Source organism: Diadema antillarum, unplaced genomic scaffold (genome assembly GCF_040938485.1).
Source record: "Diadema antillarum isolate AM-2024a unplaced genomic scaffold, OU_Dant_1.0 seq00000014_RagTag, whole genome shotgun sequence".
NCBI lineage: Eukaryota > Metazoa > Echinodermata > Echinoidea > Diadematoida > Diadematidae > Diadema > Diadema antillarum.
In genome coordinates, this window is record NW_027271134.1 from 1,395,191 (window position 1) to 1,522,500 (window position 127,310).

The 127,310-nt window shown below is 39.1% G+C and overlaps 1 protein-coding gene across 1 annotated transcript; it reads right to left on the bottom strand.

Moving 5' to 3' along the window:
• Positions 1-6,159: 6,159 nt before the first annotated feature.
• On the bottom strand, positions 6,160-121,525 carry LOC139725052 (uncharacterized). The gene is made up of 13 exons (XM_071636140.1): positions 121,466-121,525; positions 102,157-102,360; positions 100,444-100,533; positions 82,946-83,080; positions 59,971-60,009; positions 37,137-37,259; positions 36,198-36,464; positions 31,852-34,484; positions 22,149-22,287; positions 13,739-13,882; positions 8,900-10,855; positions 7,811-7,955; positions 6,160-6,833 (listed from the first exon to the last, which is right to left on the bottom strand). The coding sequence occupies exons 1-13, from the start codon at positions 121,466-121,468 to the stop codon at positions 6,265-6,267; spliced, it is 6,447 nt and encodes a 2,148-aa protein (XP_071492241.1). The 5' UTR covers positions 121,469-121,525; the 3' UTR covers positions 6,160-6,264.
• Positions 121,526-127,310: the final 5,785 nt, after the last annotated feature.

Consider the following 127,310-nt stretch of genomic DNA (forward strand, 5'->3'; position numbering starts at 1 on the left):
TTCGTCTAATTCACAAATAATTTCCCTTTAGTATCTCAATAATAATGATCCATAATTGTGTAATAACAACGCAAAGGATGTTCTTAAGTTTCTTTCATTGATGGGTATATTCCGATGTCGTGCTTATGTTTTTCTTTGTTTTTGATGCGTACGGTTATAACGAGGTACCGGTTATAACGAGGTAATATCGCCGGTCCCACGGACCTCGTTATAACGGGGTTTCACTGTATAGTGTTGGTTAAGGTGAGGATTCAGCTTTGAACGTTTTGCAAGATATTTAGAAACCACTCGAAATGTTAAAAGAGTACAGTGCACTCCTGTTATAACGAAATTCCGGTTACAACGAAGTAAAAATTAGGGTTGTAATGTTATTAACTCTATATGAATGTATTTCTATTGCTTATTTGTTCGGTTATAGCGAAATTTCGATATAACGAAAGAAAACTGCGGGTCCCGAGGACTTTGTTTTAACGGGAGTCTACTGTATTCAATTCTAAGGGGAATTGAAGGTTTGTTTGATGAAAATGGGTTTTGAAATGACAGAGATATCCAAAACAAGGTTAAACAAAGATCCAAATACAAGTTGTTTTCTGTCACATTTTATGAGGATCATTTTGTTTGGATATCTCGACCATTTTAAAACCAATTTTCATCAAATAAACAGTAAATTCCTCTAAGTATTACGTGTTCTTTCATATTTCATAAGAGGTTTCTCATTACCTCACAAACACACACACACACACACACAGAAAAGTTGGAAACCTGCAGCCACATCTACACCAAAACTGTACCACCCCTTTAAGAGAATTATTGACTGTGGAATTTTTGTGTGATGGGTTTTTCAGTTTCTGATTAACCCTCTTTGGGCACAGGCACTTGCAGATGAACTCATCTAAAGTGTACCACTACCTTGGAAATCAACTTTGTGAACAGCTTTAAAGAATACACAAACAGCCAGAGCGGCCATAATTCACCTGTGACAGCCCCCGTAAGTATACGTATTTTGATAAAATCAGATCATATCTCTACAGTGCGTATCAAAAAAGAAAAAAAGAAAAAAGAAAAAAAGGTACTCCAACTTTGGAGGGCTACTTTTTCATAATTGTCAGCTATGGTGAGCACAGTCGAGGTTGTGAGGAAAGAAGAAGTCTTCCTCTTTCCAATGGTACCTAATTTTGTTGATAAACGTCATGCATGACTGAGCACATGAACTTTAAAGACAACTATAACAAATTGCACTTTTTCCATGTCTGAGTGTCATCATGAAGGAACAATAAATGTCTCACTGAATGGATGAGATCTGTCAATGGAAGCAGCCAAGTAAAGAGGCCAGCCTGTACGAATGCAGGTTTGCGTGTAGGGTGTCTTCTAGCATTCCATGGTCCATAACCTTTAACATGGCCACCTTTCTGATAACTTGGTCACTCCCACAGAGGCCAACCCACACAGTCCATTTTTCTCTGTTCATATTCAACACTTGGCTCACAGCTAATGTTTTTGTTTTTTGTCAAAAGGATACTCACTTGCAATGTCTGTTCTCTGGCAAATATACATTTTTGCCAAAATACAGCACACCATTCATTCAAAGACCTTTATAGACAGAAACAAAACACATGAAACAAAACTGAGTTCTTTTTTTGACTGTCATATATTTCTTTGTGACATTGGTCCACTTTCTTTGGGCAATCTCACAATTATCATCTTTTTGCTTTTGTACCAGCAAGAAACAATTAAAATGAACATGTATTTGAAAATAAAAAACCAAACAAACAAACAAATGATTAAACCAAGACACTGATTGACAAGACAGTAGTCATAGATGTAACAGAAGAAATAAGATTCAACGGCATCATTTCTCAATGAGTGCATATCAATTACAGTTTTCTATGGATTCAAAATTACAATGATAACAATTATTTCAGACATGAATGCACAAATGTGTCAAAAACAAATTAAAAGGGGGAACAAATCACTTTACATTTGTCACAAACATAACAAAGTCTACAACGCTCTAATAATGAATGTCTGACCACAGTGAACCCCCGACTGAGAGATTGCATGAACCACTCGCATTCGTTTTCCAGTCTATCCCACATAGACTAGCCTACCCTCTTTTTAAGATTATTTTTCTTATGCCAGTTTTAAATTATCATATATTTTCTCTTTTTTTTTTCTTAATCTCATTTCACCAAATATATTCTCTTCCATATATCCGCCACCTATGTGGACTCTATTCGTCGTCATGTGCAAATATTTACAGAGCTTGAATACATCAATGTGCCAGTTTACATACAGTACATCACCTCTCCCAAGAAGTTAAGGCTGCTAGTCCCTTTACATGACTTCTGTGTGGCTCATGTAACCACATCCAATTCCTTTCCAAAGTGCCATGATTTTCTCTTTTTTTTTGTTTCGAAGATCAGAGTCCACTTACATTGCATAATAAACACCATCGACTGCACATGATCAACACTACTAACCTCACATAATACCAACATTTTCCTTTTTCCTTTCTGAATCATTTCTTTGTGCCACATACATTAAGAGCCAAAGAAATTATCCAACACATGTCAGAACTCTGCTTCACTCCTGGTTTCAGTGCAAGGAAAAGCAAAGGACATGAATTTCAGTAAGTTGATACAGTACAGTGTATCTATTCCCTTTTCCCTCTTAGAGATAGGTCAATATCATTATCTTTTGACACTGAAATGCAGTTTCTACACGTATATATTTCAATTTTCACCTCAGATTTATAGAAGACAACTAACATCGTGTCCTCTAGTCAGGTTGGAAGATTCATCCTCGCTAATATCAAGTGTATACAGCGTGCATATAGTAATTTTAAGGAAAGCCAACTTAACTTACAACCCTCACTTGTCAAGTGCAGATTATGAACAACAAGAGTCTGTTTAAATCCGAAAATTTACCTTGATGGTGTAGCTAATCTCTGATTTTAGCCCACAGCTGAAATTCACGACAACATCGAAACCGGTTGTTGTTGTTGTTCACCTTCATACACTTGTGGATTGAGTGAATGCAGTGATATCAGTAGAACACATCAGTGAAAATTTGAGGAAAATCAGACAATCTGCTGAAAAGTTATGAATTTTTAAAGTTTCTGTGCAGTCACTGCTAGATGAGAAAACTACTACAGTTTGTGATGTCACATACATACAAGTAGAACGATATCAAGAGAATTCCCCCCCCCCAAAAAAAAAAAATAAATAAATAAAATCATTTTTTGAAAAAAAAAAAACACATTCCCTCAACTTTTTACCTTCATAAGGGTTTTATTATCCCTCTGCCTCCTGAAAGAGGCAAGTTAAGTGCTCTTTTATTATGCAAGAAAAGAGAAAATATGTTGAATTAACTTTATATTTTCTTTATATTGTTATGATGGTGATATTCATGGGGAAACCAGACAACATTGTTTTTTTGTTTTTGTTTTTTTAAACCAGACCGATGTTCGTACTTGTATATTTGTGAGGAAATATGCAATTTGTGGAATTCTTCATGATTCCTGAAAAGAGAATTGGATGGATTGGTACAATAGTGGTGAATACATGACAATCACCATTTCATTGTCACAAATGCCAGTTTTGTAAAATTCTTGGTAGAAAGCACTGTTGAGACCCTTGAACTTTTTATCACACATTTTAAATAATGTATAATATATCCTTTTTGACATAACACAAGTGTACCATGGTGAATTGTATTGTTCAGTCTTAATTAATCCAAAAACAAAATACACCAATGTCATCATGATCTGAGCAATACCTAGGCCATTCTTAGTCCCAGATAAGACATCAGACATATACTGCTTTAAGAGCAAAACAAGCACAGACATACGGAATACATCACAATGAAATGAGTGTAAGTATTTCTTAGCTGCCTTTACACTTTCAACTGTCAGAGTTAACTAACCCATTGATTGTCAATAATGTTTCTATATTTGTGACCCGCTACAACAAAAGGATCCTAAAGTTGATGATGGGTGAGCCGAGAAAATCGAGTTTGAAGTCAGATCATCGAAATCCGTCAAAACTTTCTGATTTCAGTTTACGACATAATTTTGTAGTCTAATGTATCTTCTGTCATCTGCCGAAATTTCGAAGCTAAATGTTCAAAGGAAAAGACAAGAAAATAGCGTTTTTCCTGGCCATGATTTTCCGACTCTCGACGGAACAGAAATGTGTCCAAAGATTTGGATTTAGTGCCGCAGCTAGACTCAACCCCTAGCAACGAGGGAGTGATCTCATTGGTCAGTGCGTGGCATCCTGGTTACTGATTGGACGTGCTTAGACCGCTGGCGCTAAGCTTGAATGAACATCATGGAGGTTGCTAGGAGCATACCTTCTATTGTCAAACGGTGAAAACTGACTTGCTTCTCCTTGATCATGATAGCATTGGAAGGAAAACTTTGAAGGTAGTTTTCTCGAAACACTGATTTCCTAAACCGCTCGACATGCGCTAATAAAATCGTTGATATCTCCGCAACCGAGTACTTTTATGAGTCATGTTATTGTATATATAACATTAAAGTGGAAGAGTAAGGGAATAATGGCATGTCACTCTCAGAAAATTGTCCTCCCGCGACTTTCGGATCCTTTTGTTGCAGCGGGTCACATTTGTTTACCTAGCACAGAAGTTTATGAACTTATTTATGCATTTACTCATATATCCATTCCTAGGTATGCATTCATGTCCTTATGTACTCTTATATTTATATTTATATATTTATATATTCAAATATTTATTTCTGTATCTTTGCATCTATCTGGCAATGGGAAACTCATTCACTAATTTATTCATTCATTTATTCCAAACACTGTGATTCAGTGGACTGACAACTGCTAGTAATACACCACTGCCTGACTTTTAATGTCAGTCCCATGAGACACTGTGTTGCCCTAGCACATATGTGGACCACATGTCAGAGTACACTGTAGAAGATGAAAGGTACAGTTTGCTTGTAGAAATGAAGTTTCCTTGAAACCTGTTGCAGTTCGCACTGATAGATACATGTACAACCTCTCTACTCTCATGGTGCATAGGAAATGAAATACACTTGAATGAAATAAATAGAAACAAAAGTACTTTGCAGAACTGAGGCACAAATATATATCAATACAGATAATTCCGATTTACACAAACTCTACACATGAGATTTACAGAATAGTAATAAACATTCATATAGCACAAAAATACATCACAGATGTCCATAATATTGCACTAAAGCTAGCCACTCGTGCTGTACGATGCAGAGACAAGTTTCAAATACAAACGGAAATTCAGTATAAAAAGAAAAAAAATTCAAAAATTGCATGACTCTTAGTCAGGTAGTGTAGCCAACTGCTTTGCAAATTGGCCACTGTGCATATTTGGATGATCCCCGACGAGAACGAGAGCGAAAAACTGCTTTGAGAACCGGTGTGAACATCACAGAAGAATGTTTGGATGCGGCACTTAAGACGTGTTCACGTGTGAGGTAGTTCTTTGCGTGGGTTTTCGTGTTCATACACACCACGAGTCCCACTTATGCATCGACATTACAAACCTTGTTTTTTTTTTGTTTTTGACGGGTGCATGAAAAAAAAAAATTGCACGCACCTGCGAATCAGCACCAGTTTGTCTGCAAGTTTTCCCACAACTTGTGCGATATTAACACACCTGTGCAAACCACAATCTTGTTCAAATTCTACACACAAACAAATGTAGACAGAAACGTCCCATCTAATAACAAGACGTCAAGTTGACCCCTTGACCTCCATGCTGCCGTGATGAAACACAAAATTTTTGACAGTGATTCAAACGAAAAGTTTTGATGTATATACAATGGAAAAAGAATCATTTCATGAATGTATTTTTATATAGCCCAAAACGATTTGAAGAAATCAAAATGAAATCCACACACGGCGGCTTGGAATAGGTATGTAAATAATTACACAACATCATGAAGGATTGCGCATTAATGTAACAGCATATGATGACATCAAAACAAGTGCAATATTGATGATATTTTTTAACTCCTTGACAACTCATCTCTTCTTATGAAAGCTATTTATGTTACAAAAAACTCAGCTGTCTTTACAAAATGTATCAAAAATGGAGCAGACGGATCGGGCACAGTGCCTGGGTAAGTATTCGGGTGACGGTTAACAACACGTTTTACAAAAGATGTAGAAAAAGGATGGGGGGGCAAGTGGGACGAGCACAAAAAACCGTGACGTTGGAAAACGAGTCTAGAAAGGGGTTTGTCTTGATTCACTCGTGGGAAGACAAGCTTGCGGTTGAAGAGGAGGACATGCTGGAGCAGAGATTGCTCCGGTTACCAAGGTGATTGCCAAAGTCGCCGATGGCATCAAACACTTTGTTGCTGTGCCGAGCGTTGAAGCACTCCGTGTCGAAGTGCTCGCTGAACTCGCCGCTGCTCGGCCCGCTGTTCTCACCGCGCGCGCCGCACGGCGGCTCGCTCTTGGAATGGAAGGGGTTGCCCCCGAGGGTCAGCGAGGGCGAGTCCTGGCCAAACGGGTCACTTTTGGTGTCTTCCGCCTGCAGCAGACTGGTGTCTAGACACCCTCTGATCCCCTCGCTGACCCCAAACGTCTCCTTCATCCCGCCCACTCCATTCTGGGGGCTGATGAGGGAGAGTGACTGGTCGTCGGTAAAGTGGGTCTCGCCGGCGTTACTGACGTACATCTCTTCCAGGAAGTCGAAGCAAGCGAGGGCCTCCTTCTCGGGATCCCCGAAGCGGTTGTAGAGCGAGAAGATATCCATCTGCAGTAGGGAGACACGGCAGTATACCGACTGTCGCACAACCTGCCGCCGCAGACCTGAACGAGGATGAAAATAAGATACTTGTAAACTGACTTGGATGTCACTTAACCCCTTTAAGGGCAAAAGCCAGACTCACGTACAAAACCAGAAGATCACTGTTAGTTGTATTATGGGGATTAATGACGCTTTAGCCAAATGGTATGTACCTCATATACATCACATTTAACTCCGTCTGCCATGCCTTGTGGATAACACACATTATTCAAAAATGCTTCCGTTGAGTATTTAGAGTAATAGCTATGATAAAACTCGTGAACATTCATACTTGGGTGGGATTTGAACCAAGACTTCCAGAATGCCAGACAGGCGTCATATCCACTTGACCCACGCTTCTCAACCTTTTCTAATCTGAGGCCCACTTTGACTCTTACAAAGTTTTTTTTTTTGAGGCCCAGTAACGTGTGCAAAGTCAATCCCCCTTTTTTTAAAATTCTTACTTTGGGAAGACGTTGCGATTACCCTCGACAGCTTTTGGGTCGTGGCTCACTGGTTGAGAAGTGCTCTACTAGAGTACCGAGCTTCTGCCAGATGGCTAGAGATGGTTCTTATCCCTTACAGCAGCAGATGCTGCATATTAATTCCCATTTATTAATGTTCTTGGGTCAAGTCATTTTTAATACAGTAAGATAATCAGTTGTAATGAAAACAACTCATGCAAAAAAAAAAAAAATCGTTAAAGACCCGGGAGCGTTGGGGTACCAATGAGTGGGGAAGGCTGGCTCAGCTCAGATTTATTCAAGAATCCCCGCAACAAATTGTTTATAGCTTTATCACTGATCTCTATGTAAGTACACACACAGCTGGAGAATCTCAACTGGAGTCGACCCTTACTGATTAGCTTACACTTCGATGCACATATTTGCTGACTGCTGCTATACATGGTTTTCGAATATACTGTGGTGGGCAGCGAATGAATCGGGCAATCCATAAAATCCCCATGCTCCCAGGCCTTTAATTTGAACTTCCCATTTACCTTTTTCGCCGAGGAGCTTCATGAATTCCCTCTCGCCTGGATGGCTATCCATGCTGAGGTCGCCAGAGTCCTCCAGAAAACCGTCCAGTTCACATTCCTCGCTGTCATCGCTCTCAAACAGTGAGTCCAAGAGGTTGGCACGCTCCTGGGAACCAATAAGAGTAAGGCCGCAGCCAGGGGTTTATTTGATTGCATATCTGAGAAACAACTGTAATGAACTCTTTGAGGTGACATACCTTTATAGCTATTATTTATCATCATCATCACCATTATCATTATCATGACCATGACCATTACTGTTATCATTAGCATTATTATCATCATTATCATTATCATTATCTTCTATCTTTATTATCATCATTATGATCATATTATAATTATTACTACCAATAATATTACTATCATTACCATTTGGCTTCACCACAAGTTGGTTGTCGATTGTGTGTTCCACCACTTGCTAGATTATCTTACAAGTCCCAATTCATGAAAAATCGTAGTCACAAAATTTACATGTATGTCATATACAATATGTCTCAGTCAGTATTCAGGTGTACTCAGACAGGATTCCTGGGTAAGGGGAAGGCTAAATGAAGTCCTTTAATTTCAACCTCATGTTCTCTTGTCAGCTGTAGACTGATTTTTCTCTGACTTGGTATTCTATATATTTCATTCGACAACAGTTCCAAATTCTAGCCTGCCACCTCTAGCAAGGTTTATCACAGGATGTACCAAAAGTCTGCATGCCACACATGAGGTGCTGTTACGTTGCCCATCGCACTAGCTCTCATCAAGATTCTAAGTTGAGTTGTATCACAAAAGTAATGAAAGTATGAAGATGTGTAATCATCGCTTTGCATGCTTTCTAGACCCTGCATTATACTTTTTCATCTTTGGAGTCCTCTCAAGTAAAACTACATTTCAAACCTATGTTTGTTTTTTTTTGACTGAAGAGATACAGGCATAAGTTTACATCAACAGATGCTCATGGGTGAAATCTTTATGGTTGAGGCAATGTGGCACTTCTAATCATGAAGTTAGTCCAAAGTTTGTTCCCATGAAACATCAGTCAAATGAGGTCCGTGTTCATACCTTTTCAGTCAGCTGAGCCTCCTTTTCCCGGTCGCTGCTCATGGCATCGTCCTGACGGAAGTCTTCAGCCTCAAAGTCCTCCATGAGATCACTGGACACCAGGGGGACGTTGTACCTCTTGGCCTCATCCTCGTCACCATCAACATCGCCCGGCAGTCTACCATCACTGCTCTTCTCCGGAGTCGAGGTGACCGATGGCACCAGGCTGCCCCGCCCGATGCTCCCTCGACCGAGGCTGCGATGCGTCAGCGGTGACCCATTGTTTCCCGACGACTCGTCGTTGCCGAAGAGAAAGAGGCTCTTGAGACCGAACTCGCTGGACTTGGCGCTCCAGCTTCCGATGCTAAGGGCATCCGTGTCGCTGATGAGGAGTCCGTTCTTGATGTCCTCAATCTCCTTCTCGTCGAGATGGAGCTCCGAGCCGCTCCCATTCTCGCTCCTGTCTCTCGCCACTCTGCCATTGCATGTTGGGACGGGTTTGGGGGGTGTGCCATTGCACTTCGGTTCGTCTGGAAGGAAGACGGAGTCGTTGTCCGAGCCGCTGCTGTTGGCCAATTCGATTCCGCTGGCGCGTAACCTTTGGAGCAGTCCCGGACTCAGCTTGGGAGATGGCCTCTGGGGACCCTCCTTTAATCGCTCCTGGCCACTGGAGTTGGCATTTGGTACATTGCTTTTTGTTGAAGATGCCTGGTGGTCACCAACCTCACTGTTTGGACTCTTTGATGAGGCATCTATGAAAGGCACATTGTCCACAACGAAGCTTGGAGTTTTGCTTAAGGGCGTTGGTTCCTTGCCAGCAACATCACCCTGTACAGGTTTACTTGCCTCCTTTGTTTTCGCATTTTCAGCCTTACTGGTCTTTGGAATAGATGACTTCATTGCTGACTCTTTGCTGGACACATTTTTCTTTTTACTGGACTCAGACTTTCCTGGACTGGATTTCAAGCCTTGCCGAATCAGCTGGGGTATCCGGCTCTTGCTCTTTGAACTTGAGCCTTTACTGTCAGAACTCGCATCTTTTACTTTAACCTCAGAATCTTTCGACCTTGACTTTGGAGTACTCTCATTTTCCTTGGCCTTTGATTTGCCATATTTCAAGTTCAGTTTCTTCACTTTTCCTAAGGTTGACTTCTCGAGGTTTGGACTTGTGGGAGCCCCACTTCCTGAGCGAGACTGGTTTTCATTCGGATTCCCTTGTGCTACTTTTCCCGACCTCGTCAATGCCTTGGGCATCAAGGACGTCCTGGAAACTCCGGCCCCTTTCCTCTTGTTCTCACTGCTGGGGTCTGCGGCAGTGTTCGCTTTATGAGTCCTTTCCGCCTCTCCCTTCCGCGAGTCGAGTATACTCCGGTTCCGTGGAATGTTAGACTTAGGAGCACTCGGCCCCTCCCCATCCCCCCTTTTGCTCTTCTCACCACTCTGAGTTCTTGTCACCTGAGGTCGCGAGGTGACCTTCATGCTCTGTGATCTCAAGACCTGATTTGACTTTTTGCGTGTCACACAGTCATCCTTCGATGACACGTTACCACTCTTGTCGCCCGGAGAAATGTCTTCTAGTCTAATCTCGGCCATGATACTCGATACAAAATCCGACATGATGGAGGAGTTTTCCGGGTTCTTGTTCGAACTCAGTTTTGAATTGCTCCCTCTATCACTTCCTATCGTCTTGCAAGATGAAGTCACCTGCCCGCTGCCGACTCTCGCCTCGGCGCACCGCTCCTTCTCCAGCAATTCCTCGAGGATCCGCCTATCTTCCTCACAGGAGTTCTCCCCCTTTCTGGAGTTGGTAGAGTCCTGCCGGGCCACACCCGTCAGACTGCTCTGCCTACTGGCTGGGGAGGCACTGCTGGACCGTACCACTGGCGAGTGGGGGTCGTCAGGCAGAGGGTAGTTGAGGATCCACTGCTCACTGGATGCTGAGCTGGTACTCTCCGTTCTGTCTAATGACTCTCTCACCTGTGAACATCAAACACAACGAAATAAAAATGCTGTCAGATCAACCTGTGTAAATGCTAACATCTTAAAATGTTGCAACGTTTAAACATCTTAAATGTTCACATGCTATTCCAAATCCACCCCAATGAAGAAATGATTACTTCCAAGATTATGTTAGCATCTGTGCTACATTAACTCCCTCTATCAAGCCCACCACTCGCTGCATTACATTGAAAGGAATCATGTTCAGAAGAGGGTTTGCCAATTCTTGTGAAATCCAGGTCCAGGATTTGTACATGTACATCAGCTACTCTAAGTCACTTGACTGGACATAACTGGACATTAATGGACACATGCATGACAATGACCCAGATGAAATCTCTAACTATGCATGAAGGAGACAGCACTACTGCTACAGTGTCCTACGGATGGCAATGATACCATTGTTGGCACAGTTCTCTGGTAGACAGATTGACCTCAAGGTTCATGTTGTGATCGCCAAACAAACCCTACAAAGTTCTCAACGTTCGTGTTCCCTCCCACCTTCTCTAATTCCATCTGTTTCACTCTGTGTTTCTGTCTGTCTGCCTGTCCGTCTCTCCCTCAGTTTGGGTACTGGATGAGGAACCAGGAAGGCTGGAGGGAACATTGACTCTTAACCCCACCACATGACAAAACCTTACAGTGGTCCCTAACAGGGAGTGTGTGGGAATCCAGCATTCAATGTTTTTGGCTGATTCCTTCGTCATGGGAGTAGAAATTTCTCTCTTAATTTGAGATAAACATGTAGTGATCTTGAGAGAGACCATTGAGTGGAAGACAACACATATATTGATTTCACTTTCATCAATTTGAATCTGGATTCATTTGTCTCTTTCAGGGTGTTGCACTAAACTATGGCATATACATTGTAGTATCTGGAAAGCCCCTTGCAGATCAATGAAGGTTAAGATGTGATGTAAAACTCTGCAATAATTTCTCACAGAAGTGATAACACAATTCAAGGTAATGATGTGAATCAGGCATCCTATTTTGTTCCCAAATCTTGTCAGTTTTAATCTGGCACTCTTCTCAAGCATTTTGAGGAAGTGTCTTGATAGGTAGTTTCTCTGAGTGTACAAGTGATGCATTAAAAAACAGTTATGTATTATTCTAGGAAGACACTAATGCATTACTGTCAATTCAAATCTTCTTGCTGCTCGGTGAATTCAAACAATTATAGGAGTCTTTGGTTTGATTCGACTCTTTTGAAAAAGTTTGGGGAAGAAAGTTGGAACCTGAAAAAAATCAATGGTATTTGAATGGCCAATCAAATCTTCATCGACTCTTTGTATACCACAATCACATGCCCAACACAGTTGAAAAAAGTTACATGTCTTTGAATACAGTATACGCTATTATTTTCGCGTACAGATATTTTCACGAATGAGGTCATAGACATTTTCGTGAGATGTTGTTTTCGCGAACTGACGCCGACGCTAACGTAAATGCGCTATTACTGTAGCGCATGGAGACATTTTCGCGTGTTGTTAAATTCGCGATCCAACTGAAATTAAACCCTCACGAAAATAACAGCTTACACAGTAACAGAACGTTTTCAAAAAGTGCTCATGCACTGAGGTCTCAGAATACCTTGGCACATGACGAGCTAAAACTATAACTAATAACAACTCTTTGTTAATTCAGGGGACTGTTTTCTTCTTTTCATTTTTTCTTTATCTAGCTCTCCTTAAAGGTGCATGGTCCCGGTAGTGTAGATGATACTGCCGATCACCGTTAGCATTGATACGAAGATTACCGAAGTTGAGCTGTCATCAAGAGTTAAGTGCGTAGGAGTTGCCAAGTAACGTTGCCTTCATTGTCTTCTCTGCGCATCGCGTAGTCTGTAGTAATGCCAAGAGGCGCGCATATGGTCTTGTTATTATGACATCACAAAAGAAGTTTGCTAAAGCTGTCATCCCCCTCAGCCGAATCATGAGCCGAACTGTGATCGGACCACTGACTACAGTGAATCCGGACTTCTTCGGACTCGGGGAAGTGGGCCACAGCGTAAGCGCGAAAGAGGAGTCGATAGCGTAGGTCTCTATAGGAAACTTGCGCCGTGCGCCCGCGTACGCATTTGACTAAAACATCGGGACCATGCACCTTTAAAAGACCCGGTCGTGTGGGGCTACCATAGAGTGGGGAGGTTGGCCCAGCTCAGATATACAGTATGCGAGAATCCTCGTAACAAAGTCTGTACAGCTTAATTACTGATCTTTGGGTGCGTTCGAGTGCTCAAAAGCGAACCAAAGCGAACTGAACCAAAGCGTACCATACCGAACTGTGCCAGATTTGAAGCGTTCGAGCGCTCTGTCGAGAAAGCGTACCTCATGCTCTGTTGAGAAAGCGTACCTCACGAATTATTTTTAGAAAAGGTCACACATTTTTGTAGCAAGAATGTCATCCACCTGGCGCTTGAACTACTTACAGCTGTCCCGAACAAAGAGAATGATGTTTTTTCATTGTGACGTATGCGCATGATACGCGCATGCTTTACAGTGAACTTTTGGTACGCTTTTGGTATGCTTTTGGAGGACATCGGGAAGTGCTCCACTTTTGGCTTGGTACAGTACGGTACGGTACACTTTAGGAGCGTTCGAGCGCTCCTCTGGCGTGGGTACGGTACGGTACAGTTTGCTTTAGGAGAGCGCTGGAACGCACCCTCCGAGTATTAAAGTACACACGTACACGTAGCCAAAGAATCATGACTTGAGTTGACCGTAATTGATGGGTGTCCACTTCTATGAACATATTCACTGACTGGTGCTACCCATTATTTAATAAAATGTACCCCGGTGGGCAGCGAATGAATCGGGCCACCCATGAATCCCCAAGCTAGCAGGGCCGTTAAAGTTCACTTACTCTCTTCCGATGCTCCTCAATACTCCTGTTGGGGTCCCACTCCGGTAGCTTGATGGGGGGCGTGGACCGCGCCTTCCACATGTCCACAAAGTTGACACTGGCGGCCTCTTCCTCAGAGTCTGAGTCACTGGAGAGTAGCTGGCTCTGCAAAATATTCAATTTCAAATTCAAAAAAATTAATTCAATTTTTCAACTGAACACAAATTAGCAAAAGATGTAGATAAGATGACAAACCAGTGATGACAGCTTGCTAACATTATTCTCTTGAAAATAAGTACGTATGTTTACCATCTCAATGAAAGTTAAGTTCAGCAAAAAAATGGAGGGACACACTAAAACAACTTTTCAACTGGTGGACAGAGAAGCTCTTACAGATGGGCCACAATGTCGGCCAAAACTAAAATAAAAAAAGGTTTTTGTTTAGTAAACTGGGCCTTGGAAAATAGAAATGTATGAGCCAAAGTGGGCCTCAGTTTCAAGAAAGTCGAGAGGCACGGAACTAAAATGCAAGGTGGTTCCCTCAAAGAAAATCCAAATAAATGGATGGAAACCGAATTTACATACAAATATGAATATGCAAAATATAAAATCATCAAGATCAGTCAAGACATGGATAAGAAGAAAGCAATACTTTTGAGATCAAGGAAAACTGACAACTAAAGTACAAACAAGCTCGAAAAATTATAGATATTCCTCCCAAATTTGAGCAAGAGTAGAGGCAGGAGAAAAAAAAAGAATTAAAGCAGTAATTTCACCAAAGACAAGAGGACATACTGGATTCTGTATAATAAACCACAAAGAATAAAACTTGGCCAGTTTCTTGTGGCATCAGTTTGGCAACCAAATTATACCAGCCTAAATCAACAGCATAATGGAGAAATGGTAAAATACTGATGCAGTTGAAAGACATGTTGAGAAAAGCAGAAGTGTTGAAACATATTGTTTATCATCCTTTTGAGGTACATGTAGTACAAACACATCAAAAGATATTGACTTCAAAGGGAGGCACAAAAATGGCATAAGCAGCCGGTAGATGACATGTTTGATTAAAATTACAGCTGGTTTATTGAAATATACCTAAGATTTTGAAATATACCTTAGGTGGTGCTTCTACAGCAACTTGGGGGGGGGGGGGGGGGGAGTATAGAAAATAAGAAAAGATGAAAGAAAGAATCTTTGACTATAAAAACATGTGTACCCTTTAAGTTTAAAGCCTTCATTTAATACACAGGCTTGACACAGTGTACAATTGTACATGTATATGGGCATAGAATTCCGACAACACGCAAGCACGTCCTTTTAGTTTAATAGCAACTTTTGAATCTGCTCAGCTTTACCCTTGTTGACATCAGCACACACAGAGTGCCATGAATAGCCAGGGGCAGGGTTATCTTGGGGGACAAAATCTCTTTGGAATTCTGTTTTTCCTCTCTGGCAAAGACTGTGCCGCCGAGAATTCTTCCTGCGAGTGGAATGACAATGACGATCATTGCTAATGCTCCACTGTATTCCAATATTCAAAGGCAGTTTTAGAATGTTTCAAAGTAGTAATGAATGGGGAAGATGTATGAATATGGCAAGAAAAATGACATTATCTATCCTTTGATAACATCAGTTTCTCAAGTGTTCAACCTTATCCAACACATACAAAGCAATATCATGATTTTTATTCATTTTTGTAAAAATCCTGTGGTGATTTTATCTCGCGAAGCATCAGTTCTAATCAAATAAAGTGAATATGTATGTTTTTGTCCACAGTGCCATCATCAGCATGCTCTTATTATTCTATGGAAGGGTAAATAATGCGTGTGTCTGCAGTAGCTGGAAATGTTGATGAATGACATGGCTTATCTAGAGACATAGGGCCTACTACAGTAAGAGGCAAAAACATGGGAGCTACAAAGAACAGAGAAGCCACATAATGTGGGGTTATTTGAAAAAAAAATCATATCAAGGCAATGGATTTCCCTGCAAGGATTAACTTTGTGCAACATTGCACAGGACTAGTGAGCTACTTTTTCTGTGCTTGTATTACACGAATGTGGGGAAAGGAAAGAGGAAAGTGAATACAGCATGAATCTATGCTGGCAACATTAGTTCTGAGATGGACAGAAGGTTGCCAAAATCTGCAGAGCAAAACACTCACTGATGAACAATATACAGTGTATATTTGATTTGATTTGATTTTATTGGTTCCTGCATTATATCATTGCTCATGCAGATACATGCACATATATATCATATACATTGATGGTACCATACATATAAATGGATATACATAAACATTAGTTGCTAACAAAGTAAGTTTCTTCATTACCTATACAGCAATACAGTTTCTTCATTGCTTTTACAATGTACAAAAGAACATATCAGCGATGCAATGAATAACGCAGAAGGGCTACAGCTTAAGCAATGCTTGATTTGCATGCAGCCCTCGTACATAATACATAATATATAGGAAAATAGGGGAGGGATGACTTGCATAGAGATAGGATAGGAGAAAGGAGAGGGGAGAGGTCTGTCTGCTTTCGCAAATACACAAAATTAGATCACCTGGATTACTGAATAGTAAAGTATTTTCTTACCGAGGTACAGGTGAACAGTTACAGGTCATGGTCGGTTACATAACATTACGCAAGAAATTCAGAACGGCGATAATTCCACGAGGGAATTTCATATACAATACAATTGCAATGACATTATAAGATCACTGATATCCAGAAAGCAGCATTGTTTTTACAGCTTTCTTGAAAGAATACATAGACTTTAAAGTTCGAATTTCTGAAGAAAGAGAGTTCCAAATATCAGGTCCAGTGTGTCTGATAGATTTCAGAGCCATAACCGTTTTTGGATTTTGTAGATGAAATTTATCAGATTGCCTTGTGGGATAAGAATGTATATCCTTGTTTAAATGAAATAATGAGAAAAAAGAAGATGGCAACTGACCGTTATACAAACGAAACATAAAAAGTGAATTTTGCAAAAAGTTAATATCATTTACCTTTAGTGTTTTTAATTCTACAAACAAAGGATCTGAATGGTCCCGATGACCTGAATTGGTACATATACGTATAGCTTTCTTTTGTAGAAGCAATATACTGTCAATGTGACTTTTTGCAGTTGCCCAAACAATGTTACAATATGAGATGTTCGATAATATCAATGAATTATAAAGCATAAATAAAATATTCTTTGGGACATAATACTTAAGCTTACAGAGTATACCAACGTTACGAGATACTTTATCTGAGATGTATTGCACATGAGCATTCCATTTCATATTTTCACTGATATATATTCCAAGGAATTTGACACTTTCTTTTTGTTCCAATAATATACCATCCACCATGATATTCAAATGGTGCATTTCATTGTTGTGCTTCTTATTATGAAAATAAATAAAATTTGTCTTTTTTAAGTTGAGTGACAATTTATTGCTCTTAAACCATGTAGATAATTTCGGCAATTCAGTATTAAGAGTTCTTAAAAGCGACTGAAAATCAGTATTGGAACAAAATACATTGGTGTCATCGGCGAACAGAATATATTGCAGTAACTTAGTAGAATTTGTAATATCATTTATATACACTAGAAATAGTAGTGGTCCCAATATCGATCCTTGTGGGACGCCACAATGTATGGGTAAAATTTCAGAGTTTACCGATTCATAGTATACGTATTGCTGTCTATTTGATAAATAATTTTCAAACCATTCCAGTGGAATGCCACGAACTCCATAACGATGCAATTTGTGTAAAAGGATAGTGTGATCAAGAGTGTCGAATGCCTTGCTTAAGTCCATGAACACACCAATGACATGTTTTTGTTCAGCTAAGGCAGTCGACACTCTGTCATACAACTGGGCTAGTGCCATATCAGTAGAATGAAATTTCCTGAAACCAAATTGGTCATGGTTCAGTATATCATTTCGTAACAAAAAATCATACAGTCTGTTATAAACGAGTCGTTCTATGACTTTAGAAAGACTAGGAAGAATAGAGATAGGTCGGTAGTTCGAAACAAAAGAAGAGTCATTTTTTTGTATATTGGAATAACTTTTGCAATTTTACATGCGTTCGGAAATACACCAGTTGACAACGACAAATTACAAATATGTACTAAAGGTGTCAATATACTCCCAACAATTTGTTTTAAAAGGGACGTGCTCATTTCATCATGACCACATGTATAACTTGATTTTAGAGAATGCACAATATCAAGGATCTCACTAAAATCCGTTGGTTTAAAAAATAATGAATTATCATTTGACGTGCCCAAGTACTGCGAGAAATCTGTCTGTGTATGATCAATCTTAGAAGCTTGACTAGGACCAACATTAACAAAATACTCATTAAAACAACATGCTACATCTTTAGGATTACAAAACGTTTGTCCATTATTGGTAATTTGAGATGTTGACACCTTCTTTTTCTTACCAATGACGTCATTAATAATCTTCCAAGTGGCTGACATATTTCCAATAGCATTTTCAAAAGCTTCCGCATAATACATTCTGCGGGAAAGCCTGATAATCTGTGTGAGTTTATTTCTATACGATTTATATCGATTAACATTATCATTATCAGGATACCGTAAACTATTTTTATATAAAATATTTCTTTTCTTAATGGAGCGGAAAATTCCCTTTGTTATCCACGGATTTTTGATTTTTTTATTGTTTTTCTTTTCAATTATGGGGATATGTTTGTCAAAATAAGAAAGGAATGTATTCCAGAAGGTGTCATAAGCAATGTTTGGGTCTGCAGAAAGTAATACATCATCCCATGTTTCCGTGATTAAATCATCATTGAGTAATGATATATTTTTTAGTGTGAATTTCCGCTTCTTCTTACGTTCTTTTTGCTTAACATAAGAATTCTGTGTGTCGCCACAAATGAAAAATATAGGTAAATGGTCAGAAATATCACTATACAAAAGACCAGATTTCGAATAATCCGTGTCAATATTCGTAAAAATATTATCGATCAACGTTGATGAGTTGACCGTAATTCTCGAGGGCTTATCGATTGTAATATTACAAAAATTTGCTCGCAAAATATTGCAAAATTTATTTCTAAGAATGTGCTCTTCTCTCAAGAGATCAATGTTAAAATCACCCATAATATATACATCTTTGTTTTCTTGATTAATCCGCTCTAATAAAACATCAAAATTATCCAAAAATGAGTTACTATCTGTATGAGGGGGCCTGTATATTACACAAAGTATTATATTTTTTCTATTATACATATTAATTTCAACACATGTGCAATCAATTTCATTTCCATTGTATATCAAATCAGGCCTTTCTTTATACGATAACGTGTCTGATAGGAACAGGGCGACTCCGCCTCCTCGTCCGCATTTCCTATCAGAACGGACAACGGAATACCCATCAATGTTATATAAAGGGGGAGATTTGTCGTTAAGCCATGTTTCTGTGACACCAATAGCGGAGAATTTCATATTTATCATAGACAATAATAATTGCATGTTTTCATAATTTCTTAACAGACTGCGGGCATTGACATGTAATAAACTGAAAAAATGCTCATTATCAATAAATTCTGAATTGAACTCGTCAGGTAAATAATACCGACATTGGACATTTTTATGTAAACATAAATCAATTTCATCCATATTTAAAACAAGAACAACACATGGACCATGTCATGGTCGTGAACATTTGCTTAAGAATTGATGAAAGCAGACAAGAAGAGAAGGAAAGAATAGAGCAAGTCATACAGAGAAGAGATTGTTTACAAATTACTCTCGTGAGTAGTGGCCGCATCGGACAATTGAGATCTCACAACAGAGATCGTTGCTATATCAACTCTCCCTGTAGACAATATACATCAGAAGTCAAATGGTATCTTTGGAAATATTCTATATACACAATATACATCATACACAATGAACTATAAATTCATAATATTTACACATTCGGGGTATAGACTAAGAGATTGACAGAGAAAGAAAGGCAGAGAGGTGGATGATCGGGGAAAGATAGAAGTAGACATAAAGAACATGATTATGACATAATGAATGAGTTATTGAGAAGCAATACCGTACTCATACCGAAGTGATCTAACTGGAGGAAAGGAAGTTGTGCGGGACTCCTGTCCGGTTCCTCCATTTCCCAGCAAAGAAGCGAAGCTTCACGCCGTTCTTGTAGAGCTCCTGAACGGCCGCGGACCACTTCCTCTTCTCAGTCAGATCGTCAGCAGTGAGGTCATCTGTCATGAAGTACGCTTCCTTCGCGAGCTTCAGGCGCTGATTCTTCATGATGTCGACTTTCTCGCGGTACGACAGGGTTTTGAAGAGGATGTGCCTGGGCCGATCCTTGGTTGCTTTTCCATCACGGTGCGCTCGTTCTACTTTGATGTCAAGCCCAAACTTCTCCTTCGCGATTTTCTCGACGAGAGCTGGGCAATCCTCGTCGCCGGTGGTGGACTCGGGTATGCCCACGATGCGGATGTTGTTGCGCCGTGAAAACCTTTCGCTCTTGTTGATTGCCGAGCTATGCTTCTCCAGTTCCGATCGCAGGGCACCAACCTCCTTTTCCATCTCGCCCATTCTTTTCTCTAGCTGTTGATTCCTGGCCTCTACCTCCGTCACTCTCCTGCTCTCAAACTCGATCGCCTGTCCCAGATGTGTCTCCACCTGTTTGATGTTCTCTATCAAGGATTCCACAGCTTTCTTTATCATCCGCTCGAAGTTCTTTGTTGCTTCGTGGAAGTAGCGGGCAATTCCTTCTGGTGAAGTTACGTCAGCTCCATTGTCATGCAAATCTCTTGATATGTCGGGCACGTCAATGGTATCGGATGCCAATGGTGCTGCCGCTGCTGCTGAAGTGGTCTCGGGATGGTTGTTTACCCGGGGTGGGCTGGCGGGCTGAGCTGTGGAGGCTCGTCTTCTTGATAGCGGCATAGAGTTCTTCGGAGAAGGAAGAGTGGCGCCGCTGTTTTCCACTCCAAAATCACTCTTCCTGTCTTGCTTTGCCTTCCTTGGCAGCACCTTCCTTGTCTGGGTACTCATTCTAATAAGTTGGTATAGCAGGAGTTGTCAATATCAGTATCCAAAGATAGATATCCAAATAAGATTCGGGAGAGGTGATAAGGTGACGTGTTACTCGCTGGCGGCCATCATTGCGTTTGATATAAAACTAGAAATGTCGCTACAGCGACTGGTTATACCCCCGCCAAACAACATTTCATAAGCTTTGGTCAAAACAACATTTCATAAGCTTTGGTCAAAAAACTGAGGTAGTAGTTAAATCCGCAAGATCTTTCCTTGATCTTCTGCCATTAATATGCCGTTACCATGGCAACGTACTTTCGGGTACTGTCGAAAAATGCGTCTTGCACATCTACAACCAAAGGTACATCTGTACCAAGTTTCATGGAAATTGGGCAAAACCTGAGGAAGTAGTTTGCAACACAAACATTTCCATCATTTTGGCTCATAATATGTGAGCTGTTACCATGGCAATATACTTTTTGTCACTATCAAGAAATGTGTCATGCTGACCTATATCCTAAGACAAACATTCAATATGAATTCCATGAGAATTGGAAGAACACTGATGAAGCAATTTTGCCATGAAGCATTTTGCCCTATATTTTACCAATAACATGCCGTTACCATGGCAACGCACTTTTTGCCACTGCGGAAATATGTGTCTTGCACATTAACATATTCAGATGAACATCTGTACCTAATTTCATAAAAAATGATAAAAAACTGTGGGAGGAGTTCGCGACGCAAGATTTGTACCCATTTTTGCCCATAATATGCCGTTACCATGGCAACATACTTTTGGGTACTGTCAAAAAATACGTCTTGCACATCTACAACCCAAGGCACACATCTGTGCCAAGTTTTATGGGAATCGGTTGAAAACTGAGGAAGTAGTTCGCGACGCAAGATTTGCAACGGACCGACCGCCCGACCGCCCGACCGTCCGCTGATTCCTATATACCCCCTTCAAACTTCGTTTGGCGGGGGTATAATAAACACATACAAAGGCAAAAGTCTAATTTGATTCAGTATAGAATGACCATATTGCACTCACTCAGAAATGCTGTCTTCAATAAAAAGATTAAAATTTTCATCTAAAAGATTATGTTTTCCTCTTGGGATAATGATAAAAAAAAAACAAACAAGAACAAATGAATATCAGCTAAACAAACTTACTAGCAGCTCAGTAGAGAGAGTGACGTTTTACATAGCACTATCAATATTTAGCACTACTGCATGACATTACATTTCGAATACCTTTTTGAACCCAGATTTGAGGTACACAGAAAACAACAAAATGGCCATGGGGGAAAACAAATTTTGGAGCAGAAGCGCAAGACATATTTTCTACGTTTTCCACGAGGGTCGACCGTCGACGACGGAAACTTACGAGGGGAGTCGGTGACTTTCTGGTGGTACTGTTCTTGCTGGGCGAGTCCCAGTCGGCCGACGACCCGAGAGAGTTGGTGGACTGGAGGGATTCGGTTGACATGCTCTTCTCTGAGGCCTGCTCCTCCAGACTTTGAGAACTGGGCATTTTGAGATGGAGAGATTCAATTTCAATTCATTTCAATTCAATTTCAATTCAATTCAATTCTATTCGATTTGATTCGATTCCAATACAATACAATTCAATTAAATTCAATTCAATTCCTTTCCATTCCTCAATATAATGATTTCATAAAAGTAATATAGCCAAAATTTCATGTACAACTAGAAAAGCACTCGAAGAGTGTAGACCTCTGCCAAGTAGCTCATGTCCAACCACACATACATGCTGAAATTGACCAATTTCCCAATATAGAAGCCTTTTGTTTATGTCATCAGCTTCCAGCTATGCAGACGTGGCGCCTCGCCAGATCAGAGTTTGCGCTTAGAGCGTGTATACATGCAAACTTCAAAAAATGCGCAGCTTGCATTCCAAAGTTCATTGACCCTGTCTGCAAACAGATGAAAAAAAAGTCCTTCAAAAAGTCAATAAAAATCCCCGGACCACTACCAAAAGTTAATCATCAGTTCCTTGTGTCATTATCAACTTTTCCTGCCATTTTCATTTAAATGCATTTACAACTTTTTGAGTTATTTTGCAAACAGACAGACAAGCCAATCCTGATGAAAAGATACAGCGTAGCCTCCTGCCGTGGCGGAGATAGAGATTATAAATTGAGGAATTCGCAAAAATGCCAGTGGCTTTAGGGTTGTGATTCCCTTTACAGAGATACACAAAAGACAAATTGGCGTGGAAGTAGATAGAGAGTTATGACACTGAATATACAACGTATATATCACAAATACCGTTTCTTATCATCATCACTACCATCTGTTCGGTGGCAACATTTTATGATGTAAGTCCCATTAAATCAACGTGATTATCATATCGTAAGAAATATTGTGATAGTCTTAGCAGCACCTGGATTAAACATATTACCAGGAGTATCATATTACCAAGAAAACAACAAAGAAAATAACCAAATAAAAAAAGTAAAAAAAAAACATCATCTGAGTAAATGAAGAATATGCATTTACACATAATACTGACACAGACTAGTGGAGCTTTTCTTAGATTTTGCTGTTGCATGTTTATCTTTCTTATTTGGGTAAACAGCCAGAGAAGAAAAGGTATGTGACAAAAACATCAAATCCCATTAAGCATTCATCATAACCAGATGGTCAACAGAGAGGTGACCGTCCACTAAAGAAGACAGAAGTAGGTCATATCAAAGGGCCCAATCTTTTCAGCTATCGCTTCAGCTGCAAAATTAGCAGAGCGAGATTAATCTGCTGGTTTTTTTTTTCCATTCTAGCACACGATCAAGTTTAGTTTGCATGTTTAAAGCAGAAACATTTCAGTTCTTTTGTTTTCATTTGTTTGTTTGTTTTTGGAAAAAAAAAGACAAAAGTCATCAAAGTGTAAGGCGCTCATAAGTTGGGCAGAAATTGAAAATGTATATGAAAGAGCCAGTGACACTGTAGTCGTTAAAATTATTTTCTGTACGATACGTATAATAGAGATATATATAATACCAAGATTTCAACTTCATAGGGTTGACGGTAGCCAATCAAATCGAGAAAGGTATCCAAGGATGGTATGCACATATGCCACAGGTTCTTCATAAAACACAGGACAGTGTTTTGAACTGCGATGAGAGTTCCTTCCTGTGCAAATTGTACCCAAGATGGATCATATTCAATTCTCCAGTACTCCCGAGTCCATGCACACACAACTGATCACCAAAAATATACTGGTGAAATATATCTTATTTGTTCACTCGGCGCATCGCTTGGGTCTGTCTCCAAAGTAGGCGTAGAATTCCACGAGATATGATATTCTCAAAGCCCAGGCAGTGCCTCGCATGTAAAGTCGCTCCTGCTCAGAAGCCATACTACCAAATTCAGGGATGCTCTATGCTGTTGATGTTGAGCTAAAAATGGGAAGACCATGAAGAGACTAATGCACAAGTCACTCCTTATGGACACACAAGATGATAGTCCATGATATTCGAAGATATGATTGCACCATAACAACATGCTCGAGCAAAGTTGTATAATTAAACCGCACCAGACGGAAAAAGAAAGCCCCTTTCACATTGCTTAGTGCACAGACTGATTATTCCTTGATGATTGCTCCACGACTGTCACACAAGCCGGTGCATTGGAACATCCCATACAAACTCCTGTACCCCTGTACTTATTGATTTGCAACATCACTCAAACCATGAAGACATTATTGGAATTCCCGCACACGACATGCACCCCAGATCATGCACGACAGTGAGTGATTCCGCGCTGCGCTCCGAGCGCAGACTCAAAACTGACTCTACTTCAGCAAAGAAAGAGAGAAAGAGCTAGTTAGCCCCTGACAGAGCATCTGTCTTTGGGTTTATAAGTAAACACACAGATAAAGAAGAGCCGTGAGCTGATGTGAGTTTACGCAGTGCATACCAGCACCGCAACATGGAAGAGGAGAATAAAAGCAAAGTGGAGTTAGCCCTGAGGGTACCGACAGACAACCTCGGCCTCAAAGTTTTTTTTTTTCTTTATTCTTCCTTCTCTTTTCTTCTTCTTTTCTTCTTCCCCTTCTTTTGTTGTGTCTGTGTGTGTGTGTGTGTGTGTGTGTGTGTGTGTGTGTTGGGGGGGGGGATGATGAAATGGTTCATCTCTCTTTTGTGAGTTGCTGTCTCTGCGGATGCTTTTCATGGGCATACGAATGACCAACAAAAGAGATGATCCTGGAAGATTTTACGAGCGAACGGGCATGGCTTGTTGTCGACACTCAGTCAAAAGGTACTTATTTTTCTTCTCTCTTTCTGCATGTCAACCAGGTAATTTTCTCCTTTGTCAAAGTGTGGGTGCGTGTGCGAGTTGTTCAGACAAGAGGGCAAAGGAATAAAATAAAAATGTACTGGCATTGAGGGGAGACAGCGAGCGAGGTTGCTGGCTGGAGTCGGCACAAAGCGATCTTTAAATACACCCCACTTGACTTTTCAATCTCCGTCGATTCTAATCGGATCTGCACCTGACATCTGCCCGGCAATGGAATTTGGAGGGCTTTAATTCTTTCCAAAGTCATAAGGGTGAAGGTTGATCGTTGTGTGACAAACAAAATAGAAATCAAAACCTGCAATCGTCCTCCAAACCCACTTCTACCCAAAAGTGGATGCATAAAAAGCATAACAAACAGCATGCACTAAAAGTCAGATATTTGACCCATGTTCCAAGTCGTACCATTCGGAAGTTTGCTTTGCTCTATGCCAGTAATGTAGTCTTTCCACTTTGATCTTTTTAGTGAAAAAAAAACCCAACCTATTGTAAAGAAAAAACAAACAACTTCTCTGGGTCCAGCTTTGGATGATTTGGATTGTTAATGCAATCTATACCAAATGAATCTGTCATTGTTTATGTGCTTTTTTTTTTGGGGGGGGGGTTAATGGCCTCACCCCCTTTCTCAGTAAGAATTGATTTATAACCTTTAGTTCACATAATGGAAAATGGAAAATTGTCAAATGTCAAAAGCCACTCGATCTGGCTCTGAAAAAAAAAAAATTTGCACTTAACATCGTACAATTTCAAATTTGAGCCTTAAAACAACTGGGGTACTTTATTTCGTCACTCTTCAAAGTGTACGGTACACAAGAAAATGTTCATTGCGTATTTGAGAGAGTCTCACTTCTCTCATGAAAAGTGCCCTTTCATCTGAATGACTATGCCCCCAGCTATAAATGAGAAATCAAACAAGCTTCAAGATGTGCATGTACATACAGTGCAATTTTAAGATACTGATTCTATAATATACATATGACATTCCAGCTGCTAAAAGCAGACAAAAGTTGAGCAGAACTGGACTACTTTGTTCTTTTAAAACTGGAAAAGTCAGCTTTAAAGAGGCCAAGTTTTGAAACTTAGACACAGAAGGTATAATTATGTATGGACATTCCAGCGAGGAAAAGGATGATTCAACATTATCTTGAATCTCACCCGCTGCCCAGAGGTGCCCCATTTCTATTTAATGCCTGGTGTTTCCTGTTTCTTTTTGGGGGTCATTTTCTGTTGTTGTTCTGATCACTATATCTCTTACTTTTGTTGATGTTATTTTGATTTTGATTTTTTTTTTGTATTTGTTTTCCATTTTGGTGTTTTGATAGGTTTTTCTAACTTTTTTGTTTGAATTACTATTTGTTCTTTTGGCTCACACCAATCAAGGCTCCTGATACCCAATGCAGAATCCAGACAATAGTTCTATAGGAATATGAAAAGGCCTATTGTAATCACAGATATCCCTTTCATGGGCACCTATCCTTTCATACACGGGTCAAGGGTACTGGCAGTAAGTCAACATTCCAGCCAAAGAATAATTCTGATAATTCTGGGGATAGTGAAGAACCTTGTCAAAGTTATTTGTGCTCACGGCAGTACAAGGATACTGAAAGTCTAGGCTTGTCGGACGATGACTCTAAATGAGTCTACAATAAATACTGAGTGTACAGTGTATCCTTCCCTGTGCATGAATATTCATGATAAAGGTTGGTCAATTTGATATCCATGCTTCATATATGACCCTGCACCACAAAACAAACAAAAAGTCGCTAGACATGAATTTTTAGTTAAGAGCATATTCTGAAAGAGCAGACTTCAAGCTTTAAAATGATGTATAACTCGAATCAAATGGACTCATCTAACCTATCTAGATATTGGAAAGAAAGCACACACTCTAGAAAAGTGTGAACTGAGAAAAGAGGCTCTAAAGCACAGGGTCTATTCAAGCGTTAATCTTCACCAAGCCATGCTACCTGTGCAATGAATGGGACAATAAACAAGATGTAAACCACCGGTTTAACCACAATGAAGGGATTATCAGATTAAGCTGAAATTGAGCATGTTCTATTAACACATTCTGTTTATAATAAATGCCAACTTTCAAAGCAGTAGCATCATCCTTTCTAAAGTTATTAGACTTAAAAGTGAAGAGTGTGTACAGGTTTTTTTTTAAAGAAATGAAAGGGGGACTCTAAAGACAGACCTAATCACACTATTCTAAAAAAAGTGTTCGAGATAAACTGCTAAAAACATGCTTTCCTGTTCATTTTATGATACCAAATTTTTACATAATGTAGAAGAAGACTTGCTCTTTCAGAAAATGTAAAAAAGTCAAGATTGATCAAATTGACCATTTTCACCTATTTCAGTCCTCACACAAAATCAGTCCATGCAACTTTTTGTTCGTTTTATGATGCACGGTCACATATATATTTGTCATCACAAGAATCATGTACATGTAGCATGAAGTCTTTGTTTATCTAGTAACACACTACCCCAAATTCAAGTTCACTTTGAATACTAAATTAGATCAAAATCAAAATCAGTCACACCATAAGTCAGTTATGGACTTTGGCAGTCTCAAATGTTTTTGTGAAACCATGATATAGATTACAACCATGTCACTGCAACTAGGCAGACTTACAGACGAGGCATGTGGAATGTGGGTCAGAGTGCTCTGGTCCTAAAAACCATCTGGACACTAGTGATAAAATTGACCTTAAAAATCTGCAATTGCCCCAGTCATTTACGACTGTATGTAAGATTTGCTCCACAGAAACATATATCAAAACAGCCGATAAGCTGATACAGGGAGTTAGATGGATCAATCAAGGAAAGAAAATCAAGAAAAGAAAAACGAGATGATCTCGTTGCTCACCACGATAGTATACGCTATTAATCCACGGAGAGACTTAGGATGCTACTATGATTTGACTCCGCAGCCAGCGCTCGTCTCGGAGACGTAATATCACGACAGATGACACAAACAGCAATCATGATGGGATGATAATCGGGTGGAGATAATCAGACTCGACTCAAAACAACGAAACAAACAAACTAGTCAGCAAAGCAAGCCACGACTTCTGATCCCACGCACCGGCATCCGACGACGGAGAGAGAAGATGCTCCGCACAGGGCACACAGGCAGCCTCATGTGCTCTACTTAATGGTATTAACGCAACTCGAATGTGAGAGAATGAGAGACTGAGATAGATAGAGAGGGAGAGAAAAAGGGAGATAGGAGGAGGAGGAGGACGAGGAGGAGGAGGAGGAGGGACTATGAGACCAGAAGAGGAAGAAGAGTAACTGGGGGTGGATTCCATCCCGGATGATGAGGCTGCATCGTGGAGGAGGAGGATTCCTGATAGCCATCCCACCCACGGCAGACGATTGGAAGCAGGGAAAATTAAAGCCTCACGTCAGGAACTCGTCACACTGCCGGGTGCACGCGGATGGCGCAACTGCGAAAACAAATACTCCGGCATGCGGGACAGCATCCTCCGGAGCTTGAAACCATACCCGCGAACGAAGCGCTCCTATGTAGGCCGATGAGTGACTTACAGTGCTGAGCATGCAGATAGGATGTCCCCTCTTTCAAAATGCTACAAAGAGCACATCAGATCTGCCCACTACCATTAAATCCATCCCATTCCGTACTCTGGTGTATTGGTAAATTTAAAACGTAACATATGTTTCTGGGTCAAATAACGAGTGAGAGAGCCTTTTCATTCTGTAATCTGAATCTCCTTTCCCTCAATTTTGTCCCGAGGACTGAAATGTCCCTTGCAGACACATCAAACATGGATAGGTCATGTAAGCCACATATATTAGCTAGATTTACACAAACTACTGAATTGCCAATGGAGTTGGATCTGGAATTTGCATGTAATTTCAGTACTTCAGTAAAACCATTAGAATGGCAAGGATTGTATGTATATTTAACATATATGTACTGTATATTTTTATATCACGCTCCAATTACATCGTAGATATGCTTTTTTTTTCTAAACTTATACATCATTTATATTTTCAAGTTAGCAAATTCATTTATTCATTCAATCATTCATTCACTTATCAGTAACAACACTGCATTCAGCTATCTGTCAAGTTCTGTAAAAATCCAGAGGGATTTAAACATTTTGAAATTGGTGAAAATTATCAGCAAAAACGAATGGCATGCTGACTTTTGAACAATCACTATTTGCATTATAGGGCTGTATATTTTACATCACCTCCTGCTCACTACATTTCACAATAAAGTCCATGATATTCTCAGTAACTTTAGACATAGTCTTTACCTATCTAGGCAGCAGCTTTATTTGTTTTTATTGGATCTTGTTTTTTGTTGTCTTTTGCTTTTTTGTTGATTGAGTTTTATATTTTGATTGACCCTTGTCCTGAGAGATTACATGGGCACATGGATTTCATGAGCAAACTTCGGCAACTAAAACTGCAAATTTTGAGTACAGCATTAGAACAAAGCTTGAATTGCATATCCCATAATGCATAGAAGAATTTTATCTCTACTTTTTTTTTCTTTCTGCGACACTGCCTTGACAGGACAGTTTCCAAACATATCGAGCACAGACATATTATTTTCCATTCATCCTTGCTGGTATTCTTTGATTGTGATCTTAATCTGAATATGACTTTTGACATTGAAAAGAATATATATGGGACACCGCTGTATACCTTTGTCAAAACTTCATTGTGAAATGACAATATCATTCAAGGAGGCATATATTTCAAACTAGGAAATACAAACTGGAATGACAAAGTGACTAAATGAGAGAGATAGAGATAGAGATAGAGATAGATAGATAGATAGATAGATAGATAGATAGATAGATAGATAGATAGATAGATAGATAGATTGATAGATTGATAGATAAACAAATAAATAAATAAGATAGATAGATAGATGGAGAGAGAGAGAGATGGAGAGAGATTGATAAATGAATGGAAAGGTAGACAGCTAAAAAATGGGGATCAAAGAAGATAAAGATCTACAGGAAGTTAATGAAACAGACAGCAAAAATTATACACAGGTAGAGAATTGGAGAGAGATTGGGGAACAGAGGGAGAAAGAGATAACTTACTTTAACAGAAGGAGAGAAAACATTAACACATGGATGATTTAAGCAAGATGGAAAGATAAAAGAAACAGGCAAAAGAAAAAAACAAGAGAGAGGAGAGAGATATACAGCTAAAGAGTGATGCATGGATAGAGGTTGAGGGACAGACATAGATAAAGCGGAAGATATAAATGAATAGATGTATAGATAGAAAGATTGATGGATTGTTAGAAAAGAGAAAGAGGAAGACAGAGAGAGATATAGAGAGGGAGAAAGGGAGAGAGAGAGAAGAGCAAGAGAGAAGATGACATTGGTCTAGAGATACGGATGAGCAGATTTAGGATAACACGGCAGACAAAACATCCATCTTCCCTCCCCTGGAAGAGGTGAGTTGATGCTCCGGTATGCCAGGAATTAACGAGCGCCCTTTATGTGCACTTGATGACTGGCAGATGAGTGATAAAGTCTCGTGATAACAAATTGTCAAGGATTTAAAGGGTCACTTGGGGAAGATGCTCCGTTCCACTTCCCGAGAAAATGGGTTGGCCATGAGAGATACAAAGAACTATCTGAATCATTTTGAGCAAATAGTGTTGATGCACTCCCAACTACATAACACAACATCACAGTAAAAAAAAAGGTCAACAGCAAGTGAACCTCCGAGTACAACAAAACTTAGAAACAAATCAAGACTGCCTTTGTCTTGTTCTAAAATCAAAATAGCTGCTTCCTTTGATTCCACAACATGTGTTCCATAAAAAGATAATCGAGTGTTTCTTCTTCTTGATCTACCACACATCATCCACTCTACAATGGAATCCCATATGGCACTGTCATCACTTACATTCGTAGTTCAGTGCAAGATAGTGTTACTTACACCCCCACATTCAAATAAATCAAGTAGCCATTATGTAAAAGATTAAACATTTCAACTGATATCACTCGCACGTAATTTTGAAAAAAGCTCAAAAAAATCTTCCTGTTTGTCTCTCCCTTTCAATTACCTAGTAATAATATTCTTCTATCGCTGTGAGAGCAGAAACTAATTCAATACTATTGATATACTGTAAAACGAGGAATGTTCACATGCATTTTAATTTCGCGAATTTCACGAGAGCCAAGATTGCATTAAAATACACATGAAAGTTCTTGTCTACACTATATGCATCGAATGTTAGAGGCAACTCGCAAAAATATCTTGTTTTATAGTATTTTTTGTAGTTGAAAAATATTATTACAACAGTTTGACTACCACAAATGTTTCAGAATATTCATCAAGTGTATACTCCTTAAATATCAGAAACATGGCCATTCCTAAAATGCAGAAACAATTTACCTTTATGTTCTTTTAGAATGCGTAATTTCCTACTTTCAATAGCAAATCTTACAAGAGAAAATTTGAAGTAAACAAGAAGAATGTATTTTTCCCACGAGACATGGGATTAATCTACCATAAAAATAATGACAGGCTTCATACAGGCAATGCTTCAATGGGGATGCAGGACATTAAACAATTTTCAGACATTCACACAGAAAAGCTTACATGATACTTTTCATATGTAGCTCAAATTCTAATTAAAATGAATTAGTGGTTCATATATTTATTTATCGTGATTCCCCTTTCAGTGCTGATCTGCCTTTCAGATGACGATGTGACAGAAAATTTGTGTTGGAGTCAATGGGTATGAAGGATATGGTACTCACGTGAATTCCACCATGTCTCCTGGAGTCCCAAGGCTTGTCCGACAGTGGTCTGGAGAGGGCGACAGTGAGAGGGCATGGTGCGGGGGAGAAGTCATCTGTTTTCTCCCCGGTAGGCGCGGTGACGAGTCCAGGACGGGTACATCCAAGGAGTATTTCGTCATTGGCGCTACTGCGTTCCCCTGGCGGGAGAGGAGAGGTCGGTCCAGAAAAGCGGGCCCCAGCTTGGAGAGCTGCGACATCTTGGCATTCAGTGAACACTGGCCGACCTCACCCCGTGTGAAGTGTTGTTTCGTCTTCTGCAAGAGGGAATCATTGGCTTCTTGGTTTGACTGTGATGAAACCTGTTTTGTAATGTCATGCTCCTTCTGAATGTGCATTGATTCTACCCCTTGTCCGTGACTAGCCCTCTCCGAACTTTTCTCAGTTGGTTCCAGATTTCCAGCCTGCATTACTGCTGGTGAACAAGTCGTTGCACCGCCGTTTTGTTTCGTCACCTCTTTCGTGGACGACACTGGCAATTTTGGCTGCCTGGCATCGACGCTGGCAGGCAGCTCCAATGCATCCTCACTCGTTCTCACTTTCACATCTGCTCTCGCAATTGATCCCACTCTCGGGGCAAGCTCCGCTGCTCCAGATGGCTTGCTCGTTGTCATGGGGAGTGCAGACGGCTTGGATGCTGCTAAACTCGTCTTCGGGATGTGTTTCGGGGACTGGAGCTTGCCGATGTGCCTTTTGGGAGAAGCCTCGGTGTTTGGTTTTGCCCCGGGTCTCGAGGGCTTCTTTGTTTCTCCTTCTTTGCTCACCATGGGAGAGGCGGCCATGAAGGATGCCACTCTCACATCCCGGTCCTTGCTCTCCTCCCGGTCCGTCTCCTCCACACCACTTTCACACTTCTCCTCTCCGTTAGAGGCCTCCACCTGTGACTTCCTCTTCCAGACTGGACTTGACATGTCTTGGCCAGGGTCATCTTCTCTCAGCAGGGGCTGAGCGGGGCACTTTGACCGCGAACTCTCACTATCGGGCAGAGTTACTTGTTGCACCCCATCTGTTGTTGAACTCTCTACATGGTGACTCTGGCAGTCACTGGCGAGCTTTTTGTTCAGTTTATGCTTAGCTGAGGTTTCATCACAGGAAAGGCTTTCTACAATAACTTCACCTCCAACTCTTTTCACACTGGGCTGCCCACTTTCAGTACTGTCATCAAACTCCTTATGTCTGCCATTGACCTGTGACCTTACGTTTTCTGCCTCCTGGCAGCAATAGTGTCCTTCGCTCTCCGCATCTTTCTCCTGTTGGTTTGGTGCCCTCTTGCAGTGGAGAGCATTCTCTTTCTGCATCAGCTGAACAGTTTTCTGAGCTTCATTCAAAATATCTTTCTCTTTCACAGACACTGGAGGATCAGAGCCGGAAGCCCTATCTTGAGGGTGTTCACATGCCTTGGGTTCTCCAGGACCCTTCTGATTCAGTTCATCGGGCGCATCCTGCATGTGGTCATCTTGCCTTTCCCTCTCTGCAGCCAGCGACACATTTTGCTGGCGGCTCCTCAGGTACTTGGAATGCTGGTAGTCTTTCTCTGATGGATCGATGTCTGTTGTCGGTGGAGATGGGGTGTCTGGGGGCAACCTGGAAGGGGATCCCGTCGAATCATAGAGTCTGTTGCCCCCGTACTCTGGACGCCACTGCGTGTTGTAGTCGCGGTGTGCGGGAGTGCCCTGAGAGATAGCTACAGGAGGAATTCTCTCCAGGGTGGTTTCCACACTGTCTGTGCTGGTCATACTGCTCGTGCTGTCCATCAGGTATCTTGGTGAAGCTGAGCTGTTAAGGGATTCACTGCTTGCGTTCGAGGCACAGGGGGAAAAGTTCTTGGCCAGCTTCTGGCGCTGCATGGCCGGCTGCCCGTCGTGCGCCTTCCGCTTCTGCTGGCTACCCTGCTTCGGCTCCAGCGTGAGACTCTCGAAGCTCTTCACGCTGGCGCTGATCTCCTGGAGTTCCTTGAGAAGACTCTGGGCGTACTGGAATGGGGCGTGGACAAACGGCTTGGTGTATTGATCACCAAGGATGTACCCATTGCAGCTGTCCGTTGTATCGGATGGCGAACTCCTCAGTGGACGGTCCTCTCCCATAACCTGCATTTTGGTGATCCTCGCGCCCAGGTCTTCTGCTGTTGGCAAATTCCCATTGAGGGTCTCGTCGCTGAGACCTAGCCTCCCTAGACCGGCGGGCAAGGATGACTGCCTCATCGGAGGAAAGGCATCCACTGCATTCATGGCCCACGTATAGTCCTCAAACCCCATTCCCTCCCCGGCTCCTTCTACCCCGGGCATGTCACACTGGTAGGCCGGGAAGGCCGGAGGGAGATACCCTTGCTCCGAACTGTGGTGCATATGCCCTCTACCCTGCTGGAAGCCTTGGTGACTGAGATTCTGGGAGGGGTGCGGCGCGTATTTAGCCGGCGCTGAGAGCTGACGGTAGAATTCCTGAGGTAGTATGCGTTGTTGCTGATGTTGGGACGAGGGTTGCTGCTGCAAGTGGTGATATTGCTGAAATTGTTGCCGTAAGAGTTTTGGATAACTGTCTCGTTGAGGAGTTTCCCTCAGGTGGTCAGGCATCCTCAATCTTGAACTGCCATGGTCCTGCAGGTGTGAATATAAATAAAAAAAAAAGTTAAATACAACCGTACATCTGCTATTTCCGTTAAAGGGGATGGCTAGTAACTGATCAGTGGGAATCAGTGGGAATGCTGAGGGATGATTGTTCCAGTCCTTGTGGGATTCATTTAAGAGTACATTATATATCTATTCTTGTGTGAAAATTATTTGCTTCAGAATGGTCTCATATTCAAGTAATGTGCAGTTTAATGTTTCCAGGTAAGCGTCCCTGGTCAGTGACGGGGCATTAATCTGCACATTACTTGAATATGAGACTGTTCTGAAGCAAATGATTTTCACACAACAGTAGATATATAATGTACTCTTAAATGAATCCCACAAGGATTGGAACAATCATCCCTCAGCATTCCCACTGATTCCCACTGATCGGTTACTAGCCATCCCCTTTAAAATCTGATGATACACCGACATGACAAATGCATTTCTTGAGAAAGCAAGAGGATTGAAGCATGATCTTATGACTGACATGTTGTTAAGTTAGCCAGTGATATATATCTAAATTTATCTGCTTGCCACCTATACTGACAATATCATTGAAATACTTGAAAATCATTCCAGGCAAGGCACCTTATTTGGTTTTGACGGACAATCTGCAAAATATCTTTAACACAGGCAGTTTGAATCCATGTGAGTTTAAGTTTGATAGGAGCATCGGTACACTTCAAACTATATATTTCAAAACATGGGTGAATACAACAGTACAGATTTGACTTTAGACACTCAGTACATGTGTAGTACAAATCAAAACTGGAACATTCAAATAATTACGTTAAAGAAGGTCTAGCAAAAAAAAAAATTGAAAGTGAACAATTTCTCCTCTCTACAGCTGACAGAGTATTCTGGAGATTGTCACAAGAGAAATATGCTAACTATTCCAATGAATTATATTGGAACATGGTGTCTTGAGCAGGTAGACTAGAAAAGTATAATTATACAAAACGTTGACTGCAAATTTGAAGTAGTAGCAACTTTTTCAGACAAATTTCCACGGGCAAGCTAAGTGGCCTAGATATTCGCTTGCTGACATGAAATAACTCAAGAAGGAAAAAAATAAGATGATACATGTAAAATGACTGACCTTTACGCATTTGCTGCATAATGAGCTTGAGAAGGCTGAAGTTATTCTTTCTTATCATTTTCAAAAACACCTAACCTTTGAATTACATTTTTTGGATGATATCCCACATGTTTCTAGGCTGTGAATGGTTTTGAGATATTCCTGCTGGCATATGAAAGCTATTACACACCTGGCATATGACCTTTATTCAACACTTTTCCAGAGCACCATATTTCTCACCTTTTTGTTTTTTGTTTGTTTGTCTGTTTGTCTGTCTTTTTTTTGTCCAAGAAGGGGAGAAAAGGAGAAACTGCTGCAAAAAGATGATACTTGATAAGTGGCTACTTTGTTGCCTTGATGTTTAACCCCTTACATGCCAACTTGCAAAATGTTTTCATCTGCCTTTAGTTATCCTCCCAAACTTGACCCAGTTTTAAGGTTAGGAAGCCACTCCAGTAATATGCATTATTAGTCCAATGGGTCGGTTACGGTGAAACAGAAGGGATTAGGGTGATTAGGTGGATTAGTTAATCTCTATCCACTGACATTTGAGTTCCCAGACATCTTAAATGCCAACTGGTGAGGAAAACGCAGTAAGGGTTAATTGGTAGCCGTCTCACCTTTTTGGAGTTGGCACTGGGGAGCAACCGCGGACTGAGAGGCGGGTCCTTGCCGCTATCTTTGCTCGCACCTGTGAGGGCGGGCTGCGTCGGGGCAGAGTGCTTGCTCCTCAGAGGGTGCGTGAAGGTGGTGGCAAAGGGACAGGGAGAGGGTGAAGGCGACTGGGAAGGGGACGGGGAGGGGGAAGAGGCTGGGTGGGGCCCAGGGGGGATGGTTCGACCCGGAAGGCTTGGAGAGGTGTTGGCGTAGGGACTGCGTTGACCATACTGGTGGAGAGCAGGTGAAGAAAAGTAGAATTCAAAATGAATGAAGTTGATAATAATAATAATAATAATAATAATAATGATACTCATTAGTGGAAAATTGAGCAAAGAAAATGGGATTCCATCAGGATTCGAACGCTAGACCTCCGGATTGCTAGCCTGGTGCTCTACCGACTGAGCTACAGAAAGCCCTAGTTCAGTGTTTGTCCCAGAAACCCTAAATTCTCAATGCTCAAATGACACACAGCTTATATAGTTGCATATCACTACCATAGTGTCTCTATGTGCTTTAAGGGAGAAGGTTGAAAATGGAAAAGGAATTATTTCCTTGTTCTTACTCTCAATGAGAATCTCCACCCCCCTCCCCCCCAAAAAAAAATCAGATAAACAATAAACTGTTCACTGAAAATATGTAAAGATATAAAGCTTCAAGAATTCACACAAAAAAGTGACATTCATCAGAACTCAAAACCAATATATCTGATATCATTGCCAGATGGTAATGAAAAAAAGCCAAATGAAATATGGACCAGATTTAATCCTTAACTACTTGCATAGACTAGCATATGTCTATGATATCACATAAATTATTTCTATCATTCAGCTAGGATTAGTGTGGAGCACGTAGGACGGGGATGGGGGGGGGGGGGGGGGGGGGGCAAGGGTTTTGCTTACCTGTGAGGGGGAAGGGATGCACTGGGTGAAGCGGTTTTGGTCAAAGAGGCACCTCAGGTTTCTGTTCTGGTGTTCCAAGTCCCGTACCTTGGTATGGAGCTTCAGGCATTCATCACGCAGGTCCTACAGCAAGACAAAAAACACAAAGCATTGCTTAGTAAGACTTGTCACACTTATGATAATAATAATGACAATGATAGTAATAAAAGTAGTAGTAGAAGGAGTAATTGTAGCAGCAGCAGTAGTAGTAGTCGTAGTAGTGGTTATGATGATGACAGTAACAATAATACCAATGATAACCATCATCATAAACTACAATTGTATACCATCATCACCACCACCACCATTATCATCATCATCATCACCACCACCACCATTATCATCATCATATCATTATCGTCATCATCATCATCATCATCATCATCATCATCATAATAACCATTACAAGAAAACATCTACTACTACCATTACTACATGTACTCAGAAGAATTCTATTAATGATAACAATAATGATAAGAACAAAAACTACAATGATGATAATAACAACAACAATACCAACAGACAATCAAGCAAAAGAAAGAGACAATGAGCAAGTCAAAAAGTGTGAAAATACTCAAACAGACCTGGGGAGGCAAGAGGATATAAGGACAGAAACAATCACCACTGTGATTGGTGTACTTGGAGTCACCACAGTGGTTTCTTGGTGACATATTTGACAAAGTGCTGAAACACTCACAGAATCTGTGCTCCTTGAAACTTGGCAGAAAACTGGGAATGCTTCTGGAAAATATTGGGACTTGACTAAAGTGCCTTGAAGATCTTGAGATAAAGTTCAAATGATGGTGATGCTCATATCTATGATAATGCAGCTTATGATTAAAATGATAATGATAATGCTGCTGTTAATGATGATGATGACAATAATAATAATAATAATAATGATGATGATAATAACAAATAGTATTACTATTACAATAATAATAATAATAACAACAATTATAATGACAATGCTACTAAGGTGGAATGAGTTGTCATGGGTGGGGGAGTGGTAAACCAAAGCTGACCCAAATTGCAACTTTGCTGGACTGACTTAAACCACAAGGTCAAGTCATGTGACTGACTCTTAACAGGCAACATCCCTCCATCTCCGTGGCAACCTTCGGGGCAGTCAACTGTGGGCTGGACAAGAATTGTCTGCCCAGTAAACAAGGTTGACCTGATGGGGATTACTAAGATGTTCCTGACTGTCCACCAGTCTGTCATGAAAGATTTTGCTCTTCATTCAAATTTCCTGATCATATTTCATCCCTACTAAACCCTGAGAACTTGTCCGGGGTCATGCGTATATGAGAATCTACTATTAGTTTTGATACTCACTGAAAGCATTGTTCACCGCTGAGGCGGCAAAAACCTATTATCTCAAAAAATGTCAAATGTTCAGGACAAAAAACATGGCAGCCTAAACACTATGGTAAATGGGATCACCTTTCCTTTTGACATGCTGTGGTGGCTTCATTTTTTGTTTAAGACAATTAGGATTTGGACAGGACATCACTGAACTGATTATCTCACAATTAATTTAAAAAAAATTGCCTTTCACCTAAATTTGAGATACAACATCTTGTCACCACAACACGACATGATGCACTTTTTAAGCATTTCACCTTGTCATGAGAAAGATTAATTTACTATACATACATTGCACATGCACAGGTATGCCTATATCAGGGAGGTCCTCCTTAGTAAAATACACATACGTGCGTGCAAGTCTCTGTATGATAGAATGTTGTTTATTTTCTGTTTCTACTGCATTATCTTGTTCAAGCTTTATTCACAAATCTACAATGTATTGCCCCCCCCCCCAAAAAAAAAAGATATCTCGCTTCATTTGACCAGAAAGGAAAATGAGAATTTGATGGATTTTTGTCTAACTGAGCGCACTTTCCAAAATTGTACTTTTTCCTTGCAGAGCATCTTTTAAACATAATCATATTGCTTCTACAAGCAGACACACACACACAAACACGCACAAAACCACCCCCTCCCCCAACAAAAAAGAAGATACTGGTATAATGCCATTTCCTGCACGCTAAAAGATAAATCTATAAATGTATACTCCCCAAAAATGACTACACAAACAACTTGACTCAGGTGAGTGCGTGTTTTCCTTTTTACCGCAGAGTCCCAGTCCCCGGGATGATGATGATGATGATGATGAATTTCTTTGTGATGAAAAATATCTAACGGTCGGGGGAAGAGCACTAAACACAAAAACATCCTGATGTTGCCCAGACCTCACGCTGGTGCGCCTAATTTGGAAGACCCTGTCACTTGACAAAGGTCATTTGGGAATGATGCGTTCCTATCCGCACACAAAACAACGTTTACCCACGCACTGCCAGTTGCACAAAACCTGACGAATTCTGTATAGAGCCTATGGGGGCTTTCTTACTCTCGGTAGTTAACAGGTTAATCAGCCTAGCTATTCCCCCCCCCCCCCCTTTGCATTCTTCCCTTTCTCCCACATTAAAAAAAATGTGATCTATCATACAACATGCTTTATAGGCATGTGTGTGTACGTGCATGTGTATACCAAAATACCGTACAAGTGGGGGGGGGGGGGGCAGAATTCAAAACAGGCAAAACTCATTTTACCCTGCCGAAAATTTCCAATGTATCTATTTCTTAGTAAACATAAACAAAAAACAGGAAAGAAAATGACAATAAAATACTGAATTGTAGATTATGTTAACTCTATCATTGCCATCAGTGACATGATTGTGTGCAATGTCAATAAAAGTTTGAGGTGTCAGCAGTGAGAGGGTGGAAGCAATGTATGATTGTGTAGACAATTAGCAGGGTTTGAGAAATGTTGGGACGGACAAATGTTGAAATACCATGAACAAGGGATAATCTAAAACCAGAAATTATTGAGTGCATGAAATTTTAGGGAGGAGCCAAGATTCACAAAATTAAACTGACCATGAAAGTTCTTGCCTTCATGTGCTATGCATTGAATGCCAGTGGCAATTCATGAAAATTTCATGCTGCAAAACGACTGTTGGTTCCAATTCTCTAAATTTCATGCGCAAATATTTTTGGTTTTACTGGAGCTGCACGGTATGTGCACAAACACATCTCACACGGCATAAATCTTTACAAAGTTATTTTGACATTGAATTAATTGATTGTTATTGTCTCTAAATGGAGGTCAGCACTGTCATCAGAAGAATCACATCACTACATTCACAGTAAAACAAAAACAAAAACAAAAACAAAATTCTTGAGAAGAGACAAAACAAAACAAAAACAACCAACAAACATATTAATGACTCATTCTTACCCCCTTATCACCTTCCCTTCCCCCACTAAACCCTTCCTGTTATCTGATACTCATCTTTCAAGCCTGATTTCTGATGTGGTTAAATATCTTGGGGCATTTCCCCATGGCCAATTTTTTTTCAGTCACCCCCATTCTCTAGTACTCACACCCCCCTTTCCTGTTTAACCCACTCACAGCATAGAGATGTATACTAATAATATACTAGAGCGCGGACTGCGTGTGGCGCGTACGCAGTGCTCGTGTGCCGAGATGAAGAGGCCGCGCGCCATCTTTGTCCGGGCAAAAACAAACATCTCGTCCGGGCAGCGCAGTAGTGGTGGACACGTGAACACGTATCACAAGCGCTCAAACACGTATTGGCTTTCAGCAAGAAGATGAGGGGGTTGGAGATGAGAGAAGGAAACAACTCAAAATTTTAAGTTGCTAGCAATCTCTTATTATGAGTGGTAAGGAAAATGAAAATCAAACAAAATTTGACTTTATTCTCAACGAGGTAATACTTTCAAGGCGACCAACACGACCATGGTCCATGCAATACAAAGGGTTCTCTTGGTCTCTAGACAGCCGGATGCCCCTTGTAATACAGTATACTGCGTCAATTTTTTTTTTTTTTTTTGGGGGGGGGGCAATTATATTTTTTCTGTATGAGGGGACTGGATTCTATAGTCTTATCTGTGTGTACGAGTGTTTCATTGTATTTCTTTCTCTTTTTTTGGTGGTGGTGGTGGAGGAAATGAAATAAATCATTTTTATAAGTACGTGTAGGCATATTGGTTCCATGACATAATGTTCAAGCTCGAAATGCTATTGTTGAAGCTTACATAAACCCTAACCCAAATCATAACACCTAACCCTAATCTTAATCCTCACCCTGCCTTGAACCAAAAGCCCAATCAGACCCATGATGCTAATTCTATTTTCAGAAAGATATCAATGCCGGAGCATAATATGTCCTGTCACCAGGCATATATTACGTATTCTAAGCTTTTCTCACACTATCACCATCGTGAAATTAACTGCTGGTTACACTGGTATCGCAAAGGGTGGAGGAACGATTTTTTTATTTTATTTTTTATTTTTTTTTGGGGGGGGGGGGGCTCAAGGGCCAAATAGGGCACTTAGAAAAGAACACTTTTTAAACTTAAAAGGGGGAGTTTTTTCATTTTGGAAATGGAGCAAATGCCACCCCCCCCCCCGTTCCGCCGACTTTGCATATAGTTATGTACTGTATTAGCTATCTACAACAGTATAGTAGCAATAGATCGAGAATAGCTGAGGGAGGGCGGAGTGCCCCTGTCGAAGAATTTTGCAAGACCTTTTCTTTTCTTTTTTTTTGTTTTGAATCAATCTGTTTAACACACACTATAAATGTAATTTTAGTTACTTGTGAAAGGAAACTCCGCTCCCCTTCTTTTCTCCTGTTTCTACATCCAAAAGCAGCACATGAACCAGGCATTTTGCAACATAGATATATGCTACTTTAAGTAGAATTTGCGAATTTAAGAACATTTTCGATTTCCGAACTCCGATGGAGACCTTGGCATAGATGCTAGCCTACTGCCGTTGCATCCCGTCGTCGATCTCCCTGCATGCTCCGCTAGCGCTACACGTTATCGGTACGGTCGCTAGTCGAAATTTGCCCGGACCAAAATGGCGAACGCCTCCTTCTATCGGTCACAGGGATTTTACGGAGTCCGCCCTCTAGTGTTCTTAGTATATATCTCTATGACTCACAGCCACTTCTATTAGATATCATTGCCATCTGGTACAGTGTATATGCATCTGTGATAATGAGGAAGTTAAGAAATGCAGTGTCTCTTTTTCTTGTCAACCCTCAAAAGTTTAATTCTTCAGATGGTGACATCAGCATAATATATTCTCAGTCAAACTGTATCAACCATACATTAAAAAGGACTGAAATCACAGCTTGATTTACTTGTTGACTTTTATGTCAGTTACCACCTTTTAACCCGTTGAGGATGGGATGATTTTGCTACAACATGCATTTCCCATAGACACTTGCCTGAGTATACTCAGGACTCGTCCTCAACGGGTTAAATTGTTGGTTGGATCACAAAAACAAACAAAACAATAATATCTTTCAAAACATAACAATAAACATGAATGTAAAGTCTTGATTACGTATCTAATCTGGCTTAATCAGGTGACATAATGTAAGAATTACATTGTTCCCCCACCCTTCACCTACAAATGAAAGAAGCATAAAATCTAAACCTGGAATCTCGAAAAATCCCTAAACATAACCAAATACCACAACATGCAGTGACAAAACGCAGAGTTACCACAAACTGTGGTACTTGCGGCTTTTTGGCTTCTCAGTTGCCCCAGTCCATGCCCAAAACCATCCAAGTCGGACCTAAACAGTAGTGACACCTGACCTTAACAACTTCAACACACCCCTTGATCCTTGCTGATTCATGGATGGCATCAAGGTGTGCTAATCTTCCCTCAGTCAAGCATGGCCACCTTCTCATTTACAACTCAATGCAAAGCCTCATTTTTAGGTGATCCGAGTATCCTCTCGGATCACCTTCTGTATCTGTACGGATTCTTTCTTTTTTTTCTTTATTTCTCCCCAAAAGTTGTGTAGAGGTTAGCTCAGAAAGTGCATTGCCTATGAATGTCAAACTTATACCATATATGTATCGTGTCCAAAAGACGGCAATCGAACTAAAATCAGAGTGATCAGTCGACCGTGACGTCACTATGACGTCATTATATGAAAACACATTTTCATTCATATCTCATTATTGGAATGGAATTTTTCAATGAAATTTACGTCACATAAAGTTCAATTAAAGGGAATTCTACTCATGTTTTCGAAATTCATCCCATCGTTAAAAACGTGCGCGTACGCGCGCGTTGAAATATTTGTATGCTCCAATCGAGCTCAAAATTTTTTTGCACACGTTTCAGACCATTTGGAGCATTTTTTGAAAAATTGAAAAAATCGGACGGACGCGTACGCGCGCGCGCATATACGCATGCACAGCTCATATGCAAATGAAATTTCCCGTTTTTTCACTTTGATCGGATGTCTGAAATGTCAAGGAATATTTATACCAAGTTTCAAGTCAATCCGACTCAATATGACGTCATACGGGCCCGTCAAAGTTGAAATTCCGCGCGCGCGTCAATGGCGATACACAGTGCAACTATGCCAAAAAAACTGCCAATTTTAAATCCGATTTTACTCGTCAGGATGGACGGTGACCCCCCATTTTCTTTACATATTTTGAAAGCTGATGAGTTGTACATGTCATTTCATGGGATGGCAATGCTGACAAAGTGATTAAAAGATATCAAATTTCTTAATAAAGTAAAAAAAGTAAATTTTCAAAATAACGTCATCAAATTTCAAGTTCATTCGAGTGTATCTCACTAGTCCTTTGTCAATTTTCACCCAGATTTCAGTATGTTGTAGCTTATTTAATGTTCTTTCAAACATAAAATTACAAAATTTTGATTGGATAACGGTATCACCTCGTAAAAATGGATTGAAAGTAACCTTGTCAAATTTGACCAGTTTACGTGTTATCTCTATGGGAGTGCAGTTTTTCTGGAAATGAAAATTGACATGACTATCTTTATCGAGCACTAGCTCACTTACCCTTAGGTAAATTTCTCCCAGATTTTGATATATTGTAGCTGAGACTTTACGCTACCGTAAGTGTGCCCTTCGTTTTTTCATACGATGTCGGGATCACGTCAAAAATTTTGGTTGAAATTCAGGCTTATCTTCGATGTATTGAGATATTTCTTTCTTTCTGCAACTTTCTTTGCAATAACTCAAGAAAAACACGCCCTATCACTTCTATATTTTGCACATGTTTAGTTCATGTCACGTACATTATTTCATAAAATAACAACTACTTGATCGGACACCATCTTGGGTATGTAAATTAGGGTCAAAGGTCATAAGTGTTTCATCCTGTATCTTAGTGAATACATGTCTTATCTTTCCCATAGTTTGCAAACGCAAAGACCATGTTACAAGGATCATTTCACAAATTAATCACTTTTTACTCAGATGCCATCTTGTCTGTGCAAATTGAGGTCAAAGGTCATATGTACTTCTTTTTGTATCTTCCTTATGACGTGTTATCTCTATGGGAGGGAATTTTTTTAAATGTGAAAATTGACATGATTGTCTTTATCGAGCACTAGCTCACTTACCCTTCGGTGAATTTCTCCCAGATTTTAATATGTTGTAGCTGAGACTTTGCGCTATCGTTAAATTTGATTTTGTGATTTCATACGATGTCGGGATCACGATAAAAAACTTGGTTGAAATTAAAGCTTATCTTCTATGTATTGAGATATTTCTTTCTTTCTGCAACTTTCTTTGCAATAACTCAAGAAAAACACGCCCTATCACCCCCATATTCTGCACATGTTTAGTTCATGTCACGTACATTATTTCATAAAATAACAACTACTTGATTGGACAACATCTTGGGTATGTAAATTAGGGTCAAAGGTCATAAATGTTTCATCTTGTATCTTGGCGAATACCTGTCCTATCTTTCCCATATTTTGCACACGTATAGACGATGTCGCAAGAATCATTTCACAAAATAACCACTTTTTCCTCAGATGCCATCTTGGGAGTGTAAAGGTGGGTCAAAGGTCATATGTATTTGTTGTTGTATCTTCGTTGTCTAGTGTATACGGAATTTGGTACCAAAGATGGCAGATATGACTCCCTTTTCTAAACGAGAATTCAAACATCACATGGCCAACGTTTTTAACAACAGACGAAACCTGTATGGTCATGCCTATTGCGATCAGGACTCGAATCATTGATGAAAAAAAAAAAATCGGATCACCTTAATTTGTCAGTAATGACAAATTACAATCTCTAGTTTCTTTCTTCTTCTTCTTACACAGTGATGTACCTGCGAAAAATTTCAGACTAACATTAGACCTTTGCCTGCACCCATGTTGTTGGTTTTTTTTTTTTTCTGAAGTGTGTTGTTGCATGTACTTGGAGTGATGTAGTATTTAGACAATTATAAGTCCAGCTCTCAGTGGCTTTGGCTCACTAAAAATAACATTTCATGCAATAACGTTGACATTAAAGACTGACACTTGTTAATATTATATGGGCCACCATATATATCTCAGGGAAACAATTTTCCAACCTGCATTTGATTAGCAATTTCGGCTAATGAATGATAATTTCAAATGTTATCCAGTACACTTCTTTTGAAGAAAATTGTTACATGAATGATAGCTTGTGTAGCAGTGGTATGAAAAATGAACAACAAATTGTAATGTCATAAGAGAAAATTATTCCCTGTACATGTACGCACTAACATTTTTTTGTTTGCACTTTATAGCAGGACCACACATATCGCTGTTCACCTTTGTTCAAAGCCTGTGGGGAAAAAAAAAAAAAAAAAAACACTGTCAGTTTTTGATTGCCTGAACCTGGTGCGGAGGTTGCTAGACTAGATCCCAATTATTGTACATCTTGATTGTGTATTATTGCACTTGGCTCATGATCACTGCCATGAATTGTGTACAGCTTTATATGCAGCACACATGTAGCTGAGGAATCTCGCTCTACTGGAGTTTTGATGGTTACTGATGAGTGTGCAGTTCTATCTTATTCTATGTTTGATCTTCATGAAATTTGTACCATTCCATATGTTTCATCTTCATGAAACTTGTACCATTCCATATGTTTGATTGGACTCTTTATGTATGAGCGCAATGTGAAAATGGAGCATCATTTCGTATCTGTAACATTTCAACATCTTTCAGTCATTATCTTCCCCCAATTTCATGCCCCATTCTCCAGAGTCGTCCCCCCCCCACCCCCATATATGAATCACAGTCTGAGCCCTGTGATGAAGAATGGATCAGCTAATCCCTTAAGACTAATCTTAATTGCGTGGCAAGACAGGGGGATCTCAAATCACATCCCAGATTTTAATCTGCAATCATATAAGCCATGGGAGCAGGCAGACACCACGCCTCTTAGGAAGAGACAGATGACGTCTTTCTGAAACTAGAAATGTCGCTATGGCGACTGGTATGCCTCCGCCATAATGCATGATTCTCCTAATAGGTCTAGATAGTCCATGTGGACAATGTGTGATTACATTTTCACAAAACTGGCAAAATATTGAAATGACAAGTTTGTCAGAAATGTGTTAAATGTTCACCTTCCTTGAACTTGGTTTAATTGGATGAATAGGAGAGCATGTATTTGGGGATTTAAGGACTTTAACTTGACTTTGACCCATTCATACATTTATGCATTGAGTAATTTTCATGGTATCGGTATGGAGAAAAAGTGCAATTTCTGTACTGAATAGTAAATTGTTACCATGTTCATCTGGCCTTAGACCCTAAAATTCATAAGATAATCACTTTCAGGTAGAACATGCATAGATATGCAGTAGGTTTCACGATAAATTGAGCCACTTCCGAGATATGGAGGAAAAAGTTAGTTCAGCACTTTCACTTGATCTTTGACCTTTTGACCTTTGAGGCAATAAAAAAAGAAAAAAAAACTCTCCAGAGAATTTCTATTAGGTTACACATGCATACACCAAGTGTTAAAAAAAAAATACTAATCCTGCTGGCATTGCATGAACATGAGGGAAATACAGTCAAACCTGTCTTAGCGGCCACCTCTCTATAGCGGCCACCTGCTTATAACGGCCACTGAAAAATCCCCCGAACGCAATTGCTGTATTATAGACCCTTTATATAGCGGCCACCTGCCTAACGCGGCCAGCGGCCACTCATTTTGTCTCCCGTGGTGACTATCAACCTGCGTATAGCGGCCACAAAAATTGAGTTGATCCATTAAAGCAGCAATGAGTACGATGTATTTTACGTTCATTGCGTGATTTCTACCGAGTCCTTGCTCCGTCACAATCACACAGACATGATTGACAAAATTAATGCAGCTCTTTGCCACGAAAACCCGTCTTACCACCAACTTGACTAGATTAGATCTAGTCTTCAGTAATGCAGCCCTGAATAGATGCTACAAAGGCAAAGGCAACTCCTAATAACAACTTATTGTTACCGAAATGCAGACTAATTGAGTAAGGACAACATGGTACTTGTCTGCCACTGGGTATTGTTTCTACAGTTTACGTAAATTTTACACATTATCAATCCTCCATCGAACTCAGCTCTCGTGAACCCCGTTCATGCCAACCGGTAGGGATGAACCAGAGCACTTCTCAGGCCCGAAATATTATTCTTAACATCAAAAGAAAAGAAGGAGGGAATGATCAAAAAAAAAAATGAAGTGAATTGTACAATGAAAATCCCCATAATAGCAGAGCTGCTGCACATGCAAACTTATATGTTGGTTGTTTTTGATTTGTTTTGTTTTTTAAGAATAACATGCGGTATTTTCGGCTATTATAAAATGCAAGTAATGAAATTCAAAATGGCCGCCACCCTGTCTATAACGGCCACCTGTCTATAGCGGCCACTTTTGTTGTTTCCCTTGGGTGGCCGCTATAGACAGGTTTGACTGTAGTAAAATTTTGAAGTGTTGCACTTGACCTTTGACCCCTGACCTTTGACCCCATGAACCCTACATTCTCTAGATAATCACTGCCAGTCAGTACATGTATATATACTATGTTCCATGAAGATACCTTGAACAATTTTCCAATTTACAGAGAAAAAAAAGAAGTTTTAATACTTTTACTCGACCTTTTGACCTTTGACCTTTGACCTCATGACCCAAACTTTCACCAGAGAATCTAAATTGGGTAATACATGTATACACTAAGTTTCAAGAAAATATCTTCTGGCATTGCATAGATATGGTGGAAATAGTGAAATTTTATGTATTTGACCTTGACCTTTTGACCTTTGACCTTGAGCACATGCACCCAAAAGTTGATAGGCACAACTTCACCCCCTAATACACATACATGCCAAGTTTCATCAGGATACCTCAACAGCTTTTGATAGTTACCTTGTCCACAAAATTAATTACGGACGGACGGAAGGACGGACGGAAGGACGGACGGACGGACGGACGGAAGGACGGACGGACGGACGGACAACCCGAAAACATAATGCCTCCGGCACCACTTCGTGGCGGAGGCATAAAAAAGGGAGGATACAACTACCCTGCCTTCCCCCTCCCCTGCCTCCCCCCCCCAAAAAAAAAGAACAACAAAGAAACATATATATATAAACTAAAATGGAAAGCTGCTATATCTGGCCTGGTCACTTTTAACCCATTAAGGGCGATCGTCCCAAGTATACAGTACTTTGGCAGGTGTCTACGGGAAATGTGCGTTGTAGCAAAATCAGCCCGTTCTCAATGGGTTAAAAGACGGTACATTGTACCTTGGCTTTGACCCATATGTGAGTTTTCTGCCTCCTTCAGGGTTATATCAGTCTTCTCAATCACAGATGAAGAGATGGATTAGTTAATCCTGATCTCATTAATCTCAACTCTCTCTCTCTCTCTCTGCAAATCGCATCACTTATGTGGCTGACTGGATTTGACAATTGTTAAGTGATACCATCGATCGAGTTATACTATAGTTTGGCGGTACACACAGAGCAATATTGTGATCCATCCAGATGTAGTGATGATTGAGATAACTTTGTAGAAAAAAAAAAGGAAGAGGAAAGAATGATGCAAAGTGCAAGAGGATAGGGGCATCCCATCATAACCTGTGATGGCATCTTGACTTTAATCTTGAAGCATGGGACTTTTTATCTCTGATCTCACTCCTCCTACCCCCCCCCCCCCCCCACCCTTCTTCCTGCAGGGGGCGGATGAATCACACTGTCCTGGTATCGGGGATGAGGGGGAAAGAAGGATTTGGTTGATCTCGCCTGACTGATCCCCAGGGAGAACATTGCTTGAAGGATGAGGTAGGGCATCATAAGATGGAAGAGAAGAAGAGTACTTTTTATAAAAAGGAACAAAACAGATAATCTCGAAAATCACAGCCCAGTTATAGTTACTAAGTACTTTGTAGGACTATATAGAACTTTCACAAAAAAGTGCATTATTTTGCTTTACAATTTATTACAATTAATTCTCCCACTATGATGTACAATTGTAAAAGAAGATTTAACGTGACATATTTGCATATGTGATGATCACCAATTCATAGGCCTAGTATGGTATGATATTGTTGTTTTAAGGAGCAAGTGCTAGTAAGTTATCAAACAACTTGGGCCACCCGGGAATAACAATATTGGAGTACACATAAACCCTGTAGTCCCAGATATACCCATCTACGTCTGGGTACTCATTTATGTAGGAATAGTCTCTTGGGTTTAGTAGTTCTCTATAGTCCTTGCTTTAATGGCTCTCTTTACAAGATTAATGATTTATTTTGCTCTTTCTGAAAGATGTTTACTTTGAATGATTTATCAAATATCATATTTTTTTTAAATCCTAAAACTCAACTTAGGTACCAATTTAATTTGATGATATTTGTTGTGTTGTTGTCTGTATGCTTTATCAAAAATTGTCAAAAAGCAGGTGGATTAGAAATATTTTTCGGATTAAAGTCCTGCTCCTATCTAAACCATGCCTTCTTACAGCATCAGCTTCAAAGTGATATTTTGCAATTTTCTCACAATTCCACCTAAAAGCTATGCCAGGACTTTAAGGCTCTTCAAGGTTGCGAAGCCAGAAATAAAGGCCAAGGTAGCTATTTCTGTGCAGAACGAAAACAAAGCCTCATCAGAGGGGTGAGCACGGTGCTTGCTCTATACTCCCACCCGGCCGACCCGGTATCAAAGCCAGACCCTTCATCCGTTCATGTTAACTTGCCCTTTCTATAAGGCAGACAAGTGATTGTGAGGTGCATGCAGCTTATCCTTGTGATGGCACGGACTTCAGGTTCTTTTTCTTGTCGTTGTAGTTGCCAGGGGCTGAATTCAGAAAGGTGAGTAATCGATCGAGTGGGCTACGGCTTGATGTCGTGATCGTGGTTATCATCCAGCGATAGCTCGTCTGGACAGCGAGGGCTCGAAATAGATTACCACACATCATGATCTAATCTCAGGTGCAGTTGAATCTCTTCACAGTCACTCGTAAGAAATCAAGAGTTTGTGGCAAGAATGACTACATTGGCACTGCATAACCTTACGTGAGCTAGAGGGCTGACACGTATCTCAATTGAGACGTTCGTTGCAAGAAATAGTATCCATATCGTCAGCTAAATCCCTGAAAATGCATGTTCATCATTCATGCACATGTAGGGACCTACCTGTTGATACACAATTGGAACAGCTGAATTCACACTCCCTTCACCCACAATGTCATGTATAGTCATCTTTAACCCATTGAGGATGGCCTGATTTTACTACAACACACATTTCCCATAGACACTTGCCCGAGTATACTCGGGACTCGTCCTCAACGGGGTAAAGAAGAATGTGTATCGATCAAAGGTACAATCTCTCTTTTGAAGTGTCTCATGTCGCGTTCAAAACATTTCGGGGGAAATTGGCATTGATGGAGAAAAGCGAGTTCTCAATCATCACAAGCATGTTGCCAACTCCACTTGCCCTCTGGTATTTGAACTGTTTTTAAAATTTCCTACACTGAGGGGATATTTGTAAATGTGAATGGTAAGGTAACTTGTCTGCAAATGATTAGTAACTAATGATTCAGTCTGAGAAATGAATCTTATATTCATGATGGTTGATGAAAGCAACATTGTTTCTTTCTTCTGGTATTTCTAAATTTCCTGATTTTAGCTACTGCACTCAAATTGATGTCTAGACATTCAATTCAACAGATTTTCCCCCATGCCAAGAGGTGAATGATATTCAATGATGCTTCATAGTAAAGGGAAAATGGCAAATGTTCCTTCTATCTGTAATATTCAAAATTATCATCAGCAACACCAGAATCAGATATTAATAGAAGACAACTGTTTCATGGTATTCTACATTTATGCTGTAATGTGATATATTCTTGATGGACATTACCTACGATCACAGATAAATACAGAAATTAATCTGAAAAAAGAAAGCTTCCACAAAAGCAAAAGTTTTGGTTAATTCATCAAATACTGTAAAATGTTGATATTTTTGTGCAATTATTTTTTTTTGCCCTGAGCCACTCAAAGACATTGCAGATTCTTGCATTTGTGCTGCGTGACTGACGTAGGTGCCTACATGATTAAAAAAGTTCAGAATTTGCAAAGACAGTCTCAAGATACTTTTGCGGGTTTTAGAATTCACGCAAAATCTGCAAAATATAATGTACTGCGAATATTTCTACATTTACAGTATGTATGACATTTGTTGAATTGTTGTAAAGGAGTCATAAAAAGCAACTACAACATCTAAATGACAATAAAAACATAACATCTTCAGAATAAATTCAAAGCTGAATCAAGATCGTGATCTTTAAAGGTAGGGAATCCCATTTGCACACCTTAAATGAAGAGCTGTATAAATACAGTGGTATGTTGAAGAGAGTATCATTTTAGAAACTCCCATAAAGTATTGAAAGTGAAAGGTAACATTTAGTACATTTTTTTGACCGTTAGATTTTGAATTGAATTGTTTTCGGGGCTCACCGTAAATTCCAGTACATTACTAGGCTACCTTTGCAGACCCATGTACTGCATGTGTGTCCATCATGTATATTTGTGAAGAAAGTTCATCAACACTTACAAACATTTCTATATACATTCTTGCCACACACTCTATATGTTATTACATCAGCTCTTGTACTTTTAGATTTGTGTTTATAGATCACAAATACAGAAGAATGCAACAAAAAGGCTTATAAGTGTGGCTGACACACAGAACTACTGAGTAGTTGAGCTTTGTGCATTATTCAAATTTTAGATAACTGTTGACTTCCAAATTTCTAAGCAGTGGCCTAAGCAAGTCCCCTGAGGTTCATATTTAATGTTTTGCTGCATTTTGGGAGGTCTGTAAAAGGTATCCCCTACCTTTAAACCAAATGAGATATCACTCGTGACGTCCCAATTACGAAAGCTTGAGCCTCTGCCCCAAAATGACATAATAAATCTGCAAGCACAGATAGATTATTACTGATCAAATAGATTGGAATCTATGGGTGAAGTGATGATGAACTGCTTCAAGCTATGTGTTTGTGTGTATGTGTGTGTGCTATAACCTTTTTGCTTCTTCTTCTTCCTATTTTTTTCTTTTTGCAGGAAATATCACATGACGGCTGATTATGGGGATATAAATCAAACGATGAGTGTTACTTCCCCCTCAGAAGCTATCAAGATGTGCATCTATCTCGACAGATTAGTGGGTGAATGTCATAACGTTGTTAAAGGATGAATCCATTATTTTCACTCCATTTTTTTTTCTTTTTTTTTTTGGGGGGGGGGGGTGGGGGCTCATATGGGGGGAGGGGCAGTGATACTTGCACAAATCATCAACACATCTTGAGTGAGAAGGAACGATCATTAGGCAGGTACAGCATAATCTCGGTGTACTCAGATTTGGCTTCATACATGCCACGCATCGTCAACCATTATACTGCGTAAAATCAGAAATCGGGGCAATTGGAAGATATCCACAAAAATTCAAAAGGTTACCCTGGAAACTATAATGCATTTATTTAGTGATATATTTATCTCTATTTTCATTTGTTATTTTATTCTATTGTTCTGTATTCATCTGTTTATTTAGTCATTCATCCATTCATCTATTAATTCATTTTTGTTTTCATTTATGCATATTTTGTTAGTTTATGTACTTATGTTTGTATGTTACTGATGTATTCATTCATCTACTCAATTTGGATATTACATTAATTTCTCAGTTATTAGCAATTGTTTTATTCTTCCAGGGTGGCCATGTTGGGGGTAAAACCTGTGTGGAGCTGTATAAATATTAAAAATTTAGCATTTGGGAGGAATACAACATGGAGGAATGATTCCCATTGGTCATCTGAACATAGATTGGTCATGGGCAGATACAATGTAAATTCATCACGAGTTGATACATTACTTATCTATGCATACATTGGCCATCTATAGAGACATTGGTCATCTGTGTAGTTAATCTGGTCATTTGTAGATAAATTGGTCATCGCAAGATATATTGGTCACCTGTAGATGCATTGGTCATCTGTAGATAAATCTGTCATTGGAAGCTACACTGGTCATCTGTAGATACATTGGTCATCTATAGAAACAAGTCTTGCTTGACCATTGCCACACCTCATGTTCACTGCTGACACATGAGTTGAATGAGTTGGACTTTAAGAACTGGACTCCAATACAATCAATCCTGTATGCGCCCAGGCATTTTGTAGCTTTGAATCGCCAGGTTTCATCATTTGCATTCGGTAATCCCTCCATATTTGACCTAACTGTAAAGTTAGCAAACCCACTGAGGTGTACAAAATTGTAGCAATGTATCCCAGTCAATCAGGGAGGTCATGGTGACATAAGCATGGGACTAGGAGACTAGATAATCTCTTTATATTTCTTTGCAATTAATTTCCAGCTATCTGCCCAAATTTGCAAACAAAGCACAGTTAGGCATAAGTGTCTAAAAAAGAAATAAAGAATATAGATCTATGGATGTAATTAAGGTAAGAGATTATAGAATACATTGTCAGCGACCTATTTAATTTCCTGTGAAATTTGGAAGCTATACCAAGGGAGAAATCCATTATAGCCACTCTGACATGCATAAAAGATACTGATATGGATTCATATTGACTGATGAATTGTTGTCGTTAGTGATACACTGAATAACATGCAAGACACGACCTTCCGGCGCATTAGCACCATTCGGCAAATCAATTTTAATTTTGTCTCTTCGATGCACAATCTAATTGTTTTGCTTTCAATTACTAACTTCCCGTTGCATAACTCATATCATCATAAAGAGAGAGAGAGAGAGAGACATAATAATAGATGGATAGATAGATGGATAGATATATACATAGATAGATGGATATATAGATAGATGGATAGATAGATAGATAGATGGATAGATGCATAGACATACAGATAGACAGACAGATAGAGAGAGGAAGAAAGAGAGAGAGAGAGAGAGAGAGAGAGAGAGAGACATATGAATCTACTCTCTTCTTATTTCGTTGGTTTAATCTCTGTCTCCAAATTAATGTTTCATTGAATTGAGGATCATTCTACAAATGAAAACAAAACAATTGTTTTTAACACACTGCGTAGGCATTTTTCATTGGAGAGGTACAGTGCAATTGCTAAGACTATGGAGAAGACAACCTGAAAAGATTGTTTTGTTTCCTTTTTTAAAAAAAAACAATGAACGCACTTCTGATAAAAAGATAAGTAGAGACTTCTCCCCTCAAGTTCACGTCCAAAAGAGAAATTTTTGCATGCTTCTTCATTTGCATGCATGCCCAAAATTTTGTGCAAAGCATTAGTATCTATACAAAGTACCAAGCAGTTAATCTAGAATCTCAATCAATGGGGTGTTGCATTTAATTACAGCATCAATATTCCTACTCAAATATCTGATCTCACTTTGTACTGAAGTATTTCTTTTTTAAAATCATCACTTGTACTGCTTTGATGTGCCTAAGGTTGATCTGATGATAATCTCATCCATGCGTAGGCCCTAAAAATTTGATTTCTTAGCCAAGATGATATCAAAGTTTCCATAATCATAGCCTGACTTATACGTATATAATCTATCTTTTCCATATGTATCACTTTGGTAATCCCTGGTGGAGATAGGCAGTAAAGCACTTTCAGCAGGAAATTCACAGGAAGCACAACGTGGAAATGCAACACAAATGTTGACATCCAAAAGGGCACATTCCAAACAGGTACAAAACTGAAGGAGCATACAAATGTAGCATAAATGCTAGGCAACTACAAGTATGTGAGCAAAAAACCAAAATCTAAAAACCCTCCTCAGGAAGAGGTTTTTTTAAAAAACTTAAAGGGATCGTATAGTTGTGGTTGAGACCTAATTTCAGGTTTCTAACATTTTTGGTGAGATAATGAGAAACCTCTTATATTACGAAACATGAAAGAGCATGTAATTCTATGAGGAATTCAACGTTTATTTGATAAAAATTGTTTTTGAAATGGCTGAGATATCCAAAAAAGAGCGATTCTAATGAAGTGTGGGACCCACACTTTATTACGATCGCTTTGTTTTACTTTGTTTTTGGATGTTTCAGTCATTCCAAACCCGATTTTCATCAAATAAACTTTGAATTCCTCTTAAAATGGTATGCTCTGTACTATATCATAAGTGTTTTCTCGGGTATCTTGCAAAAAGTTAAAAGCCCAATTCTCATCTCCACCAATACTGTACCATCCCTTTAACAGTTTTATTCAGGATTTATGTTAAAATAACAAGTTTCTTAATTTCCATCGCACAGTAACTTATAGAGAAGCTGCCTCTGTTTGGAGAGACATGCTGTGATAAAGTACACTTCTTTTGATGAGCAAGAAACTGATGACATATGTTATTAAAACACGCACTATGGCCATATTGTTAATAGTATGCACATGAGTGACCAATGCAAATAATTGGAGATACTGTACATAAAGGGCACATTAGTTAATATTTTGTAGCATTAAGGTGGCTGCTTTGGTTTATTCTGTTGGCTACATTATCTCCGCTCTCCTGTGAGGATAACATGAAAACTTGTCTGGATATTGGACGATACACGCATTTCACACAGACGTGACAGGCTTCAACTATAAACAGAAGCAGGTATTACCCTTCATGAATACACATACAGATTAAAAACAAAGTTTTTGAAAATGAGACTCCTCTGCATTGTACAAGGTTGTACGAAAGATGTGAATAATGAGAATGTTGCCAATTTACCTGCAGTGATATGAAATACCAGAGGGCCATACACAAGGTAAGGCAAACCATTAGGTCCAGCCACGGAAACATAATGTCGAACATGGTGCCACGTCTGATTTCTCAAAGCCTTGCTAGCAAAGCCTACACCACTAAAACTCAGAAAGGACTAATGGCCTCACTAGCTCAGAACAGCTCACAGCATTTGCTTCTTTGGCATTTTCATTGATTGATCCACAAAGTATGGTGTGAATAGAATTCCTGCCGTATTAAAGGCTCCCAAATCCAGTTATTCCACTCAGGCTACGTATAAGCACCTCATCCAATGGGGGGATCCGTGGAGAAAAGTCCCCATTTCTGAAACACTGGAATAAATGAATGCTGATCCATGCGTGTGTGCTGGACTAGACGCTGCATCTCAGATGGAATATTTGGAGGGTCGACGAACGGGAGCGTAGTTTGCCAACCATCGAGCTTAACGGCACTCGGCAAGAAATCTCCACTCTACGCGGTGCCGGAAATATCTCGTGCGAAAAGCGAGTGAGGGAAACCGACCCCAGAGGAAATCTCTCTCCAAGCTGCAGCAGAGCAGTTTCCGTGACAACCATTATTTCCTTTGATGTAGGGGTTGGAGGTGGTGTGGTGGGGGTCATGTGGAATTCAGCAAAAGTTCAATGTTTTCAATGTTATGATGCAATAGTGTCACATTCTGTGGACGGACATCTGCACAGTTGATGGAAGTGGGAAGCTCTTAGAAGCATGCCCACCAAACATATCGTTCACCTCCAACAATCAGAGGAGCCTACTGACGAGATAATCCCAACTCTTTACGAAACATATGTCCCTCCGGAGTCTTCCACAATCCCCGTTTTGTCAATCCTTCAAGAAATTCCTTAGCGAAGTCCACAGTATCCAGTCAGGATAATATAAACACAAGGTGGCAATTACCCTGGCATCCCAAGTCAGATTTCAGGCTGAAGTGTTTGTTCCGTCCCAATCCTGTCGGTGGCTAAAGAACGACTTCCTCTTACGCTTTACGATGGGGTAACATATGATGGTGGAAGGGGGGTATGGGGTGCGGAATTGTACCCCTCTATCTGCTCCCTTCCGAGTTGGGGTGGTAATTCTGCCCCCTTGCTTCAACGCTGCAGCTCATACTACTCCTCACCTCGTATCTCGGCCCTCCCAACCTGCACTGCTGCTCACGTGGGCTCACCGGGATGAATCAAACGTCAGGTCCGACTCTTCCACTCCCTCACTCTCAGCGTTCCCCACTCGCACTCGGGTTGGGATGGGGGGTGGGGAGCAAAACTGTTCGCTGGCTAATTAACCACACACAGGGCTAAATTTAGCTCCCATTAACCAGTCGCAGTTCTCTGGTTTGGAACACAGACTACTCTCGGATGGGAGAAGAGAGAGGACTCGCCACTAGCTGCCCACATACTGTCAGAAAGACTTGTGACGAGAAACTTGTTCTGATGTAAACGGGGTTTCCTCTCTGCCCAAATACAAACCCGTTCAGGTACATGTACTGTAAGTCGAGGAATGTTTGCGGGCATTTCAATTTTGCGAATTTCGCGAGCAGCAACATGAACCTTCCTTTTCAGAGACTTTGTATACTTAGCACACTTTTTATATTCATATATATAAATGAAAATCCCACTAATAAATCAGAGGAGATGTAGCCAGCTCCAACTTAAGCTGTATTACCTTAAAAACTGATGTGAAGATACCGAAATATCGTTTCTGTAAAGACTTGAGGATGAATGGAAATCCACGCTCATTGCTGCTCATTCTATCGTAAGTTCACGTCAGTCATTTCATTCTTTCCTTTATCAACTCTGCAAACTACCTTCAAAACACTTTACATGACAATTAAGTCTGCCAGAACATGACTGGTCAGTGATTCAGATCACGATTAATTGGTTGTCTGTGATTAATCTGGAGCTGTGATTTCACACTCATCCCCTGGTTCAATGAACTCGACATCACTACATTGGCAAGGTGACCACTGTGACAGTGCAAAAAAAAGGCTGTCCCACCCTACTGTGGCAATCACTGGGAGATGGGGTGGGATAAAGGGGGGGGGGGGGGATAAGGGGAATAAGGGGGTAAGGGGGAGGGGGTTAGTGATGGTCACTACCAGTATCAGAGGCTTTATTGAGGGGCACAAGCTGCTGACTGATATCATTGCAGTAGACCACTGTGTCTGTCATCAAGCCACTACACCTGTGAAAGGGCGATATACAGGTATGCTGTATGGGGGCAGTATAAAACAGTGCCTTGACCTCTGTTAAAGGTAGAATCTCTCTTTGGTAAACTCTCAACCAGTGACAATTGTAAATTGTTGTGCAAAGACTCATCTACATTTGTAAAACCCTATTATTTTTTCATTCATTCATTCATTCATTCATTCATTCATTCATTCATTCATTCATTCATTCATTCATTCATTCATGATTAACACAGTCCTATCCCTGCCCCCCCCAAAAAAATAAAACAAAATACAACATAAAAAACACAAACAAAACAAAACAAAAATGCAAAAAAAAAGGCGCCAAAAATAGGGAGAGAAAGATTCCATAAAGAGAATAATGATTTACTTTAGGATTAACCTTTCTCATTCTTTTTTTTTTTTGGGGGGGGGGGGGGAAGAGGTGGGAGGGGTGCAAATATTGCAAATGCCCATGCATGTGTGTGTGGGTGTGTGTGTGTGTGGGGGGGGGGGGGGGTCCCTAACCAGATGTAAGACATGTACAAAATATCTAAATCCATCTCCATTATCTTATTGCTTCACAATATGACAAAATACTTATTTTCAAATGCTAGTGCAATGTGATTATCCCAAGTTGCAGACCACTGTAAGTTTACCAATTGAGTCACCAGGACAAACCCAGAGTCAAGCAATTGCTGAGCCTATATCCACCCATGACACTACACACAAATCTGTATGTGGGAGAGGGGGTAGGCGACTGAATTTTAAATCCTGTGTGGTTAGACTGTCCCCCAGCTACCCTCAAATAACCTCAGTCTGAACTCCTTTCTTTTAAAGTCATCGTCATATGATCACGTTTAGAAATACATCTGCAATAATGTCACTAGTCATCTACTCGATGAGGAGTTGAATTAAAAAAAAAAAATATGAAGAGGACAGTATGAGGAAAAAGAAAAATATTAAGAAAGGATGAGCAGTCACATGTTTGGGCCACTAGAATCATTTAAGTTGATTTTTTTTTCCTGGCCTAAAAAAGAAATGTAGTAGCTAAAAATAAAAGGAAATACAAAAACTTCTGAATTGTACCTGCTCTATCAGGCTACCAACTAATGTGGCGCCCTGTAACATGCACTAGTCAAAAGTAGCCTACATAGAAGTAATATAGCAGTAACAGTAGTTGTAGAAGTGGTAGTAGTAGGCCTTGTAGTAGCAGTAGTAGTATCAGTGAAAATAGTGGCAGCAGTTGAAGTGAAAGCAATAGCAGCAGTTGCAGCAGCAACAAGTACAGCAACCACTACCACAATTAAAACAACTCCCACCACCAAAACAAAAACAGCAACACTGACAACCAAAACCACCATCACCAGCATCACCGCTACACGAACAACAACATTTATTTCTTCTACTGCTGCTACCATTGCAACCACTTTCCTCCTTCTTGAAGTGACACAACTGTTCACACATGTACATACCTTCTGCATTAGCAGCGCCTGGACAACTTGATTGGCAACCTGGAGAGAATGAATGAAAAAACAGAAGAAAAGGAGAAATAAACAAGGGCCATTCTATAACATGAAATTAAAAAAAAGATGAAATGAAAATGACTGATTCCCGTCATGTTATCTCTATTTAATGGATTGTGATTTAAGTACTTAAGTTTGACATTGACTGTTACCAATTAATACCTTATATATGTAATCCAAATATTCCATGAGATTTTTTTTATTTTTGTGTATTTTGTCAATTGAAAGACACATAAAACTATTAATTCCAATCCTGACATGAATGTGCTGGACATTTCTCCATTCAGTACAGTACTCCACATTCGCAAATTTAACCACTCACAAAATTGTTAGAAGTCCTGATTTGTAATAAATCTATTACTGTGATACTGTAAAACATGATATATTCGCGGCATGAAATTTTCGCGAATTGGAGCCGACAGCCTTTTTCGTGGCATGAAATTTTCGCGAATTGCTACTGGCATTCAATGTATGCAGTGTAGATAAAAGCTTTCGCGTGCATTTTAATTTCGCGATTTTGGCGCTCGCGAAATTCGAGAAATTAAAATGCACGCGAAAATTCCTTGTTTTACAGTATTTCACCAATGACAGATTAGAGAGGTATTCAAAAATGTGATTGACGGATTCACCTGTGGTACAAGAAACTATGTCTTTTCTTTTTGTTTCCACGCATACACACCTCGACTGATACATATTATATGCAGAATCATCTTTTTTTAAAAATTTTCATTTGGTTCACCGATAGCTTAGTGTCAAATATTGACTCATCTCTGCTCGAATCAAGCCAGCATTTTACCAGGTAATACCCTCATAAGCACCACCTAATGAGTGACCCACATTTGGAAGCTGGCACTGCTCCAGGCGACATCATCCCAAACATATGTCTCTATACATCCCTCCCTCCATTTAGATTGGAAAGCAAAGTGACGACAAATGACAAAATTCCTGAGATATCGTAGATCACGCAAGAGGCCAAACTGCCAGTGCAACTTGATCTTCATTCTTTAATAACGTGAAATTACCCCCTCTTTTTTTTTTGGGGGGGGGGAGGGGAGGGGTAGCTCTCTTTAAAAATGACAGCGCTGATTGCATCCAAAAATAGATTAGAAGGAACAATAGTTTGATCAATCCACATGACAGTTAAGAGTACTGGTGTCATCAGTCTTCGCTGATTGTTCCATTAAAAAGATAGATGCTTGCACATATGAAATCAGGGATGCCAACCCCTTTTTTACAACATTGCAATATTCTGAGGTCTGGAAAGGATTTTTTTTTTTTTTTTTTTTTTTTGGGGGGGGGGGGGGGGGGGAGGGAATAGTATTTTTACCTTTCCTGTACTAGATATTTGTAGTATTAAATACCATTGGGGGGAAAACTTAATTTTTGATGAAACCTGCAGCATTCCTGGCAAAAAGAAAAACACTACAAAACACTGCAATAAAGTAACCATTGCCATCCCTCTGAAATAAACGAAGGTCTCCTGCACATTGCCAAAATCAATTCTCGCAGAAGATTTTACTCAAAGAAAATAAGGAGGAACAAAGAAAATAAGAAGGAACATATGATTCTTCTATCTAAAGTATTGACACAAAAATAACACCTGATAAGTAGAATTTTGAGCATGTGTGCATTAACTAATTTCGTGTCCCTTCAATAGGAAAGAACTTGTCCTACATTTCATGCTCTCAGAGGAAATTCAAGAAACATTCAATTTGTCATTGTTGTTGCTGTTGTTGCTGTTTTTGCCAGAACAATAATTACTTTTGAAGTTCCTTCCACTGAAGTTGGCAGATTCTTTGACAGCGACATCCCGAAGCCGGAAGTGTCTTTGTACAAAATTTTATGGAGTGGAGAAAGGCTAACTGCCATAAAAAGAGATACCGTACAAAGCTGAGGAGGACTATTTCCTCAAACAACCTGTTGCTCATTCCTTCGCAAAACAACTTCCATTGATTCCGGGAGCTATTATCGGGCAACAGGATGTGATTCAGCTCATACTACTTCCTTCCAAAGAAGTTATGGGGGAGAGAATACTTCTCTTTTTAAATACCGACACGACTGTGGTTTGGTAGCATGGCAGTCTTGTGTAAGCATGTGAGGTGCTGTGTGTGTGTGTGTGTGTGTGTGTGTGTGTGTGTGGGTGTGTGTGTGTGTGTTGTCTATGTTGTTGTTGTTTAGATTTGCAATCTGATATTAAATAAATGCCACACCCTTGCACTTGCTGCACATTTGAAAACAATAAATTAATTTCCTCCTTCTAATTTCCATTCTTTTATTTTTTTTTATCTATGCTTTGTTTTCATCTCCATTTATTTCACAACATAGCACAGCACATTCAAGCATAAGATATGGTAAACCAGATGAAAACATGTACAAGCATTCTAGCAAACAACTTGAAGAGAAACAAATGAAGAACTTGTTCTCTAAAAATAGATTCTCATTTCACAGAGCAATCACAGTTGTAGTATACCTCTGTTGGAAGCCATTATGAACATATTACACAGTTCAAATGGCTTCACTACTATTAGCTAAAAATGCTATATGCATTATGCCCAAGAAATATCCACACACAACTTATCAAAGTTTTTATCTCCTTTTTTCTTTGTTTCTTTTAGGAGAAAACTCTGACATATGTTGAGTTAAGAATATACAGTCTAAAAACATCCAAATGACATCATTTTTCAACTTAATTGGAAAAGAATTTTCTGTTTCTGCTAGTATCTTACTTTTACTTTCTCATCAAGAGACATATACAGGCACAAGCAATAAAAAATGAAAGTTATCAAAGAAAACTATTGCTTAGTCACTAGTAACTAAAATATCTACCTGAGAACACAAGCAAGTTGTCCTTCGCAATGGAGGGATTTATTTGAGTTCCTTCTTAATGTGAAAAACAAAAAAAGGAAAAAAAAGTTTCTTTGGCAATTATTCCAAAAGTTTGTGGACTTTGTGAAAGTTGAAGAAGAGTGCATATATTCCTACAAATGATATACATGTACATAATTTGCACATATATACACATACATTTTTATTTATTTATTTATTTATTTATTTATTTATTCATTTTTTTTTTTTGGGGGGGGGGTTAAATCCAACTGTGCAAGTGGTGTTAAAAGAAGACAACCTATAAAACAAATTAAGACAGAAGATGAACTGCAATGTCTTTGTTGAAGAAATTAGAAAGGACCATGTATGTCACGGAGCATGTGCCCTAAATATTTTTTTTGAAGCACATTTTTCGCTGGCCTCTTGATGATGTAATACTACCATGCCCTTTCCAATGAACCATGGTTTCAAAAGTATGTGAGGTGTATGTCTTCCTCTGACCCTGATCCAAACACGACAATTCCATACTTACACCCAACTCCTCACAATATCTCCCGTCCATCTTTTCTCTCCAACATCGATAGATTCCACATAGAGGTATATCCTAGACTCGGTATCCCTTCAACACATCGGGGCTTGCCAAAAAAACAGAAACCACGCTCACACCATCACACCATAACACTGGTTGCGTTGACCTCGAAATGGGTGCGTTGACAACACCTCGTAGTTGTACTGTGGAGACCATGCAGGTTGAATTTGCGATGCTCTTTACTCTAATTGTATGGCTAGCAGTCATATAGGGACTTATGCTAATCACTCGGGGGAGAACTGTTAGCATTAGGATTATTCAGGGATTTAGGTTTAGCCAACCGGCAGCTGATGAAGAGAGATTGATTATTTTTTTTCTCTCTCTCTTTCTCAAAGACCAATATACGCCAGAGCAATTCTCAATTCCAATCTGTGCATAACTTAGGTCACCTAGGGCCCCCTGCATGAATAATGATGTTGTTTCGCCTCCAATCTTAATTAATTGATCCAAGCCTTATCGAGCCTATGTTGCCCCGTTGCGTGCTTAGCTGGTCTAATCAGTGTTCCACTTGCTAATGAGTTGATCATTTGTAGATATACCCCAAGTCTGGCCCTCTGGATAAGCTCTGGAGATCCTTCCCAAAATGGCATTACTGCCACTCTGGGCAAAATGGATACCAAAGCAATGAGAACAGGTGCAGGAGTGATTGCAAAAAAGCGTGAGGAAAAAAAAAATCCTCATTAATGCAGGTCACAATTAAAAAATACAGAAAAATAACAAAACCAAAATTAATGCAATTAACGGAAATGCACATATATCACAGGTGCCTCATTGCATGATTGCCTAATGACCTGTATTATAATCAATATCACATTGACATTTAACCATCAGGCTGCTATAAGTTGCATGACCTGGCCCAATAACTGAGAACACACGTGGGACAAGTCCGTGTTTACCCTCTTATTCCACCACATGACTCCTTTGAATTCATTTATCGCTAATGGCTAGGGTAAACTGACAGACTGGCTGAAAAACAGCCATCTGGCTGAGCCCAGTACTAAACATGATGAAAATGAAATAAAATGAAAAAAAAAAAATATTTGAAGGTCCCATCAAAATGTTGTGAATATTTCAACTGGCCATGGAAAGTGAAATAGCACTGATCACAGGGCCTATTTATTTTGCATTCTACTGGATTCTACAAACTTCTCTCCCCCAAAGCTGGAGTAATTTCACATTCGCCTTCTCCTTTTACATGAACATAAAAATGTTGTAAGAAAAGCGAGCCAGTTTGGTCTAGACAGGAAACATAGTCCCAAGCACAAAAAAATTGTGATACCGTTCAACTTCTTTTCCACCTCCCTTCGTACAGTACATGAGCTTCAGGATCAGAACAATTCTTTCGCAAGTGTCATTACCAGAAGTGCTTTGTTACTTGGCTTTAATATCCTCTTATCTCTGCCTGAAAGGGAAAATGTTGAAATGAAGGAAATACCAAACCCCTTCTCGAGGCAAAAGGTGACACATTAGCGGCCTTCACATCTGGCAGTGAAAAGTTATGATATTCAATAAATTACAACTTTTCCATCAAAGTTACTCGGCATTTGTGTCAAGAGCCGTAAAAAACAGCCCGAAAAAAAAAATGCACATTTGCGTGTAAATCTGTAATCTTCTTTCAAACTTTACAAGAAGAAAGGAAAGGTATCACGGCAATTCTTCTGTAAGTATCATTATCGGCAGTGAATTGTTACCTTGCCTATCCTCTTATCACGGGCCTTAAAGGAAAACTTCAAACCCCTCTCGAGGGAAAAGGTGACACATTGTGATCTGAGCTGCTTATCTACATCCGTGAGTGCTTACAACCCTCGCGAGGATGAAAAGATATGCCCCTGTAGATCCTATTCTGTGTAATCTCCTTAGGAAAGTGATGAAAAGAGGACTAAAGTGCGAGAAAAGTTGCCCTTTTTTAAGGCATTACTTTTTTATAGTCTCCAGTTCATGTGAGAAATGCTTAAATTATGTAACAAACATGCATTGTTAACTGTGCGCTGTGGCCAAAAATAGACTTACCAGACAAAAGACATATAAAGTGATATTAGCAATCATTATTTGTGCATTATTTCCATGTCCATGTTGTGCTTGTTTTGTTTATTTGAGTCTTTTATCTTACGAATAAAAGTTATCTTTTGAAATTTGCACGAGGTACTGAAATTGCACTGGAAAACCAGCCATTGAATTCACCTCAAACAGCCCCCAGATATGCAAATAGAAGTTAAAATAATATGTGGCTTTTATTGTTATTTTCTTTAAAAGCTTGTGAAATTTTCATTGCCTGTGGACAGACATTCGTTTACAATGCAATACAATACAGGTAGGCCTACCTACTTGAATATAATGATGCTCTCACAGTGAGCAAACACGTCTCACAGCGCTTCACTAAATCATATCAAACTTACACTACATAAAGATAATAACTTACATTACATAACAGTGGTAGGCCTACTCATATCACAATTTGCATATTTAAAAAGGTGTGTCATTTTGACTATTTCGTTAATTTTTTGGTGTGTTCTGTTACCTTCTTCACTTGAATCTAAAGTTAACAATGGCTAAGACTGGTAACTGAAATGTCCACAGCAGTCCAAAAAAGGTTTGTGTCTTCTTGTAAATGATATGGGGCCTTTATTTTTCATGTACACATGCAAAAAAAAAATGAGAGATAAGGTCCTAGTATTGCATTCACATTGAAATTTGGCTAAAAAAAAATCAAAACCAAAAATCTGTTATCATATACAGGGTACAACAACATCACAGAGACTTAAGAAATAGAAGCCCTTGAACTACGTCTTGTCCACCGTAATGAATCAAAAATTGGGTATATAAACACACAAAATGAAATAACATCATAGACAATAACTGGGAGACCAAGCATTTGTCTGAACAGCCGGCAAACTGTGGCATAACTAACCAGTAGAAAATGGAAAATCACTAAATGAAGCAAATCATAAATCAAGACTTAAAGCACATCTTTTTATCTAATTGCTCAATATTGTTATATCTTACCGGGGGATCTTGCGGTGCAGAGGAATATACGTAAATAGATTCTGTAACTTGTAAATTGATATACTATCATCATTAATACTCATCTCTACAATCAATGATCACTACAAAATGGTGAGGTACTACATGGTATCTGTAAAATTAACATCTGATGGTCTATTTTTTTATTTCTTTAAACCTGTTCTCTCCTTCAGACCAGTATACAAAGGTCAAAGGTCTTTGGCAAACACTCAAAATGTTTCAAAAACACTCCACGGTACCTTGGTACTGGCAGCATTCCACGGTCTGACATTTACAAGACAGGCAAAATGTTCGTGTAAATTCCCATCAGACATGGATGTCTGGGAAAATCGAAAAGTGGAAAAATCTCTTGATACAAATTGAATATAGACCACTGGGGCTGTGTTTATTGTGTCTACATATATCTGTCTGTCTAACCGTCTGTCTGTCTTCAGTGGTAGAATTGCTTGTTTGAAGTTTCTTTTGACATGTCTGACTTTCAGGGACGGACAAACTCTACACTTGTGATGAAATTGATTTCATGTCCCAACTCAAAGACTTGCTCTCAAACATCGACAAAGAAGGATGGGTCATATGGAAAGATCAACTCACTCTTAACTTGTTTTCCCAGACACAAGAATATCAGGCACCAAATGATCCAAATTGAATCTCAGAGTATATAAATCCAATCTCGGAGTGTCACTGAAATATCTGAGTTGGGCCAGTTCTCAAAACAAAGAAACACACGATTGTGACACCAGCTGCGATGCTTTTCAAGGATTGTAAAATAATCCCTCTCATGTCTTGGTAGAACAAAAGCTCAGAACTCATTGTATGACTCTTAGAAAAACAAAATGTGAAGCACGCTGTTAAACAATTCCTCAAAACCAGTATCAAGAGGTATATCCAACGATTCCAGACACCAGAGTTACAAAAGTCATCCTACTTTGACCACATGCCCACTGTTTCTGTCCAACTTGGTAACATTTAGCAATAATACAGTCAGCCTGTTCCAGTCACTTTTGGTGTGTGTACTCAGCGCTGTCAAACATACTTTTTGTATCGCGCAATTAATCCGCTTTGTAGCCAGATTACTGGCTATTTGGTTGGAAGAGGCACTTTACAATGAATCACGCGATAGGGCCAATGTTGAATCCTGTCCTTGTTTGAGCGAAGAAAGCCGATGAATCTTTGGTCGGAGGATTACGTAATTGATGCCAGCTTTAGTGCCTATATTGATTGTCATAAGTACACTAAATTGAGCATGGCGCAAAGGAGTGTTTACACAGTCACTGGTTGGCATGTTATTGCCCCTCATTACAGTTGTAGAGGAATAGTATGTGGCCAGTGCAATAAAGATTGGAACTCTTGCAGTTTAGATTTCGTCAAGGACTGAATACATGAATAAATTTCCTGATGAACCATGTGTTGTTAATGTGTTATTAAAGAATGTCTCTTGCTTTTAGGGTAATGACATACCCAGGACACAAATATATTATTTCACAAGCTATACACACATACACACAGCTGTAAGTATCATCAATATCCCATTGATAATTGTATTTTCTATATCTGACACTCAACTTTCTAGTGTTTTGGAAGATTCTGAAGGATTATCAAAGTTTTCCTTAATAGTATGAATTGTATTAAAGTTTGATTACATGTAAATATATCACAAGTTATTAGATATAGGTTAACTTACTCCAACAGAGTTGAAAAGAGTACTACCACTGCGAGTCTTCTTCTTCTTCTTCTTCTTCTTCTTCTTCGACTTCTTCCCTCTCTCTCTTTACCTTCACTGCTATATTTTTTCTTCATCTATTTCTGTTTCTATATTGATCTGTCCATTTACCTACTCATCCATTTCTGATTTATACATCAATCAATTTTTGTATCCATCCGTCCTTCTATCTGTTCATTTATCTGACAATTCATCTTTTCAAATAGGTATCAATCATTCTGTCTATCTATCTTCACATATCTATTTACAAACAAACCAAACTATCTTTGCGATCATTTTGGTAGCTAGAGTGAATTAATTCACCACCAACTGCATGCAGTTATCAACTTCCCCCTCTCTTATCATCATATATATTTCTTTATCTATTCTCATTTATCTGTTGATCACTTTATGTATCGCTTCATCTACTTACCTATATCTTTGTCTACGGACCATTTATTTTCCTATCTATGTGTCAATCTATCCTATATCACATCTATTAATATATGTACTCACCTGCAAAAAGTAACTTAATTTCACCACATACTGTTTGCAGTTATATATTTCTTTATTCTCTCTCTCTCTCTTCTCATTATTCTTCATCTATTGTTCTCTGTTGATTGTGTAATTTGTCTATTCATCTCCAATATATTTCTGGTTTATCATATTATCGATATTATATTATATGATATTATATGATATCATATTATATTATATTATGTTATATTATATCATATTATATTATATCATATCATATCATATCATATCATATCATATCATATCATATCATATCATATCATATCATATCATATCATATAATATCATATCATATCATATCATATCATATCATATCATATCATATCATATCACATCATATCATATCACATTATATCATATCATATCATATCATATCATATCTATCTATCATATCATATCATATCATATATCATATGATATAATATTATATCATATGGTATCATTCCATCTATCTTCCTATTCATCCATCCCTATGTCTGTTTGTCTGTGTTGCCTATCATTCTATCCATCAACCTATTGACATCTGTCTTTGCAGTCACCTTTAAAGGGATAGTACAGCTTTGGTTTAGAGGGAGCAGCAGGATTCCTCTTTTTTTTGTGAGTGTGTGTGTGTTTATAAGATAATGAAAACCTCTTGTGAAATATGAAAGAGCATGCAATTCTTAGAGGAATTCAAAGCTTATTTGATTATTTTCAATTGGTCTTGAAATGGCTGAGATATCCAACAAAGTGGTCCTAACAAAATGTGACAGCTAGGCCATGACATTAATTAGGATAGCTTTGTTTCACTTTTTTTTTTGGTGGATATCTAAGCCTAAGTCATTTCAAAACCAGTTTTCCATCAAATAAACTTTCAATTCCCTTCAGAATTGTATGCTCTTTAAACATTTCATAGAGCAGTTTCTAAATATCTCACAAAATATTAAGAGCTGAATCCTCACCTCAACCATATCCCTTTAATAGCTAGCTTGAATTCAGTGACCCTATAGTGACTACCTGATGAAAGAATTTGTGACACTGTGAGACGGATTGTATTAAGGTGAATTTCCTGCTGGATTTACCCCCTACCCTCCTCTGATACCACACGAGGGGGGCTAGGGTTCCCCCCTTCACAAGGACCAGGGGAAAGGCGCAAAGACCATCGCTAATTAGGTCTGAGCCGTTTAAGTGGGGATGACAGAGTGGTTGATGAACTCATGAAGTTCCATAAATTTAAGGAGAACAGATTTAAAGGCCTCACAAAAAACAACAACAAATCTCCTTTTCTTGTCAAATGAAACAAGACATCTATAGAATTCTGTTTTGATTTGGTGAAATCTAATGTTGACATCTTTCAAAGAACATAAACACATGTAGCTCACATAAAGAATATCGCCCTCATTCCAACATTGCCTATTTGGGGAAAAACCCAACATTTATTGTATTCTTTGTTGTTAATGTTGTTGTTGTTGTTGTTGTTGTTGTTGATGATGATGATAACAAATAAATGGATGACCTTGCCCATACACCAAGATACTATTAGCTCTCACTGTATAGATGCAGAAGCTACTAGTAGCTGTTTGGGTTTGACTGGCTCTTTAACTCTTTCTGCACCAAGGACTTTGGACAGAGTGGACATAGCTACAGTGTATGGGGGTTTCTTATTTGATCAGTACTCAGAGCACACAAAGGCTAAAACAGTTCATATTCTACTCTCCTGGCTCAGACATCATATCCTTTGAAAGTATCAGCATTTATTACAAAAAACAAGAAAATTGAATGCTAATCTAGAACAGCTTTCTCAAATCAGATCAAGTACGGTATGTAAAGTCTCAATTACCTTAACTTGTTCATGAAGCACTAGTTAACACACTACTGCTCATGTGAGTTGTCACTTAAACCCAATAGAATACACCCCCCCTAAAAAAAAGAGAGAATAAAATCATTGCAAAATGATTGTTAACGACATTGTATGTTTTGAAACTTGGTGGATGGTATGACCTACCAACTTTTCATCTGGCACGCAATGATGTCCAACTTCTTTTTAACTGTTTTGCACACATTTCAGCCTTGGTGCTTGTGACTTTATTGCGGTAAGAGGACAAAGGGTTGGTTTAATTCCCATTGTGGTCTTATGATTCATTGTGTGCACAGTCCTATTGGTTTCCTTGAAATTTGCTCATGTGTACAAAAAAAAAAAAATCACACCAAACATAGTAAGCCTTTCAGTTTTTGGCATCCACCATCTTATGTCGTAGCACCTTTTATTACCCATTTGTGTGCTAGCATCATCATATCACACACACACACACACACACACACACACACACACACACACACACACACACACACACACACACACACAGACCAATTGTCACTGGGGCGACAAGACCTCGTATCTCAAAAGTGTCAAATGTTCAGGAGAGCCGAAAAACATGGCAGTTAAAGCACTACAGCGAATGGGATAGCCTTTCCTTCGACGTGCTGTGGTGGCTACATTCTTGGGGTTAGACAACTAGGATTTGGACAAGACATCACTTAAAGGACAAGTTCACCTTCATAAACATAAGGATTGAGAGAATGTAGCAATATTAATAGAACACATCATTGAAAGTTTGAGGAAAATCAGACAATCTGTTCAAAAGTTATGAATTTTTGAAGTTTTTGTGCAGTACTCGCTGGATGAGAAGACTACTGCAGTGTATGAATAACTTAGATGTCACATGCGTACAACAATATAAGGAAAATATAAAGAGAATTTCACAAAATTCCATCTTTTGAAAAAAGTACACATTCCTCTGACTCGTTACCGACAAATGTTATGGGTAATATTATTCCCCCTGCCTTTTGAAAGAGGCAAGTCAAGTGCTCTTTTATTATGTGAAAAAAGTGAAAATGTGTTGAATTTTCTTTTACATTTTCTTTCTACTGTTGTACGCATATGACTCACAAGCTGTAGTAGTCTCCTCATCCAGCGGTTCCAACACAAAAAATTAAAAAAATCATAACTTTTGCATCGATTGTCCAATTTTCCTCAAACTTTCACTGATGTGTTCTACTAATATTGTTGCATTTTCTCAATCCTTATGTTGATGAAGGTGAACTTGTCCTTTAAAGGCATTGTTTACCATTTGCACATGAAACCAAAATTCAGCTTTAGTGCCTCAAAATAGTTCTAAAATCTGATTTAGGGATAGAAACAACCAGCATAAAAAAATCAATCAGTGTAATCAATGTTAAGAATTGTGAAATACACAAAATGTGAGCAATAGCTATAATACAACTGTTTCTAGACTAAACTGTCTACAGTTTAACCGATGGTTTAATGAGAAAAATAGTGATGGCCCCTTATTTAGGCTTTATTGCAATTTTTTGTATGGTAGGATGTTTTGTGATACAAGTGACCTTCACGTAAGCATCAAATGTGATAACTCGAACATTGTTTGAAATAACTGCTCCCGAAGGTAAATAGGACCTTTAACTGATTATTTGACCATCAATTCAAAGGAGTATTTTTTGCCAAAATTTGAGATACAAGGTCTTGTCACCCCAGCGATGCAATATTTTGGGTGCTTTGTCTCTTTAGATATGCATGACATTCTCGCACAACAGCATGACATTTCTCCTGGGCTCTCAGCCAACTTCTCGGTCTCCCCTCCCCCTTTTCCTTTGTCTACTATCTCCTGAATTTAGCTCATCATGTGAATCTGACAACAACTGCTGCGGCAAAGTATTTATGAATGAAAAAAGAAGAAGAAAAGAATAGAGAGAAGAGGTGTGTGGGGTACTGTTCCACTTATTTAACATACAATCACCCTGTAGATGAGCACACTGGATTGGCACGTCAAAAGCAAGACTTTCTTTAATCAATTCTTCTCTTTATAGGGATTGGGATGGGGCAAAGGAAGATGATACAATATTAGTTGGCATATACAGTATGTATTCATATCATGAAAATTAGTATCCAAAACAAATAGTCCTGTGTATTTACTCAACTGAGTAAAATCTTGCCCCCCCCCCCCCCCCCCATCTCAAATAACCCCTTGAGAATTAAAGGGGAAGGCTAGTAACTGATCAGTGGGAATCAGTGGAAATGCTGGGAGATGATTGTTCCAATCCTTATGGGATTCATTCAAGAGTTCATTGTATGTCTATTGTTGTGTGAAAATGATTTGCTTCAGAATGGTCTCATATTCAAGTAATGTGCAGTTTAATGCTTCCAGGATAGCGTCCCTGGTCAGTGACGGAGCATTAATCTGCACATTACTTGAATATGAGACTGTTCTGAAGCAAATCATTTTCACACAACAATAGATATACAATGAACTCTTGAATGAATCCCATAAGAATTGGAACAATCATCTCCCAGCATTTCCACTGATTCCCACTGATCAGTTACTAGCCTTCCCCTTTAAAGATATAACACTATGACATGCTCAAAAATCATATTTTCACTGCCAAATATGATCTTTCTCATATTTTGTAGGCCTAAGTGCCATGGTTTACGAAGAGGGAGATGGAGACATCGAGACAAGGGGAGAAGAGAGAATGGGGGGGGGGGGTGGTGGTGGAGGGATATGAATGCTTAAAAAAACAAAAACAGAAACTATACTTCCATAGCACTGACACACATAATAAATTCAACTAAAAAACATACAGGATAATAAAGCACATCATTGAAAATGAAAAGGCCATTAGGGTAAATGACTGAAATGCATTTTTACTTTACGATAATAATTGCTTTGAAAACTTAAGTATGGTGCTCCAGTAAGAAAGAGAGAAAAACCAAATATAACTGTAGATATGGAGAGTCAGCATAAAATCAGAAGCACTCGATAATCCTGAGCAGGATAAGAACATGGATCACTGAAGCCACACGTTTCCTTGACCCAGAGGAAAAGCTCCGAGTCTTTGACGATGAAGAGGAGAATGTCTCGAGACGGAGTGATTCACTAACGAGTGATACCAAGGATGAGGCTTGTCTGGGTATATCCCACATTCCCGTTCACCCCCTGACCACAAGCTTCCTCTCTTATCACTTCCTCGTTTGAGAGCCAGAAGGGCACAAAAGCCTGAGTGTATATGTGACCCGCTACAACAAAAGGATCCAAACGTCGGGGGAGGTCGATTTTCTGAAAATGACATTACATTATTCCCTCTTACTCTTTTGCTTTAAAGGTAGGGGATACCTTTTACAGACCTCCCAAAATGCAGCAAAACATTAGATATGAACCTCAGGGGACTTGCTTAGGCCACTGCTTAGAAATTTGGAAGTCAACAGTTATCTAAAATTTGAATAATGCACAAAACTCAACTACTCAGTAGTTCTGTGTGTCAGCCACACTTAAGCCTTTTTGTTGCATTCTTCTGTATTTGTGATCTATAAACACAAATCTAAAAGTACAAGAGCTGATGTAATAACATATAGAGTGTGTGGTAAGAATGTATATAGAAATGTTTGTAAGTGTTGATGAACTTTCTTCACAAAATATACATGATGGACACACATGCAGTACATGGGTCTGCAAAGGTAGCCTAGTAATGTACTGGAATTTACGGTGAGCCCCGAAAACAATTCAATTCAAAATCTAACCGTCAAAAAAATGTACTAAATGTTACCTTCCACTTTCAATACTTTATGGGAGTTTCTAAAATGATATTCTCTTCAACATACCACTGTATTTATACAACTCTTCATTTAAGGCGTGCAAATGGGATTCCCTACCTTTAAAGGGATCGTATAGTTTTGGTTGAGACCTAATTTCAAGTTTCTAACATTTTTTGGTGAGATAATGAGAAACCTCTTATGAAATATGAAAGAGCATGTAATTCTATGAGGAATTCAACGTTTATTTTGATGAAAATTGGTTTTGAAATGGTTGAGATATCCAAAAAAGAGCAATTCTAATAAGTGTAGGACCCACACTTTATTAAGATTGCTTTGTTTTACTTTGTTTTTGGATGTTTCAGTCATTCCAAACCTGATTTTCATCAAATAAACTTTAAATTCCTCTTAAAATGGTATGCTCTGTACTATATCATAAGTGTTTTCTTGGTATCTCGCAAAAATTCAAAAGCCGAATTTTCATCTCCATCAATACTGTACCATCCCTTTAATGTCATATATAACACGACTCATAAAAGTACTTGGTCGCGGAACTATTAATGATTTTATGAGACCATGTCGAGTTGTCTACGAAATCAGTGTTTCGAGAAAACAGCCTTCAAAGTTTTCCTTCTGACGCTATCATGATCAAGGGGAGGCAAGACAGTTTTCGCCTCTTGACAATAGAAGGTACACCCTCCATGCTCCTAGCAACCTCCGCGATGTTCATTCAAACTTAGTGCCAGCGGTCTATGCACGACCAATCAGTAACCAGGATGCCACGCACTGACCAGTAAGATTATTCCCTTGTTGCTAGGGGTGGAGTCTATCTATAGTGCTAAATCCAAATCTTCGGACACATTTCTGTTCCTTTGAAAGTCGGAAAATCATCGCCCAGAAGAACACTAATTTTTTACCTTTCCTTCAATCATTCACAGCTTAAACATTTCGGCAGATGATAGACAAGACATGAGACTACAATATTATGCCCAAAACAGAAATTTGATGGTGGACTGATTTTAATTATCTGACTTTAAACTTGATTTTCTCAGCTCAGCCGTCAGCGACTTTTGGATCCTTTTGTTGCATCAGGTCACATTTGTTTCTCTATCTATCTCTGTCAATCTCTCTCTCTCTCTTTGTATATCTCTATCTATTTGCTCTATCTATTCGGTCAGCTTCCGGTGAAAAAACTTCTCTGTCACAAGCACTGAATGTTTTCTCCTGTCACGAGATTGTTCTAAAAATGAGTGAAATGATAATTTCTCCTGCTCACCCCCCTCCCCCCCCCCCCCCACCAATCTTTGGAGCTGGGACATCATCAGCTGACTGGGTTTGACATCATCTTATTTTGCCTTGGTTATTACATAAGACTTTTCTCACACTCTTCCTCTCTGGAGACATATGTTTCCAATGTCTCTCTCCCAACCCCCTCCTCCCCTCAAATATTCATAGATGCCATAAATACTAAAAGTCATCCAAACAATCATGTGATTTTACTTTTTTTGAGCTGTGTTGGTAAAAGTTAAAAATAGCTGCTTTCCAGGGTGCTCGAAAGTGCGCAGTTTCCCTATAAACCTCCCCCAGGATAACACATAAGGGCTGTAAGAAATACAAGATGGAGGGTTATTTTTAGTGTCTACACAGTTGTTGCACGAGGTACGCCGTTTGCACAACATAATCGACCCAATTTTGCAGCACAAAATGGGTCGTCATCGCGCCCCACGATGGGTATTTGTTGCGGATAGTTACACGAGACAATCATCACCTTGATATTCAAAGACCGTATAGCATGGTAATGACATACAATGGGAGGGCTGGCCAGATTCGGATTATACTCTCGGATCCCCATAACGACTTGTGTACAGCTCTATCACTGATTTCTACGTAAGACCACACAAAATCACAGAATCTTGAATAGAGTCGAAGGTTACGATGAGTGAAGACTGGTTATCAATACTATATCATTATCAAGCATAAGATACATTTTGCCGAGATCGATCAGTGTAGACAATCACTGTATTGTAATTGCCCTAAACATATGTCGCACTCAGCTTTATGGCAGTGAACACGAATTGGTGGAGTTTAGATAGGATACAAACGTACATGTGACAAGTATTGTAGGGTTAAAGCAGCATGTTGAAGAAACTAGAAATGTCGCTACAGCGACTGGTTATACCCCCGCCAAACAACATTTCATAAGCTTTGGTCAAAAAACTGAGGAAGTAGTTAAATCCGCAAGATCTTTCCTTGATCTTCTGCCATTAATATGCCGTTACCATGGCAACATACTTTCGGGTACTGTCGAAAAATGCGTCTTGCACATCTACAACCAAAGGCACACATCTGTACCAAGTTTCATGGAAATTGGGCAAAAACTGAGGAAGTAGTTTGCAACACAAAATTTTCCATCATTTTGGCTCATAATATGTGAGCTGTTACTATGGCAACATACTTTTTGTCACTGTCAAGAAATGTGTCATGCTGACCTATATCCTAAGACAAACATTCAATATGAATTCCATGAGAATTGGAAGAACACTGATGAAGCAGTTTTGCCATGAAGCATTTTGCCCTATATTTTACCAATAACATGCCGTTACCATGGCAACGCACTTTTTGCCACTGCGGAAATATGTGTCTTGCACATTAACATATTCAGATGAACATCTGTACCTAATTTCATAAAAATTGATCAAAAACTATGGGAGGAGTTCGCGACGCAAGATTTGTACCCATTTTTGCCCATAATATGCCGTTACCATGGCAACGTACTTTTGGGTACTGTCAAAAAATACGTCTTGCACATCTACAACCCAAGGCACACATCTGTGCCAAGTTTTATGGGAATCGGTTGAAAACTGAGGAAGTAGTTCGCGACGCAAGATTTGCAACGGACCCGCCCGCCCGACCGCCCGCCCGACCGCCCGACCGTCTGCTGATTCCTATATACCCCCTTCAAACTTCGTTTGGCGGGGGTATAAAAAGGAAGTTCCCTTTTCGAAATTACGACTATGAAAAAGAGCAATGCAAAAAATCTAATTAATCAATCTTTACTCACTTGTGAGAAATATCAGACACCTGTAGTTACTAACTTTGAATTTGATATTACATGTATTCCCTCATCAGAATATATGCAGTGCTCTGTCTCTAGATTTGCACAATAAATTATGTAAAGACATATTTGTAACACAAGTTGAAAAAGAAAACAATAACCACTCTGCTCTTTGATGATCTTATGAACTGATTCAAGGAGTTAAGTTTGAATAAACCTTATTCGTGTCAAATGGAGGTGGGGGCAAGGGCAGTACCCTCAGCTCAAGGGAATGGTCACTGGGGAACATCCAAACACCTTTCTCCCCAAAAGGGGGGGGGGGACAAAACTTTTATCTTTAGAAAAAAAAAATGCAAAAGAAAAATTGATGACCTCACCTGGGCATGAATCACTTTACCTTAATCTGATTATATCATTTACTCCCATTGTCTGACTTTCAACTCAATTACTGGGGTGCTCTTTCAAGCACCCCTCCCCATTTAATATATGCTCCTGATGAGGTGAAATGGGGGTTTGCCCGAGGACTGACTTGAACCCTTTCATATTGTAAGTTAACATGTTCTATAAACATGTTTAGAATCATACTATCGTTCTTACTTTAATTCTGAAAGAAGACTGAAGCACACTTGAATCAGGTTGTTCCTAAATTCATGTTTTCCATTCAAATTTGCCAAAATTACAGTCTGGAGGTATTTTTAAAAATCAGGTTTTGTTTAAATCTTGATGCACATTTGTTATCTAAAGCATGGTTATCTTGAAAAACAAAAACAGAAACATGATTAAGCGGCAAGGATTAGCTTGGCCATGTAATCATACCTCTGCAGCAGTGCATGCATACTCTTGCAATTTCAAAGCGTATCAAAAGTTTAATTTTTGATAGACGGCCCATGGGAGTTCGTGAACAGTCAGTGTAAGTGAAAAGTCACATGAGGACTATGAAAAGTCAGTTTTGAAGCTTATCTTTGTTTCTGTAACATTCTGATGCATCCTGCGACTCTACACATGTACATGCTCAGAAATGTGTTATACACATTATGATTACAAACGAGTTCTTTCACAAGTGTGAAACCCCTTCTCATCACCATGGTATATTTTCATACAAAGAAAGACAAAAGAAACAAAAACAAAAAATGCAACCTTCCTATCTATTTCTTGGTCGTCTGTCCTAAGCCTAGAAGACCATTCACTTAAGGACTTGTCCCAGTTTTCTTGCCCAACATCAATTGGGAAAACAGGTGGCACACTACAGTTTAAGGATGAAACACCTCATGAGTTCGTAGGTGGTCTGACTGTATTGTCATGGGTGAAATATCTCTTTTACATATTGTGTACAGTTTCCGACCACTTTCTATCATCAACTTCCGTACAACTCAACAAGCCTTCACACTTGTCTGTTGAAATTCGTAATTGTTTCTTTGGCTAAGATCTCATTAACAGAAAACGCATGACCAATATAAAGGCAGTGATCAAAATAAACATTTGCTAAGATTCAAAAGAACCAAAAGATGTCATATTCAATGATCAGTAACAACAGATTATGAATACTACATGTAGAGTACTTGATCGAGTACTGTTGAATTGTGAACACTCACTCCTTTGATTACACTATGAAATGTAGCGTGGTTCCCATCTTTACTTCCTAAGATCAGATTTTGTTCAATGAAAAAAAGAAGCGCAAATGAAATAACAAGTTATAACATCTCTGCTATGCTTTATGTGATCTCAAAAACGTAACAATTATTGGTTAGATGATGTAGTTGTTCATCTACCACTATCCTTGTACACCAGACTTGGTTAAGTTTATCAGCTCTATCAGCCACCTGCTTTGCCCATCCAGTGATGAGTGTCAGCCCGAGAGTGATTTGAAATAGCGCCATCTTTAGGCACAAACAGGAGAGGCCCAGGGCTCTGTTTGCCTTGTCGGCCTTGCTAGGTGAGGGGAAGTCTTTCAAATTTCAGCCAGACTTTCACATGGTACATATTTTTCATGACAAAAGGTAGAATATTTCTTTTTATCAAATTATCAAGAAGAGATTGGAGTATTACAGAAGACAAGGTAAGGTATACCTTAGATATCTTATCAAATTATAAACATCATTTTTGGATTGAGTTTTGAATATGAGGTCTCTACCAACACACCAGGTACACTGGGATGTATCAACACACACAACATCCGCACACACAATACATGACCACTATAGGAAGTCATGACAACTTTCCAACAGTTGGCAACAAAATGAGCTTCCAAAAGTGCCTAAACTGGCATGAAGCGGGGACCCTGGAAGGTAACACAATATGGCCTCAATCCTAGCATGATCCTATTAAAATTTTAGCCTCTCTTACAAGAAGATAATGCACCATTGAGGGAAACCTACAAAAATCCTACATCCAAAGTCGCTGGCTTGAATAGCCGTGAAACCTCTTTAGGCTCCGAGCCGAGCCAAATCGCTGCTAATCCCCGCCAGAAGTCAATGTAACTTCTCGCGATACGATACTCTACAAGTGAAGGCAATGTGATGGATAGTGGAAAGAATACATTCTGAAAGGTCTTTGTATCTGAGGGCATGAGTTTGTTTTGGGCCTGATATGCGCCTAACAACAGAAAAGTTCAGACCTTACTTGTTTGTTTCCATCCCTTGTCTTTGTCCATATTTCACTATCTACAATATTAGATCCTCTTGATCCTTTACAGCCTTTCATATTATAAGGAATAATACTGTTCTCTCAACTCTGGCCAAAAAACAAAAAACAAACAAACAACAAACAACAAACAACAAACAAAAAACAGTATTCATACAAATCTTGATAATCTATACATATCTATAATTTTTATCTTTATCACAGAGAATCATCATGGCACCTGCTGAGCTCAGTTTAACATTCTGTCTATTTCTATCAAAAGCAGGATTTCACATCCAGGCTATAGTATCAAGCGATAAATATGCAGCATACAACCCCCCCCCCCCCACAACAAAAAACAAAACAAAAACAAAACAAAAACAAAAACAAACACCAAACTATTTTCTTAGAAAGGGAATAATCATACACATTGCTCACTCTGCCTAATACTGATAATATCGACAGAAAGTCATTTCTTTAAACTTTCACAAAATTTCCAAACTTTGGAAACTTCAAAAGATTTGGATCTTAGTAACTATTGCAACGATGCTAGTCCTACAAAAGCATATTAATCTTATGATTTTCTGACATTTCACACCACTGTGAGTATTTAGTGCATGTATGCTGGTAGTAAAATGAACATTAACTAGCTTCACTAAAGCCAACTCTACAACTACAAGAGGGGGGGGGTATTTGGAAGTTTCTTTCTTCTTGTTCTTGGTATATTTTATATGGATTATAAATACTGCTATACGATTGGTCTGGGGCAGTCTCATGACTAAATTCTGAACCTATAAAAAGCTCTTCCCAGGCATAGAACATGCAAGGGGCTTTATTTTCTAACATTGTTTTGTACCTTAAAATGACCCAACACTTAAAAAAATGGTGCTTTTGTTTTCATTGTCTCTATTGTCTATCTTCTCAAAATATAATTGCTCAAGGTCAAATGATGTATACAATACACAATGCACAAAGACATCATCATCTATTTTTATGCACGCTTACTAACAAGAGATGAAGCATGTTTCTAAAAGTATACACATCATCTGTTGTGACTTCCCCACCTAATTTTCCCCTCAAAAGCTGATCATTTTTCCATTTTTTTTTTGTTCAACATACGAGAAAGTCCAGGAGGTTCTATTCCTGATAAAGCATATGACATCAAATTCAATCAAGACTTGCTAAAAATTGCCGCAGCGAAATTGGACCTACTTAGCAGGTGATTAAACGAGCCATTCCCGACAACGTTTGCTACACTGCAGGCCTGGGGACCAGAGAGGGCAGGCTTTAGCAATTAAATCAACACAGACTTGACTGACGTTAGATGCTGTCCCATTCAGAGGCTGCTTCGGCTATGAATAATCCTCCCAAAATGGATTGAGACCCGGAAAGCCCTCCGAGGCCAGCAAATGGGGTGTGATTAGCAGAGTAAAAACACTACTTAGATAAAAACAATAGTTCCCCTTTCCATTGACTGGAAAACAGGAATAAAATGGGTAAAATTGTTGCAGATGATTAAACAGAGATACGTGTACTTGTCATACTTTTTTTGCTTGCATCTTCACCTGAGACCTCATCTGCAAACATTAAAACTTTTTTGTTAAACTTTGTTGAGGAAAGTGAAGTGTTTGAATTACACTGAACTGATTTGAGTATTCTTTGTCCACATAAGGATTATTTATTGTTAGTACAACCTTCTTTTCAATGGCTACATGGTATATATGTGAGGTACTTACGGGCTTGAATTTATTCAATAATTTTTGTGTTACTGCACATTTCTTGAAAAAAAACACCCCAAACAAACGTAAGAATTCTCACCAGAATTTTGAATTAAATGATAAAACATAAAGTCATTTCTTGCATAATCTTAATTCTTTCTGTTTAACGAATATTGGACTAAAATTCAATAGGTATTGCTGTGACACCATATGTTATAAGTAGATAATGCGGAATTGGAAAAGTGTATCAAAATGAGGACTTTGGTAATTACAGTTGTACAGTAACACTCCAGTTATTAAACAAAACGAGGAATAAAACAATGTCTTCTCAGTCATGTGTGTCACAAAGCTAAGGGGAAGATAACATTCTAGGGTTGTAATGACAGGCCGCACTAAGCTGGAGTTGCGTGCAAAACATGTTAATTCCATGAGAAAAAAAAGATAATCAGGGATGCTGTTTAATGTTATGACACCTGTGATGAACTTCTTCAGGAAGTTAAGTTAACCTGGGAAATGCCATCACATGTGATGTTCTTTGGGATCTTTGTTCTTCTTTGCTCTTTGGGATTCTTTACTCTCCGTGCAAATGATTGCCATAAATATCAAACATGAACAGGACTTGGATTTTAGCATGCAAAAACCTATTCATCATAAAGGCACTGTTCATATCCCCCCCCCCACAAAAAAAAAAAAAAATCCTGAGATATGTCCCTGATTCTTTTCTCTACCATGTGTGCAACTGATCACAAAAAAATATCAGATGTGAACAGGGCATGGATTTGATCACACACAAAGCTTTACCCTATCAAGGCACCATTCATATTTCTCAGAAATCTCATCATGTGATGTTTCTGCGACTTTTTGCTCTACCCTTTTTGTGATTAGTGACTACATTTCAGATGCAAATGGGGCCTAGGTCCCAGCACACACACACAAAGTATTTCCTCACCAATTCACTATTCACATTCCCCGGAAATCTCAGAATGTGATGTTTCCCAACTCTTTGCTCTACCATTTGCAAAAATGGGCGCTGCAGATATAAGATGTGAGTGGGGCTAATGTTCCTGCCCACAAAAAGCATATTTGTCATCAAGACACTGTTCATCCATCCCCCTCCCCCCGCAAAAAACAAAACAAAACAACAGCAAACAAAAACTTAAACAAAAACGTATCCCCCGATGTCTGCCTGCTTCTTTTCTCTACCCATATTACATATAATCACAACACATTTTCAGATGTGAATGGGGCTTGCTTTCTAGCACACCCCAAGCCTTACCTCATCAAGGCACTGTTCATACGTGTCCCTCTGATTCTCGTTCTCCAGCACCAGGGCGGAGTTCTCCGTCTCCAGCTGCTTAAGCCGCTCCAGGAGCATCGCCTTCTCCTTCATCTTGTCTTCCTTGCAGCCCATCTGAGTCATTGGAAAGAGAAAGATAGGAAATAGATAACGAAAATACAGTCACAAAAAATAGCAGTAATCACAAGATAGGTATGTGTAGATACACTGGCAGGAAATACATGAAATTGCACATTAGCCTTTTCCCTTATAAGTTAATATTTTCAAATTCTTTTTTTTTTTTTGACAAGTGGCAAGGAAGGAGACATTTTGGCATGTCCTTGCCTTTCTTTTTTGTTGTATATGCATCAATTACTTATGGTACATGCCATATATTTAGTGAGTCTCCTTGACAATTTTGCAAGTGGTTAAATTTGCGATGTGGAGTACAAAAAATGAACATAAACATAGACATGTTCGCTTCTACGCCGCATTCATGGTGAGATCAGAGTAATAATTTCACTTACTGTTACATTCATGAATAGCACTTGACTCGTGAAATTTGTGAAAATATAATCTTTGCAAAATATACAGATTAAACAGAATTCAAGCTTGCATAAAATGCAAATCACTGGTAGGTAGAACCATCTTTTGACACTCCTTTCTAGTACTTTCTTATTGAAAAAAATGCAATTGCAGAAGTGAAAAAGCCCCTTACAAAAATCAACACACAAAACAAAAAAACAAAGAACAAGATAACAATGTTTTTTTTTTTTGTGATTAAGTCAGAGACACAAGTTTCTGTCATTATGAAAAAAAACCCTCTTCTGTTTCAGCCAGAATGCAGTCTGAGATACAGAAAGTTTGGGCTGGAAATGTGCCTAAACTTGCTCCACTTACGACCTGTTGTAACTTGTGGCCTCAGAAAAATTCCACAAGTTTTAGCTTATCCAACACTGTTTCTTCAAGTCCAACATGCTTGACAGGAACTACATCGACTGTATCATAGATTCAGTAACAGGGATGGTCATAAAACATACATTATAACATGTCCAGTAGCAATTGGAAATGTGAAGAAACCTGGAGCTAGCGCTTACTATTTCTATTTCACTTTTTCATTTTACACCTAACAAAGAATAATTCACCTCATTGAAAGAACTCTCGATGGAATGGACCTAATTGATACAAAGACTCCATCAAATAACATCCAATTACTATGTAAAGTGCAGTTATCTTGTTATAATTGTTGTACAAAAATCATCAACAACAGCAACAATAACAATGCAAAAAGTAGAATTGTATGACTGAGTGTGAACAGATCAGACACACGTCTAGAAAAGCGTGTTTCAGACTGACATAAACTTGTTATTGAATGAGTAGTATAGCTCAAGAGACAAAACACAGAAAAACAAAACAAATGAAAATGCCTGGGTAAAATCTGATCTCTCTGTATATGCCAGCAACAAGACATATATATCTGCAGATCAAATCATCATCTATATACTGACATGGGATCAGGAAAGATTTCCCCTCTACCTTCTGCTAATGTGTGGCTGTGAAGTGAACCAACATTGTATTTGAACACCATTCTGTTGATAGGTGGCAATAGTAAAAGAAAAAAAGAAGGAAAAAAAAAGGACAACAACATCACAGTGCAAACAATTCATAATCCTCTTGATAACTTGCAGGAAGGTATGATGCATTAGAGAAACAAAGCAAAATATGACGACCTTGAGACTAACAGGAGGCATGCCTGCCTGACCTAGCTTTAAGAGAGAATGACCAATAATATGCCTTATAAGGGGTGTACTGACCAAAGAAGTTACATGTACATATGTACACATATTACATTAACTATTGCATTTCAAATAGCTGCTGACTTACAGATATCATGTTGAAATTAAAGAAAAAAAGTAACACTTTTCCTGAAGAAGTGGCCTCCTAAAGCAATATTTACCAATCTTTCGAATGCTGAAAGACACACAAATGGACAACCCAAAGCTGAACCATCAACAAACAAACCCATTAGAGAGCTCTCCAAAGCACTACGATAGAAACAGCATGTCTGCCTCACCGCATTGTTATTCCTCAAGTCGCATCCAAAGTGAGGCAGCCACGCCCCCGCAGCGACGGCCGCGGCCGAGACCTGCACGCACCCACCCGGCAGCACCACGAACGTGTCCCGCCTGATCATTGCTAGCTGACTGAGGTTGGTACTGGCTGGATGAAACGTTGTCGGCCGATTAAACTCTGGAGGGACACCCGACGCTACCCTACCGTTCTGATCTCGGGGACAGGCATTCCTCAAAAATAACCTCCCTCCCCTTTCGGTAGCATACTGCCCCCAAGAGTTTTCCCCCCCTGACAGTTTATCAAGCTATCAGCGTCAACATCACAAGTTCTACTCCATGAGGTGATCACAAGCAATGACAACAACAACAGTGAAAACCTCTCCTCCCCCTCCCCAGCTCCCCCCCCAAAAAAAAAAAGAAAGAAAGAAAGAAAGTAAAAAAAGACAGACAAATAGAAACACATGTGTGTCCAAATTATCTTTACCCCAAGGCAGAGGCACAAGCTGACCCAAAATAGGATGTTAAATGTCTTTCCCAGAGTGGAATCAAAGGATGTTTGGATGTTGTTATTTTTTTTTCTGCTTTTATTGCTGCTGTTTTTGTGTCTGTTTGAATATTTTCCATTTTTCCAGCACTTTCTACGATTGCAAACTTTTTCTCCTTTTTGAACCCCTGACCACTTCCTTTATTCTGACATCTCAATCAAACGTGTCACTGCCTGTCTCTAATATGCTCTAATTTTCAAACACAGACTTCAAGGACATTACCTAAAAAAAATGAATTATCATAAAAGCTGACATTTTTATGAGGGTTTAATTTTCGTGAATTTTGCAAATCACTGTTGGGCCGCGAATTTAACAATGTGCGAACATAAAGTGAATGGACATGCATTGGTGCGCTTTGATAGCCTCTGTGGCATATTGTGGAAATAAAGTCTCACAAAATTGTCTTTGACCTTGGCTGCGTTTATCTAACTTGAGAGAGAGAATCACGTTCCAAAACGCGTTTGGAACGGTGTTCGTAAATGTGGTTTGAAACGCGATTCTCGGGGAGCCGCATTTATCTAACCATCATACAATCACGATTTGAGTGGTGTCACTGTGCAGCTGCTTTGCGCCGTTTGACCCGGGAATTAAAGGACAACTGCATACCAGCAAACATGCCTCCTCAGTCACACACAAATAATGGGCAGAGAACACAACCGGAAACAGCTGGGATTTGACCTTGAGATATAAACGCGTTTCAAAATGGCATTGCATTTATCTACTCACAGAACGGCGATCGTGGTCTCAAACGTGTTTGAAAACGCCCTTTGAAAGGCGTTTCAAAACGGCGTTTCTAAACGAGTTTGAAAACACGGTTGCGTTTATCTAACCCCTGAAAATGCCTCAAATGCGTTTAGAATCGCGATTCTGCCTCAGAAAGTTTTAAGATAAACGCAGCCTTAGTCACTCGCAAAAGTACTGTATCTGTATGCGAAAATAACAGCTTTTACAGTACCGGGTATACTCCAGTTCTTCTACAAACTGTATAGTAGACATGGAACACTCTGACAGAATGCTGTGTCCGTAGTCTCATTCAAAAACAAGAGCTATGGGTTTTTACATCAAGATGCAAAAATCGGTTGTATTTGTCATCATTCACACACTGCAAAAAAACACATCATTCCACTGCAAGCGAAGTGCTTTAACTATCCAGACTGCGCACGTAAACAAAGACCAGAGCACGACCAATGTGTCCGGACCTGAAGTGTGATGAGCTGCATTATGGGATTACAAAAATCAGTGATTTGCCTAAAGTGCTGTTCACATTATATGCTGTGCAGGACAAATAATCACAATTTTCCTCCAAAATCAATCCGACCAAAAAAAAAGAAAACTTCAAAATAAACAAAAAACAAAACAAAAAAGCAACGACAACAAAAACAGATGAAACAAACTAAACAAATCCAAAAATCCTTGAACAAAAGCTACTTATACTAGTTCATCGCAAGAACCCTGTCCGCCTTCAGCCCACGTGGAAGTGACATTATAGAGCGCCCTCGGTGTATTCCTGTGGCTAGATGGAACCAATCCCACATGTCTTCCTCATCTGATTGACGCCTAGCACCGGACCACGACTAAATTAGCCATCAAAATTTGCCCCCTTTTCCTTCCCGCTTTCCTTTGACATCACTGACAGCTAACATCATTTCTGGCAAGCCATCCCCCAGGACTTTTTTTTTCTTTATCCCAAAAGTATGGGGGGGGGGGGGCAGTCATAAAATATCATGCATACCTCTAGTGAGCATTAAAATCTGGTCAGATGAAGTAAAGATATAAGTCATATCTGTAGGAAAGAAACATTTGTCCATAAGGACTACACATATGGTTTAATACCAACATCTACCAGTGTACAAGGCCAATGTGCATTAAAAAAAAAGAACAACCAAAATCTGCTGATGAAAGATGGTTTCAATCTGTGACTTAAAATGTGGTGTAAATATAAAGTTTGATGTAATTGTTGACGTTCTTCATGCTATTCATAGAAACGTTTTATCAACCTATATGTGAGACTGGCTTGTAACTCCCAAAGGCCAGTAGAGTGGACATATGGTTTTGAAAATCATATTCATCTTGATCGAAGGGAAGCCACACCTTATCATCTATACTCAGAGGGAGGCGGGCATTGCCGACAGACTTAAGATCTAGTTGCCAGGGAAACCTTTGATTTGATCATCAACTCAAGCGTGACTCAAAAAGTCTCTGAATGCCGAATTTTCTGCTGCCAATTAAACAAATCAGTGCAGCAAGAGGGCTTTGACGTCAAATAGTACAAACACATAACAAATAGAAAAACTAAAGCCTCCTACATTTTTCTAGTCATATATGGATTTCAAGATGACGTATAGATGCCGATGTCTTCAAACACTACCCTAACCCTCATCCTAATCCTGAACCTAATCCTAACCCTAATCCAAACCATAACCCTAAACCTAACCCTATTCTTAACTCTAACCCATCACTAACCAGTATTTAGCAGGGGGGGGGGGGGGGGAGGGGGTGGTAATTGCCCTGGGGAGGTACTGTAATTGCCCTGATACGCACTGGCGGTTTGATGCTGTTTTGTTGTAACACAGAACACGCTCTGTCCCAACTTTGAACAGCCATTCTAAGAAATGATTTCTACATCTGATTAAAAAAGTATTGTTTTCCCAGCTTCATTTCTTGCACCTCCCAGAAAAGTTCCTCCCTGTCATCCAGCAAAGGTCAAACAAGTGAGAAAAGACAGTTTTATTCTGTGCAATACCAATGAATTACCATACATCAGTCATTCATTTTAAAAATCTTATTTTCATTTCATATTGTCCCTCTATGAATACAGATCAATTCAGTTTACACATTCCATGAAGAAGCACTTTTTATAGTACGGTGGTGCATATAAGGTGTTAGCTCTCAGTGGTGACAAATATTAAATAAGTTTTTTTTTTCTTGTTTATAAACATCCTTTGGTCAGTGTAAATCAAATTGAATATTAGGGCTTCTGTGTCAAACAAATTGACATTACAAAGTATCCACGTGCATGATTTGCGTTTATTCATTTATTTGTTTGTTTGCTTGCTTGTTTTTGGTAAAAGAAATTACCAACAGATGTAAGAGGTTACAGAAGGAAGGGGAGTTACCACAAGGGGAGTGAGCAAAGTAAACCATTATCCGTGTTCATACCCTTGGCACTAACATCGATGCCTTCGGGCTAATGTGACACAACATTGGATTTCGAGGCTACTGTTAAAGTTTCTTCCACACGTCTGCCAAATTTGAGATTCTATTCTACCCCCCCCCCCCCCCCCCCCCACGCAGACACCCATATGTTCACAGAAAATGAGAGAAAACAAAAATGTAACAAGATGTGACAATATGTTGTAACCCTCTTATTTCTTTTTCCTTCTTAAATTTCTTATACATAAGGCTCTCATTTGGGGTGGGTGAACAATACCTTCTGTGACCCAAGGCAGTAACTTTGATGTGCCACCTCAAAATTGAAGACGACGTTTGTCGAAAGTTTCAGCATTTTGGAATTTTTCTTTTCTTTCTCCTTTCACACAAGGATACTGCCCTAGAACTTGGCATGTTGTAATCTAGACGAGGCATTTGTTTCGAGGCATTTGTTTCGATACTTTACTTTACATCATCGTAACACCTTGCTCTCACACAAGGATACTACCCTAGAACTTGGCACGTTGTAATCTAGACGAGACATTTGTTTCGACACTTTACTTTACATCGTCGTAACAGAATCACCTTGAACCCTTTGCATGCCTGCCGACCTTTTTTTAAAAATCCTTTGGTGCCAAATATTTAATTCAACAAGGTAAAAAAAAGGTACATGTAGCAGTAGCTGACTTCAGTGAAGGACATACTTAAACAAGTAAAAGGAGTAAAATTGGGACCATGGGGGATTAAATGTCTCTGTCATGTGTGCAAAACAATCTGCAAAAAAAAAAAAAGGAAAAGAAAAGAAAAGAAAAGAAAAGAAAGGAAAGGGTATCCATAATGACAGCCTCCTGATTGTACGGATATGTGATCATGGCACTTAACCCCTCGAAGACTCGTCCCGAGTATTCTTGGGCTGGGACAAATGGGGAAAGTGTGTTATAGGAAATTCAGTTTATCTTCAATGGGTTAAGGTGGTGATGACTAACTTGGAACACTTAACATTAAAGGGTTAAGGCATCCCGTAAGGGTTTGATATCAAATTTCCCAGTTCATGATCATTACAAAGCACTAACTTTAACATTAGATCTTCTTCCTTCGACTGAGGAATTTCTAGTGTTTCATTTCTTTCTCCTTTCTGTCTATTTACATGAGGGTTGCTTGCAGTTCCCCCTTTTACAGCTTGTTTATAATCCTCATATTCTTAAGACTCTTTCCTTTCCTTTCCAATTTCTGCACTAATTTAATGGAAAATTCTCAATGATAGTTTCCATAATCTTCTGATCTTTAGATCCACGCTCCTCTTCATCAAATTCCCAACAAAAGATAACAAAGATATATGAAGGCAGCTAATTGGACTACAATCATCTGTTGTTCGACCCTTAATTGCGATGGTAGCTACAATCATAAATGCTTGCAAATGCTTAGAGATGAAAATGTGGCCATTCGCCAGTTGCCTACTAGGTGACGGCTGGGTATTATCAGGTCCTCGTTTGCCTTAGTATCAGTGAAAGTCATTAAAATTTCCTCCATATCCTCTGATCTGATAAAACGTTTGCTGGTTGTGAGCGGACGAGTTTGCAGTGGGAATTGATGGACTTGAAGCTGACCATGCATTGAAGAGGCGTTGATAGCCGACCACACATTGAATTCAACCTGCGTGACTTGCATTCTCTCACACGCACACGCCGAACACCTGTGACAAATTTGCGTCCCGTGACAAACTTCACCCCTCCTTTAATCTGCAATCCCCAGTGCGATACAAAGAGATTAATATCACCTCTACTGGTTGATGGGGAGGGGGTGGGGGAGGAAGAGGGGGTGGAAGAGGAGGGGAGGAAGAGGGGAAGGGGCTTTCCCAGAGTAACAAGCTGCTGAAAGACACCATTCCGATATGTTGCAAAGGATTGCGGAGGGAAGAAACTGAAAATAGCACACCTAGTCACTTAAAAGTCAGCACACATTGCACGTATGGGAATATATGTGACCTGCTACAACAAAAGGATCCTAAAGTCGCTGACGGATGAGCCAAGAAAATCAAGTTTGAAGTCAGATCATCAAAATCCATCAAAACATTCAGATTTCTCTTTTTGACAAAATTTTGTAATCTAATGTATCTTCTATCATTTACCAAAATTTTTGAAGCTAAATGATCAAAGGAAAGGCAAGAAAATAGCATTTTTCTGGGCCATGATTTTCCGACCTTCAACGGAACAGAAACGTGTCCGAAGATTTGAATTTAGCGCCGCAGCTAGACTCCGCCCCTAGCAACAAGGGAGTGATCTCATTGGTCAGTGCGTGGCATCCTGGTTACTGATTGGTCGTGCTTAGATCACTGGCGCTAAGCTTGAATGAACATTGCAGAGGTTGCTAGGAGCATACCTTCCACTGTAAAACGGTGAAAACTGTCTTACTTCCCCTTGATCATGATAGCGTCGGAAGGAAAACTTTGAAGGCAGTTTTCTCGAAACGCTGATTTCTTAAACCACTCGACATGCGCTAATAAAATCATCCATATCTGCGCAACTGAGTAGTTTCATGAGTCATGTTATAGGCCTTTATGACATTAAAGTGGAAGAGTAAGGGAATAATGTCATGCCATTTTCAAAAAGTTGTCCTCCCCGACTTTCGGATCCTTTTGTTGCAGCGGGTCACATATACGAAGTAAAGTATCACTGTTAAAGAAAGATTTAAAGAAAAAAATCAAACAAACAAACAGACTAACATTAATACTACACCACAATAACTCCCTCACTATATCCATATCAGATATTACTCCCCCCTCCCTCTTTTGAAGTATACCACCTCTACCATAAATGCCTTCGGAGAATATGATGACAGTGCTGCTCTACAAACATACATGAACATGATGTTGAATGACCTTGATCCGTCAAACATTGTTACCCGTAGCTGACTGAACAGGTGCGCCAGTTGGTGATTAAAGATTTCCGACATATGATTAAGACCTGCGGTCTGGTCTGTGGGTCTGTTTGTATTTGAGAGGGGGTGTGTGGGTACATCCATGAATCCATGGGGCGCACCGCTCGAGGAGGCATGTAGCAGTTGCACTTGACGCATGATATTAGCACTTGATTCAGAAACGAACACTCTACTTCTAGCCATGTCTTGTAAACCACATACTTGCGCATTCTACCACATAATGGGCTCAAGTTACCCAAATTTGAATTGCGGTTTTGCTGTACGAGCATTGTGTATGACTAGATAAGCATTCAATGATAGCAATTAATTTCACTTTCGTGAGTTTGATATGTGATGTTCATGCTGTCATGTTGTTTATAACTTACAAGGTACAAAGTAATTTTTAGACTTGGATAAAACCACTGATTCCTTTTCCTTCTTTGTTTTCTTCTGTTCCTCCATACTCTGTTGGGTTGATCCACAGGTAGTGGAGAACATTGTTGCACTATTAAAGTATTATCTTGTCATCATTATAGGGGAATGAAACCCAAATCTCCATATGCAGCAATATTAACCCATTGAGGACTTTAAGCAGATTTGGCTATAAAACGCATTTTCCAAAGACATGTGCCCGAGTATACTCAAGACTAGTCTTCAACGGGTTAATAGAACATATCAGTGAGAGTTGAATGAAAATTGGACAATCTGTTCACAAGTCATACATTCTCAAGGTTTTGCTTCAGTCATCGTATTACTGAATGCTGAATGAGAAGAATACTACAGTTTGTGATGTCACGTATGAAAAATGAAAGAAAGAATAGAATTCCTTAAAGGGTGTGTACAGTTCTGGTTGAGGTGAGGATTTAGCTTTTAATGTTTTGCGAGATATTCAGAAACCACTCTATTAGATGTCAAAGAGCATGCAATTCTAAGGGGTATTAAAAGTTTATTTGATGAAAATCGGTTTTGAAATGGCTGAGATATCCAAAAACAAAGTGAAACAAAGAGATCCTAATAAAAGGCGTGGCCTGTCGCCTTTTATTATTATCACTTTTTTTGATATCTCAGCCATTTGAAAACCAATTTTCATCAAATAAATGTTGAATCCTTCTTAAAATTACATGCTCTTTCATATTTCATAAGAGGTTTCTCATTATCTCACTTAGGAATGTTCAAAACATGAATCCCCACCTTAACCAGTACTGTACAGTCCCTTTAAAATTCAACCTTTTAATGAAAAGAACACACTCCCTCAACTTGTTACTGACATGTATTACGGTTAATACTATTGCCCCTGCTTTTTGACGGAGGTAAGTCAAGTGCTCTTTCATTATGCTACAAAAGTGAAAATGTGGTGATTTTTTTTTTTATATTGTTTTTCAAACAAGGTATCACAAAATGCTGGAGTCTTTTCATCCAGCGACGGCGGCAGCAAAACTTTAAGAATTCATATCTTTTTGAATGGATTGTCCAATTTTCCTCAAATTTTCACTGATGTGTTATACTACTGTTGCTGCATTCACTCAATCCATACGCATATCTTTTGGTTTTCATTCTCCTGTAAATTGGCAACACTGAATTTCACTGCTTATCTCAGATTGGATACAAATTTGATGGAACTACTTTCTAATTCATTCAATCAACACAAGATCAAAGAGAAATTCAGAAAATTTGGAACTTTGAGAGAGAAACTGGAACTTTCATCATCTAACGTGCTACCAATTTTTTTTTTTTATTTTTTTTTTTTAAATCAGCTATACACTTGGCACTGGTAGGCTTTTGGATAATTCAAAAACCCAAACCAACAATTATACTTGAACAAGAAAGATGTTAAGAATCTACTTAAAGAAACACAACCAATAAAAAGTAAAAATGTGAGTTTAAAGCACAGCTCCAAACCACATTAATGTGGCTCTCTGGGGCTTCGTAATTCAATTACGTTTGTGCCATGTACTTTGGATAATTTGTACAAGACTATAGGATTTTCTCTCCCAATCTGCATTCCAAGCACACAATGAATTATCCAAGTGATGCCTCAAATGAAGATGAAACTTTAATTTCAATTCCCGTCTTGTAACAAGACTCTCCTGTGTCTGTCAACCTAATTTTGACCGGCTATTTTTCAACATTTTTTTCCCAACCTCTGACACAACCATCAATTAACCCAAATACTCCACACCCCCCCCCCCCAAAAAAAAAGAAGAAATATGAAATGATAATCCCTCAGAAACATGCAGATGTGTACACTAGGTCCCTGACCTCAGAAAACGCCATTATGAAATTACATTGAATAATTCAACGCGGAGAGCATCTCAAATTCTTGTCGTGGCGACAGTCTTCGAGATCCTTGTTAGCGATACCGCAATCAGCTACATCTACCCCAAAAAGATAGCACAGAGGATGCCTTATAATTTCTCATCATGCAAACTCTCACACAACAGTTAAGTGTGAGAAAGACACTACTCTCCACGATAGTCTTGCAATCCAGCCTTTTCGGAGCTGCTAATGTTTCCTTCTCACACTCTGATGTAACATTTAAGGATTAATTGTGAAGAAATGACTGTCACAGCGATGTTAGACTCTCATTATCAGAGACAACCTGTCTGTATCCATTATAAATGATATGGCGGGGCTGAGGGGATTCAGGTAAAAGCTGGCACATTCAAAGCAATGGAGGAAATGGCAAACTAGAATATTGAGAGCAGTTTAAGGCCGCGTTCATGCGAATTTCGTAGCCAGAATCACAAACATGAATCATGATTCAAAACGGCGTTTCAAATCACGGTCTCAGCGGAAGAGCGTTCATGCGGACCTTCGCGACGCTGATTCTGGCTCTGCTCATTCTTTACCATTGCGCAGCATACTGCGCAGTTTGACCTTGTCTCTGCAACTCGAGCCAGACCACCTTATGCCAACTGATCAGTCAGTTTATTATAGGCCTTTACGTTTATATTTCGGTGAATACTTTTCAATAAGATGTGGCATTCAGACTCTGCCCACAGATCGAAAAATCTTAATTCTTCATCTCTCCAACTGCTTCCCTTGGTAGACACAGCGCTGCAGCCACTACTATTATCAACTCAATCGGAGAGTAATTACATGTATTATCATATTAAACAGCTATATACTAGTATAGAATCGGTGTGTGGCGTTGATGTAAACCAACAAATGCAAGTTTGATACCGAAACACACGATTCATAAGACGTACACAAGCGCGCGAACAGAACAAGAAGCTGTGGGATACCCCATTAGACACGCATGCGCACAGCGCACAATGACGTCATAGAATCATGATTGAAATCACGGTTGCGTTCATGCGGCTTCTGCGATCGTGATTCTGGCAGAATCATGATTCAAAACGCCCTTTTTTCCGCGTTTCAGATAGGTGTTTTGAAACGCGTTTAAATGGAAAAATCGCATGAACGCAACGCAACTAAACACGTTTAGCGACTAAACGTGTTTAGAAACGCAATTCTAGTTTCGCATGAACGCAGCCTAAATCCGCCTTGCATGAATTGATACAAGAAATAATGTTTACAAGCTAAACAAACTTGAGGGGGATAAAACCTCACTTGACGGTACAAAATCAAACATGACAAAACAACGGAACAAAGAAAAGTTTCGTAATTGACTAAATCATTCTCTTTCATAACAATGACAAATAACTGGAATATTTCAGTGTTATCACTACCATTTTTCTTGGATTCAGACTAATTTCCAGCAAAACAGAGATAGAAATTATATGAAGTGTTTATCAAGCCCACATTCAACAAGCCTCTTTCACAAATGAGGTTGAATAAATACAAAAGAAAGCCTAATCGGTCTACTTTCACCCAAGGGATCTAATGAAAATCATTAAAAGAAATCATTTCTTCTCGTCCCAACGAAAAAAAAAAAAAAAAATGAGAGAAAAATCAAAAGATGCATGCGTGGAACTAGGTTATTTAAATACTCTATGGCACAAGTCACACCGTTCCATAATATATAACTTGTGGTGCATGAAAACAACCAAACTTCTTTTTTCTTTGTCACCTCTAAGAGAGTTAATAATTTTGTTGCAGCATGCATTGACCTGGAATCCCTAAGCTGAAAAAACACACAAAGGTTTTCACAGAATAATCATCATTCTTCTGTTTTTGTACGAAAAATTTTCTGCAGGGGCTATCAAAAGATACAGCACACAGGTTTTAATAGTATTCTAGCCTAGGGCACCACAACTGTTATACAAATCTTGTTGATGGTGATGGTGTCTTAACCTGTTGAGGACGGGCTGATTCTGCTACAACACGCACTTCCCATAGACACTTGCCCGAGTATACTCGGACTCGTCCTCAATGGGTTAAACTGAGTTTGCTTTCCCGCTTCACGCCTTCATCACCGTTTGGTGTCCATGTGGTCAGGCATACCTCCTGGCACTGATTGTCCTCCATATACTGTAAAACGAGGAATGTTCGCGTGCATTTTAATTTCGCACATTTTGTGAGCGCCAAGATGTGCGAAATCAAAATGCATGTGAAAGTTCTTGTCTACACTGTATGCATGGAACGCCAGTAGCAATTCGCGAAATTTTCATGCCACGAAAAAGGCTGTAGGCTCCAATTCGCGAAAATGCCATGCCACAAATATATTATGTTTTACAGTAACCAGAGTTAATGAATTTTAAATCATAAAAGCATCATATAGATAGTGTCTTTAATAAGCTGTCTTCTAGCATTGAAACTCATAATGTCGTCCGTGCCTTGTCGATATTGGTATTTTGTTATTGTTTTACTTTCCTCACATACACTGCTGGTATTTATGTACGTACATTTTGATTAAGCAATCAATTAATTCATTTGTTTGTTCATTGACCTATTAATTTATCTATTCATTCATTCATTTATGTATGTATTCATTTGTTCACAAATTCTTACATTAAAAATTACAGCATGCCTTGAGATGATATTCATATCAGAACAAGTGATTAATGTTCTACAAGTGAGGTCTTCATACAACATATCTACCGTGTATTCACAGAGACTCCAACTCTCCCGTTTTCGACGGGAGATCTCCCGCCAAAAGCCCATTTTTGCAAAATCTCCCGTTCTCCCGCTTGAGATTTAATTTCTCCTACCCTGGCTCAGTGTCTCCCGCTTGAAATGATTTCTTACATTAATATCACTGTATGTTGAAAAAAAGGGCCTTAAATAGCACGAGAGAGCATCTACAACCGAGCTTCCAGGGCCCTTGAGCGGGCCCTGGACCCCGGCCGCAAGGAACTTCGCGCTTTGCGCTCGTGGTGTGTGCTCTGGGCACATCAAATTGGAGTCTCCCATTTGCTAGGGGTTTCAGGCGGGAGAATCTCCCGACCAGAAGGTGCTTGGAGTTGGAGTCTCTGTATTCATTGAATTGTATACATCTCAGTCAGTACTCAGAATATCTACATACTTTCTTATTCTAATGTTTACAAAAAAATGAAAAAAAAAATCAACAATTTCCAGCATTTTATGCACACTCACAACTGTAGCAGTATCACAAAATACATGTACTCCCAAAAGGCCTCCGGGGAATGGCAATGAATCAGTTAACACCTTGATGTCAGGGAGTATTAGGAAATGATTAATTTCTTGATTTAAGAACACTTCCTGAAAATAAATGAACACTGTTCAAGGTTATTGGCAAGTTCTCAGTGAGGCCATACCAAAGCTATGAACAGAAGTATTTATCTTCTTTGAAGAATTTAAAATTAGTCCTGAAATAGACCACTTTAAAATTATTGTGTGCATTTTAATTTAGCAAATTTTGTGACAGCCGAGATTCAAAGAAACTTAAATGCTCACAAAAGTTCTTGTTCACACTTTAATGCATCAGATGGCAGTAACAATTTGTGAAAAAGATCATGACACAGATATTTCTTGCTTTAAAGTATACTGCACTATAAACAGACACAGAAATACATATATGACACGATGAAATATGGCACAATGAAAATTGGACGAAACACAATGAAATTTGGATGGAATATGGCAGTGTAGGTGAAAGGGATTTGCTATCAAGTTCACATGACACTTAAATGTTAATCAAATTGAGATGGAATTCATAAATAATCATCAAATTTTGATTTGATTATTTTTTCCACATAAAAATTCATACATTTCAGCCAATGTTAATCAACAGAACAAAAAAGCATTCTGTAACATATTTTTCTATTCAACAACTTCCAAGGACATGAATAGTTGAATACTGATCTTTAAGGTTTTTCAATTATGTTGCCGAGCTGCAAAGATTAAAAACCAATCCTGAACAGCTTTAACAGATTTATGACGACAATCTCCAATCTTACAGGACAGCAACTGCTAGATAATATTAAGCATACAATAAGAGTACAAAGGGGCTGGTCATTGTGAATTCGAAGGGAGCAATGTTGCATGAAGTTTAATGATGGCAGATGCTGTGCCATCAACCCAGATAGGAACTGGGGCGTGAGAGATGGCGCCACATAACTCCCGACATAAAACGTGCCGTGAGTTGGAGAGAGATCTGCACTCCTGCGAGGGTCAGCTGTCGGAGATTTGGCATCTTTCGTGCTATGCAGCAAGTTGATTTACCTACAACGAGCATGTTCACACGCTGTACTGAATTTGTTACAGCTTGCTAGAAACAAATAAATGCTACTTGCACTTCAACTTAAATGCTGGTCAAAACGCAAATGAGAAATTCAAGACCTCATTGAATGAAAATTTGGACACATTTCACGTTACAATTCGCTACATTGTGTTATTATTCATACATAGCATATGAGTATTGCTGATGCTATTTTACATTTCAAAATTGTAATGATTAGGATAGTTTTTGAATGGGAATGGCTCAATCATTTAAAACTTAACCCCTTGAGGACGGACTGATTTTGCTAAAAAAACACACATTTCCTATAGACCCCTGCCCAAGTATACTCAGGACTCGTCCTCAATGGGTTAAAGACCGCTACTACCCTTTTACCGTGCCACTATGATAGGCCAGGAAATGGTATGAATCAGAACATGGTAAGTCGAGTGTTGATACTTTATGCCAGAGAAAAGTGGGGTTTTACCTTTAACCAATGAAACCGTGTTCTACCTTTGAGACAAACTGTCACAATTTCTCTCACCACTTGTTACTATAGCGACAACATCAAGTGGGTGTATGGATTGCCCTTGTGAAAACTGTCAAGCCTATGATTGCCAACGTTAAATTTCTTGCAAGATTTTGCAGAAGCGGCATCTGTGAAAGACATCCAATTTTTGCGAAGATTCACAGCGATGACAAGACAATGATAATCTTTCTGTGATTTCATTCAATTCAGCATCAAGTGGTGTCCACACTTGCACAGAGCGTAGATGATGGCACCTGCCATTCCCACAGCAGTACGGGGGCAGAGCTGCACATCGTGAGTGTTTGAATTAAAATGGGCATAGCTCAGACTGCACTTATAAGCTGTCACTTCACAGCAAAAGCACGAGCGCTCCACCATCCCAAATCCTAACAAGTTCCCCTTTCCAAACAGTTCAAATGATCGCATACACTATAATGGATGAGCAAAGTTGCATGCAGCATGGCTTGTTACACACGATGGTTATGTGATACATTTTGAAGTGATATGTTGCCTTGGAGATTACAAGCATGATGAAATAAAATTTGCTGTCAAGATTTTGACATGAAGTGAAAATTGTCCATGCAACTATACACCAATAGTTTTTATGCTACCTATACACACATTTTGCCTGACTGCACAAGACTGTGCATCACAATCAACAAGACAATTCACCTGCTGATAAAGGTATCAGAATGTGCACTTTTGCCACTACATGCTGTGTATCACACTTGTGCCAAACCTGTCCACAAAGACCATCTCATGGCAACGAAAACAGTGACCTCTGTAGACAGGTTGTCATGTACAGGAGCCATAGGCAAGCCCATTTCTACAGTTTCAGTGACTTATGGATGTAGAGGAGCTTGCTACAATCAGGTGAACACTATGAGGGGTTTGAAGGAACCCCTGTTTAACTCTTTATGTGCCACGTTCGCACGTCCGACTCAGTCGACGGCGTGCCAACTTCGCATATTCTGCTCAACAAACAAAGCCGCCAAAACCGATCGATAAATCGCTAATCCCACGGTACAATCAAAGCGTTTCTCGCGCTTTTGTTCCTCTCACATACGGCTTGCATTCTATGTGGTGAATGACTATCAAGCGTTGTTCCCAACTAGATTTTGCATGTCCACTTTAAGTTTCTGTCACTATTTTATGTGCAAAAGTCATTCCTTTACAGTAATGTAGAAACTGGTAATTTAAAAGAAAAATTGACAATAGAATTGTTATACATTGTATATGGAAGCAAAGTTTGGCATTCCTCTTTAACTTTGCTCACTATAATGTCCAGCTTAACAGAAATTTGTAGAAGTTATACAGATTGGAAAAACAGAATTCTTTCTCTAAGCATGACTATCTTCGTGTCTCAGAATAACATGGCACACAGCTCAAAGAGTCAAGTGTGGGTACGTGCATTCATGTTTGTGTACATGTATGTTTATGCATGAGATAGACAAGTATACATTAAATATTCATGTGTGCATTTACATTGCATATACACGTACAGTTAATATGCGTGTTTATGATATTGTCATGTCTGTTTGTGTTTGGGGATGGGGTTAGTAAGACATTTTGATCCCTTTCAAATTTGTCAGCTCTTTTCAAAATAACATTTTTATCTTATTATGGTATCAGTCACACTAATCTAATGAATTGGGATTCCACTTATCACACACAGGCATTATAAAATACAATTAAGTCATTACCTTGATTTCAATCTGCTTGTTCGAGACAACCACGTTGCAGTTTTCCCTTTCGACATCGCTAAGGCCCGTATCTGTCGATGACATTCCATGCTGAAAAAGAAGAAGAAAACAAATCAACTAACAAAAAGAGACTAAAAAGATTGTTACAAACCAACTACATATGTTTCAAAGTATTCATAAAACATTTATGTTTCAAAGTAGCGATTACATCTTTTAGAGTTCGTAATTCAACCTATCTTTTTAATAGAACATGAAATGAGCAATGACACGTAGACTCTCAAAGATCTATTTCGAGCTTTATGTATCAATTCAAATTTGAAATTAGATATCTCAGTTCAAGCATCAAATCAATGATATATACGAGCTCTCCATCACAGGTTTAAAACTCTGTTTTCAACAGTCTCGGTAGATGTTGCACAGGCTGCCACTCAACACCTCGCTATGCTGAATGGCAGAGATCATGTGACTATGTGTTGAATTGCAAGAATGAACTCGAGATTCCTGCACAACTCTATACCGTTTCGATGCATTTGACTTCTGTCGAAACAAGATGAACATGAGACGCTGCCAACCATGGCAAGTATGCCTCACTTACACCATGAGTATGAGTATGGATACAAGAAGAGGTGCTGAAAGAAAAGTCTAAATATACCTAGAGCATGACATTCACGTACTGCAAAATATATTCACAAACACCCAAATTTAAGACATGGACACTCTAACATCGGCACAAATATCATCAAATGCACAGCTTGACGTATTCACACCATTGGCACTCGTCCAAGCAGCTCCAAGAATAGTTTCACTTGCATCACACTTCTTGGAGGAGAGGAAATGAGAGGCTTTACCTCTAGCCTCTAGGCTCAGATACCAAAACGTACTGATTCAATCATTGTTGAGTGAAATTACTACTGCTACGGTATGTATGATACTACTATTACACCAATACCAGTACTACTACTACTACTACTACTACTACTACTACTACTACTACTACTACTACTACTACTACTACTACTACTACTACTACTACTACTACAACTACTACTACAACTACTACTACTACTATTAGTAGTAGTAGTAGTAGAAGTAGTGGGGGCCCTGTGGCATAGTGGATAAGACTCCCGACTCCCGATTGGAGGACCCGAGTTCGAATCCTGCCCAGTGCTTACGTCCTTGGACAAGATGTTTTTACCTACTGTGTCTCTCTTGACCCAGGTGTATAAATGGGTACCTGGCAATGCTAGGGTAATAATAATGGCAGGGCCCTCTGGCAGAGCAGTGGCAACACTGTAGAGGCTACCCTGGGTAAATAAGACCGTATTATTATTACTACTCCTACAGACACTACATCACCTACATTGACTGCTGCACCTACAGCTCGTACTACAACTATCATGACTAAAATCACACAATCAAAAGAAATATATTAATTAAAGAATTATTCAATTGTTACAAATGGAAGACACCTACTGATCTTCCAATATGGTTATGGAAGGACCAGGAAAAAAAAATATCATGATTTGTCGGAAAGTATTTAGTTGGTGGCAAAAAAATGTTTCAAGACAGTTTTGCCCTTTATGAACTTGACCATTATGCTCCATACAACATCAATTCAAAATTTAAACAAATACATAAAATCAAGAAAGATGGGATTGTCATACACTATAGGCATGCACTCTTCTACAAAGAAGTGTTTATTGTGCCACTTACCCGCAACCGCTCGTTGATGCAACTATCGGCGTTGTCGCAGAGCGAGTTGAGGCTGGCGGCGCTGCGCAGCCGCGCGATCTCGCCCTGCAGAGCCTCGAGCTGAGCGTTGCACGTCTTGTTCTCGGCAAGCGCCCCCTCGAGTTGCTTCTCCAGTGACGAACGGGCCTCGCGCTCTTGCAACAACTCCCGCATCACACCCTCTTTCTGCAAAATGAGAAAAGAGACAAGAAATTTATATCTCCTGCAAGATTACACGTAACTGAGTTACAGAATCATCTCCATATATAATGTTGAATTATTGAATAATGTAAGATTATGTTTTGGTATAATCATGATAAATGTAAGGCGCTTAAAAAATGTGTATTCAGCGTGACATAAATGTTAATTATTATTATTATATATATATATAGAGAGAGAGAGAGAGAGAATGTCTACTACTGAAAAACTACACATATTTTTGTGTACATGAAACTTTCACAAAGTTCAAGAGTAACCAGGATTCACGAAAGTAAAGTGCACATAAAAGATTTCACCCACACTTTCCACACTTAATGCCACTGGCAAATTTGTGAAAATTTCATTCCGCCAAAAAGGCCGTCGGCTCCAATTCACAAAAATTTTATGCTGAGAATATTACACGGTTTCACAGAAACTAGTGTGAAAGAAAACAATGAAGTAAATTATAATGAAGATATATACCAAAAAAAAAAAAGAAATCCAGGAGTTTAAAACAGAGACCTGCAACCAATCATTTACACAGAATATCATAGCTTAAGAAGCAAATGAGCAGTAAGTCCACAGGCTTTGCACAAAGTTAATGGTCTTCTGCTTCTGAGGAGACAAACCATGAAAAAAAGATAAATGGAAAATCAGGAGTAAAGCCTCTGGAAAGATGGTAGAAATAAATAGGAGATGCAGAAACTGTCTTCTCAGAGAAGCTGTCAACAATGAATAGTGTACACAAAGTGCATCTTATTAATGCATGTCACTGGTCAATATTGATGATTATGGCCATTTTATAAGAAGAGGTACAAAGCATTCTTGGAAATCATCAGTAAACACTGAATGACATCAAGACAGCACTGAAGCTTCCTGCAAGATTACAGGAGTTCATATGAAATTTATTATGTACAAACTGTTTCTAAAGAGAAGCTAATCTGTAAACGATGTACTAGAGAGAAGATGCAGTATTTTAATTTTGAATCTTCCAATGGACACAAAATGTTCACCGACTGACGACATTCCGACAGCATGAACCACTCGCAACACCATCAACTGAAAATTGCGAACAACGAGGCACAAATTGAGACCTACACTGTATGCCTTGAGAACGTCTATAGTACCCTTCAAAACACCGACAACCGCATCATGGATTTATGGTGACTCATGTTGACGTCCCGGACTGGAAGATATGATGCTATCTGCAGGTGTGTTCACAGCAACATGACAAAGACTTCTAATCTACTCTCAGGAACATCCCAAGAATAGCTGCCACCACAGGGAGTCACAGAAAAAAATTAACAACAACAAAGGGATGACACACATTGAAATGTTGTTCCGAGTGATGTTGTCGAGGGACAATGGCCCACTCGGCGGTTTGTTGAGAGATGCAAGGTGAGGCGCGGATCACTTTCTTTGTGACGCAAAAATATTTGCGCATTTCTATTTTTGCGCTCGTATCGTGTTGCGCAAAAATGTGAAAAAAAACACCCAAAATTTGTGTTACAAATCTCCAGCAAGAAATTGTGCTGTGTACCCTACAAAGAGTTAAAGGTCCTGTTTACCTTTGGGAACAGTGATTTCAAAAATGTTCAAGATATCACATTTGATGCATGTGTGTAGGTCTGTTGTATCACAAAACATCCTACCATATAAAATTTTCGCAATAAAGCCTAAAACATAAGGAGATATCAGTACTTTTCTAATTAAACCATAACTGTAGACGGTTTAGTCTGGCAACATCTTTATTATAACTATTGTTCATATTTTGTCTATTTAACAATACTTAACATTGATTATACGGATTCAAATTCTTACAGTGGTTGTTTCTATCCTAAACTCACATTTTGGAACTATTTCAAAGCACTAATGCTGGGTTTTAGTTTCATCTGCAAATGGTAAATTACAGTATGCCTTTAATATCTTCAAGTTTGGCAGCTACTTGCATTACTTCCACTGTAGAATCTCATTTTCTCTGCAATATTCCTTTAATTGAGAATAACAAAGAAATGATAACCCAGATGGCATATTCCTCATGATCAGTGAAACTGACTGACAAAAAAAAAAGTATACATAATAAGTATATATATATTATCATGGTGTCCTCAGTCATATATAATGGGTTGATATTTGAAGGGTACATGTACATTTTGTACAATGCAGTGCTGTAACATGGCAGCTGCAAAATGGTACTGACAACTTAAAAGAGAAGAGAGATGATGTTGGTTTTCTTACCAAACAAGCTAATGGGGGGGGGGGGGGGGGAGGTGGTTACATTTTTAAGTTTCATCTTACAGAGCATACAGGGATTTATAGAAACAAAGTTTGAAAAGAAAACTGCTTCCAAGAAAGCCCAAAGTGTCCTAAAATGATCACAAATTGATATCCAATGTGCCACACAACTGGCCTCTAAAATGAGCTGCTATAAAAAGAAACAATCACATATATTACATCCCTTACCCCCTAATAATATGAACAGATTCATTGACATGCACATGTTTACTATACGCCATCATCAGCATGAAAGGATGTAAGTGCACATGAATGCTCACTGCAAATAAGAAAGAAAGACCAGGAAAAAAATACTTGAAGATGAACAAATGCATATCAATACCAAACATTCCCAGGAACAATCATACATAAAATCAATCAATCATACCATTGCCACTCAGTCAGATGCTGCAAATCTATGGTGTCAAAAAAACGTCCACTCTGTATATCTTCCACTATTTGTAGATTTGCTTCATATATCTTCTCTAGACCTCTCCAGCTGCATAACAATGATCATCTCCGCATCCGATCTGGCGAAGTGTCCGTGATTCCGTATCAAAAAACCCAAATCCCCCCTCAAAGAGAAACAAAATTTAAAGAAAGAGAAGAAAAAAAAGCAAATCACAATAATCTCTCAATCTTGAACAGATATCGTATGAGCTTGATTTACGGTTCTCCCAGAGATCCAGTTACCGCAAATTGAAACACAAGAAATTAATAGATCATCCACGAGAATGGGGGAAATCCTCTGGCAGCTACCTTCCTCCAAAGCAGTTCGCATCATGCAGAATGAGAAGTTAGCGAGACACGGCTCCAAATGCGTTCAGCTGAATCTCCGAACTACTGCAGAATCAAGCATGCTTACTGATAGTCTAGGCATTCAGACCCACAAACCCCAAACCCTGCTCTTCATTCCGAAGAACAGTCATAAATGGACCAATATAGAGCTCAGCCTGGCACTACAGACCAGGGGTGTAATCGCACAAAGATACTCATTTTAGTTCCCCCAAGCATGAGCTCCGAAAGTCTTAACACGACCATAGCAAATATGAAAGTGGAATATATTGCAAGACTACATGTACATGTGCAAACTCTTCTGGCCTGACACCATTTGTTTGATAACAACGCCAAGTTATTGTGCAACAACGCAAGGTTTGTAATCTGTACTTCCTTTCCAATCAGACTCATTAGTAGTTATATCCTTTAAAGGGAAAGTATCATGAAATTGGGGCCATTTCTAAGAACAAAAGTAATAAGCCAGCTAAATCAAGAACTAACACACCCAGCAGAACAAAATACATGTTTTTTTTTCCCCCAGAGCAGAGACAAATTATTTACGGATGGAAGAAAAGGTTGCTTGGCTGAAACTTGTTCAAGGAATCACTGAAGTAAAGTGTATATACACAGACACAGTGATCTGCAATCAACTGATATGTTTCATCCATCACGAAATGATAAAATATAATGCATTAATGCATATTCGCAGGTATACATTATGATATCCAGCTTTAATGCTAGATTATTATTTTTTTTCTTCTAAATTATGCATCGTGTGTACGAGAAACATTTTCCACATATGACTTCTTTCTCGTTTTTGTAGTAAACATTACTAGTGACCTATAGATAAATCAAATATGAACCTTGAAAGTTTGTCCTATAGATGCAATAATTGTTATACCACTGACAGAAGCTTTATTTATATTATATTGGTATTTTTTTGTTTTGTTTTTGCTGTAACTATGGACTGAAAAAAAATAAGTGAACTTCATTTTATCACATATCAATCATTTTCCTGTGTGCATACTTCTGAAGAATACCAAAGTGATGTCCATGAATTAAAACAGTATTATAACAATGAATCAACCTGAGAACAATATAAATGACATAAACCAGGGCTCGACACTAACGGTGGCCCGGTGGCCCAGGGCCACCAAAAATGAAAGTCGGGCCACCAAATTTCAAAAAAAGGGCAAATTTGGTGGCCCGCCTCGGGCCACCAAAATTTTTTGAAAAGTATGTCAATAAATTCGTAACTTTTTGCGCCAGAAATTAGCAGTTAAATTTGTTAAAAGGATGGATGAAAAGGACTGAATGAGTGCCCGAGAGTGAGTGTTGCAAGTTTGTTGAAGTTTATTTATGAGTAGATATGTCCAACTTCTAATTCTTACTATCATAAAACTTAAATATTTGACTCATTTAAAAAAAAGGACTTTTAATGTTTTTTATTGTTTCTTTTTTCGGGACACCAAATTTTTCTCTCGGGCCACCAAAAATTTGAAATTTAGGATTTTGGTGGCCACATCGGGCCACCAAACAAAAAAGTTAGTGTGGAGCCATGCATAAACATTGATATTTTTCCCTTTTAATCTTGATACATGATCAATTTCTGATTGATATAATTTGCAGAGGAAGAATTATTCACAACAAGTAGATCAATGATTTTGGTCAGTCACTACAGTACAGATATTAACCCATTGAGGATGGACTGATTTTGCTATTGAACACCATGCATTTCCCATAGATACCAGCTCGAGTATACTCGGGACTCGTCCTCAACGGGTTGATACAAATTCTACATCAATTATGAATCAACTATGTGTTTCAAGTAAAATGCTCTCAGTGATGAAATCAAACACCCATACTATTAGAAGAAAGACAATGATAACCACATTAATATGACTCTTTATACAATGTTTAAAACCACATTTGAAAGATTACAACAAATGATGAAACAAACAAACAAACAAAAATCAGGGACAATTCTTTTTTTTTCTGCATAACTGACAGATGGTGTAATCTGAGTTCACAGGCACCTGGGCTCTCCGAGTTGCTGCCTTTCTTTGACATGATGATAATACCGCCAAGCAATATCTCGATGAGTGCCTGGGCTAGAGCTATATTGATGGGTTTAAAAAAAAAGTAATGTCTTCCAAGTAGAGGCAGCTCTTTGTCCTCTTTTATTCATTACACATAAACCAAGGGGTAATAGGTCCCAAATGCAGAATGTCACGCAATGCCACCGATCAATATGCTATCAATTGATGAACGTGCGGGGGATGGGAAGAAAGGTACATGTAGGTCTGGTACTGCAGACTACAGCTCACTACCAATCCTGTCACTGGGGTTAGGACTTAATTCAATCTATAGATAATTCATCGCCAGGGGGCGCAAAGCAAGCCGCTGCCCTGTAATTGGGGGAAGCGTGGGATATACCGGTCCACGTGAGTCACAGAGGTGTTTCACACTTACAAAGAACTCATCTATAAGTATGTTTTTTAAACTCATATCAAGCTAATCAAATGCCTCTTTTTAATATCTTCTCAATAATTCCTGTTTTTATGAATTCATGATTGATTCACACATTTCTAAAAACGTGTTTCTCAAATCATAATTGGCCTATCCTCATCAGAGGTGTTTTCAAATGGATTTTTGCCAGAGCATGGGTTTGACTTTCAATTCTGAATGGTTTGACCTCCAGAACATTAGATACTGGGAAGGTGGTGATGTTGAGCTACCCTAGACCTTGTTCTTATACGCCCTAAAAAAAAAAAAGTGCGTACACATCTAGGATACCGTTTTGAATGTAAAGATAGAAAGAGCTGCATGTGTGATTGACAGGTCACAGAGTTTACGTAAAAGAAGTGAAATGGAAAGTCACTTGCAGTTATCAGTTAGCAAGGAGCCTCATGCCTATGTCTAGATACTTCTTTGGTAAACTCAAAAAATACTGAGAATGAAATACCAGAAATGGGATTATACTCAAGCTTCTTTTGTGAGTGTGAAACACACTCCGAGATGATCTTGAGGAACAGGGATCCAAGAAAGGGCAGAAAGAGTGGCAGTCAACTCCAGGGGTATTTCCCAGGGACAAAACTTTCTTTCTGGGACCACTTGGCACGTGATGACGAAGCACCGCCGAGCAAGAGTGAGGGTCGGGATTCTCTTGTAGTACGTGATTGTGATTTGGGCTTTACGAGGCAAATGTGTAGATCGCTCCTTGGGCGCTGTCGGTCACAAATGCAGTGCTACATTTCACATGACTGACATCCCCATGGAAATACAAGTTTCGATCAGTCTTGGGTTGCCTCCTAATTGGTTAATTACGAGAAAGTGATTTGTGTGTGTGTGTGTGTGTGTGTGTGTGTGTGTGTGTGTGTACAAAGTATGTGTACATTCGTTTTCTACTTTACTGTTCATCAACTGTGCAGAAACATTAATCCTGTGTGTAAACTTGTGAAAAGTCTGAGATGTCTTTAAGACACCGTTTAACATTATGGGACTCAGTTTGAAAACTTTTAGATATATATTGAAACTTAGGTGACACTCCTGTATAATAACTTTAAAATGGATGGAGTACCATTCAAGCATATACAATTTATTGTTTACATTGTGCTTGTTTTTTAATCATATAATCAATATCAAGACAACATTTTGGTAAACATCACCACATTGGTGCTTTATCCCTGACACTACTAGAAAAAAAAAAGAACATCTATCTTTTTTTGGTGCAGTCAAAAATCATTTTCAAAGGTAAAATTGAGTTAAAAAAACAACAAACCATCACAGAATCTATTGTGCATAGAGTCCCAAGTTTCTAGAATGTATGTATGTGATTGCACCCTTCTGACATTTTGAAGCTATAAAGTTGATATTGCATGATCGAAGCTGTGAAAAGAAAAAAAAATACCTCTCAAGCAAAACTTTCCAATTATGGAAGAAAGAAAACACAGACAATAATTTTGAAGTGTGATGGAACAGGTACTGAAAAGAGGTGAAAACAGATGTTGTCGACTTTGATGTAAGTGACTACAAGCAGTAATTCATAAATCTCAAATCTATTAGAATCACATTTTAGATGTTAAATGGGCTTGGTGATCTCTTGAAGAAGTGGTATCATTTCAAGTTGATTGTGAAGCCATATGCAATTTTACTGAATATGCACCTTCACACCTGAAATTAGCTATATCTCATAATCCCTGCATTTGTTTTCTTCAACCAGTGAAAATAGTGAAGTAACATGCAGCCATGCCGTATACTTTCATTTCTTTTATTGTTCATTTCGTTTCTGCACACAGACCCAAGGTTACTGCTTGACATTCAAAAACTGTAAGCTGTAACAACAGCACGAGCAGAGCAGTGAGAGACAAAAACTAACATGTGAAACATTACTTTGCTCTGAATTATGAACTCATTTTCTCATTACCAGTCAAAATTGCATTTCCCTTTGCTTTTTATTAAATGCCTTTTTTTGTTTAGGAACAAACATTAGTGCCTCTAGCACGCACATCTCAAAACTGACATGGAATTGATTATAATTCGCCAACTTGCTGCTTCTAATTTCATATTCAGGCCCGGCGGTACTGTCGATTCTGCTGCTTAATTGCTTCTCAACATTTTCATGTTCTTCAGCTGCAGGTAATGAGGGCTTTTATTACATATACTTTCCTCAATTCTCCCTATCTTTTTTTTTTTTGGGGGGGGGGTGGTAGGGTGTGGGACAGAGAATACCATTTGTCAAGAAGAAGAAAAAGAGGACAAAATGAGGAGACTCGTTTAAAATTGTAATTGTTTGGCATAACTTCAGGCTAGGCACACGCCATTGACAGGCGAACAATTAATGGACGGCACGCTTGCATGTAAATTACAATCGGTGTCAAAACTCACCGAACAAAGACATTGGCGATGCATGAAAGAAATGGATCAAGACAAAGGAGAGAACAACATGAAATGAAATATAAGGACAGATCCGAGATATAAAAAAAGAACCCTGCTAGGAGGAGGCAAAAAAAAAAAAAAAAAACACACACACAAACGACACAGATTAACCCGTTGAGGATGAGTCCCGAGTATGCTTGGGCAGGTGTCTATAGGAAATGTGTGTTGCAGCAAAGTCAGCATATCGTCAACGGGTTAAAGGAGAAAAAGAAAACACTGGCCACGAATCAGTATGATTTAGGATGAGAAATAATCCTATGGGGGGGGGGGGTAAGAAAGAGAAAGATAATTGAATATGAAGAGAGTACAGATGGATGGACAGACAGACAGACAGACAGACAGACAGACGGACAGATAGAAGAGGAATAGTTGTGGCATGTACAGCAGAAGGAGGGACAGAGTACAGAAAACTATTAAAAATACTACAGAAGTGGATATTTTTGTGTGAGTAATTTTTCGTGCTCCACCAGGCAAGATGAAATGTGCATGTTTTTGATTCCGCGGAATCAGGACATTGATTACTGGAGCATATGACCTGCAGAAATATTTGTATGCTTTTACAGTGTATTTTGGTGCTAGCTTCTGGTTGCGCGAAATGCGCAAAAATATCCACACAGCGAAAATTTCCACTTTCACAGTAAGAGAATAACAACGAGATGCACATAGATGGACAGAAACAAATCAACAAATGGGTCGATCTGTCGTCAGGATATCAAAGAAATCCAAGCTTGAGGAGAAGTAACCAATGTAAGGCCAATATTCCATGGAAGACCATTTCCAAGGGAGGTAAACAGACTTTGGGATCTGTCCCATGGATTGAACAGATGGTTTAATTTTGGTTGAGATGGGGTTTCAGGTTTTTTAAAAACTTTTTGTGAGATAGTCAGAAACCACTTAAATGAAATGTTGAAGAGCATAAAATTCTAAAAGGAATTAGAAGCTTATTTGATGAAAATCTGTTTTTGAAAGGCAGAGATATCCAAAAACAGAGTAGAATAAATTGGTCCTAATAAAAGTTCGGTCCAACCTTTTAATAGCACTTTTTGCTTTTGGAAATCTCAGCCATTTCTAAACCAGTTTTCATCAAATTAGCTTCTAATTCCTTTTAGAATTGTATGCTCTTCAGTATTTCATATAAGTGGTTTGTAATTATGTCACAAAAAGTTAAAATCCCAATCCGCATCTCAACCAAAGCTATACCATCCCTTTCAGATGAAGAACAAGACGGAATCTAAACTTTCAACATATTACAGTACCACATACACAAACATCGTCATCCATCAACACACTTTTTTTTTTCCTCGTAAGGCTGCACACACACACACACACACACACACACACACACACACACACACACACACACACACACACACACACACAAACGATGACTACAATGTGAACAGATTATTACAGAACATTATGGATACAGAGAAGCAAGTAAAACATGTTGTGTCAATATTTGCACATAGCGGCTGACAAGAAAACAAAGAGGAAAACAATAATATCGGGGGCATAATCTGGTTGAGATAATACAACACATGGACAGAACATGGCATTTGCAAAGATAATCAGGAAGTACAGACTGTACTTGTAAGTTGTGATATATTTGCATGAAACACCCAATGAAGAGATGAAGTTCCAAGTGCACTGAGAGTGCATGGCAGTAATTATTCACACGTGATAGACAGTACGAAGAGAACGAAAAAGAGAGATAAGGGTGTAAGGGCAAAAAATGACTCTACGCCAAAGTTTCTCGACTGTCAATCACATCCACACTCGACAAGATAGCAATATAGAATTGAGAACATTACCTCCGCCGAACGAAAACAAAGGTTCCCCCCGCCGACGTAATGGCCCGGGATGGGGCAAAATTAATCAGCGAGGGACCTGCGAGTGCGCGAAGAGCGCCAGCCTTAAAATAACAGTGTGCTCAGTAATTGATTGGGAAGAACAATCTACGTGTGAGCGTGGGGTAATGTCTTCACTTGATGAGTGGGGTAGGCATCAAGTTGGCATCTTTCACACCAGAACAATTATCATTACATAAAATATCTTGTAACATCACAGACTTTACTGTGCATTGCATCAAAATTCACGCAAGTCAACTACCATTCAACTTGTACTTCCACTAAATGAAATTCCACTAATAGCCATGATGTAGACCTTTTACAGGACATATTCTATAATTTTTAAAAATTCTATATTCTACAGCAACTACAAATCTTACACAAATTCTAACATGGATACTCTGCTAAGATGAGATAAGAAATTTGCTTAAAATTCACATAAGATTCTAATAGTTCAATATATTAGGATTTGGATAAAACGCAGAGCTTGAACTCAAGATTGAAATTGAGAGAGACTGACAGGCAGAAATTCTTGAGGAAGAAGGCAAGTAAAAAAAAAAAAAGAGGCTATTTTTATCTCATGAAATATGTTGGGATTTTGAACCTACTCTCGACTACAAGCTAAGATGGTGCTGCTCGACATACCAAGAATATTCTATCCAGTGTGGAGTCATTCTTGTAGTTCCTCTTATGTTCTTTTCCCTACTTTTTTTTCTTTCACAGGGGCTCGGACTGAAACTCGATGAGGGGCAAAAGGTGACTGCCCTTGGCAGTGCGCTCTCACACCTCCGCTTTCATTACTGGCACGCGCCACCGTGAACTAGAGAAGACATGGGCAGACCTTTTTTTTTAGCTTCTTTTCTTTCCTTGGATAACATACTGTACAATCTGATTCTAGGAATAAACTCATGAGAAAGGGAAAAAAGAAGCTAAACATACACACACACATACACACATTTGGAGGCAAGGAATTATTATGAATGGTTTCTTCTCTCTCTGATAGACAGATGTACATGAAAGCCTTCAAACACTTAACAGTGTCAAAACTCTTTTTTTTCGTAACTTCAAAGCAAGACTCGAATATTCACAAAAACTTGCTCCCTCTTTCAAAGCAGTATATCCAGCAGACTCCTTCTCCCCCCCCTCCCATGTGGAATGTTGACTCAAATGACTCAAATATATTTCAATACATGGATCAAATGAAAAGAATCACTGTGGTTTGTAATCATTTTTTTATTTGCCATATTAATACCCACAACCACATCTTTGCTGTTGCTATGACAACCACTGTCATCCATCTTCTAACTCCTCATATCTGAGACACCAAAAATTTGACTTGGACCCATCATCATTATCCCGACTGCATCATCTCTACCCTACAGCATCATCATCATCATCACAAGATGATGACTATCCCTATATTATCTTTATCCCTACAACATTACCATTATCCCTAAAATTTTATCATCAGCATTGCAAGAGTTCATTAATTTTGAACTTTATCATTATCCTTTGAGAAAAAAAAGAATAAACCATAACCCCACGGACACTGTCAGTATCAGTGTCATCCTCGTCATCATCATCGTCCATAACATCATCTTCTTCATGAGCATCACTGACATCATAACCATCCCCATCACAGTCTCAATTACCATCACCATTTTGTTGTGATATCCAATGTACAAAGAATTTCCCTTGTGGACAATAAAGTAATCAATCTATCAATCATGCATAGTTTAAATCCTTTAACAGGGTGCTACATAACTTCATTTTACCACTTGCCCGGTCGGGAAAGCAGATTTTCAAATTTGGTGCACACACTTGCCCGAACATTAATTTTACCTGCCCCAAAAGAAAGTCCAAAATATAAGGAAATAATATAGAAAATCATGTGATAGTCAAGGGCTTAATAAAACACAATCATTCGATTAAACAGCACACATTGATTTGCATGCGTAAACACTAAGGAGTAACAAACTTGGTCCGATCAAGTGTTGCCGTTGCATTGCATTAGAGCTTCTTCTCATAAGTGTTGGAAAGTTGCTATAAAATGAAATATAATGTGTGTTGCATCACTAAACAGCCATTATCTTTGGGTTTATGTATGGTTGACTTTGTGGGTTTGCTGGGGGGAATTGGTGGAAAAAAAAAAAGATGGCTTCAAAACTTTTAGCTTGCCCAATTCGGGCAAGCATTTGTTATCATTGCTCAAAAACACTTGCCCGAATTTGATTTTTCACTTGCCCTGGGCAATCGGGCAAGTGCTTATGTAGCACCCTGTTTAAGCATGACAACATGACATAATGCACACATAATTTTTCATACTGACAAAACCACTGCTTCTCAGCAGAAAAGATAAAACATCTGTTTTTATATGCTTCATTATCTTTACTTTAAAGACTTTCTTTCCCCTGCCAATCTTGAATACAACAGAGATATGTCTCACCAACTGCCGCACTGCCAAATTGCTGTGCTACTCTTTCAATAAACAGAACTAAGGAAAAACACACAATATAAAGGATGTATTGATGTCTAGGTCTAATGTGTGTGATTTAACAACTAGTCTTGATTCCTATACACATGAATGTCTTGTGTTTCTGTCTTCAAATTTTTCTTTAATTCCAGCTGATGAAATGTGTGTGACTGTTCTAGTTTATGAAATGACTTGACAGTGAGGAAAAAGAACATGGGGGAGGGGGTGGGGTGGGTAACGCTTTAATCCCATATTATCGGACCTTGCGCCCCTGCAACGCAATACCCCCTGAGACATCGGCGCAGGAAATTTGAGGAAACCCAATCTGGACTATCCCCCTCCATTAACGCTACCTCCGAGCTGCCATGTTCACGTTTGCACGCTACACTCTTCCTCATGAGAACTGGGGATGAGTAGGGAAGACTAAAACGAAGAAAAAAATGATGAAGAAAAGAAGAAAACAAAAAAATAGACAAGATAAAGATAAGAAAAAAGAGAACTGAAGACAAAAAAAGAAGAAGAAGGGGTAAGCTGAGCAACGTTAATGGATATTGTGCGAAGTCGTAATCTGCGGACGCGTTAACTCCGTTCCCCATGGGACATGGCACCCTAAATCTGGGTGGAAAAAAATAATTTGATCGCACCGTTAATGCTCTTGTCTCGTTTAGCAGAAACATTCAGGTGTTTTCTGGGAGGTGGGGGGGGGGAGGGGGAGGGGGAGGGATTAGATAAAGGTAGCCTCACTCAGCACTCCAAGCCGTTAAATCCCATCTATTAGGCGCCTGACGCCTGCCACATATTTCCATGCTAATTCACATGTAACGCTATCTTCTCTCTTCACCACTGTATTGTTCGAGAAATTTAGACCACACAGTGTCAGACCCACTTTTCCACACATTCCATTTATACCTACGACATATTTCATCCATGATGGCAGTGCTTGGTAGTGGTTAGTGTCAGAACAGTACATATCAAATTCTAGCTAAAACTTACAAAAGATGAGAAAAAAAAAGATTCAGTGCTGTTGACAAATTAGAGTACTGTAAAGTAAGACATTATCCAGCCTTTTTTTTCTGAAATTTTCATGAATTGCTACTGGCACTTAAAGCATATTGGTGTAGACAAGAACTTTTGCATGCATTTGAATTTCACTGATCTTGGTTCACGTGAAATGTGCAAAATTTTTGGTTTTACAGTGTGTCTGAAATTTCATTTGGTTAAACTCTTTTTTTATTAGCACTCAAGATTTTTTAGCCATGACTCAAATATTCTTGAATGTTCCAAAGAATTTTCTATGTGACCATTACTACAATTTGGATGCCAGAATTTTTACATCTTTTCATCATAACTAACAATGGTCAAATCACAAAACAAATACATTTTCAGGCTTATGGTTTATATATCTTTATCAGCTACAAAAAATTGCTGAGAAGATCTTAAAAACTATGGTAGTTTGGAGATAAAGATAATGCTCTATGTTTTTTGTGTACAACAAAACAGAGCTTGCACTGTGCACCAGCACAGCATTGTCAGCACGATATTACATAAATTGAATAGAACTGCCATCAATGGAGTTTTTACATTTATATGCAAGAGGAGGAATTAGCCCTGTGGTCAAACTGCATATCCCTACCAGAATTTAAAAAAAAAAAGTTGACACCTGCTCATCTCACAATGTTGCTCAATTGTCTTTAATCATTTTGTCATTCTTTTTCCTTCACACTTCAAAATTCTACGGATTATGGCCAGGTTTTGCAATCCACAATACAACTCAGAATTCTAGATCAAAGCACTCTAAAGGCATGCTGAGCTTGAAGACTACAATCACCAGAAATCCACATCTTTTCCTGCTAATGTGACCCAAACAGTGTGAACAACTTTGTTAATTCTTGCAAGTGCTAACTCTAACCTCAAGCTCTGCAATCAGGAGACGCAAAGTACTGTCAACCAAACCTTTTGGGAAGTGAACTGCTTTTATGATTTCCTCGCAGAGATAGCAACCAGATGGCGACCTGACCTGTGATTAAGTATGGATGCGGCAAAGGACCCCTCAAGGCTACTTGCCCACACGAACGGACACACATGGGACTAAGCGCGGTGAGCTGGCACATTTGAATGTGACTCATTGCTTCTGTGTGGTCTCACGAACTAATGGTCGGTCACTATAGTAACTGAAGACCATGCTACTCTGTTTCAAGTAGTTGCTCAAAGAGACACAAGAGCAAAAACATTTGTCAAAATCACTTAAGGCACGATCCCTCGTGATTTGCTCAATGATGACTACATTATCCTAACCCCATTTTGACTTGTGTCCATTCCACGTGCCGATTCTGCACATTTCCTTCATGTGAACATTGTTGAAATTCATGACGACTGAGTCATGTCCTTACACCCCAGGAATCCCTTCCGTCTGATTGGCTGAGTCGTTTAAAAGCACTCCAATTTTCGTCGAACCGTGCATCCACAGATGGATGGTGGAAGTGCTGTAAAGCTGAACATTCTTGAGCCAACATGTTTCAGCTTGGCAGCAAGAAATGCAAATATTTCATGCTCTAAGGAATTCCTCTCATGTTCTCCCATCATACCCATGCCATCTTACAGCTAAAGTTCCCCCCCTCCCAAGGAAGAAAGAAAAAACCAACACCAATTTGTCAAATGTCATGGTTAAGACCTTGGAATGGATGGTGTGACATTCTATTTTAAAGTCAGCAATTCCTGGGTGAACACAGCAGCACAAATTATCATATTGTCATCATTAAATTGGCAACACTGAGTATCATTGCAGACCTTAGATTGGAGAAATGTAGTACCTGGACAAGTGGATAAAATCTGTACAAACTCACAAGCAAATGTAAAAAAAAAAATCAATTGGGATAGGACCTAAAGGTTGATCTTCATCATTTTATCTGAAGTATTGTACACTCACCCCCTGCCCCAATCCTAAATCCCCCTCGGCATTTTCCTCGTCATCGCTCTGCACCCATTCTGCCATCCTCCGCTCCAAAGTTTCACTGTCCCCCGGACGACCTTCCCCTCGTACCCCATCAAACAATGGATCTTCGGCTTACAAAAGTCTTGATGCCATCTCTGGAACAGATCCCCAAGTTGCGACACTGATCAACTCCTATTGATACAAATCTTGACAAGGACCCAGAAAGGATGACTACAACTCATCGTCAGGTCAGACTTTCTCAACTTTCCCCTGTCCGGAGTGTGAAGTCAAAGTCGCTATCAACGCCAAGGGCACATCTTCTGCACTCTGAGGAAGTCTTTAAGGTGCTTGCTTTTGACCTAGTCTTGGAACAATGCACAGCTATCCTTTTTTGCTCTGTCACCCTGAAGATTACTGATATCCCGCCTTAATGAAGATAATTGAAACTACATCCACTTTCCTCATATATAATCATTTAAACAAAGATGCTTAATGATTCTGATGAAAATGCCATTTGAGAGTGTTAGTGGAATGCCCACTGAAAATTTCTATGAGTATCACAATTTATTATAAAAAATGGTGTCATATCCAGTCAAATCATCATATAACTTCAGTTTGCTTGACAGGTGTTATTCTAAAACCTTCCTTTTTCTCATTAGACCAAAAATGATTGTAAAGTTGTTGTTTTCCCTATGATATATATAGTCATGCTTTTCTACATATGTATGTATAATTATTTCCCTTTTGCAACATACCCACAACAGATCTCACTACCTGAGACAGAAAAATAATGCTTTGAAACTAATATGCATGATAAACCTGGTTGATAAACACTATTTATAAGAAAAACTAGAAATGTCGCTATGGCGACTGGTATGCCTCCGCCATAATGCATGATTCTCCTAATAGGTCTAGATAGTACATGTGGACAATGTGTGATTACATTTTCACAAAACTGGCAAAATATTGAAATGACAAGTTTGTCAGAAATGTGTTGAATGTTCACCTTCCTTGAACTTGGTTTAATTGGATGAATAGGGGAGCATGTATTAGGGGATTTAAGGACTTTAACTTGACTTTGACCCATTCATACATTTATGCATTGAGTAATTTTCATGGTACCGGTATGGAGAAAAAGTGCAATTTCTGTACTGAATAGTAAATTGATACCATGTTCATCTGGCCTTAGACCCTAAAATTCATAAGATAATCACTTTCAGGTAGAACATGCATAGATATGCAGTAAGTTTCACGATAAATTGAGCCACTTCCGAGATATGGAGGAAAAAGTTAGTTCAGCACTTTCACTTGATCTTTGACCTTTTGACCTTTGAGGCAATAAAAAAAGAAAAAGAAAAAAAACTCTCCAGAGAATTTCTATTAGGTTACACATGCATACACCAAGTGTAAAAAAAAATACTAATCCTGCTGGCATTGCATGAACATGAGGGAAATAGTAAAATTTTGAAGTGTTGCACTTGACCTATGACCCCTGACCTTTGACCCCATGAACCCTACATTCTCTAGATAATCACTGCCAGTCAGTACATGTATATATACTATGTTCCATGAAGATACCTTGAACAATTTTCCAATTTACAGAGAAAAAAAAAGAAGTTTTAATACTTTTACTAGACCTTTTGACCTTTGACCTTTGACCTCATGACCCAAACTTTCACCAGAGAATCTGAATTGAGTAATACATGTATACACTAAGTTTCAAGAAAATATCTTCAGGCATTGCATAGATATGGTGGAAATAGTGAAATTTTATGTATTTGACCTTGACCTTTTGACCTTTGACCTTGAGCACGTGCACCCAAAAGTTGATAGGCACAACTTCAGCCCCTAATACACATACATGCCAAGTTTCATAAGGATACCTCAACAGCTTTTGATAGTTACCTTGTCCACAAAATTCATTACGGACGGACGGAAAGACGGACGGAAGGACGGACGGACGGACGGACGGACGGAAGGACGGACGGACGGACGGACAACCCGAAAACATAATGCCTCCGGCACCACTTCGTGGCGGAGGCATAAAAAAAAGGTGTAACCACAAAACATACATATAACACAAAAAATAGAGAAATTGAAAATTATTACAGACTTGTTTTAAGACTAAGCAACTTCCTCACAGAAAAATACATATTTTTAACAATATCCTGAAATCTCCCCAAATTGTCTGCACCTCCGGGACGGCTGGGGATGAGAAGGGAAGGGTATCTATGCCACGGTTACACATCTCCCCCCCCCCCCAACTCCTTCCTTCCTCAGTTTAAATCAATCTCAGATTGCCGAATCGGTGCTTTGAAGATCACCTTAACACACCAACTCCCAAACATCTTGACCCTCAGCCCCACACACAAGCTAGATCTGAGCATTGTTGCTAGTAGGGTTAATTGCTTGTCCAGACCGAGCAGTGTGTAATCTAAATGGGTCTGATTGTTGTCTCGGGTCACACACAGTTACTATTTTTTTATTCTGTTATTATTTTTTGGTCTAAGTTACTTCCTGAGTTTGATTAAAGTTTGATTTTTCCCACTCTCATAGGAGCTGTGCTATCAAATCTTTGGATCGGCTGAAAAGTATGCAATAAATCATCACCTGAAGAGATTAAGATCTGACCTACAAAAACATATTGACAGTGGCCTATCAAGAACACCACCTATTCACATGAGAGTTTACAGCAGAGATGCCAACTTCTTGATATAAAAAAAAGAAAAAAAAAGAATTTTGTGAAGAAAATCCGATTTTCATGAAATCTTGACACCACCAAAGGCCCGTTGGCCCTGGGCCAGTTAAATGTCAGGAAAAAAAAGGAAAAAAAAAGTTTCCCTGGTAAGAACGAGCAAATAATATGTTTGCTATTTCATCAACATTGATGAACAAATTGTAAAGCATCCTCACATTTCCTGCCCATTTAGGTGAGTCATTCAACATTTTTGAAAGGGGTTGCAGGAATTTAGTAGTACATCTTTCAATATGATGAAGCAGTTTTCTGCAGTTTTTGCGGTTTATCTTGGGCTTCGTTTTTCTTTCATTCGAAAGATGAAAAGTCGTACTTTCAAGGAGCAATAGCGCGTTATCATATTTCATTCTGTTTATCACACTAAATAACTATAAAATCATATTGGTTGGCGTCTCTGTTACAGTGTACCTATGTCGGGAGCTTTACAAGCTTTGCAATGTGCATACACGGCTTGTGGTTACTACAAGCTGGTGGTAAGGCATTGTGCCATAGGAGTTTTTACCCTGCAAGCCTGATGTGAGATGTCTAGCATGAGAAGTGTGAGCATGTATGCTACTGATCTGCTACCTACAAGCTTGCTCTGATATACATGAGGCTCTAAACTGGAAGTAGGCTTGTGCAGGCTGAACGAGCTTGCGGCAAACTCGCAGTAAACCATGTCACTTCATTGCAACAAGCTTTGATTTCTGTATGGTCTGAAAGTACATCTCATGATATTAGTGGAGAAAACTGCACAACCAGTGCCCTAGAATGCAAGAAATCCCATGGAATATATAAGATTCATAACCACAATTGTTCATTCTTAATATTCAATGTCCACTTTAGGTGTGCAGATATCAATGGAAAGATGATATGGAGATATTATCAAACACTCCATTTACAACAATCTTTTATCCACTTTTCCATTGACCTTTTTTTTTCCTTACCCAAATTACATTTCTTCTATACTGCATTCACATTCCCCATGGAAGCTAAAAAGTCTTAGAAAATTTTAACACATCCATTTCCATGATAGAACAAAGGAACCACACACAGGTTGTTGCACAATTCAACAGACACAGAATATGAAAAAAAAAAAATCAAAGGTGCTCACTCACCATTGTTCCTTCACTTTTAGCCTTGGATAGCTCCCTCTGTAGGCGGGCCACTGACAGCTTCTCTCTGTGATATAGGAAAGTGTGCAATAGAAAGAAGACAGAGAGTAAGGAAATGTTGATGTCATATAACATTCTCTATCAATCCTGCAGCCTTGTTCATAAAGTTTGAAATGAAATGTAAACATTATAGCCCACATTTGCACATTTGGGCTCGATAAATGTCATAATCTGTTAACCAGTTGAGGACAGACTGATTTTGTTACAACGCGCATATCCCATAGACACCTGCCTGAGTATATGCGGGACTCGTCCTCAACGAGTTAAGGTTAGTTGAGATGAATGCTTTAACAATTACTCTCAGCAAACAATGAATGCTGTATAATGCAAACCTTTTAAAATGAAGTGTAATCAACCTGGTCAACTGCATAGTTAAATTTCACTAGCTGATGGGGGGATAATTTTCAGCCATCCATCTCAACTTTTTTTTTTTTAAAACCCAATTGCTTTCTTTATTCCAGTCTACAAATATACAGCTGGATTGATTTATTTTCTTCTGATCAACTCTAAGTCAGCAATAAAAGAGCCCATAGTATATCAAAACTGTAGGCAGCATTCAAAATATCCAAAATAAAGAATTTGGGATGGTTATCTTTTCTCAATTTCTAAACATTTCTACACAAGGACAAGCCCACATATAGTGAGTGTATCACAACTATACAGCAATGTATATAATTCTTGTTTTCCTGCTAATTTATTTTTTTTCTCTTTTAACATTCAGTATCAGATTCAAAGATAATTCTTCATACCTAGTATACTAAAGTTAAATTCAGAATACACAAGAAAATGTGCAACAGATATGATTAATTAAAGAATATTTTACCAGAAAACATTTGATCAAGGCAAATTTGTGGGTTGTAACTAGTGACACAGTTTTTCCATGAAATGAATCAAACTAATCTCAAGGCGAGCCACACTGAACGGCTATAAACATCCCTACATGTGTACATATGTATACATAAATTCATTCTTTCCAAACCCTCTCTGTGCCAGACACTTTGCACAGTGTGTACAAGGCCAAAAGGTTTTCTGTGCAATTAACACTCAATGCACATAAAGGGTTGAATGTAAATTCAGTGGATACTGACATACACTTTGTACTTGGTTGTGTGCACATCCCATTTGAAATGTGTACATATTTGCGGCTATAGATTAGATAGGAAGAGAGAATAACACACAGGTTCTCAACAAATAATGGCATCTATAATCCAATGAAGACACACACAGCACTCGCACTCTTATCCGTGTGATATGAAGGCAACACTATCTTCTCATTTCCATGGCAACTCCCTTTAAGCATCACTGCACGGCAGCTATGCATACCGGCGTGTGATTCTCCCCTCAATTAAAGAACGGAGCGGCAAAGACGGTTCTTTCTCCATCTTCTCGTTTCATACCGTTTGATTTGGATTGGTAATTCCCCAGCGACGTTGAACACACCTGAGGGGGAAAGTGCCTACAATTGGACGACGACGCTTGCTCGTACAATGTACCTCACAGTCAGAAACGTAAACTGCGGGCCATTCGAGATGAAAGCGAAACGCACATCCTCCAGTATATGTTCACACGGCGAAGTGAACGGACCATTAAGATGCGTGACGGTCAATAGAACCAATTCATTAGCGGCAGCGGGATGCCATTCAGTTTTCTCCTCCCGCTCCCCTCCCCCTTAATCTACCTATTCAGACACTTCCAAATCTCCTGCTATGTTTTTGTTCCCCTCCTTCACCTCCTTCTCTCACTGCAATCGCTACAGGATATCTTTTTTTTTTCAGTTCCTTCAATTCTCTCCCATTTTCTCTTTCCTTAATTTTGTTTTCTCTCGGATTTTCACTCTCTTTCTCTCTGCTGGTTTTGTTTCTTTCTCATTCTATTCCATTCTCCCTGTCACTATCCCTCCCCCCCCCATTTCCAATCTTAAACAAACTCACAAAGATATATGTTTCAGCATGATCCACCTCCTCCACAACATTGACTTCAACGTGAGATTATAATCGCCACACTTCTTTCAAAGGATATGCAGAGGTTTTCTCAAACAGTAAATTTTTGAAAGGAGAGAAAAACGTCTTTGTGGTTGATCCACCTTCACCATGTATTAAAACATTTATATTTTGGTGTTGCCTAGACAACATCCATTATAAGCAAGGACAAAGGATTGGCATAGCAGAAAAATACTTTCCTAGATATGGTTGAGAGAAAATAAAAATCCTAGACATGATTACAGGATTGGATGTGTAATTCAGGGCATATGAGTATTGTGGACTTATTTGATTGATTCACCAAATATATAGGCTGTTTTTTTCCCCAAAAATACTTTGCCTTTCAAGCTACAATCAAGCCTTGTTATTGAGTGCATAAAATATCAATTCATATTCATGAGCACTGGCGAGTTGGTGAATTCTAAACCGTGTCAAAAACGTGTTATGCAAATACATTATAATTTCACATCTTCTGGAGATAAGGCCTTACATCTAAATCACATCTTCTGGAGATAAGGCCTTATTTCTCAATCAAATCTTCTGGAGATAAGGCCTTATATCTCAATCACATCACTGTCAATGCAGAGGATGCCCCCTATCCCCCCACCCCCCTCCCCCCCCCAAAAAAAAGAAGCACAAATATACACACAAAAATATATACACATAAACAACCCCAATCACATGCAGACACACATATTAAAACTCAAAGAGTATATCCAGTCAGATTCTGTTTACGAAAATGAAAAGTATCAATCTTGTGTGCTTTGCTGGCATCTACAATACCCACTTCAAACATACAATCTGTAATATGGCAGCATTTACGACTGGTTAAAAAAATCCCATCATTAAATTTCTCATAGCCAAGATTTACTGATAAAAACTAACCCTCTATCTCTTCTTCCATATCTATGTCTTTAAAGTACAAAAAAATCAACAACTAAAAATTGTATCAGCATTCAAATTCACTCTTGATAATATTCTATATCACTGATTTACATGAAGAGAATGTCTCCTCACATACATACAGTATGTCGGTCATGTGATGATAATACAAAAAAAAAAGAAAGAAAGAAAAACAGATGAGTACATTCAAATCTCCCACAAGGGGGGATAAGATCCTTTGCTGAACTGCAATGGACTTGGATAGTTTTGTGAACATATGTCACTGTAAATGACCGTGAAACAAGTCGCTTTCAAAACATCAAAATGTTCAGCATTTGTCTAACCCAGAACAAAACGTTACTTATGGCTTAAAGGGACTGTACAGTACTGGTTGAGGTGAGGATTCAGGTTTAGAACATTTTTGGTGAGATGATTAGGAACCTCTCATGAAATATGAAAGAGCATGTAATTTCAAAAAGGATTCCACGTTTATTTGATGAAAATTGGCTGAGATATCCAAAAAAGCGGTCCTAATAAAATTGACAGGCCACGACTGTTGATAGGATCTCTTTGTTTTTCCTTGTTTTTAGATATCTCAAACATTTCAAAACCGATTTTCATCAAATATACTTTCAATTCCCCTAAGAATTGTATGCTCATTAACATTTCATACATGGGTTTCTAAATATCTCACAAAACATTACAAGCTGAATCTTCACTTCAACCAGTACTGTACAGTCTCTATACATGAGTTCTGTCACTTGGATTTTGACTACATCATGAAGTATGCATACTCCACAGAGTACAGCAAGAACTAAAAAAGCAAAACAAAACAAAACAAAACAAAAAGCACTTGAGATCTGCTCATCTAATATGTCTAACTCCTCTGAATTTGTGTGACATGTCATTATCTGCTGTAGCTACGGGCCTGACGCTTGTTCTTCTGCGTTCTGAGGTCGGAAGGAAGATTGATCGCCTCATCTTAACTCAGGGGGCAAATTTGCCCTCTCTCGGGTTCGAAGTGGGTCATCCGTCACACGGAAGAAAGATTCGGACATATACCCAAATAATGACAGGTAAGAACCGCCCTGTGGATGCAGCCGAAATGTCCCATTACGCCTCCATCTTCATTAAATCGCCTCTCCGGTCAACTGCCACGTCTTCACAATGAAAACTGCTATGGCAGAGCAGAGCCACAGCAGAAACACAGACGAGACAATTCAGCGAATAATGTGAGGGAGCGTTTCTTATGGCGTGACAGCACCAAACATTTACATAACATGTACATTTCCTTGCTTCAATTGCTTTGGTAGCTCTCTGCAATTCATCTTTCAATCTTTGTTAATTCATCCTTTACTTTTTCAATTTTTCATAACAATCTTATTCATGGGGTATGAGTTTTGTCTGCCATCTGTACAAATGAAATTTCATTAGTATGGAGGGTAGACAAACTGAAGAAAACTCATACCCCATATCTCTACTCCTCTGCTTTCGTAATAGCCCATTGAGGACGAGTCCCGAGCATACTTGGGCAGGGGTCTATGGGAATTCGTGATGTAGCAAAATTAACCCGTCCTCAATGGGTTAATAATCTCTTGCTTTCAATCTAATTCACCTTTCAGTTTGTAGAGTTTGGGATGATTACTTGTAACAATCTCCCATGGCAAATTTTATCCACAACATCATCTTTCACACTACCATGACAAAAAGGAAAAGTTCAATTCATCCCTGAGTGCTATACTGCTCTTTGATTATTCCACCATTAACCAAAATTATTCCACTGAGCTGTAGGCACACATTTTAGTCCCACATCCTTTTGCCACATATTCAGGCAAATTCCACACATCACAATCAGAGCAATCCTAGCATTTGACACTTGAAGCATTGAAAGTGTGATTACCGGTATCTGCGATTTCGACTACACGGTCAATTTTGACAGACCCATTTAGCTGACAATGTCGCTTCATATTTACAAATTATGCTTACGATCTGATAATGATGTGCATAATTTAGTCTGACCTAAAGGGAATGGTGGGCAGAAATGATAAACCAGTTTCCAGACACTAGTTTGTGGTTGAAGGCTAAGAACACAGCCTGATACAGTCTACTGATTGCGAGATAGATGACAACAAATTTCCAAAAAGGTTATCTTTTGGTGGCCTGATTGTTCTACTTGGATTCAACATGGATCGTTATATTTCCATTTATTTTGGGCCATCAAAACTTCAAATTTAAAGATTTAAGTAGTCCGAAGGGGCCACCAGAGAAAAAAATGTTAGTGTTGAGCCTGGTATATTAACCCACTGAGGACGAGTCACGAGTATACTCTGGCAAGTGTCTATGGGAAACGCATGTTGTAGCAAAATCAGCCCGTCCTCAACGGGTTAACATACCACTCGCAAATAAGCAGGTCATTTATCACACACAGCAGCATCACAGTCAGAAACAGCAAACAACTTTGTCCTTAAATGACAAACACAAATGTCAGCCCATTTTACCACAGGAATTGATCATCCATCACTGAAAATATGAGCTATGTTATGAGTATGACTTTGAGAAACATGTTTAAGTTGAGGCAACCACAAAAACAACATGCATTTTCCCTCAAACTACATGCTGCATATCTCTGACATGATCTGGACTATGTTACCGTGCTGTCAGCCGAGTTACGAGATGCCAACAAAAGATTGATAGTTGTCAGAATTCGCCATCATGTTTTCCTTCACCAGCTAAGCTTCTGAGCTGTCCCCGCGGCTCATGTTTCTTCCCAGCCGAGATGGCGTGCCATGTTGTGGGATATTTGCCACGAAATACGAGCAGTTTACAATTCCATTCAGTATCCTATAATTACTCAACTCTGAAGACTTTGACATCATTCCATCTATATCTCATACCACTGTAATAGTTACAAATGCAGTGATGTCTTC

What these genes read in the sequence shown, in the direction of transcription:
- LOC139725052 (XM_071636140.1), bottom strand. An exon ending in ATGAACAGTGCCTTGATGAG is followed by an intron (nt 60,010 to 82,945) that starts GTAAGGCTTGGG and finishes CATTCTCTCCAG; the next exon opens with GTTGCCAATCAAGTTGTCCA. An exon ending in GAAAGTCACCGACTCCCCTC is followed by an intron (nt 13,883 to 22,148) that starts GTAAGTTTCCGT and finishes AATATTTTGCAG; the next exon opens with AGCCAGCTACTCTCCAGTGA.